Genomic DNA, 128,584 nt, shown 5'->3' on the forward strand with positions numbered 1-128,584 from the left:
CACTAATGAAAGAAATGGGGTATGAGGGGAAAGGTTACTGGCCAACAGGCATCACAATGGGGTGTGGAATTTCAGAATAGCTATAGTTTTTTGTTTGTTTGTGGTCTTGTGTGTCTTTTTTTAGTTTTATATATTTGAGTGCCTTTTTTTATATGTGTGTGACATGTACGTTATGGTTCTAATAGTTGTAATAATGTTTACTTTATTGGGCAATAAAGACAGCTTTTTTTTAACAAAGAAAGTGTTTCTGAATATCAATGACATTCAAAACAGTGATAACTGAAACAGATATACAACACACCATGCAGTGTGTATACAAATATTTATTGCAAACAGACCTAAGTATGTATGATGATGTAACCAAGTGGCTTCCCATTTCACAGGGGTATGTTTTCACCCCTACCCCTTACCCCCTCGTTTTTTCGAGGGCCAAGGGGTAGGGGTAACCCCCCCCCCCCAACCACACACACACACACACACACGCGCTTTACGCCCCTGGCCCGATATGGCATTGCGGCTGGTGTGATTCCATGTCTAGTTATTTTATTGACTCTGTTACAATTTTGTGATTACAGTCAAAAAGCCACCAATGTGTGAACCTGCTTCATGCAACTTTAAAAACTCTTGACAGAAACATCAGCTGTTGAGATTGGCCTTACAACCTCAAACCTCCAGGCATCTCAGCCAGCCGTTGGTGAAACAATGTCATAAATAATGAATTTCACTGAAAGGACAAGCTATCAAGCTGTCATGGCAATAACTGAACCCACACTGACACCACAGTGCCCAAAAACAACAAATCTGACAATCCAGCTCAGTATGTCACCTACTTAGTGATCATGTGATGTGTGCCTTTAGTATAGAAATTGTCCTCAGCCAGCTTATGTGGGAAGGAACTTGAATCTCTGCTAGTCACTGAGTAGCAGTTAGCAGCAGCATTGGCAGTTCTGACAATGGCATTTGTGCTAACAATTTCATGTTCCTGTCACAATAAAGCAATATGAGCTCCATTTTGCACATTGCCATTATTCTAGTATCTCTCTCAATTGGTGAAATTATTCCAAAAGAATTTCATGAAAAATAACATGTAACACAGATTTTTTGTATTATTAACCACACCACTGTCACTTTTACTTGTAATTGTTCTCTCCAAATGCTTGTGTGTGTGTGTGTGTGTGTGTGTGTGTGTGTGTGTGTGTGTGTGTGTGTGTGTGTGTGTGTGTGTGTGTGTGTGTGTGTGTGTGTCAAAAGGTCAGTGTGATCATCTATTAACATGCATCAGTCGTAAACATCTGCTCAGCAGAGATTTATCATTCATGAAAAGCAGAAATGCCATGTGATACCTGCGTGCTATTAAATCATTCACTCTCAGTTCATGGAACATGCCAGGTAATAAAAGTACTTCCCATTGTCAAGCTGATAACTGAATAGGCAATCAGGCTCTATGAGGCTGTGTGACAACTGGAATAGATTTAAAGAAGTCTGTTTCATACACAGTTCAGTAAACTGGGAGCTCTCTCATAAAATCATGTGTGTTCGTGTTTTAATTAATCAGAGACTGGAGGCTTAATTAACAGTTTGGAAATAAAATAATTTCCCTACTTTGTACACAATTGCAGTATTTTGTTCTAAAAACATGCTTTATATCAATAATGAGTTGTCTTCAGAGGCTCTGAATACAGAGTTAATGAGTAACAAGGGCGCTTTAATAACCTGAACCATAAAAAAAATAATAAGATCAGATTTGATTGATTAGTTTTATGTTAACAAGTTCAACCTGACAGTTGGGTGGGGGAAATGACAGCTTCTGGGCAATAATATTTCTAAATTCAAATCTAACTTTGGGCAAGTACCTGATATAGACACATCTACCTTCTGCCTAGAAGCGTTTAACTTATTATTTACTGCTGGTGTAGAGTGCTGGTATAGTTATTCAAGCAATTCCATTGTCATTCCAGGCAAGTAAAATTAAAAATCCCTCCAAAAAGCTGAAAAGTACAATCAGCTGCTGACCGCTAAACAGTTACACTAAAGCATCAGAGTGCACTCTGGCTTTGGAGGTTGAGTAGCCCAACAACACCTTGGCATAGTTTACTGATAGCGATACAGTGGGAACATTATTTTGTCAGATTACCTGCCTAGATGCAGGTCTCCAGTGACTTTTAACTTTAGTGGCTGTTACACACAGGTTTTGACCACTGGACCACAATGGAGCAATGTTTTTGTAAGAGTGGGTCTCTGTTTTGTTGTTCTTGTACACATGTTTTGCTTTATTTGCTATATAAGCTTTGCGGTGACGACCACATCGAAAATGATAAGAGTATACTAAAGGAAAAGCTTCTGTAACTATGGGGAATGAAACCTCAAAGCCGTAGTGACGCATCTGGACCCATAGTGGGTGAGATGGTTAGAAAATATGGACCGGACTGCTTGAGATATCTGTCATATTGGTCAAAAAGCTTTGGCTTTCCAAAAACTAGATCACTGAGTCCAGGAAAGTTATTTTATCTGCTTTTATATATTTAACTGTTTTAACTGCTCTTCAATGTTTAATTTGTTATATTGCACTGTAACTTTTGTAAAAAAAATTCTCGTATTTTATCTGTTTTTTTATTTTTTTAATCTGTTTTCATGTAAATCTGTTTTTTAATTTTTTAATCTGTTTTCATGTAAAGCACTTTGAATTGCCCTGTTGCTGAAATGTGCTATACAAATAAAGCTGCCTTGCCTTGCCTTTATTCAGTTTATTTATTTATTTATTTATTTATACAGTTTATAAGGAATTGTCGTAGAGCCTATTGTGAAATTATCTCTAAAACACTATTAAATGCCAGATAGATAGATAGATAGATAGATAGATAGATAGATAGATAGATAGATAGATAGATAGATAGATAGATAGATAGATAGATAGATAGATAGATAGATAGGTAATAATAAGGTGCATGTAAGTATTGCACTTTGTCAGAGTTACAGAAAATGTAATTGTGAGTCCAGTCATAGAGTGCAGAAGGATCTCAGCAGCCTCTCAGTCCACTGATGTCTACTCTGCAACAGAATGGGCATGAGTTTAAGTTTGATGGCCAGCGGTATCGCTCGGTGAAACACTTTGGGGGTATGAGTCTTTGGCTGAAGATGCTTCTTTTCTCAACCAGCATGTCGTGGAGGGGGTGGGAGATGTGTTCAGGGTGCTAACCAACTTAAAAAGCATCTTCTTCTCTGTAACTGCCTCCACACACTCCAGCTCAACTCCTCCAAACATTAGCTTGTTGAGCTTGTTAGCATCTCTTTCCCCCAGCACACAGTAGCAGATTGCGCTGTCCACTACAGACTGGTAGAATATCTGCAGCATCCTTTTGCAGATGTTGAAGCCTGTGAGCCTCCGCAGGAAGTAGAGCCAGCTCTGGCCCTTCTTGTAGAGGGCCTCTGTGTTTCCAGCCCACTCTAGCCGTTGTCCAGGTGCACTCCAAAGTATTTATAGAAGTGAACCACCTCAACATCATCCCCTTGGATGGATACAGGGGTCAAAGGAGGCTTAGTCCTGCAAAAGTCAACCATCAGCTTCTTCATCTTGCTAATGTTAATCTACAGGACTTGTTTACTATCTTCTGTGGATATAGGTAAGGGGTTGTGCATACTGGCATGTTCATTAAGCAACTGAAAAATGCAGTTAACAGACCCACTGGTGGAAAGATAAACAGACATGGGCACTAATTACCTACTGATAGCAGCTGCAACTGCCAAACTACCAAACACTGCTGCCTACATCCCAGGAGAACTACTGTAAATGAAGGAGTAAGAGTCAATTAGTCTCTAAACTGTTTCAGATAGCCAGCAGAATCAAACAAAGTTCTTAAATGTGTGTGAGATAAATTAGTCTATTTGTCAATGCTGCAAAAGTTAGCGCCTTGGGCATACCCCCAACGACCTATCGCCAGAAAAAAGCAAATGCCTTTGGCCACCTATGCATGCTGTTCCCAGCTATCAGTCACTATAGTGCCATTGTCCCAATCCATGAGGTACTGAGATATGGCCAGGTCCACATAAATCCATTCACATCCGCTAACTGCTGGCCTGCTAGCCTTCAGTCTTCATTCTGGCATGCTAGCAACCACTATGCCTGCTAGTTTCTGCCTACCTGTACTGATGCGGCTTGCGGCTACCATCCCTGATCCGGCTGGTTTGCCGTCTGCTTGTCCTGATCCCTGGATTTCTATTAGTTGTCTATGGAAAAGTTGAGAGGCTGCCCTAACGCCCAGTGTTCATCCTTGCTATTTTCAGTGGGTATTGTAGAGTCGCCAGAGAAAGGCGTGGTCCCCATGGCTCCTGACATTAATGGCTCTCCCAGCAGTTTAGCACAGCAAAATTTCAGCTGCCCAGTGCCACAGGTAGCTGTCCACACCAAAGTGCTGCCTGAACCCCACTCGGCCGTCTCTGCAGAAAACACAGCCAGACCTTCCACTCTGCTGTCCTGTCGCTGGTCTTTGCTCAGCTCTCTACTGGTCTGATCTACAGCTAAGTCATCAGTTGCCAGCTCCCTTTCCTGACCTCAAGAACCCAGGCCGCGCTCCAGAGGGGTCCCGTGTAAGTCTTTCAGAGGGGTCCCTCCTACGTCCGTGACCTTCAGGTTGTTTGCTAGAGCTGCCCTGCCCGTCTGGCCGTCCTCCTGCCCGTCCTCTTCAGCTGCTCTGGACCTCCTGGTCGCCTTCCTGCCCTCAGGCTGTCTGACTGAGGTTTTGTGCTCCACCTCTGTCCAGCCACCAGAAAGGACGGAGATGAAGGAGAATGACAGAGGGAGAGAGAGAGAGAGAGAGAGAGAGAGAGATAGAGAGAGAGAGAGAGAGAGAGAGAGAGAGAGAGAGAGAGAGAGAGAGAGCACTGTATGTGTATGAGGGGCCGTCAGGGACATTATTCAGAATTACCTCTCACAAACACATGTGAAATGCTCTTACATACACTACTGAAACACTCTCACATAAACAACTGGAAGATTATTCGCTCGCACACACTACTGAAAAGCTCTCACACATACAAGTGAAACGCTCTTATATACACTACTGAAAAGCTTTCACACATACAAGTGAAACGCTTATATATACACAGGTGCTGGTCATATAATTAGAATATCATGAAAAAGTTGATTTATGTCAGTAATTCCATTCAAAAAGTGACATTTGTATATTATATTCATTCATTACACACAGAATGATATATTTCAAATGTTCATTTCTTTTAATTGTGATGATTATAACTGACATCTAATGAAAATCCCAAATTCAGTATCTCAGAAAATTTGAATATTACTTAAGACCAATACAAAAAGGATTTTTAGAAATGTTGGCCAACTGAAAAGTATGAACATGAAAAGTATGAGCATGTACAGCACTCAATACTTAGTTGGGGCTCCCTTTGCCTGAATTACTGCAGCAATGCGGCGTGGCATGGAGTCGATCAGTCTGTGGCACTGCTCAGGTGTTATGAGAGCCCAGGTTGCTCTGATAGTGGCCTTCAGCTTTTCTGCATTGTTTGGGTCTGGCGCATCGCATCATCCTCTTCACAATACCCCCATAGATTTTCTATAGGGTTTAGGTCAGGCGAGTTTGCTGGCCAATTAAGAACAGGGATACCATGGTCCTAAACCTGAAATACTGAATTTGGGGTTTTCATTAGTTGTCAGTTATAATCATCAAAATAAAAGAAATAAACACTTGAAATATATCAGTCTGTGTGGAATGAATGTATACATTATACAAGTTTCACTTTTTTGAATGGAATTACTGAAATAAATCAACTTTTTCATGATATTCTAATCATATGACCAGCACCTGTATACATTAAGATGTTCAGTAGTGCGCATGCGCGAAAGCTGCATGCTGCCTGTTATGTTACTCCAGCCTTTGAGTTTGCTTTTTTTAACTTCTTAACTTTTATTCTCTTGTTGTTCGCTCTTATTTTTTTCACTGTAACTCTCTGAAGTCCTGCCTTCTCTAACGATGTTGTTTGAGAGAGTTTTTTGTGTTTTATTTCATGTTTTAATTCCGCTTCCACCAGGACACTAGGGTGACCATTTCCTTCACATCAAAAAGGAGGACACTTTGCATACACAGGGACACGCAAACAGATATTTGTTTGGTATGATCCCGTTTTAAATTTTAATATGTTAAAAATTCTCTGCATCAATAATAATAATTAATTAATATATATTATATATAATAATATTTATATATAATAACAATGTGCAATAATTACTGTGCAATACCATTCCATATTCACTGTGCAATCTATTGCCCATGTGCAACTGCTGCTGCTGCTACTATTTGTGTTATCTGTTGTTTGTGGATTCTTACTTTTTTTCTCTTGTACATAGTGTTTTTATTTTGTATTCATTATTTTCCTACTCTTACTGTTTTTTATACTGTTTCCTCTATCCACTTTGCTGCTGTAACATTGGAATTTTCCCATTGTGGGACAAATAAAGGAATATCTTATCTTATCTTTTTCCACCAGATTATAAATCATAAAGGTGCATACACATACCACATAGCTAATAATAAATATACAAGATACAGCTCATGACAATGTGCTCTTCCAATTCAGATTGCATAGGTCTAATAAACATCATACAGAAGCTGTTCTTAATGTTTTTAATCTGGATAGATAAAGGGTAAAAAAATACAGCACCTTCTGTTTCAGATGTATAGGCTTTGCCTATACATATAAGTATGAGCATTTATGACCTCTCTTATACAGATATAAATAGAAAGGCTGCTGTGTGGAGAAAAGTTGCCCAGGACATTGACATGTCACATTGGTTAAATTTGAATGCAGTCTGCGAATCTCCATAGGAAATGAATGACTTCCAGTCGTTTTCGAAAGCCGTACCGGAGCTGATTTCAACTGCCAGCGTGAAGGCGGCGTAAAGCCGGAGGAATGGCCATCCCTATCGGACATATATATATATATATATATATATATATATATATATATATATATATACATATATATATATACATATATATATATATATATATATACATATATATATATATATATGTATATATATATATATATAATATATAATATTTCACTATAATGTGTAAAAGGATTTCACTATAGTGTGTGAGAGTTGTTTCACTTGGTTACATGAGAGCTTTTCACTATAATGTGTGAAAGGATTTCACTATAATGTGTGAGAGGTGTTTCAATAAAACCGGAAGGCATTTCAGTCAAAACGGAAGGTGTTTCAGTAAAACCGGAAGGGCTTCCGTTCAACAAAAATGCGCAATTCACAGCGATTCACATGTTGATCGTCAGCCACGCTTTTTTGCAACACTAATGTCTGCCCAACACACTGTACTGGCGTCAGCGGAGACCACCAGAACCTTGTCAAATACGACAACAGTCGGGCAGCAACCGACCATTGCAACTTCAAGCCGCAACACACTGGACAGTCACATAGCGTCGCTTTTTCCCCTCCAGACAGCACAGCAGCATGACACTGCCAACTGCAGCTCCAGTCCGGAGAGTGTGCACCGCGTTATCAAGCGCAACGCTTCAGCTCTTCAGCATCGCTTCAGCTCTTCAGCATCGCATCAGCCACGAGGAGAATAGACCTGTTTGAGTCGTGATTCACTTGGATCTTTAACCCAAGTCTTTAAATTGACTCACGAGTCGCGAGTCTCTAGTATCATTAACCCGGTTCAGTTGAGTCCTACTAAAATTCAATCTAAAATGATAACAGCGCACACACATTAGCTTTACTATGCTAGCCATCTTAGCTGCAAAAGCTTTATAACTTACAATTTCGTAGGCAACAGCAACTCCACAATTCAACTCAAGTGCCTGAGTGAGCAGAGAGACAGTCCCGACCCGCAGACTCAGAGCCAGAAGCTCGCAGACCATGGGATTCACTCGAGAACTCACGAGTCAACGAGGGCTCGTGAGTTGTCGGGTGATTCATGAGTTGTCGGTGATTCATGAGTTCTGCGCGAATCAGCCCGGCTATATGAGTGGATCTGATTCAGACGAGCGAGTGAAGTCTCTCCTTGAGCTCAGAGTAAAGCAAATCCACAACAAAAGCCATTCTTTCACTTCTGAAATAACATACAATGTTCTGCACGTAGCCTAGCTAGGCCTACTGTAGGTTTTGGTGTATAAATGTAGTATGTTAAATGCAATTAGGTCGAGCAGACAGTCCGAAACATTACAAGCTCGCCTCGGCTCGGCTGGCTCGGCTCGCGAGACAACTCATGAGTTGCCGTAAAAAGTTGAGGTTGAGGTAAAAAAAAATATTTGCACATGTTAAACAAATTATGATAATACACTAGAATATATAATGTATACAAAAGTCTGTATAAAAAACTATATATTTTTGTTCTCGCTTAAAATTGTAGGCATGCTACTTAGTAGGCCAAACCTCCGGGACCTCTAAACCTGTGGCCCTTGCTGTCATCAGGTCAGTTGCTAGCTGCTATCATCCTCATTTTTCCTGCCGCCACGGCATCACTATTTTATGTTTATGTTATTTATTAAGTGCTGATAACTCCTCTGTATCAAAAAAAGAAAGTAAGGCTCTAGCTCGAGTTACCTCAACTTCGGTTTCGGGAGGGGGATCAGCTTTTCTTAGACATAAGTAGAGGGGTGCGCCAAGGAAAAAAGGTTGGGAACTACTGTCTTAAACTAATGTTACTGACTGTTGTTACTGTTACACGCTGTAAATCCTCCTCAGTTATTTTCTGCCCCACACTGACACAATAATACATTTACCAGTGATGATCTTCACTGCATATTACTGTAAATACAATACTTTTTATGATGTATTTCTCAGCTATGTTTCAGCATAAAGGAATGACTGTTTATTACATATCCCCTTTTTACATTACATTTATGTCACTCAGAAACACCAGTCCTTTTTCAAGGTGGCTGCTGAACTCTAACCTTGTGATTGACACCTCAGTTGACAAATTATGACCTTCCATGCCCTGTCCACAGCCTACAATAGCGAATGAGTCTGTGTTAAAGGGAAGGGCAGATGTGTGGTTTTTCATGATAGATTCATGGCTCAGAGAGAAATCACGTAAATAAGAGTGTTCAGGGCTTGAAGTGATAAAATTGGTTAAAATGAATATATTTGACCTAAATGTGAATATTAATGGGTTAAATATAACTGATATTGATAACCACTACCCATTATTTATATAATATTGATAGGGGGTGGTGGTTAGTATTTTGTATTGTATTTCCTATAGCAGTATGACTTATATTGTACTGGCTGTTTTCATGTGGTCTGATTGTTATATTCTTATTTCAGAGTCAGGGCACAGCAGCATGACCATTTCAACAAGGACGTAATACTACTCCATAATCAATCATGGGGAATAGTGTGCAAACAATGTCCAAAATCATGGTTACACAAACATAGACACATCCTCAGTGCCTTTGAATTACAGAAGGACTGGGACCACCAGACTGTTTTAGAACGCATCAGGGATGGCTTTGGTGAGCACATTCCAGACAATGTCAGGTAAATGCCTCTTTTTTTTCCTCTTACTTTGATGATTATTACAAACATTTGCTCAGCATTTGTTTTAAAATCTACTTGATTCAGTCACACAGTTAATTGGAGCAAGAAGCCAAAGTTTTTAGAGGCAGGGCTTTAAGCATAATTGGTCATATTTTAGTATGAAGCGTTGTTTTAATCTGCCCCTGTTTGCCCTGTTACAGTTACTGCATTTGCATGTGATAAATTCAAACTCAGCACTTTCTGTATCTGTTTTCAATTAAAATCCCTTTACAGTTTCATGAAACATTTGCAGTGATGTGTTGTGGAAAACTTTGACTTCCAACGTTCCCATATGGCCCTTGAAATTCGGCTACTGTTATCTTGTGGAGCATGTATGGTACTATACAATCCAGTTTTGCTAAGAAATGCATCCACAGTGACTGAATTTGGATAGTCACACTGAAAAGGAAAAGTCAGTATTTTTCACCCTGGACCAAGCTAAATTATATTGCTGAATTTATTAGATTAAGTTATTGGAAATGTACATCATCCTTGGCATGCATATTATATTGCAGCTCACTTCTCCACTCAGGTCTTAGACCTAGCTTTTATTTGTTTGTGTCAACCATGGCCCCAGTCATCATTCAAGACAGCCTGTTTTTGTTTGCCGAAATGTGGTATTTATCAATATTGTTTTCGTTCTATACCATTGTTTTGCAGCTCTAAGAGAGGACTGGTACTACATTGCTGGCAAAGCCATTGCAGTGAGCTTGGTACATGGCGGTCCACCACCAAACTTCCTCTCGCCAACAGTTTTTTTATATATTTTTTTTATAATTTTGTCTTCTGGTCAATGGTTCAGCAAATCCAAAACTAGAAGACATAGCTGACACAGAACTCTTGCCAGCAAAAGTCAAAAAGGTCAGTTGATAGCTTTTGAATGTTATACTGCATTAGAATTACAGGGTACCTGTGGGGTCTTAAAAGCATTGAAAAAGTCTTAATTTTGATAATCTCAAATGAAGGCCTTAAAAGCCTTGAATTTGTTATACAAAGTCTTGGATTTCGTTACAAAGGTCTTATATTTTTTTGCCTTTCCTAGGATTAAGTTCATACCGAAACAAAATTAACTATTACTAATGTAGGCTAATTAAAAACTGACCGGAGCCCATCGCTGGATGCACCGGAGGACCGAGACACAAAGTAAACCTCTCTGACCGGTACGGGGGGGATAGCGGTTAAACTGAGCAGAGGATGTGCGGAATGTGTCGGTGTTTTCGGAGCCTGGCTGGCCGCTCGGTGCCTTCAGACGAAGCTCAAGCTAACAGGCTAACGGCTTATTAGCTAGCCAAACACCGAGCGGTAACAACTGCAAAGATTGGATCTGTGAGCGCAATCTGCTCGGTGTGCGTCTTATAACAAACAGAGCGAGCAGCCGTCGGACTCTAACATCTGTTGATCCGTGCAGGACTTCAGTGTGAGCAGACTGTTTAGAGACGACGTGACCGGCAGGTAACGTTAACAGTTATCTGCTACTGTAGCAGAGCTGCAAGTAAACGCTGAACTGAGCTGTGTGTTTTCAGTGTTAAACATTGCTGCAGGTTTTCATGCACGACTGTTGTTGGTGATTTACAGAGGTGGAAGACTTACTCAGATCATGTATTGCAGTAAAAGTAGAAAAAAACAAGTCCTGCATTCAACATCTCCCTTAAGTTAAAGTACAAAAGTATTATCAAAATATACCAAAAGTAAAAGTGCTCATTATGCAGTGTAATATATCTTATTTTATTTGATTATATTATATTATAATCCAATAAATTTTATTAAATATGACTGATAATTTAAATAAAATGTTTTATTTAATTCAAGTAGCTTACTTATTTTCTAGGGTTGAAAAATGTATACAGATTTTACATTTTCCCCTCATACTTCTGTCGGAATGGGTACGAAGTTGGCATTGAATTTAATTTGAAATGGTATTAAAAAGGTCTTAAAAAGCCTTGAATTTAGGTTGGAGGATCCTGGGGGTACCCTGAATTAGCAAGTGATCTTGTTTTCCATTTTAAAAAGGAGTATCAGCCCACTTTTTCCATATGTTGTAGTTTGAATGCCACCACTATTCAACGGACAAGTGTCGACAGCAAAGCATATTTTCCTTCTTATTTATCACATTGTAGCAATGTGTGCGAAAAAACCTGCACTGCCATGAACTGTTAGGGGACCTTTAGGCATTCTGTAGTATGCAGACCACTAGTGTCTGGGTTCGTACTAATAAGTTAAATGACTAATAAGAAACTTCCATAACAAGCCATCTTGCTGCTTCTTGTGATGCTAGGTATCTGAAAGTACAACCCTTAAGGACCAACTCAAATGCACCTTTGTTTGACTACTTGGCCAATGCAGGATGTCTGAGACCTATGCGGTCGATAAGAGACAGGGATCTGTTGGTACCATGTTTCAGGTCATCCACAGGGTTCAAGGTCCATTTCAAAGGTATTCAGTGTTAGTTGTTGTACAGTCAGATCAATCTCAAAAGGAATAATCATTTTAACCATTGACCAACAAGGTGTAAGACTAGCTTCACAAAATCTATTATAAAAAACCAAGGGACAATTTGACAGTGTACAATTGAATTATGGATTGTACAATTATTCCATGTTGTTTGTACAGATTCTGTGAAGGACTGAAAACTCTTGCGGTTCTGGACCAAATATGACGACAGCTTTCGACCCCTGTTCTGATATGAGCCGAACACACGCATTTGTCTCTCTCCAGAAGGGGGCAATAAGAGAGCTGCTGAGGAGATGGTCGTTACTTTCTGGAGGGACTATCTCCAAGATGCAGAAGGTAATTAATGGTTTAATGGTCAAATAAACTGATCTGTTTTTTTAGTATCATTCTTTTTATTTTATTCTCTTGGTAGTCGTAACATTATCACAAAGCAACCTGCGAATGTTGAAAGACCTGTTATAAATTCATTGCTATAAGAGGCATTCAGATTTTAAAAGCTTTGGTTTTGAGAAGTGAAATATGCTTACTGGACAATTTATTCAGTATCAGCTGATGTTAATTGCTTTAGAGATGATTCACATACACATTAATTGGACCAACTACCACTGATAATATTTTTGTTTTTACAGAAGAAGAAGGGCCTTCACAACTGGAGCATCTGTGGTACCACCATCAGCTTTTCCCCAACTCCTTCTGTCCAGTTCATTCACAAAGGAGATGATGGCTTTTCTACATCAATGTTCCCTCTTGCCAACACATATGTTAACTACATCAAGTTGCCACTACATGTGTCTTACCAACTGTTCAAGGAGAAGTTTGACTTTGCATTAGGAAACACATATGGGTTTGGCAGGGCATGAACATGTCATGCTCTGAAAACTTTTTCTGTTTTCTGTTTTTAACGGCATGTTTCATATTCTTACCAAACTTTCTTTTAACATATACTTGTTTCAACAGTTAAAATTTAAACAATTAAGCTGAACATATGCTCTGTATCCCTTTCTGTGACTCACTTTCTGTCTCTTATTTATCTATCAATCTGTTTACCTCTATGATGTGTCTGTTTCTCCCTCTGCCTGTTTAAGTCTCTGTCTCTTTTGTCCTGTCTTTGAATGTCCGTTCCTTTGAACAAATGTTTATCATGTTCATTTATCATGTTTTAACAAAACTTTAATTCACAGAATACACTGCACAAGTGAAGAAAACATTTTAACAAACCTTAACATAACTCCCATGTTATTCACTGAAGAAAGTGCAAAAAAGTGAAAAAAAAAAACATCTATTCCATGGTTCCCATCATTTTCAAGTGGGTTCACTTGTTGAATAATGTTCATTGTGGTCTCATTAATAATTACATCTATGTCTGGAATTACAACATTATTATTGGTTTGAAGTTCAGGTAATGGCCCTTCTTCATCAATGCCATAGTAGTTATCGGCATCAAAAATGCTGTTTATAACTGGATGGATTTCTGCATTATTAATGACACCTGAATGCCACAGCTGGAGAGCGTCTGCCCCCCTTGTGTGGAGAGGCCATGGTTGTTCCATTGATGAATTCTGTAATTGCTCTTTCAATCATTGGTAAATAAACACAATGCAGACAAAATAAATGTAGTTCATTCAATGAATCCAGTACACCCTGTTCCTCCATGAAGTTGTATAAGAGCGTTTCACTTGTATGTGTGAGAGCTTTTCAGTAGTGTATATAAGAGCGTTTCACTTGTATGTGTGAGAGCTTTTCAGTAGTGTATATAAGAGCGTTTCACTTGTATGTGTGAGAGCTTTTCAGTAGTGTGTGCGAGCAAATAATCTTCCAGTTGTTTATGTGAGAGTGTTTCAATAGTGTATGTAAGAGCATTTCACGTGTTTCTGAGAGGTAATTCTGAATAATGTCCCTGACGGCCCCTCATATATGTGTGATCGTGAGTGAGGCTTGAGGAGACAGCGACAGACCAGGAGGAGAGTGGAATGAGAGAGCAGCACATTGTTCACACTCCACTTAAGACACTGATCTGCATTTAAACCAGGGAATAACATCGAGGGAACACATTTGAGGTAAGCAGATTTACGCTCTTTGGAAAGGTATTTATCACAGTGACTTATCATGAGATAAGTTACTGTATTGTATATCCATTATCGATTATAAAAATCACTTTATGATTCAGTGCCTCAAAAATATAGAGAACATATATCTTAGTGGGTAACATATTGTACTGTAATCAACCAATTTATTCTGTAATTCACCTTTTTTCATTTTAATTTCAATGCTAGGGTTGGTTTTTACAATGTCAATAACATTTTAAAATTAAATATCATCACATTAAACAAGACTTTATATTCTTTTATTATTATAAGCCAATAATAGAATGAGCATTCAGTGGCTCACTAAACAGTGAAAAGTAGTATATTAGCATTGTATTATAACATTCCATTATAACTAAATAACTTGATTAATTTATGTTTTATCTCAGGGACAGAGTACATTATTGGAAATGTCTGTTACTCTAATATTGCGTGAAACCAACAAAATATTTGCTTAGGCTACACTGAGGCCACAATTTAATTTGTCTACTCTTTTTTTTGTCTTTCATCTTGATTTACCAAAGTGGTATCTTTAGCTACTGCCAAGTTGAGCATAACAGGATTGTGGGGGAAAATTAATTTCATTAAAGTAAAACCCCTGAAATGTCATTATTAGAGTACAGAATCCAGGCAAGAATAAGAACAAATGCTGTTCTGTTGAAAACCAAAATTATTTTTAATTATGACTTTCTAAATACAAACTTACTCAGTGTCCTGGTGGCTCATTCAGCCAAAATGAAAACAATGTAAATAAGATAGTATGTAGTATGTACAGTATATATCTCTCCTTGACCCTCTTTCCTCCTTCAGCTTTTAACTTTGAAGCAATACCAAATCTGAATAATTAAGTATAACTGCACAAATAAAAAGAAAATGACAGTGACCAGAGAAGCACATCATCTTGGAGTCATAATTTGAAGAGGAGCATAAATATCAAATGAAGTCATGAAAGGTACAGCATGCTAATAGAGAGACAGAGATGGTCTGTCTCATCAGTGCATCAGGTGATGGATCAAAATGTCTGCGGTTATTAAAGTGATTTCTTTAAATTACTTGTGAGAGTTGCTTCTGAGAAACTCCACATTCAGATTTTGCACAATTCCCACAGACTACACTTGACTACGTAGAAACGTAAGCGAGTAAAAGTAAGCAGAAGCAAGCATTCATGCACTTAAACACATTTACACAATAATTTCTTTGGATAATAGTTTGGCTTTTTTGTCTTTATTTAGTACAGCTGAAGATTTGGCAGTAGAGCAGAGGGGGATGACATGCAGCAACGGGTCGTGGGTGGGAGTCAAACCCAGGCCACTGTGTTAAGAACTGAGCCTTCGTATATTGGGCACATGCTCAAACAGGTGAGCTACCAGGCGCTCCCCAGGAATACATTTTTGACTATAGAAGCAGTGTCACGTTGACTTCAGTGTAAAAGATGGTTGTTATTTACTGTTACTTTCACTTTTCGCGAAGGCACAGGTTACCAGTTGTAGACATGAATTATGTGTCAGAGTGAAAGCTGCTATCACGCATGCCTCTAAGTTTTGTAGTTACCCCAGTGCCAAAGCTGCTTCTAGTCACTGGATTGGCGTACTGCACTGTTTGTAATGAATTATCTACTCTAGGCAGGACTTGTAAAGACAGAGCCACTCTAAACATACATTGAATGTAGTTATTTGATACACAGAGGCTTTACTGTACAAGTGAGCTTTGTAGCTACCCACTGGCTTTAAATCATGACATTCAAAAGCAGATACATTTCCCACTGGAGATCAATAAAGTATAAACTACCACATAAACTGGGGAATTTTCATTTCTTTTATTTGATCACCTGTTAGCCAGGTGATCAAATAAAACAGTTTGAAATCCTTAACAGACAAACAGTTAGTTTTGGAGCAACGTGTGCTGTGACTTCGTTTCACTCATTTTGTGCCAAAACAAGTCATGACTCTCAAGCATGGCAATTAACTTAACTTTACAAGCATCAAAAGACATGAAAAATGTGTTTAGCATGAGAATATTGCAATAAGTCAAAAGCAATGTTGCTGAGAGTTTTGAACTGGAATATTAGAGATGCACGACTTGAAGAATGCTCATGAGGAAGATATGATGTGTCATCCATAAATATATCAAATCCATTGTAGAGCCTGTATCCTGAAGGACTGAAATAATTATTATAGTAGTAGATGTATTTTTTATTTAGCATACTATGTTTTTCTTATGTATGCAATATGCATACATAAGAAATGTATACATAATAAGCACACACATACATAAGCAATATGCACTGGACATAATGTTAATATGCTCTTGCATCCTACACCCCAAGCTTGACCCTGAGCTTTTATTTGTAGAATATGCTAATATACCGTAATAAAAAAAGAAACCATATTGATAAAAGAAGGAATTTATGGCACAGTAGTGGCTGCACTTTAAAGCCACAGGGAAATGGTTTATGGCAGCCATCGTCAACTGGCAGAATAATCACGAATTCAGAAAATGTGAAGAGTAAAAAGTGTGTTCTGTTATTTAGCATTTCAAGCATTTACAGCAGGTAACATTACACAGGTAGAGCACAAACCCAGCCCCTGTATTTGCATCTCTATTCACATGCCGGGATTCTGTACAGCGATGCCTGCGCTCCACACACAGCTGAGCCGAGATGTGTGTGCGTTAAAACACGCAGTATCTGACTGGGAATGATACAAAGAGGATAACCAATGGCCACTGGGGCAGATGAACTCACGCTAGTCTCGTAAGTAGGCTACAATAAAACCTTTGTGAGTAAAAAGTCAATACTTATCAATGCACTCACCTGTGTAGACAGGCATAAACATGTAGAAAGCGATATTTCAATCTGCACTGTCTGCTCAGTCCACTCTTGTCCACCGCGCTGTTTTACGCAAACACAGCTCTACTCTGCAAATAGAGAATTTTTACAAACAAGCTAAAACAAAAGCTGTCTGTTTGTAGTCTAACTGTTTCTTAGTTTGCCTGGAATCTTGAAATTTGGACAAATTCTTATGAACTTAATTGCTGGCTGAGCGAACCATCCTCTCCGCTGGAGCGGTAAAGCTATGGAGGTATTATAAGACCAAAACATATACATGTGGCTACTTAATATGCACGTGAATGACGCGACCATTATGTTTGCGTTCTTCATTCTTGATGATGATGGTTGTATTATTTTGCAACAACATCGTTTCATTGCAAATGAGGCATACATGACGAATGCATAGCCTGCTTATCAGTCCATTCATCATTAAAGCTGGGCTTTTCCACGTCAACTTTTCGCTTCAGCCTCTTTGACAGTGACATTCTTACCTGACAACAGCCATTTCTTTCTGCAAGCATTTTCCACCAATCAGGACGCTGCATACTACAACCATGTTTCCTAATCACAGACTTTAACCATCACTCCTCAGTGAACTGCCTCCTAGTCTGAGATCTTTTTCTACTTAAAGAGCCAGTTATCATTATGGAGTTTCCATGTTTTTTAGGAGTTTGCTCACACTAATACATGTAAAAAAAAAAAAAAAAAAATAAAAAAAAAAAAATATATATATATATAGCATTAATTCAGCAAGAAAGTGAACATTTCGAACAAGAATAGGCGTATTAGGTATAAATTAATTTTATTTTCTTTATTTGAAAGTCTGGCCCCCGGAGTGTCTGCTTAGAAAAATTCTGGCCCTTGGAAAAATGTAGTTGATGACCCCTGGTTTATGGTATGCAATTCGTTGTAATGCAGTAGATGTGTTGCCACTGTACACTGACAACATGCTTTACTGCAGATAGTGTATCAAACTCACTTTCTGTCCAGCCTCCTGAGACCTGGAAGTAAACATTTTAATTGGAATGTAAGAAACAGATCACAATGATTTGAATGGAACATTTGGTTATGTGTGTGTGTGTGTGTGTGTGTGTGTGTGTGTGTGTGTGTGTGTGTGTGTGTGTTAGGGTTAGACAAATAATCTATATCTGACTCTTCCTAAATAATTTCCCTCTGTCCCACAAAAAGGACATGTGTATGTTATGTGTATGTAAATGTGTATTTTGAAAGGCTTAAAATAACATACACATCTAAAATTTTAATATAACATAGTTAAGACCCTCATAAATAAATAAAAACTCAAGAACACAAACATTACATCTTTATGAATTTGATCACGTACCTCCCTTACTGCCATAAAACATGTTTACTGCAATTCCCCCGCATTTTGAAAAGACAGAAAATGTATTCTGTTGGTCACATCCCCATGTATTTTACATCACTAGAAAGCCCAGGATGTGCTTTCCACAGTACATTAGGACTCAACTATACTGCATAAATGGTGTTTGAAATAAAGGCCTTAGTGTTATATTCTCCACAGAGGATCTCAGGAGGAGACACTAGACACAAAATGGATCCTATACATAAAACAGTAACTCTTTGTTGGAGAAAGAAAAGACCTCTGACTGATATATATGTAAATGTATGGAGAAATACATTTAGTGTTTTCCTGCTTAACATCAACAGGAAAGTTACTTTTCGGTCTTTATCATTATCCAGCTCTCACTTGAAAAATGTAAAAATGGTTCCATTTTACCTCCCAAGTCATAAATTTACATTCAGCTATAATTCCACATTACATTCCAATTCCTTTTCCTCCTACGTCAGCTCAAGTCTAACAGAAGCCAAAGAAGTTTCTCTGTAAGCATAATCAAATTTATTTCATGTTCTATGAAATAATAATTTATACAATAATATATCAAAAATGCTTTGATATCAGTCATTTATTGGGATCATCAACATAACAGATGTGTTTAACTTTCATCTTGTCCAAGTTCCTATAAAGCCCTTTACCCTGGGATATAATTATTACCAAATGACTTCTTTCAACCGGAACTTCAAAAGCCTCCAAAGATTTAATAGGATGAGTCACTGCTCTCTGATATGTGTTCCTTTGAACAGCAGGTACAGTACATATCAAGGACATACTGCTATCTATGAGAAGCTGCTCTTTTTTCCCTGCCACTGAAATGCACAAGCAGTCTCCTTAAGGTTAAAGAAAGCTAGCTTGGTTCTGTCTCGAGGTAACAAAATCCACCTACTAACACCTCTAAAGCTCACCAAATAACACCTTAACTCAGTGGTTAACCTTTTTTCCTTGGCGCCCCCCCTACTTATGTCTAAGAAAAGCTGAGCCCCCCCTCCGAAACCGAAATTCAGGGTAACTCTCAAGATAGAGCCTTACTTTCTTTTTTGATACAGAGGAGTTATCAGCACTTTTACGTTTCTCCGCTATGTTTCATTCATAAAATAGTGATGCCGTGGTGGCAGGAAAAACGAGGATGATAGCAGCTAGTAGCTGATGACAGCAAGGGCCACAGGTTAAGAGGTCCCGGAGGTTTGGCCTACTAAGTAGCCTGCCTACAATTTTAAGCGAGAACAAAAATATATAGTTTTTATACAGACTTTTGTATACATTATATATTCTAGCGTATTATCATAATTTGTTTAACGTGCAAATATTTTTTTTTTACCTCAACCTCAAACCAGATAAAGACTTGCGCACTCCCTGTGATCTTTGCCGCCCCCCTGAGGGGTCCCCGCACCCCAGGTTGGGAACCACTACCTTAACTAGTGTTTAACCCTTGTGTTGTCTTCCCGTCAACCTTGAAAAACAACACTTTTTTTTCAACATTTTTGATGCCTTTTTTCACAGTTTGTTTTTGCTTTTTCCAACATTTGAAATTTTGAAATTTTTCTTCTACACATTTTCAGCGCTTATTTCTACGTCCCATATTTTCTGATATAAAACAAAAATTTAAAATGGGTCAATGTGACCCGAAGTCAACACAATTAATCAGTATATCTTGGCTGGGAATGGTAATTTCCTGGAATCCCATGTTACCTGGCAACCAGTCCTGGTAAATAAATAGTCTAGCACATAAACCCCCAATTGGAAAACAAACTCAGAATAGTGATATTCCATATTTTTTCATTGTCACTAAATCCCATGCAAAGACCAAAACTAACAATAAATTGATCAAGTGTACATGAAGCCTGATATACAATAGCCCAGTCCTCTGACATGTTCCATCATTACCATAAAAACATGCACTGTAAATATTACAACAACATAGAAAACTAAACAACAGAAAACGAAAAAAATAAAAATAAAATAGAACTATGTATTTGTGATCTATGATGATATGTGATAACTAGGGCTGTCAGCATTAATGCTTTTTTTAATCACATTAATCGCATGCCGGCATTTATTAATTTATTTTACACTTCACTTGGCTTCGCGTCGTGCCTAACAGGCTACTATTTTGACCCTTTGCCGCACCGTTACTTATCATCAAGCTGCGATACTTCCTCCTGCTGCAGGCTGCAGGCATGATGGAGAAAGACAGCAGCAATAACTCGCGCTTTTTATTTTCCAAAACTCCCGGACGGCTCAGTAGACAAGTCGAAAGCCATATGCACATTGTGTAAAGCTGAATTAAAATATCACCCTTAGCACGTCAAGCTTGAGCTACCACCTACGAGCTAATTAACGTGACTCAGGTTGATGCTACTCACTAGCATGCTACCCACTCAGGCAAAGCAGTATTTTGGAGAGTGCTACTTGCCGACCTGTGGATGAAACCAAATCCAAAAAAATTACTACAGCTCTTGCGAAACGGGTGGCAACTAACTGCAGACCTGTCAGCATCGTAGAGGACTCAGGTCTTAAAGACGTACTACAGTTGGCATGTTCTGACCCGTCTCATTGCCGTCGAGGGGGACAGCAGCCCCACACACCGCCTGTATGACACGGAGAAAGCAGCCCAACTGGAACTGCTGCAAGGTGCTGCAAACGCTTCCTCATTAACCGGTGATCACTGGACGTCAGTGAGTTATCAACATTATTTAGGAGTTACTAAACACTATATTGACTCTGGTAAGGATAGGGAGTTTTAGTTCTTTAGTTAGGTACTTGGAGGAATTGTGCAATAATGACAGATTCACACATTTTTCTTTTGTTTACAGTAAATAAAAAATAACAAATACAAATCTTAAAGTAAAGTTCATAAAGTAACTTTCTTTGCATTCATTTGATTCCCAATTAAGATACACTGGTATGAATTGCTTTCCATTGTTAATATGTACTTAAAAACTGTTCTGAAATGCAAAATAATAGAATTTTAATCATGTGATAAAATAAGCGATTAATCGCGATTAACTATAGAAATTCAGCGATTAATCGCGATTAAAAAAAAATGAATCGTTTGACAGCCCTAGTGATAACTGATCTTTTTTAAATGTAAGTCTAATATTTATTCTCCTTTAAGCTATGCTTTGGTCTCCACCAACTCTCAGCTAAAAATATTTGGCTTTTTAGCAGCTAAATGTTCCACAAACTCACCCGCTAGAAGGTGATGTGAAAACCTGCAGACTACTGATTTGTCGGAGAGAATCGTCACTAATCACTACGTCATCACTGCTAGCGACAGACGGGGGTGTCCTGAACAAACCCGCCATTTTTAAATAGTTTAACCAGTGGTGTTTTTTTTGCTGCCTCCAGCTTCTCTTGAAACAAAATTTGTCTTCTGGCTGTGGCAACAGCAGTGTTGGGGAAGTTACTTTTAAAAGGTTTGCTCGTTACTTGTTACTTCTTAAAAAAGTAATCCGTTACTTTACTTCGTTACCCCCTATGGAAAGTAACTTTTTACTTTTCTCGTTACTTTTACATTACTTTTAAAAGCAGGCGTCTCTGGCAGAGACTGAAGTTAATTATACAAAAACTATCTTTGACCATAAAGCCAATCTCCGTTTTATCAGTGAAGTGTCTGAACTACACTTCAGACTGGATTCTCTGTGACGGCTGATTCATTATGAACGAATCCAGCGCAGGTTGAATGCACATCAGCAGGTCATCAGCGTTACACGGTGTTAGTGTATACTATGTAATGTCTGTATCGACTTGTACCAGTCTCGCAGCCACGATGGTCCGTGCATTGTCGTAGACACATGTAGCCTCTTTTCTGGAAATCCTTGTGTGTCCGTGCAACCGACACAAGTCCACAGCGGTCCGCTGTGTGTATGTATGAGGTCATCACCACCGCATCCATCTGTGAGGTTGTCAGCTTTGTGTCTGCCTGGCTCAGAGCGCTGTCCAGAAGGCAGTGTCGCTGTCAAATCTGTCCCTGGGAAAAGTAACGTTGCGCCGAATTGAAAAAGGAACTACGTTTCGTTACCAAATTTTCAGTAGTAGCACGTTACACTACTTTTAACCAGAAAAAGTATTTACGTTACTGTAACGCGTTACGCGTTACAGTAACGTAACTACTTTTTCTACTTTACATCCAACACTGGGCAACAGCCACATGCCGAGAATCAAAAACAACACACCTTCAACGTTCTGTGTGTGTGTCGCGTTAGGTCACGGCAGCCACGCTCGCCTCACGCATGAGGCAGTACTAAATCTGCAATGGAAAAAGGAGGACAGGGCACCACAGCCGAGTCGAGCCGAGCTGAGTAGAGCTGGTACTAGCAGTGGGTAAGCGCCATAAATGTAGTGATTTCATACATTGATAATACAAAAATACTTATTGTATTTTACAGAGAACTGGCTGGCATCAACAAAATTATCCCTCTGATGGTTACTTTGCTATTAGTTTCAAGAATAGTCTGCATATTTATGTTCACGGAAGAACCGAGGCAAAGCTTGTGAAGACTTTGAGTTATTCTTCAAGAGCAGGAAGCAGATGGCAAGCTTATTCAATCACTCAGTCTTCTGTTCACTGTCAGACGTCAATTCAAAATGTATTAGCAGAAACAGCAGTCATAGCTAATCTAATTCATCCATCCATCTATTGTCTGTAACCGCTTATCCTATTCAGGGTTGAGAGGGACTTGAGCCGATTCCAGCTGACATTAGGGGAGGGGCAGCATACACCCTCGACAGGTCGCCATACTATTACAGGGCTAATCTAATTCAGAGTTTGGGAAAATGGTCAGGAAACGAAGTGAAGAGAGATAAATGTCAAGATGTGAAGCAACTCCTTCCTCATTTGTGCTGACACTTGCATTTGCAGTAATCAACACAACTTTGATTCCTGTTCAACTACTACTAGAAATCTATTTTGTATAAATGGCATTACTTTTAACTTTATTCTCGTGTGTTCAAAACTTTTGTTTAACAATGGCATACTGATGTCTGTTTCGTCTTTTTTTTCCCTCAGGTAACGAGTTTGATTACTTTGCCAGGATGTCAGCTTACAACTGCTCTTTTGATCTAATGGCTGAAAAAGATGGCTGGCTTTGTCCTCCTGGGGAAAAGTGTGTCAATTCGACCTCTGGCATGAACAGAAGCCACATTGATCTGGATGATGCATGTCTGACAGAGGAAGAGTACCTGGAGAAATATCTGGGGCCTCGTCGATCATCTGTGTTCCTTCCCATCTGCCACATCTACCTGGTCATCTTCCTGGTAGGTGTGGTGGGGAATGTGCTGACATGCACTGTCATTGCACGCAACAAAGTGATGTGGACGCCAACAAACTACTACTTGTTCAGCCTGGCGGTGTCAGACCTGCTGGTGCTGCTGCTCGGCATGCCATTAGAGCTGTATGAGCTGTGGCAGAACTACCCCTTCCTCCTGGGGAAGGGCGGCTGCTACTTCAAAACGTTTATATTCGAGACTGTTTGCTTGGCCTCTATCCTCAACGTGACAGCGCTGAGCGTGGAGCGCTACATTGCTGTGGTTCACCCGCTACGCGCAAAGTACGTTGTAACACGCACCCATGCCAAGCGGGTCATACTTACAGTGTGGGGTGTGTCGGTGTTGTGTGCTTTGCCGAACACAAGTCTGCATGGGATTGCCGTCCTTCACAGTCGCGCTACTAGCCCTGCTGGTAACATAACCGTGGAGATCCCTGACTCAGTGATCTGTACGCTGGTAAAACCACGCTGGATGTACAACCTGACCATCCAGATGACCACCTTGCTATTTTTCATGCTGCCCATGCTTACCATCAGCACTCTCTACATGCTTATCGGGTTGCAGCTGAAGCGAGAGAAGATGCGTCAGACACTGGAGGCAAAGACGGGCTTTGGACAGGACAGCTTCTGTAGCGTCCGATCACAGCAGCAGAAGGCACGTCGCTGGCAGGTCACTAAAATGTTGTGTGAGTATCAAACAAGTCTTCTACTTTAATCTTACCCAGAGCTCACCTGTAAGCAAACCTATTCATGGGACAAAGAGCCCAATCGATAGTTGAATTTTTAGGCCAAAACCAATATTTAAGAGTTTTTATAGATTAGATGAGCAAATTTCTTTGTGATATAAGGGGCACTATCTTGAAACATGGGTCATGACCGAAAGAACAAGATCCAGGGTACAAGCGGCCGAAATGGGTTTCCTCAGGAGGGTAGCTGGCATCTCCCTTAGAGATAGGGTGAGAAGCTCAGTTATCTGTGAGGAGCTCGGAGTAGAGCCACTGCTCCTTTGCGTCGAAAGGAGCCAGTTGAGGTGGTTCGGGCATCTGGTAAGGATGCCCCCTGGGCGCCTCCCTAGGGAGGTGTTCCAGGCACGTCCAGCTGGGAGGAGGCCTCGGGGGAGACCCAGGACTAGGTGGAGGAATTATATCTCTAACCTGGCCTGGGAACGCCTCGGGATCCCCCAGTCGGAGCTGGTTAATGCGGCCCGGGAAAGGGAAGTTTGGGGTCCCCTGCTGGAGCTGCTACCCCCGCGACCCGACCCCGGATAAGCGGATGAAGATGGATGGATGGATGGATATCTTGAAACAAATCCCTGCCAGATGGAATCTCATAGTGCTCCTTGTGAAAGATGTGCCACTTCTTATTATGGATGCATGTTTAAAACTACTTCTGGCTAAGCCAGCTGACTTTCTGTTGGCTCCCTACATAGAAATCTCTGTTTAATTTTATATTAGGCCATATTAAGTAGGAAATGTAAACGTTCAGTTCCTCCCGCTGTCTAACGGCAAGTTTAATGAGTGAAAATATTCTAAATATAGCATACACTTAAACAATTAATGTTTTTTTTTTAAATGGGCCTTTTTTTAAGTGGCTTAAATATGCTTTTTCTGCAGCCCCCGTCCACATAGTACACTGCTTAGCTTCTGTGCCAGTCCTCCTGTCTGCTTCTCCAAACTGGGGGCATGCCGACTGCCATCTACTGTAGATAATACACTGACTTTGGATAAGTAGCCTACCCCATACAACCCCACTTCAAAAAATCCAAGCTGTCCCTTAAAATAATGACAGAAATATTGTGAACCGAGTTGGACAGCTGCAATTTTCTAAAACTGTAGCGTTGACGGGAGACACTCCAGCTCTCTTTGGCTCCAGCTGACCAATGGCTGGAGCCAAACATGACTGACGTCATGACGCAGAAATTACGTAGTGATACTGTAGTAAAACATTTGTTATTATAATTAACTGAAGGGTTAAAAAAAAAAAACATGCGCCGATTTAAAATATTGATGTCAACGTCATTGATTAAGCAGACTAATCGCGGCAGCCCAATGTAATTACAGTGTTACTCCTGAAATAACACTTTAATAAGATGCAGCTGCTGAATCCATTTGTATCATTGGGAATAAACAAATGAAGATTTTAGACTTGAACATTTTGTAGATATTTTCTGTGAACACTGCATACTACTGTATAACAGGGTTTGACACAGACTCTCATATAAGCCTAATGACGTAGCCCACATGTGCTTTTGTATCACTTAGAGGTGAAGGTGAAAGCAGTGAAATGTAGAGGTGAACATCTTTCATGGTGCATAACATTGAGGTATTTATCAACTTCTGATCTACTGTATATAATGCTATGAAATGTAAATGCCTGGATGCACAGGTGCAGATGTTGAGATAAAAATTTCAGTCTACTTAAGGTTGTGTCTCGAATTCTTCTCAGAGACATCAATACACCTCTGGGGTTATCACATCCTTATTTCGGGCAATGTTTAGTCAAGAAAGTACAACATTTAGAATCCTGTTTTCTATCGTTAAGAAGGTCAGAGTAATCCATGAAGATTGTCATCAATATGGCCAAAAAGGTTGGAAGCTGAAAGGTCAGAAAAGCACAGAGAAGGAATGCAGTTCAAATACCAACAGTCTGTAACTTCTTTTGATGATGACACCATAAACAGCTGCTGATGAGCTGTAGGGAATTTCTGTCGGCTCCTGGGATGAAACGTGTATAACTGCATGAATTTGGCTGTTCAACTAAACAATCTTTCTGGACAAATAAAGGTAAATACAGGAAATTAAGTCTGTGAAAATGTACTGCAAAATACTTTAAAGTATCATATAAATAATTTGTAAACACTACAATACCACATAATCTTTTTAAAACCTCCCACAACTCCCTATATTAATAGTCAAAGTCATGCCATATACTGTACTACTGTTATGGTTTAGGTATTTTGCTTTGCATTTTGTTCTATTTCTGTTGCCTGTGTGTTTATTTCTGTTTCTGTCTCCTGTGTTGTGTATTTGTTCTGTATGTATTCTGTGGACTGTTTATTTTGTTGTGTATATTTCTGTTCCCTGTTTTGTATTATGTTCTGTTTCCTGTTTTATTTTGATAGTCTAGTTTTCTGTCTTGTCGTGTCTTGTTTTACTTCCTGTTTTCCCGCCTTTTTTGATTATTCTGTCTCTCCTAATGTGTTTCACCTGCTGTGTTACCTGCCCCTTGTTACCCCAGTGTATTTAGTCCTTGTGTTTCCTTTGTCTGTTGTCAGATCATCTTGTGTTTTGCCCGTCCGTCAGTTTGTGTCTGTTCGTGCCCTGATAGTTTGTATGTGTCTGCGTCAGCTCCCGTCAGTTTCCATGCTTCCCGTTTCTTCCTGTTTTTTTAACCTTCTTGGTTTTTTTTGGATTCCTTTGGATTTTTCTAGTATTGTTTTTTTTTTTGCCTGTTGCAGCTCACAGGACTCCCTTTGTTTGTTTTGTGTTTTTTCAATAAATCCACAACTCCAACCTTCTCCTGCCTGCTTGCCTCTCCCTGCATTTGGGTCTTCTTTTCATAAAAGTGCTTTACATGAAAACAGATTAAAAAATTAAAAACAGATTTACATGAAAACAGATTAAAAAATAAAAAACAGATAAAATACGAGAAAAAAAAAAGTTACAGTGCAGTATAAGAAATTAAACATTGAAGAGCAGTTAAAACAGTTAAATATATAAAAGCAGATCAAATAACTTTCCAGGACTCAGTGATCCAGTTTTTGGAAAGCCAAAGCTTTTTGACCAATATGACAGATATCTCAAGCAGTCCGGTCCATACTTTCTAACCATCTCACCCACTATGGGTCCAGATGTGTTGCACGGCTTTGAGGTTTCATTCCCCATAGTTACAGAAGCTTTTCCTTTAGTATACTCTTATCATTTTCGATGTGGTCGTCACCGCAAAGCTTAGTTCTTTTCTTCGGCAAACCTTGCAAAACCCAGTACAGCCCTGCAGACAAAAATCTCTTAATAGTCCAGAACGTGTTCTTAAACTATTTTATTTCTTCTGCAGTCTGTCTCTAAATAGTCAAGAACTCGCTCAGAGTGTTTATAGACTATTTTTTTCTTTTTAGGCCTTCTGCCTAAATTAGTTAGTTACTTCGACTAACTTTTGACCAGCCCAACATCTGTCTCTTCTGTCAACTATTGTCATGCCTGCATCAGAGAAATAATCAGAGATATGTCCGTTACTGCAAAAGAGTGTCACCGGAATAATCATAAATTCAATTATATTATTTGTTTTAGGAATTTCTCTTTATATGTTTATATAGATTGTTATACAGTGTCAACAATGCTTATTTAAAGAAAGGCAACATCAAAAAGATAGGTCTTCAGCCTTGATTTAAAAGAACTGAGAGTTGCAGCAGACCTGCAGTTTTCTGGGAGTTTGTTCCAGATATGTGGAGCATAAAAACTAAACGCTGCTTCCCCCTGTTTAGTTCTGACTCTGGGGACAACAAGCAGGCCTGTCCCAGACCACCTGAGAGGTCTGGGTGGTTCATAGTGTAGTAGAAGATCAGAAATGTATTTTGGCCCTAAACCGTTTAGTGATTTATAAACCAGCAAAAGTATTTTAGTTAGTAAGGATATTTCCTTTTTGTTTACTGCCATTTTACAAATAAATTATTCATGGATGTAACAAGCCTTGTTTAAATCAGTCCCTCCAGGATTTCGTGGCCTTTTTTTGAGATTGTTGCGGCCCAAAACGCCAGATTTCGCGGGAGCTTTTGTAAATAATTGCGATAAAAGTTGCGATGTCTTTTGTATGTTTTTTTGCAATGAAGTTGCGGGAGACAGTGAAAGTTGCAAAAAAGTTTTTTTTTTTTTGTATAGTTCTTTAAAAGGAAACTTGTTTTGGGGAGAATAAAACTACTCTGGGCTGAGTTTTCCTAGTAACCTTACAAAAAAGGCTCAGGATGCTGCAAATGTTGGTATAATATGAAAATGGCTGGTGGATTTAAGACAAAAAAATAATAATTTATTGAATGAATCAAATTTGAACATATCTGTCAGTGGCTTGTTGATCTTTACATTGTTAGTTTATTTCCTATTCTGGCCTGGGACACACATTCATACGGTTTGATAAAGTAACGTTAGTTTTTGGACTTTAACTTATCATTACACTTACAATAACGAGCGTAGCTGTCCTCAATTTAGGTCATTGTGTCGTCTCATCTCCTTTTTTTCCTGCATCCACCGTGTGTGTTGTTTGTGTGTGTGTCTGTGTGTGTGCAAGCGTCAGTCGCGGGGGGAACAGAGCTGCAGCCCCGCCGCTGCAGAGAGCCGACAGCCAGGATTGAAACGGCAGCAACTTTTAAATCGTTACAGCATACATTGATGTTTAATACAGGTTGGCAGGACGGTCTGAAATGTTTTGCACGGTCTTTCGCTGTACGTTTTGTTGGTAAATGAGTCACACACACGTGTCGTCTTCATATCAAAAACAAGGAAATTATCAACCCGTTCTCGCTCCCGCTTGGTCATTGGCTCTCAGAGTGTATGTGGGACTACTGTGATTGGTTGAAGTCGCGGGAAACTTCAGGTTATTGGTCAAATGTGCGGAAAAGTTGCGGTGATTGGTCAAAATTGCGAGTTGCACCAAATTCGCGGTGAATGGTTGAATTTGCGTGAATTGGCGCGATCGCGACATCGCGAAATCCTGGAGGGACTGTTAAATGAAAATCAAACTTTGACAAACTAACTTCCTTGGAAATGGAACTGCATCAATATTTGCTTGTTAGAGACAATTGCTGAAGTGGGCATTCAGCCCTAACAAGCTGATGTTCGGTGTTTAATCCAGCAGTTAAGCTCTTTTATGAGGGCCACCACAAAACCAGTAGGAGGGATCAGTATTGGGAACAGTTATGTAAATTAAAGGCTGTGCGCCCAGGACAGATATTTTCTGCATCATTGCAAGACAGCCTAAAGAGGAACAATTTCATTGAGAGCAGAGAGAGCACATTGGCAACATCAATCACTTTACTGCTTTTAAAATCTCCTCTACCCATGTCCCCCATTGTCTCTTCCTCTCTCTTGCTGTTTTTCCAGTCGTTTTAGTGGTGGTGTTTGGGATCTGCTGGGCCCCGTTTCACACTGACCGTCTCATGTGGAGTTTTATTATTGACTGGACTGACTACCACCTAGAAATCTTCCAGTACGTGCACATCATCTCCGGAGTGTTTTTCTACCTTAGCTCAGCAGTCAACCCAATCCTGTACAACCTCATGTCAACACGCTTTAGAGAAATGTTCAAGGAGGTCATGTGCCATCGGCCACATCACATCACTCCCAGAAAACACTCGCTCAGTGTCACCCGGGTGACGCTCCGCAGCACCCTGAGTGATGTGCCGCTTAGCAACGGAGCCGCTGTTGTTGAAGTTGAGGCAGAAGAAGGAGATGTGAGGATGAAAAATGAAACCTGTTTTTCGTGTTAAAAACTCTTAAAGGGTATGTCAAGGGGGACATACTGTATTGTTGGTAGTATGGCATGGTGTTTCGAAACACCATGCCCATGCATCCATCAACTGTCATCAACATCCACATTAAACAGGTTCATCAGCTAATGATGAATATGAAATATAATGAACATGATAATGAAATAGGGTGGACCAATGAATATAAAAGTTGGTCCAAGCCACAAAGCGGTTGAACACTTTTATATACGTGTATTATAAAAACAGTAAGCATATGAAAAAGCCAATCCTGTACAACCTCATGTCAACACGCTTTAGAGAAATGTTCAAGGAGGTCATGTGCCATCGGCCACATCACATCACTCCCAGAAAACACTCGCTCAGTCTGACAGCTTCAGCTCCGCAGCACCCTGAGTGATGTGCCGCTTAGCAACGAAGCCGCTGTTGTTGAAGCCAAGGCAGAAGAAGAAGATGTGAGGATGAAACCTGTTTTTCGTGTTAAAAACTTAAAGGGTATGTCAAGTTTGTTGGTAGTATGGCATGGTGTTTCGAAACAATTTAATTTAAAACTAATTTAATTCAAATACGACATATGTCAAATACTGAACGTTTTCAAACACACCTGGACAGGCTTGGGAATGTACACTAGAATGTCATCTTAAATTTGCAACATCCAATGTCCAATAAATGACAGCAATTTAATTTAAAACTAATTTGTTTTAAGCACTTCAGTCAGTTTTGAAAAATATGTTTAGATGATACAGTTTACAAAAATCCTGGGATTTATAAATTGAGATGAAATAGGGTGGATCAAAGAATATAAAAGGTTTTATATACGTGTATTATAAAAACAGTAAGCATATGTAAAAGACAATGGTGTAAAGTATCAATAAACTGAAGTTTCTGGATACACAAAAAAAAACAAAAAAGACAGGATTATAAAAAATCTTAAAAAGGAAAAAGGTTAATGATCGATATAAGATTGTGCAAAAGTGAATGTCTTATTTGTGATACTGCTACTGTAATCGTCCACAATGTAAGCTACACTGTACTGTATGTACCGTAATTATTTGATTAAATTTGTACTGTATTAGATTTGTACTATAAATGTCAAAGATAGTTATCACTTGTTCTGTAAGGATATATTATGTATACTGTATTGCCATGTTCTCAGCCCTGTGTAGCCTACTGTTTAAAGTAGTGTTTGTTGGTTGTTAGTAATTTCTGCTAAATGTCTTAATGCTTTATATTATTCAGTGTGTACTTTGTGCTGAAATGTTGTCCATCGATATAGAAAAATAATATGACTTGAAATTAATTTATAATATGAAGCAGTCTTTGTATTTTTTGTTACAAACAAAAAGCAGAAAATCATTTGTAGCATTTGTCTAGATTGCATTGAGTTTTGTATAATGTGGGAAATGCTGCCAAAAATGGCTTTCAAATGCTTTTAAACAATATGATGGACTACACGTTCAGGCTATATATATTGTATAGTATGTATAGGCTACTGTATTGGCTAACCTGACAGTTATGTATGCAAAAACAAACCTGCTATATATTGATTTACAGTTTAGATCTACTGTAGCATTACCCATGTTCTAACAAAACTAGTGTAAAGCCCACTGCATCCCCTAGAGCAGGGGTCTTCAAAGTTGTTTAGGCCAAGGGCCCCTCAATTGAAAAAGAGATTAAGCTGGGACCCCTTACTACATATAGTGTATAAAATATGAGTATAAAATATATATTGCATATTAAACTGGGCCTACAATAACTTTTAGGGCGGCACATACCTTTTTATGGTGCATACAATACTAAGCTATTAAAATAATAATTGTTGACATATTCATATGCAGTACATCATGTTTTAATGCTAGAATGTGGCACAGTGAATCCTTAAGCTTAATTGTATCTGTGGCTATACCTATAGGCACGTAAGCCTATCATCAATGTTGTGTATAGGTAAAAATGAAAAAAATCTTTACAAATATGATTTTTTTTTTTTTTTTTACCATCAACAATAATTTGGTGGCCCCCCTGCAGCAACTCTGAGGACCCCCTAGGGGTCTCAGACCCACTATTGAATATCTCTGCCCTAAAGGCTGCATTGTCCATCAGGATACCTCAACCCGTGCCCGTGCTTTATTTGGTCATCTGTTTCAGGCACGTTACTGCAGAGTTTACATTACATACAGTACATTGCTATATGTAGCTACATGCTAACGTCAGGAAAACCTATAATCTTGGTTGCAGATGTTAATTTATTTCTCTGTGAAACTGTAATTCGCTGCTATTGACAATGTGGGAGAAAATAAAGAGTTTGTCGTCTTGGTTCAGACTATAGAGCCTCCGTGTTATTTTATTACCTTCATAAGTATAGGCGGAACTCAAGCGATATCCTCTTACTTTTGTGCCGTAAATCGAGGCCTTCCTTTTCCTGGGATATCGTACCCGATGGAAATGTATGAGGGCATTACATTTCAGTGTACGAAGTAATTGCAGAAAGAGCAATGATGATCATAAAGTTGTAGTAACAAAATAAAAAATGAAAGCTTTTCATGATTCATCTGATAATTTAACAAGTACACTGCTGATTTATCCACCTTTACCATAAGCTAACACACAAAGCACACTTACTGTGGTGCACATCTACTTATAAATATTTCATTCAGGGTACTATTGCACATGTCCTTCACCCACCCCCAGCACAAATGATGGCACATGTAGGACATTTGCATGACATAATCCATCTTGAAGGCGCCATGCATTTTGTTCTTCCCCCGGTCAGATTAATAATGACAGCACTTCATTGGAGGCTGTAGCTTGCTGTGATTGGCTCCAAGCTTCTCAAGGCTTCAAATTGCACATTTTGGCTACGTGAGAGGTTCAGCTCCCTCTCAATTAAAATTCTGTACCTTGAATGTGAAATCACAAAGAGGTTAGAGGTCCACTTACAATATGCATCTTGAAGATAAAAGGAAACACTTAATCTTCCACATTCTTTTATTCACCTTGCACAATGAACATGGCATGAGTATTATCTGACTGCCTCAGCGCTGATCTCTAAATTTGCATTTAGCAAAATAACTTATAGCTATGGTGCATAGTTTCTGTCGCCTCAGTCAGAAAAGAAGATCAATATCACGCTCATTTGTAAATATAAAGCTACAGCCAGCAGCCAGATTTTTTTAACACAAAAGGCTGGAAACAGGAAAACAGCAAGTGTGGTTCTGTCCAATGGCAAAATCCACCACCAACACCTCTAATTAATCAATACAAAAAACAAACTTCACAAAATGATCAATACAGTGTATAGTATATACACACAGTATATCAGAAAACAACATTTCTCAAATGCCTATAAACTGTTTAAAAGGAAACCACAAGTCATACATGACTTGAATCATGTCAGATGCTTGAAACCCTTGGACTAGTTGCCAAGATAGATTAGGCATCGCTAAAACTCTGGGAGCAATATTACCACTGAAATACTCCTCCAGTAAATAACAGCCAGTATTCATCTCATAGTCAACTCTCCCCTGAGGGGGAGGTGAAGATCGAAAAATAAGGCCTCATCAATGTACAGGCACAGCTTTCAACAGAGTCCATCAGTAGATTGTGAATGCAGATCTGGAAGTGTGCAAACAAGAGCTTAACTCTGAGGTGAAATTATGTTGTCACATAAGAACATCACCTCAGATAGCTGAAACAAGCCTGTTGAATGTGTCTGAGCTCTCAAATGAAAACAAGGTGAAAAATATCACCATTGTTCAAGTTATATATTTTTGGGCAACGTCGTCACTGTGTCTTGATGTCAGAGAATTTTCAACAAAGATGGCACTCGATGGGTGAGTAATTTGGGGGAAAAAGACAGAGGCAAAAAGAAGGGCAGACTGAAGCTAAGGTACCATAATGTCTCGCGCATGGGGTCACAAAACAGAAGAGATCTCTTTGAATCATGAAATGAGTTAATTTGTTCTGTCCTACTTACAACATTTCAGTGTGAAGCTGACAAGTTCTGTCCCTCCACACGATCTTTGTGTCTTGTCGAATTGTTCAAAAGCAAGCATCTGAAACTGCCCCTGCTCAGACAGTCTTAAACAAAATGTCATTAACAATCTATCAGCTGAATTAATGGGAATCATAATCCCTGCGTGTACAATAAAGGAAAAGTAGAGAAGTGTGCTGTAGCTTAATAACATCAGTAAAAAGGACAAAACCAGACACTGAGTCTGTTTAATTCATGTTAAATACATTTGACTAACACTGCCTGACAGTTATGTTTTGTTGCTTTTGCTTTTTCTCTCGGATATCTTAACACCATGGGCCTACTTTTGCCAGGCTACTTAATCCAGGAATGCAAGGTAATCACCAGCAGCTTTTATTGCATTTACAAGTTTTTAAAGTCTTTTCATTCATCATCACATTATTAACTGCCATGCAAATCAAGAGCACTTCCAAATACTGGAGAGCCCATCAGTACTGTATGCGACTCTTGTCTCCGGTTACTGACATTCATCAAGTTATGTTGTTTTAGAAACTAAATAACATCTCAAATGAACTCAAAGGTGAAGACAAACATGCGTTGTCCCCTGTGTCCTCCACAGGTCCATCTACAACAACACAGTGCCTCCTCACATTGTGCTGAGAGAATGTTAAGCGAATTGGCATCCACTCCGGCAAAGCAAAGGAGAAAAACACTCATGCAGAAGCTTTCCACCTTTGTCTGCTTGTTTCGATGCAAAGGCCATTGCAGGCATCCCTCACACACAAACATGGTGGTTAACAAATTAGTAATGGTTCACAATCCTCAACAACTAATAGGTTGAGTTTTCTGCACTTCATTTTAGCCTGACAAACGCAAATCAAGGTTGTCTACTGAGTTGCTTTATGTTGAGAATAATTTGCAAAACGACTGCCAATGTCCATTATGAAACATATTTTAATAAATAAAAAGCAAACTCAGTTTTATTCAATTTAAGATGGCATTGTGCCGATCAAAATGCGACAGATCAAAATGCAGTGATGCTTCATATTGTGACTCATTAATTAAGTGACAAGCATTTATTTAGGCCACCTGACAAAAATGATCTATTACCAGTTATTTAAAAAAATATGTATTCTTAGAAAATTTTAAGACTGACAGTATAAATATGCAAAACATTCCTTTAAAATATTATTTTTGGTAAGAAACTGTTGCTCTTTATTTGAACTAATGTACTGCACTCCATTCTTTTTACGTTCACCCTTTCTCTGCTGACACAATCCCCTCTTAACGTGCACATTTCTGACACTAAATCAGACAGACAGACAGCACAATCCCACATTATTTGCACAATTCTCTCTTAAATACACATTAAAGGGAAGAGGTGTTTGATCTTCCCAAAGTGCACTTCAGATGACAGAAAAAAGTGATTGTGTTTTCTCCTACTCATTTCAGAAGAATTGCTCAGTAATGTTCTTTTCCGTAACACATAAAACAAAGCCATTTCCACTTCAAACATTCTCACCATGATTTCCATTATAGACAAAGTATACCGATGTAAACCCATTTACTTTGGCTATGAATGACTGCACAACACAATTTACTTTCAGCAACAAGACAAACCTTCCCATTGTAGCTCTATAAGTGAATAAGAATTACTTCATAGTATGTCATTAAAGCCTGGAATTGAAATAGTGTTGCAGTGGTACTATCCATGGGTGAAATCTGACATTGAACAATGAATACATTCCTACGAAGGGTATGTACACAATAATCAGTGAATGAGAAAATAAAAGGAGGATTTTTTCTGTCTTAAAAAAAAAACCATACTGAAACATTACTGAAAATGTTGGAAATAAAAAGTGCTTTATACATACTAAAATGAGAACACCCAAACTGCAACCAATTATTATTTTTCACTCAGGCTGTAGACAATTACTGCAGTGCCACATATTCTGAGTAAGACCTTTTACATGTCTTTGATAACACACTGATGTTCAATCTCAGTGGGAGTCAATTAGAAAAGGTAGCTGTGAAGGCATCCAAGTGGGTCCTGTGAGAGTAATGCAACACTCAGATGTGTTTGGTTTTAAGTAATTAAAAGTGATACATCAATTTAGACCATGATGCCTCTTCATATTTAAGCAGCTCATCCAGTCAATTAATTTAGTCACGGTGAGCTCAAGTAAATATCCTCTTTTATTACTGGAAAAGAAGAGTGTTTTATACACACTGAAAGGAGAACACCCAAACTGCAACCAATTATTATTTTTCACCTATTATACATCCCTAATTATACTAACCATCAGTTCTTAATAGCCAGCCTGGAAATGTGCTAATCACTGCCTTGACGCAAATCCTGCAAACCGGGAATTAGAGCTGATTTATAAATAAAAAAATCCACTGAGAGGGAGGTTGATTACCATTGCACTTGAGTGAGCAATGAAAAATAAAGACATCCATACAGTCAAGCTAATTACACGTTGCCCTAAACTGTAGGCTTTTTTTGACAAGACAGAGTATGAAAAGAAGCAACAAGTCCCAGTTGCGCTGATTAGTATTTTAAGATTTCCACTAAGGTTAGGTGGACTCACTTTTCATATCTGTTATTTACTCATCTAAACTGTCATCTTACTTTGCAGCAGGAATTATTTGTCTTTTTAAAACTACTCTTGCTGCAACTTTTTGAAGGTTAACCAAAACCTACAATTTATATTATGATAAATAATTAAGTTTTTTTTTTTTTTTAACATGTTAATGTATATCTTTATGAAAAATCTGATTACACTAGCCTTATTACTCCGGAAAAAAACAGGAAACTGTGGCTGGTAAACATGTTCATCCAGGTTTCTCTGCCATGTTTTCAGGTATGTCCTCAACTTAAAGGTGCTCTAAGCGATGTGATGCGTTTTTAAGGCTAAAACATTTTTTGTCACATACAGCAAACATCTCCTCACTATCCGCGAGCTGTCTGTCCACTGAACACACTGTAAAAAAAACGCGGTCTCTGTACACAGCCCAGGCTCCAAAAATGCAACAAAACAAACTGGCCAACCTGCACCAAGAAACATAACAAAGAGTGCTCCAGTCAATAACCGACAAGACGGATTTGGGGGTGGGGGTTGCGCGGAAGGGAGGGGGAGGGGATGAGATGAGCATTGACATATATACAATGGACCAACAGATCCCGTTGCTCTGGACGGAGACCAGTGAAGGCCATTAGAAGCACTTTTCCGGTGATGGCTGAGCGTTACTGCGCAGCCTCCAACTTACGACGACGTAAATGTGCCGTGAGCAAGGTGTCTGAAAGTTGTAAGTCTTCTGGTAGCTGTGCCAAGAGAAATCTCAATCATTCCGTATCTTGCAGAGACGGAGAGCGTAGGTATATGTAAGGAGATAACATAGGCACAGGCTAATTATTGCTAACTAAAATGCTAGTTAACATTAGTAATTAAATTTAAACAGATAATGTAAGTCGAAACTGCCTGTGAGCTTCTCCTGTACTATCCGGTAATTCCTCTACTGTGCAACAGTAAGTCGCGTGGTTATGACACAATCGTTAGCCTATTTTTACAAAAACGTCTGCTACGGAGCCATAACGTGAGATACAAGGTAATGGAGCCTTTTATACATTGTCGTGTTTCTTTAGAAATAAACAATGGACAAATAAAGTCTTTAAACGCTTCAGATGTAAAGTTATTCGTTATCAAAGTGGCGCCAAAATGAATGGCAGTCAATGGAATGTTAACGGGAGGTGATGGCTTGGTAGCATCAAAATGGCGCCATAGGAGCTACGCGGTCCGAGGAGAAGCTTACCCCCCTGGGGATGAGGAGGAGGGAGGGGCGAGCTTTTTGACAATACTTCGTCAACGTCAACAAGAAGTAACATCACCAAACATTGCTTAGAGCGCCTTTAAGTTACATTGTAGTTAGTCAGTAATTCAAAATGATAAATGTGATGGTAAATGATGTTGTGATGATCATCATGCTGAAAGGGAAAGTCTGATCAGACACAATTCAATTCAATTTAATTTATGGTATCAAATCATAACAAGAGTTATCTTGAGACACTTTACAGATAGAGTAGGTCTAGACCACACTATCATTTACAAAGTCCCAACAATTCCAGTAATTCCCACAAGATCAAGCATTTAGTGCAACAGTGGCAAGGAAAAACTCCCTTTTAGGCAGAAACCTCGAGTGGTGAGGAAAACTTCCTTTTAGGGAGAAACCTCGGACAGACCCAGGCTCTTGGTGGGCGGGTGTCTGACGGTGCCGGTTGGGGGTATGATGAACAGAGGCAATTATAGTCACAATGAAGATAATGGAACTATGACTAGAAATAGTAGTCGTAGTAGTTCATGGCATAGGGGCGTAGCTGGACGCAGCAGAGCGTAGCAGGGCACTGCGTGGCATAGCAGGGCGTAGCAGGGCATAGCAGGGTGTAGCAGCTGCAACCATGATTTAGGTGCCAACCTAATCCAGGGAAAACTGCGGGGCGAGAAAACATAAAGGCTCCGGGGAACAAGCTCCCCAAAGCTAGATTAGTAATAAGCATTTGCCCACAGATGAAAAGAGACACAGAAGCTACTCCAGCAGTTCAGACAGCCAGAAACCAAACTGTTGTAGTGTAAATGGGTGGTTAATTAATTAACTTAATTTAATTTATCACAGAATGATAATAATAATTTGTTTAATATTCGAAAGAGAATAAGTTGGGAGAGAAGATGATAAACCATGCCTTAATTCAGTCTCATAAGCTGAAGGTCTGCTGCTTGGCCTAAATTCATAACTTTGGTAACAGTGGCATAATATACTTCAAATCACACAAAATAACGTAATCAGATTCTTGATAAATTAAGAATCAATTTAACTTCTAAAGATACACCCTACCAAATAAAAATAAGTATAAATAAATGAACAAATGGATTGGATGAAAACTAATAGATGATTAACACGTTAAAAGCAAACACATGCGGTATTTGACAACACGGCACAGCAGAGATCTAAGGGAGATTATACCACAAAGGCCCTGATATCCCTAAATCCTCCCTACCAAACCCAGAGAGTACCAACCCGGTTTACAGGCAAACAAAGTTTTGACCTACTCGGATGGATGGCTTGACGGATGACTGGACAGGGACACTGCCTGCAGGGAAATGACGACGGAAGGTTATGGCAGTGGTTCTCCTGGGCCGGAGGAACTCGGTTTCCTCAGCTAGTTATTTTCCACGGAGTGGCGGTCAGGCCGAGCTTTGGGGTCACCACCAGACCGTTAGCAAGCGTGTTACAACTGGTTCTTCAGCTCTGACGTTTGGCTAGTCAGAACACGAGGTTAGAGCAGAATGGTATTACCAGACAGGGTAGAGAAGTTTGAAAGTCCGATGACTAATTTGGGGAACTCAGGATGTGGTTTTGCAGCAGTTGATAATATTTTGTACACTATCACTTATTACTACAAACTGCTGCAAAAAATGTAATATTTGAGTTGAAAATACCATTGTCAAAGCAGATTTGTGATGTATTTGAGCTTCTAGAAGTTACACTCACAACCCAGCTGTGCTTTGCAACCAGAAATAGAGCGGCAAAACCTACTTTGGCATGTGTTCTGAGTATGAGTCATTTGACTAATTGATTCAGCTAAGCTTGATCACTTCTGCTCACTTCTGTCTCTTTAGTCTTTATATCTAGTTGGAAAAGCATATAGTTTTACAGCTGGGGGCTGGTTTATTGAAATCCATTGAAGAGACCCAAGGGTAATTACAAAAACATGAATCTGAAAATGACCTCCTGCCTAATTGAAGACTCAACTCAACAAATTACAAGGAAGAAGAGTTCCATGTTTTACTGTTTTACTCAATTATCTTTGTTAGGCAGATAATAGTTGCAAATACTGTAGTTAAAGGGAAAGTGTGTTTGAAAATAATATTGAGGCTTATAGTCTTCCTTTGAGAAGCCATAAATCTGTGAAATGAGCAAAAGCATGCAAACCTACAACAGAATGCAATGGACTGAGACATTTTTGAGGCAAACATGCCACAAAACAATTCTTTAAGCCCTAATATATTCTTAATAAAACAAAGATTCTCAACATCAAACTCTGTCTTTTCATCTTTTGGTGCCTTGTGATGATGATCAGTTTAATGGGCTGTTACTGGCCGTCTGGTGTGCTCCAAAGATCCACTGATGTGAAACGCCTCTTCACTAGATCTATAATCTGTATAAATACTGTAGACCTACTTACAGTGGATTCTGATGAAATAAATTGATGGTGATCATTTCAAACAAGTATATATTATAAAGAATATAATATGGTAAGTATTTTCTGGTGAAAGCCTCAGTTGGCGAAAAGGTCAACAAATTAATTTTAACCCTGAAGAGAAAGTAGCTAAAATAGATTTACTCTAAGGAGATGCCTGACATGCACCTCTCGAAAAATTTAACTAGCGACGCATGTCGCTCGGCCGTTGCTTGGTAGCGTTGCATTTCCCCTGACTCATTTCCTGGTTCTCCTTCTCCATAAACAACATGAAATCAAGGAGAGGGTTAACTTTTCTTGCTACAGATTTCCCACCTTGGTCAGAAAACACAGGGGAGACACTTTGTTTCTCTCACTATGACTCTAGAGTCGGTACTTGCTACAAAGCTAATCACAGTCACTCTCTCACTTCTCCCTCGCTCTATCACCCACTCCCCACACACCAGCACACAAGTATCAGGCCACTTACGTAGGCTACGGGGAAAGCTCTGCGTGGAGCCTCCGCATAACTGTAATCAAGCTTTACTCTTTCATCCAGACACTTAGGCATGTAGCTTTTTGCTGCCTGAGTGTGTAATGCCAAAATGTTCCTGCCAATGCACCTTGCACATTGCACATTGAGTCCAAAGTGTTTCATTATTCTCTTTGTTGCAGAAAACTTAGCAATACGGGACAGGCGTCAAGCAGTGAGGATGACTTTGTGGTCCTATCACTTAGATAGCGCAATTCCCAAATGGGGCTAATGAATAAATGGCAATAGCAAGAAGCTTTCAATTAGCTGCCTCGAGCACAATCACTACTGTATGATCTTTCCTACATCCTTTTGTTTTGTAATCATTACCATCCCTGATTCCAAGCTGTACTGCAATCATAAATAAGTACATAAAAATACATGTTGAAAGCAAAACCACCACCATGTATAAAAGCAACGCTATTTTATTACAATTGTAAAAAATAATACAAATGTCCGTCGTGCTACATCAAACTACTGCTTCAGAAGGAATAACATATTTAACCAAAATTTGATATTTGTGAGGGAAAAACCATTAAAAAAGCTGCTCCTTGTATGTGTGACAGATATTGTCCTCATTTTCATGCCAGGCCCAAGTCCTCCATGCATGAAATATGTATTATGGCCATGTGAAAAAAAAAACAAAGACAACAAAAACAAAATGCAGATTGATTTGTTTTAATTAAATTTCGGGGGAATTAATTCCCTGCACCACAAAGGAGATAAAGCAAGTGGTGTGTGTGTGTTGCTTTATACTTATCTCAACAGTAATAACCTGTCATGAAGTTGAAAATCAAAGACAAATACTGACCTCTACTGTAGCTGCTGTGCTAAGTCAACCACCCAAAGTGTAGTACAAATACGCAATGTACTGCAGAACATTCAGTTGTGATTACAAGCATTCTACTAATCTAGCAGGTCTGCTGAATAGACATTAAATGTTTCTGGAAATATTGGTGGGGACATGTTTAATCTGTTAACCCTTCAAAGTGAACTACAGGTAACTTTTCTAAGAGGCCTCAGTCTTCAATAATCATCTTGCCAAGTCAGTAAACCCTGTTGAAGTCCTTCATTGTAACATCATTATTGTATCAGCACAGATATCCATCACTTCTACACTGAATGTCATCCGTCTTGTTGCACCAAATACATTTACAGTTACTTCAGATCAACACACCGTGGACCCGAAGTGCTGACGGCGAGCAGTCTCATTTCGATGTTCACCTCACATCTTTCATGTTAAAGAATTGTCATCCATCCTCTTGTCCTCAGTAGTAATAGCTTCCGAAAACTGCCACCATACAGAACAAGCTGTCCTGTACCCAGAGGTAAAACACAGTTTATTGGAGAAAACTTTGAGAAGTCTCTCCCCCACCTGATATTTAATTGAACAGAACAAAGACACCTACATTCATGAAAACATCTTCTGCATAGTTGTCTGTGTCAGCATCCCACAAACACCTTGAAGACATCCTGGTAAAACACATGAGAAAGTCATGGATTCATTTTTAAAGGTCTAAACTACTACTTAAAAAACCTTTTACAATGTAATGCAAAATGCCCTTTAAATCAACACTATTTTCTATGATATTTACTATATAACATTTTTGTTGACACTGAGTCAGAGAGAGGTTCCAACTCTGGTATTTTTGAGAGCTTCATTTACATACAAGAGGTAGGCAATATATTAATAACACCTATTAATATAAATCAATCTAATAAAACACTACTAAACTACAGACACAAACATTAGTTGAGTCAATACATATCTGACAGCGCTGATCAAAATCAAACATTGTGGTACTGATTTATCTAAGTTTACCTCAAACTACCTTTATAACCACTACATTTTATGAGACCACTTTTTTAATTTAGCAGGGTATTTATTTACTAACATTAACATTGATGATAAAAATGTGAAGAGTCAATATTAGCTACTAGCTACTTCCACTGAAATGTTGCTAGAATAATGCCATTTTAAAACCATAATCACACAGCAAAAAAAGAAGGCTACACATCAGGAAATACGAGTTAAATAATGCCGTCGGCTCACTGAGTCATTGAATGGAAAAATGTTCTTGGAATTCTAAAATATCTTGTTCTTACTTTTAAATACACTAAAGTTAAAGTTATTGTGTTGGTATTGCCACTCAGTTGTAAAGATTTTTGCGATTAAAAAAATACTCAAATTTAAGCAAAATGTAACTTCAGGACAGTAGAGAGGTAAGGAAAGTGTGCTTATACTACTAGAGATTCTGTGAAAATAATGGACATATAGTGTGCTGTTACTGCATCTTTGGTCTTGTGGCTTACATTGCGGCTTGAGCATCCCTGAAGTGCACAATACATACTCACATCCTCTAATTTGCATACATTTTCTGTTTATCACTGATGAGTTAAAAATTAAAGGTTGATGGTAAGAAGAGCCAAAGTTAGAGATAGTATCCCCACTAAAATAGTGTAGTTTTATAAAAATGTAACAGCTGTTTCTTTGTTTACTACTAGCAAATAATCACTCACTTGACTCCTTGTCCTCGTTGTTCTCCAATGACCACCTGCACGACAAGCTTATATCTGTCAAACCCTGCATCTGTTAAAGAAGAGAAATGAGCTGTAATAGTGTATATCAGTAATTGTGCAACATTTTACAAGGACAATACAGGGATGGGTACTAATATGCTACACTTACTGTGTAGCATTTACTTAGATAAAACATTTAACTAGTAGGACTTGTGTTAATAAAGACTATATTTGTAATGACAAAGATTTAGTTTTAAGCCATTTTATTCAGCTTTAATCTTTTGGCTAGATTTTGTATTTAGTTCACATTGCACTTGGTTTCCTTCTCCAAGAGAGTCAGCATGGTTCTGGCAGTTTCATAATTGGCAGAACATCTTCAGTATGTAGTGTAGCCTTGACAATCAGGAGGATAGTGAATGTATAAAACTTCTTATGATACATTTCCAAAGCAATCTAGGTTACCCCAAAAGGTTCAATCATTACTTTTTCACAATCTAATTTTGTTTAGTTCTATTTTGTTGGAGGATCATTTTGCTTGCTGTGTATTCTGCCTACATCAGTTTGTGAATTAACACATCTGAGAAACACTACTTCTGTTTTCTTACCGTTATTCAAATAGGTATGATAGTTTTCGCTTATATTTACTGTATTTACAACAGTACTTGAATGTTCTGTCCTTTTGAGTTATAACACAAGAAATGGAGGAAGCATCAGTCACTCACTCTTCACTTTGTCCTTAATATCATCTGCCAGTGAACGGGACAGCTCTGAGACTTCCTCTGAATCATACAGCATCCCAGGCAGTCGCTCCCTCACAATTTCACGAATGCACTCCTTCACAATGGCTGGCTTAAACCTGGATGATTAAACAGTGAGCAACAAGGTAGGAGATTAACTTCAATCAGCTCCCACAGGCCGTAGTGGCCAAGACTGATCCTCTCTCAGTACAGTATGGGTCACAGAGCTGTAGAAATCTGATGGTTATATTTTTTTATTAATGGCCCACACTATATTTGAGTAACGTGTTTTACATTCTGTAGCCTATATTTTATATTCTTAATCTTATACTTAAGTACGTACTTTATATTATAATTGTAGATGTTTGTGTTTTAAATTGAGTGCCTTCTAACCCTAGGTAAGTGAAGGAGACAAGTGCATTAACGTTACGACTTATCATTTAACGTCACCAACTTTTACATTAGGCTGGTGACTGGAGACATTTCCCCTCACATTGGACCATATTGTCACATTGTCCTACAGCCATTAGCTAACTACAGTATTGACACCAAAAAAAAAACATAGCCACGTTATCTACAGTTAATGTTAAAATGGCACAACACGTTTAGTTAGCTAGTTACACTAAAAAAAACTACCTGACCTGGCTACCTGAGCGAACAAAACATATCTAGCTAAGTTAGCAATAAACTCGCTGGCTAAAAGCTAACTTCACCTGTAATAAGTCATATTTAACCACTTTGACCAACTCACTTGTACTGATGATTAGGTCGTATGAGGTATGTATCGGACCCCTCCATCGCATGTCAATAACGTAACGCTAGCTAGCTAGGTAAAACAGTATGATATACAACAAGCAAGAGGAAATAAAGACGTTACACTTGCTAACAAACTAGCTAACCGTTGCAGAGTTTCATCCGTTACCATAGCGACGTAATTTCCTATTTTCCGGTTTCAAAATAAGAGTACGGTAAATACGTTTGTACTGGCATCGTTTACCTAACTTCATGGCGTAGGCTACTTAAACCACGTATTGAGTATATTTTGTTTTACGTTTAGCTATATCAGATTCTAGTATAGCCTTTTTCATTTCACCTCCTTGCCTTTACTTCCACATGCACTGGTGTCCAGGGTTGGTATCCAAAAATGTAACACATGGAGCTAATTCACTACCATCTTCATCATGATTGCTGAACTCCTGCTTTCAAGACAAGGACTCATCAACTGCAGCCAAATCAGAACATCTCATTTGGCTGCACTTACCTAAGAAAAGAAGCACAAAGTGCCCTGATTTCAGAAGCAAATTGACTACTTTCTGGTTTTAAAGATCAGTCTCCAGCTTTGATAGCATAGGGATAGTACTATCCTGGCACATTCTCACCATGCTCACCATTCTCTTATTCTTGCTTGTTTTGGCTATGATAGGAAGGTTAGATTTAAATCACACAAAATTAAAAGGAAAATGTAAGGTATTTCCACATTACACTGTACCTATTGAAATCCACCAGTATTTTTATCAGGTATCTCATATATGCCAACTTAAACTATCTGCATCAAGATTTTTACCAATCCAACATGAGTAGTTAAATGCAGAGCCGAACTGCACCAGCGAGTCAAACAACACAAATCAAATAATTCTGTTTAAAACATGAAGATATATAAGAACAATTAAAGGAACTCATTTTGAATTCCAGATCAATTGTCTGATGTTATTGCAGCTAATTGTTGAACATGGTGTGATTCATTACATTTAGTATCGATCATTATCTACAGGCCCTTGATGATATACAAATTACAATACCAGTAATTGAATTACTCTCTGATCTAACATTAAAACTGCAAATGAGGGGAAATGAGCTGTTAGATCTTAATGTTTGTATTGGTTTGTTTAATGAGCCACTGACAAGTGTCTATGTGCTTCTCCTGGACGAGATTAAAGGTTTATGAGTTAATTGTTTAGTGTTAAGCTCCATTGACTCTTGTAGTTCCTTCACTAATAGCTGAATGTTACGCAGGATGTGTAAACAGCGAGGGTAGCCATGATATTGGCATCAAATAAAAAATAAAAAAATGATTTATTGCACAATCAAGCCTGATAAACACTTTTAATCTCTTGTTTCTAATGATACATTTTCAGAAAGAACAGAAGTTAAAATTTGACTTATAGTTGAAATGGAACCATGCACAGTTGAAGGAGGTAGACATTTTAGGAGTGATAGTTCACATGGTGAATGATGACAGTGGATCAATTTCAGTAACGTAAAATTACTTAATGATTAATTATGCCATGTATTTAAAAAATATATAGTAAATATTATTCTTAATCCCCTGCAAGATAAAAGACAAAGAAGACAGGGCAGTGTTGCATGAATACCACTGGAAATTGTTTCAGTTTCATTTCTTTTTTAGTCCTTCACTAGTGAGTGATTTAAAGAGATCAAAACTACACCTGAAACTTAAGGAAACCACGTGTACACTTTTAAGTTTCATTTCCCCTTAACTCTGTATTGATAGACTTATGGTTTCTCAACCTAGGCATGATGACTCATTCTCACAAGTTGTTTGTATACAGTGCAGAACAGCTGTCAGTGTTTTGTATCTTCCTGATCCACCAGCACCACTGGAACTGACGGGATGGCAGAGCCAGAGTGGACAAGTATCTTCCAGATTACAGCAAAGAATCTTAAAGACTCCTGGCGTCTGGAATTTGATGAAAGCATTGTGCCTAACCACCAACAACCGGGCTGGAAGAAGTCTATTGTTTACACAAGTGCACGGTCGGTATGATGGACTAATGTTAAAAACAGTAATTGGTTTGTATACACAGTATGGTATATGCCAGATTAATATACTGTAAATTTTAGGTTAGTCAGTGGATGATTTAGGTTTATTAAGGTTTGAGTGTATGTCTATGTACATGCATTGTATAAGTTGTGTGGACAAAAATCACACGGTCACACTATGGTGACTTACTTGTGTGTATTTTGGGGGGAAAAACTGGTCCCCACAATGTAAACCACTATATTTTAGGGTACAGACTTGTTTTGGGTTAAGGTTAGGTTTGGGTAATGGTTAGGTTAGGGTTCAGGGTATCAATGTAAGTTAATGCCATGTCTAGTGTGACAGAAGCTGGGTTATAGAGTTATAGTTATATTGACGGTGAAATAATGTCATTGGTAGAGTTTGACCTCAGTTGATGAGGCCAAAGAACCATAGGTCTTGCAAAAATGTCAGAACAAAGATTATTCTGCTTCCAAATGTTTCTATAGCTAATACTTGAGTTTTACTTGTCATTTTGTTAAAGGTTCAACTGCAGTGAGTGTGGAAGACGCTGGTCTTCCAACAAGGTGATGGTGGTCTGCAACATGCGCCTGGCATACGGGCAGGGCGTTGTCAAGGTGAGGCCCTCCCGTCAGAACTGTAAGATTTGCAGCGATGCTCCGATGGAGAAACCAAGCATCATCTCAGAGAACATCAAACCCCTCCTGCAGAATCTGGTGGAGAAGATAAGAATCAAATGCTACAATGAAGACCTGGGCAGAAAGAAAAGGTCCTTTAGAAGCTTTGATGCCAAAAGTCCCCATGAGCCTGCACATTGTGAGGCCTGTATGCAAGGCATCTGTCCAAAGACAAAGTCATATTAGCAAAGCGTCAGTTGTATTAGACTTTCCCTCCTGTCATTCTGTTACATTGTATTGCTTGCATCTTTTTTATATGATAAAGTGTATGTAAGCTTTCATAAATGATTTATTCTTGTTGATTTTTTCCTGTTATCAATTTTCTTTAAAATGTTATTTTGTCTTTTCAAAAGCATTAAACAAGCCTTCTCTTAAGCAGAAATTTGTTAATCAAAGCTTATGCAAGCAATAAACTAAATGTATTTGTGGTTTTCAATTAAATTGGTCTAATTTATTTATTATTTGTATGAATTATTCACTAAAACATAACATTTACAAAAAATATTTGAATGTGCAGATAAATATTTTAGAAAACTGGGATATTGTACATACATATACATAAAACCAGCAATGTTAAACACCATTTATTTGCACTCGTAGTTCCTTCACTAATAGCTGAATGTGACTCAAGATGTGTAAACAGTGAGGGCAGTCATGATATTGACTATGTATAAGAATGATTCATTGCACAATCAATCTGATAAACACTTTTAATCTCTTGTTTCTAATGATGAACAGAACAGAAGTTAAAATGGGAGTTTAAGTTTAAATTGAATCATGCACAGGAGAAGGTAGAAATGTTTGAGGAGTGACTATATCCATTTCTCTATGTGGAAATTATGAGAGTGGATCAATTACAGTAAAGTAAAATTACTTCTGCAAAATTAGGCCATTTGTTTGAATAAAATTATAGTATAATATATTAGTTTTCATCTCCTTCAAGACAGAAGACATAGAAGACAAGGCAGCATAATACCAGCAAGTGGCAGTGTTGCATCACTACAACTGGAAAACGTTTCAGTTTCATTTATCTTGCAGTCCTTCACTTGGGAGTTAATCCACACATATCTCATGTGTGTGATATATTAGTAAATTAAAAGACTTTCACCCAAACCCACACAATTCTTTTTTTAAAGAATATTTTTTGTGCTTTTTTGCCTTTATTGTATAGGACGGCTTAAGACAGGAAAGTGGGAGAGAGAGAGGGATGACGTGCAGCAAAGGGCAGTGCAGGGTTCGATTTCGTGGGAGCCAGTGGGAGCTGAGCTCCCATAGAGAGAGGATGAGCTCCCATGAAATCAGTAAAATCATACACCTGTGGGGGTCCATTATTTAAATCACAAATAAAGCACTTTTCCCAAACACATGGAGCTCTGAAGCAGACCTGTGCGTCGCTTAGTGTCCACTCTCGCTGTAAAAATAGAGATGAGCAGCGCCTCCGTCGTCTGTGCAGCTTTAGGTTTATAATGGACGCGCTCTCCCCACTAACACAGAACGTTTAGGTAACGTTGGGGGAACGTTAGTTTCTGGTGCCCTAAAGGTTAGTTCGAACCAGACCAAAAACTAACGCTTAGGGAACGTTCCCTCATGGTTATAACGTTCCCTAAACGTTAAGGGAACCAACCAGCTGAAACGTTCTCCTGTGGTTGCACTGTACCTCCACACAACGTTCCCGTTTGGTTGTTATTGGATGTTCTGAGTGCGGTTTTGAAAATGTTTATTTATACCAGCTCCATTTAAGTTTTTGAAGTAGCATATAAAAGGTTTGCAGTCACTTGATTTAGATTCACTCAAAAAATGATTGGTCTTATAAAATCTAAGTAAGATAAACAACATAGCAAGAGAATACATTTACTTTTAGGCTGATAACAATTTTGTTAAAAACAATACTTTTGTGCTTGATTTCGTTTTTTTAACTGTATATTGTGAAAATACTTAAAACAAGAATCTATCAATAGAACGATTTTCACAACTAAGAAAAATTTACTTCTTTCATTTCACATTTCACTTTTAACAAGTGGCTCAGTTCAGTGTACAAATCCAACCGTTACACCCCCCACGCCAGTAGGGCGAAGACAGTAGGCGTTTCTCAATGTCAAGGATCCTCTGCTTTCAGGTGACCGATTCAAGTCCTGTCCTGACTTCCGTATACAACGCCAAGGTACTTATCCCCGCCAGGATTTGTATCCCCCTATAAGACATTATAGCAGGTGAAAAAACAGCCTGATATAATGTGTATCCCCCTCTGTAACTTTTGCTAGAAAACAGCAGACATCTCCATATTATCTCAGGTTGTTTATTGTGACCTGGTAAACACTGAAAATGACACACATGATGACAGGACAGACCCTTTGCATGTTAGGGGAGGGGATACACAAAATATCAGGTGAAAAAAACACCTGATGTTTTGGGTATCCCCTCTGTAACTATTGCTAGAAAACAGCAGACATCTCCATAATATCTCAAAAAATAACACACATGATGACAGGACAGACCCTTTGCATGTTAGGGGAGGGGGATACACATTATAGCAGCTGAAAAACAGCCTGATATTTTGTGTATCCCCTATGTAACTTTTCCCAGAAAAACAGCAGGTATCTCCATATTATCTCAGGCTGTTTATTGTGACCTGGTAAAGTCAGACAATAACACACATGATGACAGGACAGAACCTTGGCATGTTAGGGGAGGGGATACACAAAATATCAGGTGAAAAACAGCCTGATATAATGTGTATCCCTCTGTAACGTTTGCTAGAAAACAGCAGACATCTCCATATTAGCTCAGAAAATAACACACATGATGACAGGACAGGCCCTTTGTATGTGAGGGGAGGGGATACACATATTTTATGTATCCCCTATGTAACTATTGCTAGAAAACAGCAGACATCTCCATATTATTTCATGTTGTTTATTGTGACCTGGTAAAGTCAGACAATAACACACATGATGACATTTTGTTTATCCCCTATGTAACTTTTCCTAGAAAACAGCAGATATCTCCATATTATTTCATGTTGTTTATTGTGACCTGGTAAAGTCAGAAAATAACACACATGATGACAGGACAGACCCTTTGCATGTTAGGGAGGGGATACACATTATAGCAGGTGAAAAACAGCCTGATATAATGTGTATTTCCTATGTAACTTTGCTAGAAAACAGCAGACATCTCCATAGTATCTCAGGTTGTTCACTGTGACCTGGTAAACACTGAAAATAACACACATGAGGACAGGACAGACCCTTTGCATGTTAGTGGAGGGGATACACAAAATATCAGGTGAAAAACGGCCTGATATAATGTGTATTGCCTATGTCACTTTTGCTAGAAAACAGCAGACATCTCCATACTAAATTAAATCAAAACAGAAATCACGTCAGAGAGCAGGGATATTGTTCATAAATCTGCATGACTCACGTAGATAGGCCTATCATTTGGCCTATGTGGCTACGGTGCATGTCAATATGGAACTTTGGAAAACACTGTCGATTAATCCACAATAATAAACAACGCATTAAACAATTCACACGTCGCCTTAATGTAACAGACAAATAAACGTATTTATGTAGATACATGAGATCCTTGTTTGTTACTATGGAAAACCCTGTCGAGTCTTCCACGTCGCTATTTGTTCCATTTAAGAGGTGAATTCGAAGTGCAGCAGTTAAACTCCGCTCTGAGTGCACGCGCTCCCGCGCCAGGTGATACAAATCCTGGCGGGGATAAGTACCCTGGCACGACACCGGTATACACACCTGGCAAGCAGGGCAGACAAAAGATTTGTTTGTTTGGTCCCAAATTCGAACTGAAATACTGCCATTGACTTAAACATATGCTGACTACACTTCACCGACGGTGTTATAACGCATAGGTAGGGACGAAGATACCAAGAAAGACATTGTCGGGCGGTCAACAGTAAAGACTTTTCTCCGCTCAAGACTGCTAGCCCGTATGCTAACGCTGGGAAACAAGTTAGCTTTCCACAGCTAGCTATGCTGCGGCTGCTAGCCCCATGGATACATCAGAGTTGGCCACAGAGACTGAGCCTTCCCTCGGTGATGTTTTAACCACCATAAGGAACCTGGACAACAAGGTGAGAGATTTTGGTAAACAACTTAAAGAAAGCTCCGACATGGTTGCCAGCATTATACAGCGAGTCGAGCTGAACTCAGTCGGACTTAGGGTTTAACACTTATCTTACGATACATCCGAGGGCTGTATGCTGTAAAGTAGGGTCGCTTATTTAGATAATCATGGTAAGACCTTAAGTACAGACTATGTATTATTATTTACTCTTCAAATATTCTTTTTGCAATCAGTACAAATTGTATGGTCTTTTATTTCGGATGAATCCATTCCACAAACAAGAAAGCATTTTAGGACGGAGCGTGTGTCTGGAAGCCCTGTCCGTAAGTTAACATTTATGCATGCATTTAAGAAACCAGAGTCATATTTCCTACCATGAAACTACTGAAATTCAACCTGGTGCATATCACGTGACTGTTCTGATGCGTTTGTCCCTTCCTGCCCTTTTTCAGGTCAGCAGATGTTACTGCCTCCACCACCTGCATCTGGCAGGCGCTACAGATCCATGAACAGAAAAACAACCAGACACAAGAACAGCTTCTTTCCCACTGCCATCACTCTCCTGAACTGCTGATAAGTGGGGTCATCCCCACTTTGGCCATTCACATTTTGCATTTTGCACACTACATTTGCACTATTACTTTGCACTCTACATTTATACAATATATTGTGTTAATGTGCCTATATGTGTGTTGTCTCTCTTGTACAGTATGTGTCTATATGGCCAATAAAACTGATTCTGATTCTTATATAAATATATATATTTTTAAATTTTTTTGGTACCATGGTTGTTTTTTTAAAGGTTAGGGAATGTAAAAAATAATGTTAGGGGAATGTTCCATAAACTTACTTAAGGGTTAGGGGAACGTTCTCTAAAGGTTACGACGGTAGGGGAACGTTCCCTAAAGGTTACAACGGTAGGGAAGCGTTAGGGGAACATTTTCTAAAGATTGCAACGGTAGGGGAACGTTAGGGAACGTTCCCAAAGGTTGCAACGTTAGAGAACGTTTTCTAAAGGTTACAACGGTAGGGGAACGTTCTCTAAAGGTTGCAACGTTAGACGGACATTCTGGGAACGTTCTGAGAACAGTCGATGTAACCAAAAACTAACGTTCCCTAAACGCCAGGAAAACTTTCCATGGGAACCAAAAAGCGAACGTTCTGGGAACCAAAAAATTGTTACCTGGGCTGCTGTCGACATGCTGCGGCAGATTTCGTAGTTTCGGTTTCCCACCTCCGATGTAGAGTAGCGTACAGCCACTTCCCTAAACTTTCGCTCATTCAGAAACCAGAGTCTCAAACGGGGGTCTGAGTCTGTCAGGAGGTCTGAGATCTACCGTATCAGCAGAGCAATCACGTAATGCACAGCAGACTATGGTGCAGGTAGATTATTTTCTGAACTATAGTGACTTTATTCTTGTAATAGTTATTATCACTTTATTTTTCTCAAAATATCTCGACTCCTCCAAATCACAGAGAGCACAGATGGGATATATTTTGAATGTGCACAAAGTTTTTAACATGAACAAAATCTTACTCAAACACATCTGAAATATTACAGTCCAGGGTTTATTAATACATTAAAATGAATTCATGTATCATTGAGGTGAATAATTGTCATATGCACATTTAAGGACGTTACTTTCTCAACAAAAGACGCAAAAGGCGGAGGAGTAAATGATGCCTAGGCTACATGTGTGCTGACTCAGACATAATTAGAAAAGTCGATCTACAGGAGAATAAATAGCAATACACGATGCCTGACAGCCTTTTGTAATATATTACATTATGTTTTTATATTTGGATTGTAATCAACCCTTTACATAAAGATATTATATTTGCAGCATACATTGATTCAGAAAAAGGTAAATAGGTGCATAAAAATTCACCAGAATGCAGGAAATGAAATGTTTAATGCTCAAAATGTGCTGCTTTTTTAAAGAGACCCCCACAAAGATGAAATTATAATTCGAACCCTAGGGCAGTGGGTCAGAATCTAACCCGGCCCGCTGCAGCAAGGACTGAGCCTATGTACATGGGCGCATGCTCAACCCAGTTGGGCTACCAGGGCACCCCCAAACACAAACAAGCAAGTTACATTTTCATTGCATGGGCTTTCCCTCTCTTTATTTCTGTGTATAAACAGGCTATCCAGCAATTCTAGTGACACGTTTTATATGCTTAACAACTGCCCCTTAAAAACAAACTTGCCATTTCTCATTCTATTTATATTATAAAACTAGAACTGAAACTTAAGGAAACCAGGTTTACACTTTTAAGTTTCATTTTCCCCAGACTCTACAGTCATGATGAGTCATTCTCACAAGCTGTTTGTATACTGTGCAGATCAGCTGTCCGTGTCTATTTCTTCCTCAACCACCAGCAACACTGGCACTGACAGGATGGCACAGCCAGAGTGGACACGTATCTTCCAGATGAAAACAAAAGATCTTAAACAAGGAGACGCCTGGCGTCTGGAGTTTGATGAAATTATTGTACCTGACTGCCCAAACCCAGGCTGGGAGCAGTACATCAGGAACACATGTGCAAGGTCAGTGTGCTGGACGTAACTGTTAATCACTGTAGCTGTATATTATCTATTGTATTTGTTACTTAGGTTAATATAACTTATAGTTTAGTTGATGGATTTGGTTGGATTGGATGGATTAAGATGTGTGTGTGTATTTATACGCACTTGTACCACTGTAATGTTTTATATATGAAATTTTGAACAAACTGATTGCTGTCTAAAGTGTTGGTGGAGTGATAGTCACACTCTCTCTGTTGGTTGTAAATCAAACTTCCCTGTCTTTTGGTGCTCTAGTGCAACGTCTAGTAGTTCTACATGACATATATAGAACCTTTAAGTTGTGTGGACAAAGTATCTTTGTGATTTGGAGACAAAAACTTGTTCCCACAATGCAAAGCTTTACATTTTAGGGTAAGGATGAGGGTTAGGTTAAGGTTAAGGAAATTATAATAAATTAATGCAATGTCCAGTGTGACAAAAGCTGGGTTATTGTAACATTAGAGTTATATTGAGAAACAAAATAATGTTATTGGTAGGACCATAGATTTTAGACTGGCAACATTTGAATGACAGATAAAGAGTGTCATTTTGTTAAAGGGCCAGTTCATACTTTCTTTCTTAGACTTAATTGTATCCTATGTCATTTTCAAGGTTCAAATGCACCAAGTGTGGAAGAGGCTGGCCTTCCAACCGGGTGATGGTGGTCTTTCACATGCGCCTGACATCCGGGCATGGCGTTGTCAAGGTGAGGTCCTTCCGTCAGAATTGCAAGCATTGCAGCGGAGCTCCAATGGAGAAGCCCAGCATCACCTCAGAGAACATCGACATCCTCCTGGAGAATCTGGTCGAGAAGATAAGAATCAAATGCTACCATGAAGACCTGGGCAAAGAACACAGGCCTTTTATTAGCATGGATGTCAAAAGTCCCCATGAGCCTGATCATTGTGAGGCCTGCATGACAGGCATCTGTACAAGGAATTGAGCTTGTGTGGCTTTTAAGCCAGCCTTGTTAATAACTTAAAATAATTATTATTATTTGTTAGCTCATATTAGCAAAACATTATAAGACTTTTCCTCCTGTTATTCTGTTTCATTGTATTGTGCCTTTTATCATATATTTATATATATGATGTATGTGATTATATATATACTGTATATATATACTGTATATATATATATAAAATAATAATAATAATAATAATAATAATGTAAGCTTTCATATTTATTCTTGTTGGCAGTTCATTGTCTTTAAAATAGGAATTGGTCTGCACAAAGCATTAAACAAGCCTGTTTACAATCAGAAACATGATAGATGAATAAAGCATATACAAACAAAAATCTAAATGTATTTGTGATTCGTAGTGTGGGTATTATCTGTTTTCAAAAAAATGTGTTATGTAATGTGTAAATATGACACTAAATGAGAGGAGAAGAATTCAATTTACAGTCAGTCAGTTCGTAAACATAAATTATACAAATACAAATACAATCAGCATAATATACTGTAAAGGTAAAATAAACAGGAAAATAATAATTTAAACAAAAAATAAATAAATGAAAGGTGACAGACTTCACTAAAAGTGGCGACAGCAAGTGTTCTTAATTAAATAGTTCTGGGTAGATATTAGTTGCCTTTCTTATTTGTTACCAATTTAAGAGACTCAAAGTACATATCAATTTCAATTCAGAATAGTTTAAAGAATGGAAACTTTGTAATATTGTAGTTACATTTCAATAAAAAAGTTATGTTATTTGGGAGAAAGTACCATAATGAGTTTGGTGCTCTTCAATCTTTTGACCATTTCACCTTAAAGGTGTAATTCAAGTCCCAGAAGTCCAGATATTCATATCCACCTTTATCCTTAGAACCAGAGAGCACCACTTTTTTTAGATGATGGTGTCTATTTTTTCATACAAAGTTCGTGAATATGCCATTTATGTCTTTACATGTTGAATTATGGACATTAAGGGAGAGGGCAGGATACATTTTGACACTTAAAAGTATGTATAAAGGAGTCACTGATATAAACTGATCCGTAACAGTAACAGCCTACAACACTTACATATAAAATATAATATTTGGACAGGTAAAGGTGAGGATTTTAGAAAATGTGATATTTTGCATAGGCTATATGTTTATTCTTTTTTCATGCATGGTAACAGCTGGGTGGTAAAGTGTCTATGACACACAGAAAAGGTTCAAAGTTCAAAGAAAAGGCCATGACTGTCTATGTGACTGAACATCACCACAATAGCCTCAAAGTTTCAATAAAAGTGTCCTTCATAATAGTTACAATTTCAATGTACGAGGCTTACATTGACTATTTCTGTACATGTGTAGTCAACAAAGAGATTGTTAGAGTATCACTTTGTGACAACTTGTTGAACAGTCATAATATACAGAAAGGTTGGTTTGCAGAAGCATTTTGTGTTAACCTTGTTATTTTTGATGGACAACATTAATATAAAATGAAAAAAGGTTGGCTGGCAGGAGGTCTGGGGTGACACCAGAGTTTCTCACAGGTCATCCACTGTTTATTTGTGTATGACCAGCAGGTGTGACGCTGATGCTGCTGTGGTCAGTCCTTACCATCTGCAAGTCACACACTGCGGTACAATACATTAACTGTGGTTCATCTTTGTTTTGTACAAAACCACCTATAGGGAAAGTAGCTGCCTTGCAGTTTTTTTTCCATTTCCCACATCATTTGCCAGGGGTTTGTCCACATCACGCTTGGTGTACAGTGGCACTTTGTATATCTTAGTCACAAAAGGCTGAATTTAGTCTTGCAAGAGTGAATTTGCCAGGTAAGTGGTGACTATGCCTTAGCTGTCTGGCAATGGTTATTTATGGATAGATGCCTATTTTGTTCATGCAAGTGACAACTAAAAGAAAATGTTCCCATAAAGCAGGTGATGATTATTCTGTGTGCTCATCAGACAACTGATAGTGAGGAAACTGTTCTGACAACTGTAGAAATCATGGCACTCAAGGATACTACACTGAAGGTAAAGAATATTCTCCTGGTTCATATACTGTATGTTGTGAAGTGTTATTTCTGAGCCTAAACACAGCATTAGTTATAATAAATACTCTCTGTAACTGATAACCCTTTCTTAAATAATAAATAATCAATGGTTTTTAATGTTTTAGTTGTTTTAATTGAAACAATTATTGTCATATTTGTTTCATTCTAGTCTCTCCCTCCATCAGCCAGGCCCACTGTGGTCATGTTTCTCATTCTTATACCAGGTAAGCCTTTTGGAAAGCATTGCATGTTTATACTGTATGGTGTCAAAAAATATACGGTTGCGTAGAATGAAAAAGTGCAGGAGAATGTGTACTACATGTACAGTTACACAATGTATAATGTATGTGCAATATTGTAAGCCAAATACTGGATAATTTAAATCATTTGTAATGTGCATTGAACTGGAAATAAGTTCATCAAAATCCCAGTGATTGGACTTTTCATTTTTGAATCTTCTTGTTAGCTGCGTGCAGAGCCATCAAGCTAAACTGTTCTCAGCCCAACCAACCAGCCCTGCTGGAGGCTCTGACTCCAGTCTTCAACCTGAGCTCCATACGACCCGTCATGAACATGACCGCTTGCACCAACATCACCATATACTTTACCATGTATGCGATACTAGGAGTGGTATGTTTCAGTTCTTTGTAGATACGTTTGTGCCATTGCTTATTTTGCATGACTATGTGTCACTTATCTTAGAATAAAAACTCTTTAGATGTACAGTACATTAGGCAAATCACTCACAAGTCATTTTATATATCTGGAGGCGTTATTGCGTTTTTTTGTGCCTAAAAGCAGCTATTCTCGTCTCTTCCAGGATGAAAAGGCTCAACTCTTGCTCACTTACCTTTGGCTAACTTGTGTAAGTACTGCAATCATCCATTTTACGTAATGTCTCAGTCAGTAATATAGGGATATGCGGGATTATGTTTTGTGAATGATGTGATTATTACTTCATTCCTGCTCGGTGCACTGACAACAGTTTTGTTGTTTTTTTAGTGGTGGATGAACGAGTTTGTCAGCTGGGACCCAATCAAGTGCGGCACCAACATGATATCTCTTCCCAGAGAGAAGTTTTGGGTGCCAGATATTGTAATCAATGAATTGTGAGTGAATTAGTGTGTGTGTGTGTGTGTGTGTGTGTGTGTGTGTGTGTGTGTGTGTGTGTGTGTGTGTGTGTGTGTGTGTGTGTGTGTGTGTGTGTGTGTGTGTGTGTGTATGTGTGTGTGTGTGTGTAGTGAATAAACCATGTTAGCGATATAAGGAGTAAATAGTGCATTTTCTATGACTATTAGGAACAATACACGTTTGGTGCTCTAGAGAGTATTTCCAGCAGCAGGACAGTGTTATGTGGGATTGATTCAAAATAAACAGCAGTGCCCATGTTCATTGTAATAAAGGACAACATCAGGTTTTGACTAAACAGGCAATACTTGTTCGAAGGATTCATTTGTTGTTGGTTTTTTTTGACAAATTTGGGTTAAATTTAAATTAAATTAAAGGGCTCATATTGTAGACATTTAATTCATAACTTCTCTGCTTGTTCCTTTCTTGCAGTATGGATGAAAACACAGCCCCCTTTGTCCCGTTTGTGTATCTGTATAGCGACGGTCTGGTGCATGATGCTCAACCAGTCAGAGTTGTCAGCTCCTGTAACCTCGATATCTACACCTTCCCCTTCGATGTACAGAACTGCACTATGACTTTCAGCTCCTACATCCACTTAGGTAAGGCACTTTACCAATTGTCTCGTTTCCTTTGAAGACTTCTGTATGTCAGTTTTAAGATAAGTGTCCATGGAATGTAAATGTTAGAGGCAGTAAGTTCTCTTTGTCCTGATATCAACTTCTATTTAGGGACACTTGCATTTTTTGTGATACCATGGCCACTTACCAAAGGAAAACAATTTTAATAATCATGTATTTAGTGAAGTTTGTTTTTGCCTTGACTTTACAGGATAATATATTTCTCTAATCTTCTCTCCCCAGCAATGGACATAAAGATTTTCCTGGGGAAAAATCCAGAGGACATCACAGAGTACTCCAAGAAGGTGATGACCACCATGGGGGAGTGGGAGCTGCTGGATATCACCACCCACAAAGACAGCCATGGCCTTAACGATAGTGATTACACTGATGAGCTTTCATTTCATGTAGGTTGATTGTAATGTCTGTAAATTGCAATAAATAGACCTTAAATTGCATTCCAGTCTCAAATTGTAAGAGTAATGTAATGTAATCAGGTTGGAAGTAAGCAAACCTGTTGTGAAATAACTTGCATTTTTCCAACACTCTTAGAAATATCAGTCCTATTCAAATCCTAATTGAGCAGCTACAATAACAATACTGTATGTGGACAGAGTTATGAAAACATTATTTCAAAGCAAAAAATGTAAAAGCTCAGACAGTTTTCAAATGTTCACAGAAAAGGTACCTGGCCAAGTGTTGTGTTTCTTCCCTCTGCAGATCAGAATTAGACGCCGGGCCACCCTCTATGTGGTGAACCTGCTGATCCCCAGCTGCTTCCTCATCACAGTGGACCTCTTCAGCTTCCTGCTGCCTCCCCAGACTGTGGACCGGTCCACCTTCAAGATGACCCTCATCCTGGGCTACACCGTCTTCCTGCTCATCATGAATGACCTGCTGCCTGTTACCGGAAACACCATACCTCTCATAAGTCAGTGTTTTTTTGTTTGTTTTTTAAAGATTATTTTTTGGGCATTTTTTAGGCCTTTATTGACAGGATAGCTGAAGAAATGAAAGGGGAGAGTGAGGGGGGAATGACATGCAGCAAAGGGCCGCAGGTCAGAGTCGAACCCAGGCCCACTGCGTCGAGGAGTAAACCTCTATATATGGGCGCCCACTCTACCAACTGAGCTCTCCGGGTGCCCATCATAAGTTAGTGTTATTCAGATTCAGCAAACGTTCTCTGTATATGCCCCATTCCATAAACAGATAATGTGGGAAAATGATGTTCAGATTTACAAGTAATTTACATTTCCAGAAAGGGTACAGAGTGGTTTCTATGTTTGACAAGCATAATGAATATACAGTAAACACATTCTGACAGTGCAAACCTCTACCCTGTCTCTCTCTGCCAGATGTGTTCTTCTCTGTCTGCCTGGCTCTGATGGTGACCAGTCTACTGGAGACTATCCTCATCACCAACCTGTTGTGTGGCTCTGCTGACTTCTCGCCCGTTCCTCGCTGGATCCAAGTGCTTTTTTTGCAAATTTTGGGCCGCCTCATTTGCCTGCCTCAGAAGACTAAAGAACTAAGAGATTTAGGTGGTTTAATACATGCGTACGAAATTTAGCAATGAAAGTTTACAGAAAATTACTGAATATACAGAGTCAATCAGATGGATTACCATGATTGTTTATATAAATACACCACATTGAAGGAGTGAATGTAATGATCATTTTTAAATTCCAATCTTTTCTTCCTTGAAAACTAGACATGAAACCTAACGCTGTGGTGGCACAGCAAAAAGCTGATGAGGGACTTCAAGAGGAGAGGGGGCCAGCGGTAGAGAACAAGGCCCTGAAGGAGCTGAGGAGCCTGGGCAGAGACCTCCAGGCCGTCCGCCTTCAGGTGGAGCAGCAGCTGGGACGAAGCCAGAGCTCGGAGGAGTGGATCCAGGTGGGTTTCATCATAGACCGCCTGCTGTTCGGCCTCTACATCCTCTTCATATCAGTCAGCTTCTTTACCATCATCATTATTTGGGTAAACTCGTACAGTAAGTAGACATCTGCTGTCTGTTTTAATGGGCTCCATTCATGTAGCTAGTGACTCAAACGTTTGTTGATTTGTTATCAATACATGGTAGATTTGTTGTTTTGTTTGGAGCCAAGACATTACATACTCTAAAGTTATTGTATTATGGTTATATTATCTTATATAATTATATTGGACATTAAAATAACCCTACTACATTAATTAGATGTAGTTCTAAGACTTTTGTGTTATATTGTGCCACTCTAAAATGGAGGAAAACCATTGTATACAAAATAAAATTACTTAAGAAAATCTCATTCAGTTTTCGATTGACATTTATTTCAAACATGACAATCATGTTCCAATTGTTTTCCTATTTATTCATTCATTGTAATGCCAGTTTTGAATCCTATATTCTATTGTTCATATTACGCATGAAATAAGTAACTAAACACATTTTAAAAATCAAAGCAGCAACCACTTGTTTAGTCACACACAGAGTGAACAAAACATTGGGTACACTGCATGGCCAAAAGTATGTGGACATACAATCAAAAGGTTTTTACTGCAGTGATTGGTGAGGTCAGGCACTGATCTGAGCTTAGCGTTCTGTGCCACAAAGTCTAAAATATCACTCAATGCTGCTGCATCAAGATGTCCGTTAAAACCCATGGGCCCAACCCAACATAAATCTCGATACTTTCGGCCATATCTTGTATCCAAACTCTATAAAATGCATGCACCCACTTGCCATAACATAATAAATCAGTTCTACACTGAACTTCTAAAACAAACTCTTTCCAATATGTTTTTTTTTTTTAATCACATTTACGTGTTTTGTAAAATTAAAATCTGCAAATCCGCACTAATTGATTTCCCATTGATGTTGACAACCTTGACATTTCACACTTTCCCTTTTGGGTGGTAAATAAAAGATATTTAACTAATATTTTCTGATGGTTTCCTTCTGTTGGGACTTTGTGGGATTCAGGGCTTTTCAGGCATGCCACATTTTAAATGAACCCACCTCTAGATGTAGAACTTTAAGAGCACTTACATTAACAAACAAATTTATATTTTTTACATTTCTACTTATCTAGATCATGTCTGTATTTCACCCGCAAAATGTGTGTAGACAACTTTACACAACAGCCCAAACCACCTGCACACTCAAACTAACAACCAATTCTGACCAAATGTTAATGTTTTTAGTGCTGCCCGCTGAAAGTCAAGCCTTCTAAGGTTCTATTCATCTTCATCTCTGTGCTCATGCATGGTAAGTACAGCTCATGTAGTTTTATACAGCGTGTATATACTGTATATATATATATATATATATCATGATTCCTATTGATTTCCAAGAGTTATGATTTAAGTCAGTCCCTTCAGTTTAGTTTCATATAAAGGAAGTCAAAAGGTTTTGAGTTCATTGAGGCATTGTATTGATTTAGCAAACTGAGGCAACTGTGTACAATCAAGTAAAGGAAAAATTTATATTTATTGAACGTCGTTACTCATTTTATCAGAAGATTTGATCTAATGTCTAAAGAAGCCCTGAGAGGCAAGCGAGAAGAAAAAAATTCTGGTGATCTATTTTCTATGTCTGATCTAAATTGTTTACTCTCCTGTATTTATGACTTAAGAATAGGTGAAAAAAGAAAGAGGTTTTGTCAGGATCATTTTTCTGTTTGTTTTGTAACACTCATTTCAGCCAGAAATTCAGAGTCTGAAGTGCACCATTACCTCATGTTCTAAATAGGACTAAAGCATTCATGTTTCCTTCCAGTTTAGTTTTAATGGATCCATGTACTCTAAACACTAGACACATATATTGTGTGTTAGCAAGTTATGTAACATTACTGTCATGGCTTTCTGTTATGGTCAGCTCTCTCTCCGCCCTGCTTTGGATGTCTTTTTCCTGTGTGTCTGTGTTTGTCTGTGTTTTTCCGTTTGGCGTGCTGGAGGCGTGGTCTGGAGGAAAGTAGGTCAAGGGGCGTGGCCGCTTCTCCCATGCACTGCCGATCTTCACAGCTGCAGCTAATCATCCAGATTCAACCCAGCAGTATTTAAACCAAGGCTGATCATCCCCCTCAGCGCCAGTTCGTTAACTACAACCCATGTGGTAACTTGGTTCCAAGTCCCAGAAGAATTCTAGTTTTGCCTTTGTTCTCTGTGCTTAAACTTACCCTGTGTCTCTATCTAGTTCCCGCTCAGACCTGCTGCTTTCTCCGCTGTGCCTGCATGCTCCCAGCCTCACCGTCCAGCCTCAGTCTCCACCTTGGGAAAACCACCAGTGTACTCATCTCTCCCTGTCTCCTTCGTGTCCCGAAACCACCTGGACTCTTCCCTGTCGGCTCGCCTCTATCTCGGACCAGCCAGGAGTTTTCCCGCCCTGACACAATCAACTGTGTAACTCTGAGTACACGTTGTTTAATTAAACCTTTTTAAAACTGCTCTACATTGTCTGTGTGATATCTCTGCCTTCTGGGTCAGAACTAGCTCCTAACACTTTCTTTTGGCTATAAATGTTGTTAATAAGCGCTAGAACATGGGGTAGTGGTGCACTTCAGCCTCTTGTGACCAAATGAGTATTGCATGGAAAAAATATTTTAACAGTTTAACAGATTTATAAGTTACGGTACTTGGAAAGTCTTATCCTGGCAAAAAAAAAAACGTCATAAACGGAAGAGAACAAATTAGATCAGTCTTAAAAACTGGAGCAGAGTGTGGTGTGTTTTTTTTTTTTTTATTTCTCACTTGCTTTCGTTTTTTGTTTTCCTTGTTAGCGCCATGCAGTTCCATCATGCTGAACTGCTCTCGACCTGACCCACCTTCCCTGCTGGAGGCACTCGAACCAGTCTTCAACATGAGATCCATTCGACCTGTCGTGAATGTGTCAACTCCCACCAACGTCAGCATTGACTTCACCCTGTTTGGCATTTTGGGGGTGGTAAAGCTACACTAACCTCAAACTAATTTACTATTAGGTCATATTCAGTTGCTTTTAAGTGTAAAGTGTAATCAACTTATTCATTAAATTTTAATAGTACAACATATTTCTGTCATTTTGCACACAACTCTACTTTGGTTATGTCAGCCAACAGGATAATTCCACTTTATTTCAATTTTTGTTTCTATATGGTCTTTTCATAAAATGTCTGTAAAGAAGGAATGCATACGACTGAATGTTGGTTCTGTTGTAGGATGAAAAGGCCCAGGTCCTGAAAACGTATATCTGGCAAAAATTTGTAAGTATTTCCTTCACAATGAACGTTAGTAGAAATAATATAGTTGTTCATCTCTCTCCAGGCTTGAGAATTAGAAAAACTTTTAAATCATGTTTTTTTCAACGGCTGTTGCTGTAGTCAAATCTAAAGAACTATAATATTTCCACCAGATACTGTATCGGCTGAAAACTGTAGTTTTATACTGTTATGTAGCCAGGTACTTATGTATTGTATCTGTCTGATTCGCGTTGCAGAAATGGAGAAATGAGTTTGTCAGGTGGGACCCAGAAGAGTGCGGTTCTTCATGGATTACAATTCCAAGGAATCTGCTCTGGGTACCAGATATGGTCATCAATGAATTGTAAGTAGCATCTCCTCTGTAGAGCAGTGCAGCCATAGCTGTGGATCTACTTTATACATTTCACTGGCCTGACCTAGATTGCCCGCCACATAAGAGTTGTACTGGTGATTTTATGTTGTTAGAAAGTCATTGTTAAATTTTAAATTCAGTGTTTTAGCACAGAGCCAAAATAAATTGGGTCATCTTTTAAGACAAAACAAAAACTTCATACACATTTGTTTAACTTGAAACTTTTTCTTCCTTAGTTTTCTTAATTAATTCAGTAAAATCTGTATATATATTTACTTTGTTTTTGTTTGTTTTTACTGAGAAGGCCTTTAATGAACTGAATATATTTTACAAATATAGCCATTGGTATTCTTACCCAGAAAGTAGATATTACCAATCCTATTTACCGGCTTCTATGCATTTTCTTTTTCTTTCTATTCTATCCTGTAGTATGGAGAAGAACTCAGCTCAATTTGTCCCATACAGCTATCTGTTTTCTAATGGCTTCGTGTTTGATGAACAGCCTGTCAAAGTGATCAGCTCCTGCAGGCTCGACATCTACACGTTTCCATTTGACACCCAGACCTGCTGTTTAAGCTTTAACTCCTACTTACTCTCTAGTAAGCAGAAACTGATTCAAATCTTGTTTTTTCATGAATTTACACAATACCTGAGACAATACAGATTGATATGTTTGTTTCATCTTTTTTAATAGAAATTCTGTACATTACGTGGTGCACATAGGATTTCTTGTAATCAATGTAATTGTGAATGAAATAAATTGCACAAAAACATTGACTGAATCATATTTTCCTTTCAGTGGCTGATATGCCAATTGACCTCTCATCAACTGCAGAGGATATATTTAGATTATCTAAAGAAGTGATGACAACTAAGGGTGAGTGGGAACTAGTTGGACTCACAACGAAGACATTCATACTACCAGCTGTGGGCGGACCGTACCAAGAGATTCGCTTCTATGTAAGGAAATACTGTAGACTGTAACCTTGTCGTAATGTTTTGTTTTACATGCACAACAAGAGAGATGAGGAGGAAGATACAGGAGGAGGAACAGGATTGGAAAATGTTTTGGAAAGTCTTTCACCAAATATATAAAGAGAAGATGACATTTTATTAAGGTTAAATAAAACATTTAAAATTGTAATCCATCACAGATTATAATATGAGCTATTAACAGTTTGCATTAATAGTATTAACAGATGCATGTCAATCATTACACAGTCATATGAACAGAAATACTGTTTGTAAAACCATTATAATTACAGGCATTAAACACTCCAAATGTTAGTTTTTTTACCTCAACAATTGATAGTATTGTATGCTGTGGTCAAATGTAAAGTCTGTGTTTTTAGGATGTTTAAAGTAGTAACTTTACTTTCTAGATGTTTTTAATTGTGATGATTGTCTACAGGTATTTGCAGTTTTTTGTAATTCTTTAATCAAATCTTGACTAAACAGATATTTCAACTTAACGAAACTTCTTAGAGCCATATTTATACTTGAAAAACCTCCACATATTAAGTCTATTCACTCAGGCTGTGTAAAATGGAGAAAAACAGAGCTAAACAGTGATGTTATGTCATCTAATCTACAAATCTAACTGAGGTTTACCAGCTGCTGTATATCTGTTGCACTACTACAGGTGTCAGTGAGGCGCCGGGCTACCCTTTATGTGGTGAACCTGCTGATCCCCAGCTGCTTCCTCATCACAGTGGACCTCTTCAGCTTCCTGCTGCCTCCCCAGACAATGGACCGGTCCGCCTTCAAGATGACCCTCATCCTGGGCTACACCGTCTTCCTGCTCATCATGAATGACCTGCTACCTATTACCGGAAACACCATACCTCTCATAAGTCAGTTAACAATACCTCCTAATAGTGCAAGAGTCACTTGTAGCACAACATTCTGAAAATGAAATGCTGTATCATGTATTATTATAGTTCCTGAATAAATGTAGTGTTGGCTTCCAGTTTCAGGTTTGGGTTTAAATTGGATGGACCCTCCTGAAGGAATTATAAATCATAATTATAATCATTAACTCTGTAGTTTCCTGATTGTTCTAGCATCTTACAAGTCTTTGTTTTGGTTCCACGGTCTGCAAATTTACCGTTTTTGGTTCATTCTCACTGCTGTCGTGTCGTTTTCAGCCATAGCAGCCAGCTGTTTTCAGTGAAAAACTCTAAAAACCCAGTGTACACTACCTGGCCAGTACCAAACACCAGACAGACAAAGTTAGCAACTAGCTAGTGAACATAGAGGAGAATTTAGCAGCTAAAATGGACAAATATTTCCCTTGGACGTTAGTAGAGATTAAAACGGAGCTAAAAGTCGAGTGAATATTGGACTTACATTTATCAGGACAGGAACACGACTAGAAATGAATGATAGCTGCCTGACGAGTAAAACGCAATTGTTTGCTGGCACATTTTGCCATATTAATTGTATTATCAATGTGATAATAGTATATTTCAACGGCCTTTAATTCTTGGATGTTTCTGCCTGGATTATACTTGTATTTGTCCGTGAAACAGCATTGTAAAAAAGGATTTTTAAAAAGCACTTACTATTGTTATCCCAGATGTGTTCCTGTGTATGTGCCTGGCTCTGATGGTGGCAAGTCTACTGGAGACTATACTCATCACAAACCTGCTGTGTGGCTCCGCTCACTACTCCCCAGTGCCTCACTGGGTCCGAGTGTTTGTTCTTCACATCCTCGGCCACCTTGTACGGTTTCCTCCAAAGCCCAGAGATCTAGACGGCGCAGTCATCCAAAATCCTTCTGCACAAGGTAGTATGTGAGACTTGGGATGTGGTTTTATGCAGGTGAAACTATTCAAGCAGTCATTGTGCAGAAAATCTTGGTACAGGTTAATATAGTATAATGTAACAGTCACAGTTGTCATCACCTCCACCCTTCATCTCCTGTGCGACAGAAATGAAAGTCTCCTCTCTGGTGGCGGAGGACAGCGAGGCTCCAGAACAGAAGGGGCCGCTGGATGAGGACAAGGCACTGCATGAGCTGAGGAGCCTGGGCAGGGAACTCCAGGTCATCCGCCTACAGGTGGAGCAGCAGCTGAGCAAAAGCCAGAGCTCAGAGGAGTGGATCCAGGTGGGTTTCATCATAGACCGCCTGCTGTTCAGCTTCTACATCCTCTTCATATCAGTCAGCTTCTTTACCATCATCATTATCTGGGTGCAGTCATACAACAAATATTATTAAATTAAATATAATTTTGCTTTTGAGTTTGTTTCTGAATTACTATTTGTTAACATGCTTTCTCATATTCCTTGTCAATTGCTAAGCATAGGGAAATGGGAAGGTTGGTTGAATTTTGCATTTGAAAGCAATGTGTATCACACCTCTCCTCTGAACTGTTCCCCTTTCACAATTCATGTTAGTTTTGTGTATTTCTTTTCTTTTGTTTAACATGATCTTGTTAACAGTTATGTTTTAGGGCACTGAGGTTCTTAAATGATTAGCTAAGGAATTGTAAAAACTCCTGTTTATTCTTCTCTTGCATTGACAGTCAAGCAACAAATATTTGCATACTCCAAAAAAAACATTTGTACCTACAGCAATCCCTCTAGGTTTCTAGTGAACAGGACACAATAATGTGTCTTACAAGTTCTTCTATTTGCACTTTGTCCTTAGTCTAGCTCCAGGGCATCATTTCCACAAAAAAACACTTAAGGCTAAGATGATCGTGAAATTCGTTTTTACCTCTTGAGGTTACAAAGTGTTTCCCAAAAGCATCTTAAATGAATACACTTGTGGTTACATTGATGGTCTTAGATTTAAGGTTTATTATGCAGGATTTTGTTGAGAAACAATATATAGACTCATACAACAGTAATCCCTCTCAATCCTGCCCTCTGCCTGTATCTTCCCTTTTCTTCTTATTTACGGTACGGTTTATGGGCGTCAGCAAAGAACCTTTGGGCCCAACGTTGGTGTGTAACCCCCTGCTAATAACAACGTGCAGGGTGTGCAGCCGGTTCTCATTCCCAGGTCGTCAAATACTGCCACTTTCTCACGCCTCTCACACAAGGCACCCTTTATCATCCCAGGAAAACAACCACAAAATAATCAGAAAATGTGTCATTACTCTCTCTAGCTCACTTGACCACCACTGCCTTCGCTCTCTCTCTCTCTCTCTCTCTCTCTCTCGCGCGCGCGCGCTCTGGCTCATTGAGCAGGGGAGAAGGGGCCATCTTTGAATGCTGTGTCCAACCAACAAAAGTGAAATATTATACCTGTAGGGAGTGTCTAGTAGCCTACCCATTTTCAAAAATTAAACCGACACGAAAGTGCCAAATACAGTTCATCGAATGGCCACTTGGCCACTGGCTCCAAAAGGGAGTCAGTCCCCATAGACCCCCATGTTAAAATGCCCAACTTAAAAGCAGAAATAAACAGCCTGGTACAAAAACGACTGGTCTCTATAGCTCATTTCCCTGTTCATGACAACTGTGCGATTTATTTTCTAATTACCAGTTTAAATTATGTTAAAGCCCGTGTCGCTTTGAGCTGGTTGCCGTCACAGGCACTGACTGTTGGCTTATTTGGCTTGCCTCAACTCCACCCACACTCCACCTCTTTGCCTAGAATGAAACACATTTTAATTCCCATTGGTGGAGGTGTTGAAAAATAAAATGGGTGAGTGGTTACTGGAGGTGTGGAATGATTCTTGTATTTCCTGTGTGTGTTTATGATACTGTTTTGTAGATTGCAGACTACTTTATTCATAAAATAAAGAATATTGCATGTAAAATCTGAATTGGTAATTGATCATGAAAACATTCCTTGCAACTTTTATCTTATCTTTATAAGCCATGTTAGCTTAATGGAAAGCACCCCCCTATCTCTCTGGTGAACCTGCTGTGGCTCCGTCTGTATAGGCTTTAATAATTGTTGTTGCTGGTGGTACCACTGGAGGAATAACTGGCAATAAAACTCAATTGCAAGTCAGATGATAAGGTAATTACCCGGCAAGGAGAAGACAAATGTTAGGTGAACGAAAGCAGAGATAAAAAAATAAATAAGAAAACAGAATGAATGGAAATGTGCAGGTTATATACTGCAAGGTTGATGAGGAAAAGTGAAATCAGATGAGCAGGTGAATGAGAGAGTGGGTGGGACTGGGACAGGTGGGAACGTCTGAGGACATCTGTTGGATTGATGGGGAATGGCAATGACGAGTTGGAGAAGTGTGAATGTGGCTGAAGGGAGGAAAAGACAGGACTGAGACACACTTTGTGACAGTATGTTCTATAACAGCATAAATGTAACACATTGTAACTCGCATAGGTGGAGGGGTTGAAAAATAAAATGGTTGAGTGCTTCCCAGAAGAGTGGAACAATTGTGTGTGTTCATCCATCTGCATGTACCACAGTTTTGTCTTTTGTATTTCTAGTCACTTATTTCTATTCATGATTGTTGAATGTCCTCAAAAGGATATAAGTACCTTGTCTGTTTGCTTGTTTGCAACATAAAAGTTTGAAAATCTACTTGAGTGCGTTTCAGTACGTATTACTCATGTTGTGGGGACAAAACTGGTCACACAGTCAATTAATGGGGACTCATTTAACATTTGGGTAGGCAAAAGGTAAACCACTACATTTTTGTGATATACCTTGGTTTTTAGTTTTTGTTAGGGTTATGTTATGGGCTGAGGTTAGGCATGTAGTGGTTCTGGTTAAGATCAGGGTAAGTCTCCAGAGAATAAACGTTAGTCATTTCAATTTCCTGCTAAGTGGCAAAAACAAGTGTTTGTGCATTAACACTGCGAGTAGGAGCTCTCTTTGCTTTACACCTGTTAAGATCGGTGGTTGTGGAGGATATCTGGTCCATCAGAAACATCATCATGAGTCCGTCTCAGCAGAGTATCAGCATCATCTCAGGTTTACTCTTAATCTCAGGTAATAATTGTATTCACTATTTTATTGTTTGTAGTTATGTATGTGTTATATTTTCCAGACTGACCCATGTTTAGCTCTGCAATTGAAAGGTTCCTCTTTCTCCTCGTGAATAATAAGCAGTACTGTTTTTTTGTTACAATTAATGTAGTAGTTTATCCTGTCCGTTTTAAGTTTAAATTATCCTTACAGTGCAATGTCATTGTTTCTGTTTTGCCCAGAAAAATTTAAATTCCTTGCATATGAGAAAAACATGAATCTGTCATTTATCTATCCTCTATATTTCACATTTGTGATAAATCATGTGTAGTGTTGAAATCAAAGTAAAGACATCTTTCCACAAATGTAAGTCATTATGCTACATTGTGTTTCAAGAACATCTTTGAGTAATTTCAGGATGCAACTGTGACCTCATTTGCCCTATGCAATATAATTACTCAAAGTAATGTTAAGATATTGATTTAATGATACAATTGTTATTCAAAGCGCATATGTCCAAATAATTCAGATTTTTAGTTTTGTCTGTGATATTTATGTCTGCAATAATATTCTGTTTAGTAACTTAGCAGTTAACAAAAACTGTCAGTTTTGTTGCATTTAAACCAAGTGTAAGCAGTTCTGTAATTGCACAGCATTTTGTTTCACATGGTTTAGTATAGCTTTATAATTAGAAAGCAGCTCTTCATTTCTCAAAATCATTTAAATGTGTAGTTAAGGTGTAATTTAATCAACAATCAAGTGTTTTTATAAACTTCCTCTCTCTCGTTAGTGTCTCTATGTTATAGTAAACTGTCGTGTAAAGAAGGCCACAGCGGTCCAACCTATGAGTCCATGCAGGCTGTGTTTGACCTAAAAAACTTCAGGCCAGCAGTGAACCTCAGCAATCCCACCATAGCTAACATCTCCTTCACCCTGTATGCTGTCCTGGGGGTGGTGAGTTTGTCAGTTAGCCATCTAAGAAAAATACTAAGAGCACCTCTATACACTATAGCCGACATAGGAAATGTAAGGGAACTTAAATGCAGATGTTTGCTGTAATAAAATTTCCTACATTCAGGCAAACATTCATTGCTGCAATCCATATTACAATTAATATGTGCATTTTTATAAAACATTGCATTTTTAGACTTAACTCCATGGTTTAAGATGTAGCAATCAGCTTCACATGAGGTTTACCTGTTGTCTACTGTATTTCAGAATGAGAAAACCCAAATACTCACTACTTTCTTGTGGCTGAGAGTGGTAAGTAGCATGGAAAGATATAATAACCTGTCAATAAATGTATTGCAATCGGATGTATCATGTGCCTGTAACTACAGCAGGATCACATACAGAGATTATAAAATGGCAGGCAAGCATATATTTTCACTTTAAGATCTTTTAAAGTTTAACAACACATTATTTCTGATTAATTCACTGCAGTACTGGCAACACGAGTTTCTGGTTTGGGACCCTGTTGAGTGTGACGGCGTCAGCAGGATTTCTCTCCCTGTGAGGGAGCTGTGGTGTCCAGACATCATTGTGTATGAGTTGTAAGTTCTCCAGCTCTAATGTTTTTTTTTTTTGTTTTTTTTTATGGATCTGTAAGGGTCGCACAAACTAAAAGTTCAGGGCACATCTGGTAACTGCCAAAGACCCTCAACCCCATCTAAACTATGTCCAGATACAAACTGGTCCACTGACCATCCGGCAATACTAAAATAACAACTGCTGTGTCTTGATCTTGTGAACCAGCTGCATCATCGTTCCCTGAGGTGTTAGCACATGCATCAGTCCCAAAGGCTACACCGGGTGCACAAATGTATTATCTCCCTGGGGAGGTGCATCACTCGTCCTCAGGGCTTTCCACAATCAACAAGGCCTTTTCTCCCTTGAGGCAAAGCATTCTGCTATTCAATTATTGATAGTCAAAATGATGCCGAAGAGTTGCCACAGGCTGTGGTCAAATCAGTTTTATTAATCAATCAATATCACATATGACAAATTTGCCTCAAGGGCCTTTTTCCTCCTCTGGACATTATGTCAACCCTTGTGTTGAAGAAACAAACCACGGTCTTAGGTAGAGACAGTTGTAAAAACAATAATGAATATTAAACCTGAATCTTAAACCTGTTCCTCTTTATTTCTTTTACTTCATCCTGACTCCTCCAACCCTCACAGTGTGGATGATGATGTTTCCCAAGCGTGCCCTTACGTCTACCTCAACCACACAGGCCACATCCGCTGGGACAGGATGCTTCGGCTCGTCTCAGCCTGCAACCTGGAGATCTTCAGTTTTCCTTTTGACGTGCAGAACTGCACATTTACATTTGGCTCCTACATGCACACCAGTAATAAAAGGCTTCTTAACTTCTTAATTTACATAACTCACCCAGTCCTTGGCTTACTGTACTTACAGAACCTAAAGCTTGCTCAATAGTGGGTCAGAAAATGCAACCACAGTCTGTTGCACTTTTGGGATCTTATGCAGGAAACAAAATAAATGAAAAATGAAAAATAGAACAAAAATATAAATCATTATATAATACATCAGTTATCACATTTAGCTAACTTATTTATTTAGGTTAGCTTAGATTGTCCTGTTGAACAGTCTGGCTACTTTTCCCTCTGTCATTGTGTTTTTCCCTTTCACAGTAAGGGATGTGAGGATCACTCCAGCCCTGACTTTTAAGCAGATGTCTGAAAACTCAAAGCGTTACCTGGAAGCCAGTGGAGAGTGGGAGCTGGTGGACATACTGGGAGAGACCTCCATCCTCAAGTTTGGGGTCGACGAGTGGGACATCATCACGTTCTGGGTGAGGGAAACCAGTTCACACTGAGTTTAACACTCTTACGTGTACCAATATAACAGCCATTTTTAAAATGCTGGCTGACTGGCCTGCAGCTGGTGTTCTGTTTCACTCACACTGCTCTCATAGTGTCATTTTCAGAAGAAAAAAAAAGACAGACACAGTCAGGGACTAGCTTGTGAACATAGTGGAGGATTAAGCCGCTAAAGAGACAGATATTTTAAGAGTTGGTTGATACAGAAAAAGACCTAAGAGAGTGAATATTGGATTTACACAGACAGTATGCAAATTTTGCCATATCAACTTAAAATGTATATATGATATGTCCATACTGTGTTCACAACTTTTTTGCACCCAAGTGGCCAAATTAGTTACTGCAGCTTTAACACAGAATTAACAATGCAAAAATACCAATGGTTTCCTCAAGAAGAACAACTCTTGGTGCATGTATTGGCACTGTTAAATGTTATCTTTTAAATACATATTTCCCTCCTTAGATAGTAAAGTTAGTTTGATATTTGTTGTGATAAGTAGCCTACCATGATTTTTTTTGTTCACTAGGTGGTCATAAAGCGACAACCAATGCTCTACGTGGTCAACCTGCTGATCCCCAGCTCCTTCCTCATGCTCATCGACATCCTGTCCTTTTACCTGCCCCCCCATAGCGTCGACCGTGCCTCCTTTAAGATGACCCTCATTCTGGGCTACACCGTCTTCCTGCTCATCATGAACGATCTGCTGCCAAGCACAGCAAACGGCACGCCCATCATAGGTCAGACATGTAGAGGTGACATTACTCAAGCACTATCATAGCCTGGGTTATAGGGTCCGCCATCACTAACACCATGATAATCCATGGTTTGAATTTGTTAATAACTGTTCCCCCGCCTAAAGCTGCACTTATCAATATTTTTATTTAAATGATTCGATTAAAGGACTGTGCAATTTGAAAAGGGAATCGCTCGTGTCTGTAAATGTATAAAAAGTAATCTGTTTGCCAACATTTTCCCAATTACAACTCTTGTAAAATGACATGTCAGTTTTGTGTTTTCAGCTTGTTTCGCTACCCCCAAGTGGCAAAAAATGTTTTTTCTCTTTGCTTTTGACTAGCTACACAACTGCTCAACTGTCTGAAGATGCAACAGCTAATTAAAGCTTTTCGATATTAATGAATAATCTGTTTTTTTTTAATTCTCCGTGTCCTTGGCTACTAGCAACTGCATGGAGGAGGGGTGGGGGCGGTGCACGGTCACATATGGCTTGTGTCATGTGAACGTGCCGACAGTTTTGTTGTCATTACTTAGAATTCCTCATGGGAGTGACAGAAACTACGTACTATAGCTTTAACACAGAAATAAATAACTGAAATGGAAGAATACAAAAGAATTGTCTTACATTTTTCAGATGATGTTTTTACATGTTGTGGTCAATAGCTCAATTTGTATATCTCAAAATCCTCTAGACCAAAGCACCTAAATGCTTAGTGAGAGTGAGGATTTTTGACATATTTTTGTTTTCAAGATGATGTTGGGAGCTATGAATTGATTTTATAAACCATTCAGAAATCACAGAGTCAACAACTGTCAACTCCCTGCAGATATACAGTATTTTGGTCTTCTGCTACTGAGTAAAGATGTTTTATCTCTTTATGTGTATCCTTCGATCTCTCAATCTATCCTTCAATCTAGGTATCTATTTCTCAGTGTGTCTGGCCCTCATGGTCATCAGTCTACTGGAGACAGTCATCATTACCAATGTCCTCCACCACAGCACCATGAAATATAAAGAGGTTCCAAACTGGGTGAGGGTGGTTGTCCTCAAACACATAGGAAACCTCATCTGCTACCGTTTTCCGGAGGACATCCAGCCCCCTTATTTACCACAGAAGGATAAACCTGAAAATTCAAATGGCGTTCCAGAGTCATGTATCATCCAACCAGCCAGCCAGACACCTGCCCAGCACCCAACCAGCAAAGGAGGTAATCAAACTCAGTAAATGACAAATACTACTTTGCCATTACTTTTGCCAACTGGAGCTCCGCAGTGGCCTGATCTCAAAAATACTAGCAGCCTTCTATTCAAAACAAAAAGAATGAATCTATTAATGTCAGGTAAGGAAATAAATTGATAATAACACACTTTCTACAGACTATAACCAGTCAATCACAGTCAAGTTAAGGTTAACACTTTGCTAGCTCTGTCTAACTAAAGCTAGCTGACCCATTTTCTAATAATTGTTTTTGCTCATTACTCTTAACAGCTACAGCTTGCAGTCACTGTGTGTAAACTGTGAGCCCTCCTTTTGCTGTTCCCATGCCAGGTGCAGCTGCTCTGCCTGAACTGCAACAGATTTGTCAATACCTCAGCGACCTTCGTGCCCACCTCACCTCGCTGCAGAAAGAGAGCGAGCTGCAGGGCCAGTGGTGCCATGTAGGATATGTCCTTGACTTACTGCTCTTCCGGATCTATCTGCTGCTCATTTCATGTTATGCCCTGGTCATCATCTGCATGTGGTGCATCTGGATCCGCCAGACCTAGGATAAATTCAGGGACAGTTCATAGGATGTTTAAGTAGCAAATTACTAAAATGCAATCTGTATAACTAGAAGGCGAAGCAAAGCCTTGGGCAACACATATTACGTATTGTTTCTGTAACATTTGACTCTATTAAATATTCATTTTATTGGGAAAATTATTGAGAAATATGTTTTTGTTCATCAACTTCTTAAATGTAAATAGCCTGATGGACAAAAGCCAATCTGGCTTCCACCCCCAACACAGCATCCATTTCTAGTGTGGTAGGGTTATTTGGTACTGTGCTCAGTTGGTTTTAGGTCACATCTCCAAAGCAGGTGCTATATGGTTGCCATTGGTGATCATAAATCTGAGTGGAGTCCCCCAAGGTTCGATTCTCAGGCTTCTGTTATTCAACCTGTATGCTCCATACTAAATAATGCAAGACAGAAATATGACTCCAGTATTTGCTAATGTCCGTCTGTTGGACGGTGCTCCACCACCTTGGGCCAGACTGAAATATCTCAACTATTGGACAGATTGTCATGGAACTTTGTACAGACATTCATGATCCACACCTGATGAATCGTAATGACTTTGATGATCCTCTCTTGCGCCACCAGCAGGTCAAAATGTATTAATATCTCACAATCTACTGGATTGATTGGTACAACATTTGGTTTAGACATTCATGGTTCTCAGACAATGAAGACTTTCCTAATTCTTCCTCTAGCACCACCATGAAGTTGACATTTGTGGTTGTGAGTGAAACTCAACAACTCTCTACTATTGCATGTATTGCCATGACATTTATTGCAGACATATGGCCTATGTGCCCCCTCAAAATTAATTGTAATAATCTTGTACAATCATCAGGTCAAAATTTGATTAACAATAGTGTATAATAAAAGAAACCTGCAAAACTCATGACATTCCCATCAGCCTGAGCTGTAGTGCTAATTAAGAAATGTGTGCATGCATAACTAAGCAAAGCATACTTTTTGTGCAGTTCCCCAGTAGGCAAATTGACACAAAAACTAGTCAAGTGCATACTGTTGTTTGACTTGGCCTCAGCTTTCACGAATACAAGTTGTACAGTACAGTACAGTATACAGACACATCTGATCCTCATGAAGATGATTCAAAAGCCTGTTGTACAATCCAAACATTAATTATGCAAACACAGACATCAGATGAGTAGATCTCTGCAAGCAACTGGGAATACCCCAAAGGCTTACAGTAAGTCATGCTACAGTCTACCATATTCTAGAGTCAATATTAGCCTCTGGAGGACGTCAACCATTAATTTAATTAGTGATAAATTAAAGGTGCACTATGAGTTCCTGCATGAGGTCACTTCCGTTGACGTTCAAAGTAAATAAACAAAACAGAGCAAGCTCGCCCCTCCCCCCATGTTTCCATAACTGTCATGACTAACTGTCACTAACCCCAACCCCCTCCCCCAACCATCTTGTCTGTGATCAGCTGGAATGTGGTTTGTTGTATTTTGGTGCACAGCTGAAACCATGCAGGACTGCACTATCTAGATCGAGTTCCTGCATGGTTTCAGCGTGATTTAATTTTTGTCTCAAATGGTAGGCATCTCTGCTTGATCCGCTAGCTGCCTGCCCCCTGAATACACTGTGAAAAGCCCGGTCTCGGGAGACAACAAAGGGGTCGTAAACGTCAAACAAACACTAGGGGCACAGGGGTCCATTGCAGAAAGCAGGTTTAGTGAAAACTCTGAGTTTGTTAACCCTGAGATGAGGGAAACTGGGTTTTCTGTTTCAGAAATGGAGGTTAATCAAACCTGAGAGAGAGGGGTAACTGCGGCCCGTTTCAGAAAGAGAGGTAACTTAACCTCAGACTCAGTTACTATGGTAACTGAGCCTGTGAACCTTACCTGGTCGGGAGCAGGTTTTCTTCAATAAATCTTGAGTTTCTCTCAGTCTCCTCCCTCTGACACAGCTCTCTTTCATTTCCTCATTCTGTCTGTATCAGGCCCATTTTAGCGCAGTTTGTTATCTGCATGAATAAAAAAATAGGGTTGGTTTATTAACTGTGTTAGGCAGACTATAACAGTTTTTTTTTCTCAAAACATGACATTTAGCTCCGTCAGTGACAAGCTGCTGCACCCGTGCTGCGTCACGGAGATATACCACAGGTCTTTCCTGCCTGCTGCTGTCAGACTCTACAATCAGCACTGCTCCCAGTAGACCACATGGACAAATCACACACATCAGGGCTGATAAAAGTGCAATAAAACATGTGACTGTGCAATTACTGTAAATACTTTTTTTTACTATTTTAATATTTACTCTCTTTAATTATATTTATTATTGTGTGTTAACGTGTGTCTTTTACTTTTCCTCTTATCCCTTGCTGCTGCAACAGTGTGAATTTCCCCATTGTGGGATGAATAAGGGATTCTGAATCTTGAATTTCCTTTTGTCGACTGTCCCGATGCTGTTTTACTTCGTAGGGAGTTAAACGTATGTCGGGATATGATATTGAGGCCCCGACTATAGATGCATTTTTATTTCCAGATACTAACCTACCTATTTGAGCGGTATCATTTTTCTTCTCAGTCTATCAGTTTTGTAGCCGACATAACCTTTTCCGTCCTCATATCACTAACGTCACCCATCGTGGACATGCTCTTACATCCCAGCAGATTATTTGTGTCACATTACGTTTTCTTGCAAACATTGGTGATGCAGAGCATATTTGTAAAGCCACTGTTTAGCAAAGCGCCATCAGAAGAATGTGACTCGCTCTGAAACATTCTTTTAAACGTTTTTGTAGTGTTCCCTGGACATAAACTAGTAAGAGCCATTAAAAATGAGTTCCACAGGTTTGCAGGTGAATGATGTAAACCCTTTGAAATAAAAGATAATGAATTATAATTCTGTTAATAACATGGTGCTGCAGCCTCAGAATGGGATTAGTAGGCCTAGGACATTTTTTCGTCCGCAGGATTGCACCTAAATGAAATAAATTATAGGTTCAATACCATTTCAACAGTAATATTATACTTATGATTAAATATGATAATACACTATATTGGAACTTACGCATTTACGCATGAACCTCCTTCCTGAAACGGGCCCCAGGCTGTGCAACAAAATACAACAAACCACATTCCAGCCAATCACCGACAAGATGGTTGGGGAAGGGGGTGGGGGTTAGTGACAGTCAGTTAGTCATGACAGTTACGGAAACATGGGGGGAGGGGCGAGCTTGCTCTGTTTTGTTTGGTATTTACTTTGAACATCAACAGAAGTGACATCATGCAGGAACTCACAGTGCACCTTTAATGTTGCTTCAGCAGAACAGCTCAATCTCATCGAGCAGACTGCTAACAATTTTCTTTTGTAATCTGAGGCACGTCATGAAAAAGGATTAAAAGACTGAAAATGACAGATGTAAAGCCTGCTGAGCTCATCTTCATTTGTTTCATGCTGCTTCAAGGTAAGGTGGGGAGACATTTTTACTATCCAAAAAATAGACAAATTAACTTTTTGGTATTAATGAACATCCATTGCATTCAAGCCATTGCCAAATAAATTGCTACAAAGCTAATTAAGAATATCAGCTCCACAAAACACGGTATCATTTTTCTACAGCCTACATAACCTTATCCGTCCTCATATCACTAACGTCACCCATCGTCGACATGCTCTTACATCCCAGCAGATTATTTCTGTCACATTACGTTTTTTTGCAAACAGCAGTTTTCTTTACAACATTGGTGATGCGGAGCATATTAGTAAAGCCACTGTAGCAAAATGCCGTCAGAAACTCACTCTGAAACGTTTCTTTAACCGTTTTTGTAGTGTTCCCTGGAAACAAACCAGTAAGAGCCATTAAAAAGGAGTTCCACAGTATTGCAGGTGAATGATGTAAACCCTTTTAAATAAAAGATTATGAATTATAATTCTGTTAATGATGGTGCTGCAGCCTCAGAATGGGATTAGTAGGCCTAAGTCCGCAGGATTGCACTTAAATGAATATATAATATATATTATACTTATGATTAAATATGATAATACACTATATTGGAACTTAAGCATTTACTCTTGCAGCAATTTTCTCCCACGCAAATTCGCTTTTGCAGCAGCCGCTGTGTTGCTTTTTTAACGAAATATATGTTCAAACTCGCTGCATGTGCGCATGAGTATTTCCGCCGACCAGATGTTTGTGCTTGTTGCCATGGTGAATCGTAGTATCATGGCTTCATTCATGCTGCCTTTTTATAGTGGTGGTGCACGCGCTTAACTCTGAGTGAACTTACTCCGAGTTAATTGAACCAACTGAAATCAGCTGTTCTGGAACCGAAAACTCAGAGTTTCCCATCTCAGGGTAAATCAACTCAGAGATCATGGTTAGACTCAAAGTTTGTTAAACCTCCTTCCTGAAACAGGCCCCAGGCTGTGCAACAAAATACAACAAACCACATTCCAGCCAATCACCGACAAGATGGTTGGGGAAGGGGGTGGGGGTTAGTGACAGTCAGTTAAGGCCGTTTTATGGTTGTGTGTAGAATCGACGGCGTACCCCCTGCAGACCCCCGCAGACCACTCTGCGTCTACGCCGGACCCTACGCCGTAGCCTGACGTGCACCTCTTGAAAAATGTAACTACACGTCGCGGCCACGCACGTCGCTCGGCCTTGGCTTGGTAGCGTTGCATTTCCCCCGACTCATTTCCTGGTTCTCCTTCTCCATAAACAACATGAAATCAAGGAGAAGGTTAACTTTTCCTGCTACAGATTTCCCACCTTGGTCAGAAAGCACAGGGGAGTCACTTTGTTTCGCTCACTATGCCTCTAGAGTTACAACTTGCTCCGAAGACAATTGCCGTCACTCTCTCACTTTCTCCCTCGCTCTATTACCCACTCCCCACACACACACATACATGCCGGCTCGAGGCACACACCAACGCACAAGTAAATAAAGAGTTTCGCAATTGACCCTCCGGAAACCACAACCCTTCTAGCGTTCTGGTGGTGAAAAGCACCGCGATGCAAAGAAACACGTTCAATCCCGACACAGAACTCCGTAAGGGTCACGACACCATAGGAGCGACGCCATAGGAGCGACGCCATAGCTACGGCATGGAGTTTATGCACAACCATAAAATGGCCTTTAGTCATGACAGTTACGGAAACATGGGGGGAGGGGCGAGCTTGCTCTGTTTTGTTTGGTATTTACTTTGAACGTCAACAGAAGTGACATCATGCAGGAACTCACAGTGCACCTTTAATGTTGCTTCAGCAGAACAGCTCAATCTCATTGAGCAGAATGCTAACAATTTTGTTTTGTAATCTGAGGCACATGTCATGAAAAAAGATTAAAAGACTGAAAATGACAGATGTAAAGCCTGCTGAGCTCATCTTCATTTGTTTCATGCTGCTTCAAGGTAAGGTGGGGAGACATTTTGACTATCCACAAAATAGGCAAAGACGATCTGTTAAAAGCTGGTCCTGTACAGTGGGAACCTGTTTTAAATAATCAATAATGATAGATACTTATTTAAAATGTACTAGTTTGAACAAACAGATTAATATATACCAAGAGTTTTCTTAAATTGCATTTTTAAGGACCCAAAGTTGTTCTCGAGGGACAGAGACTCTTGTAGTTCCACATTCCTCCTCATCCCAGCTCAGTCCCTCTATGTTCCACTCCTATATTAAACAAAACAACACAGAGGTAATGTATAGCAACCATTTCAGCTATGTCACACGACAAAGAAAAATATCCCAAAAAACCATCACCAACCGTCACCATCATTTTAGGAAAAAAAAATACAAGACGTTTTGCACAAAACCTTATTTCGTCACAAGTTAATTAACACTAACAAGTCAATAAACTTTAGGTTTATTCCACTTTTAGTCTATATCCTTGATGTTGTACTAATATACTGTACTTTATTTAAAAGTTTATTTTGGTTATTAAAAGATTATCAAATTACGGATGCACCAAATCCAGATTTTTTAGGTTCAGCCGAATACTGAATCCACTGGTTAAGATTCTGCCGAATCCGAAACTGAATACCGAATACTGCTCCCATCCTCAGTCCATTAACACAGTAAACACATTAATGAAGTAATCAACGTCTGGTTAACACAAGTTTTTAGCTATGACTGTCCTTCCATTGCCGTACCTGAATTTGCTGCATTTTGGTTGCTGTCTCTAGATTCCTTCATGCACAACTCATATTCTTTCGGATGTTTCATACGCAAATATTTTAACAGCGGCGATGTTGTGTATTGTTTAGGGTCCTTGCCACCACAAGACAAATCTGCATTGCAAATTGAACATGTAGCTCGACTTGAATCGCCTTCTTTTGACTGAGTACTGCCAAACAAACAACACTTTTTCTGCTCACAAGTTCCATTTTCACTTTCTAACAGCCTAGTGCATTGAACAGTGCACCTACGTAAACACCTTCCCGTAATCAACGGCGGCGTCATTACGTCGACCAACATAGCGCGTGAAGTGCAAGCGGAGGGTTCGGTGGAAAAAAATTCTAAGGTTCAGCAGAATCTGAACCCCGTCAAAAAGCCCAATATTCGGCCGAATCCGAAGCCGAATCCAGGATTCGGTGCATCCCTATATCAAAGCAATCTGATTTAAAAACAGTACCCTACTACCTATCTAATAAAGCACCATTTATAAACAATTTATAAGTTGTTAATGGCTTTACTTATTTTATTTCGGGGGATTTTTATGCCTTTATTATGCATGCAAAGGTAAGCTATAATGAATGTGTTATTTACTAATATAGAGAAGTTGATTAAGTAATTAATAGGAACAATGCTTGGGTTGCCAGGTTGTGGACAAACTATCTGGCTGGTGTTTATTAACAATTAATAAAGCAATTAGTTACAACTTAAAATCCTTATTTTATTTTCAGATGTATTCAGAGGCAATTTAGTGACTGAAGCCCTAGAATATGAATACGAATTTTTCTCCTACCAAACTATCGAAGCCAAGAAAAGCCACCGTTGTAGTAATTTTATTTTTTTCTCATTATCTCTGGGTCACGTTTATAATCTTTTCGTACTCTATTTTAAGAAGGTAAGAGGAGTCTATGTGGTAGCCATGATCCACCCAGCCACAAACAAGCAAGTGCATCCACTCAATGCAATAATTACCTTTTGTTTTTTCAATATAACTGGCCTGTTGTCATGAAAAAAACAAACCCGATAATTCATTTCACTCAAAAAGCTATTGCAACAACAGCCATTCTTGACTTCCCTGCCATCTTCAAATTGTACAGCAGACGAAGAAAGATCTGAAATGCTTCTGTGTCCATACCAATAAAAGAACTGGGACTAAATACTTCCATGTGCATTTATATGAGCTATCTCACAAATTTTGTTTTCTACTTTCTATTTAAACACAGGTTTTGTGGTATCATTGAACTGCACCAGCCCAACTCCTGAATCCTTGTTTGATGCACTTGAGAAGAATGTATTCCCTAAAAAACTAATACGACCTGTGAAAAGCTTTTCAAGTATAGTTAACGTAACTATTGATATCACTGTGGTGGGAATTATAGGAGTGGTGAGTCTACAAAAACACATATTCATGCCTGCACATGAGCATGCATAACTTTTTCAATTAAGTTCAACAGTCATTGATTCAAATTCATAATTAATCTGTATTACTGGCTTAAAACATGTCTCACCAACAGGATGTAAAATCCCAAACCCTAACAACACTCTTATGGCAAGTTCTGGTAAGTTCCTCAGAGCACTGACAAAAGCATCAGTACATTTGGAAGTGTTTGACTACTTACATCCATTATGTGCAGATTTTTCTATGTGATTATAGCACCTATCAAATTGTGATTGCATTAGTTTTTGTTTGTAGCAAAATAAGCACACCCAAGGTTAGGAGATGTATCTTTTTTTAATTTACCACTGGGGGGCACCAAAGTCAGATATTTGTTGTATGATTTCTCTAATAATTTAAAATGAAACATGCATGTCTACTTGTTTAAATTTTCTTAGTCTCGCTTTGCCGGACCATTTGCCATTGCATTTCTTTAAACCAATCACAATCACCGTAGGCGGTGCCAAGCACCGGACAGAGCCGCTGGAAAATAGTCGTGCTAGAGAAAACTCAGATTGGACAGATAGTCTAGCTAGCTGTTTCAATTTACCCTGCAGAGATCTGTGGAGCAGTTAACCATAGTCCTCATAAATCCACCGGAGTTTAAAATTCCAACAAAAAAGAAAGCGGAAGGAAACGGAAATCGGCGAAAATACATGCATCGGGCGGAATTTCCTGCGGCACCGGAGCAATCCCGGAAGTAGAACATCAAGGATATAGACTCAAAGTTTCTAAACTGGAATAAACCTAAAGTTCATTGACTTGTTATTGTTAATTAACGTCTTGTATTTTTTTTTCCTAAAATGATGGTGACGGTTGGTGATGGTTTTTGGGATAATTTTCTTTGTAGCTTATAGCTGAAATGGTTGACATACATCACATCTGGGTTGTTTTTTTTAATGTAGGAGTGGAACATAGAGGGACTGAGCTGGGATGAGGAGGAATGTGGAACTACAAGAGTCTCTGTCCCTCGAGAACAACTTTGGGTCCCAGACATCAACATCGCAGAGTAGTAAGTCAATAGTCTGTGAATTTTTTCAAATTATTGTCCAAATCAGAGAAAAGAGCCTTTTAGATAAATAAAAACCTGAAATGTCAGCACTTGGAAAGCAATCTTGCGCTGTTTACGCTGTAAACCTGAGAGCAGAGAGGTAAACCTCCATGTAGGTACAGTATCACAGTTGTTTGATACTTTGGAGTTTAAAGGAATCTACTTTAAGCTCCTTTTAGTCCATTTTATGCTAAAATTGATTATTTTTTAGTATACCCATAAAAAGACCAACTCATTTTATTCAAACACATAATACAAATTTTAATAAACAATGAACTGTCTAAGAATGATACATAACTTCTTGTCTTTGTATTCATCGCTCCTTTTAAAATATCTTGGACTAATTCATTAATTACTAGTTATAAACATTTTTTTTCTATTTATTTTTTTTCAGCATGGATGAAGACAAAGCTCCCAAAACTCCCTATGTCTACTTATACAACACAGGTCATGTATTTGATGATAAGCCACTCAGAGTGATCAGCTCCTGCCAATTAGTAATCTACACTTTTCCCTTTGATATCCAAAACTGCTCTCTGACATTTGGACCATATCTACACTTTGGTAAGCCTGCTTAAATGTAAAATACAGGTCTTAAAAAGTCTGATTTTTGAACTGCGTGACTTAAAAAAAAACACCACAGGATACAATGTAGCTTTGTAAATTCAACTGTTAAAAGCCCTTTGAAGTGTTGAAATATTGTGTGTGTGGATGGATATTAACACAAAACTTCATTTGTGGCATCTAATAACTCCAAACCAAACTGTACAATTAAATGTTATTCAAGCTACGGACATAAGGATGATTCAAGGCCTCACATCTGAAGCGATCCTAAAGGAGTCCCAAGATGTGTTGCAGACCAATGGGGAGTGGGAGCTCGCAGGTATCAGTGTAGTTCCTTCTACCTTGACGTTACATGAGGGAAGCTACTCTGAGATCGAATACTATGTAAGCACTTTTAACTATTCTAATTATACATTATGATCACTTATTTTGAATTGTTATATCCATCCATCCATCCATCTTCATCCGCTTATCCGGGGTTGTGTCGCGGGGGTAGCAGCTCCAGCAGGGGACCCCAAACTTCCCTTTCCCGGGCCACATTAACCAGCTCCGACTGGGGGATCCCGAGGCGTTCCCAGGCCAGGTTAGAGATATAATCCCTCCACCTAGTCCTGGGTCTCCCCCGAGGCCTCCTCCCAGCTGGACGTGCCTGGAACACCTCCCTAGGGCAGCGCCCAGGGGGCATCCTTACCAGATGCCCGAACCACCTCAACTGGCTCCTTTCGACGCAAAGGAGCAGCGGCTCTACTCCGAGCTCCTCACGGATAATTGAGCTTCTCACCCTATCTCTAAGGGAGACGCCAGCTACCCTCCTGAGGAAACCCATTTCGGCCGCTTGTACCCTGGATCTTGTTCTTTCGGTAATGACCCAGCCTTCATGACCATAGGTGAGGGTAGGAACTCCTTCACTTGGGGTAAGGACTCATTCCCTACCTGGAGAAGGCACTCCATCGGTTTCCTGCTGAGAACCATGGCCTCCGATTTAGAGGTGCTGATCCTCATCCCAGCCACTTCACACTCAGCTGCGAACCGATCCAGTGAGTGCTGAAGGTCACAGGCCGATGATGCCATCAGGACCACATCATCTGCAAAAAGCAGCGATGAGATCCCCAGCCCACCGAACTGCAACCCCTCTCCACCCCGACTACGCCTCGATATCCTGTCCATAAATACTACAAACAGGATTGGTGACAAAGCGCAGCCCTGGCGGAGGCCAACTCTCACCTGAAACGAGTCCGACTTACTGCCGAGAACCCGGACACAGCTCTCGCTTTGGTCGTACAGAGATTGGATGGCCCTGAGAAGGGACCCCTCACCCCGTACTCGCAGCACCTCCCACAGTATCTCCCGGGGCACCCGGTCATCACGCCTTCTCCAGATCCACAAAACACATGTAGACTGGTTGGGCATACTCCCAGGCTCCCTCCAGGATCCTTGCGAGAGTAAAGATCTGGTCCGTTGTTCCACGACCAGGGACGGAATCCGCATTGTTCCTCTTCAACCTGAGATTCGACTATCGACCGAACCCTCCTTTCCAGCACCTTGGAGTAGACTTTACCGGGGAGGCTGAGAAGTGTGATATCCCTGTAATTGGCACACACCCTCTGGTCCCCCTTTTTAAAAAGGGGAACCACCACCCCGGTCTGCCACTCCTTAGGCACCGTCCCAGACTTCCACGCAATGTTGAACAGGCGTGTCAACCAAGACAACCCCTCCACACCCAGAGCTTTAAGCATTTCTGGACGGATCTCATCAATTCCTGGGGCTTTGCCACTGTGGAGTTGTTTAACTACCTCAGCAACCTCCACCAGGGAAATTGATGCCAATCCCCCATCATCCTCCATCCTCTAACATAGAGGGCATATTAGTCGGATTTAGGAGTTCCTCAAAGTGCTCCTTCCACCGCCCTATTACCTCCTCAGTTGAGGTCAACAGCATCCCATCATTACTGTACACAGCTTGGATGGTTCCCCGCTTCCCCCTCCTGAGGTGGCGAACGGTTTTCCAGAAGCACCTTGGTGCCGACCGAAAGTCCTTCTCCATGTCTTCTCCGAACTTCTCCCACACACACTGCTTTGCCTCTTTCACAGCAGAGGCTGCAGCCCTTCGGTACCTTGCAACTGCCTACGGAGTCGTCTGGGATAACATATCCCGGAAAGACTCCTTCTTCAGTCGGACGGCTTCCCTGACCACCGGTGTCCACCACGGTGTTCGTGGGTTACCGCCCCTTGAGGCACCTAAGACCCTAAGACCACAGCTCCTCACCGCAGCTTCAGCAATGGAAACTTTGAACATTGTCCACTCGGGTTCAATGCCCCCAGCCTCCACAGGGATGCACGAAAAGCTCCGCTGGAGGTGTGAGTTGAAAGTCTGTCGGACAGGGGCCTCCTCCAGACGTTCCCAATTTACCCGCACTACCCGTTTGGGCTTACCAGGTCTGTCCAGAGTCTTCCCCCACCCCCTGACCCAACTCACCACCAGATGGTGATTGGTTGACAGCTCCGCCCCTCTCTTCACCCGAGTGTCCAAAACATACGGCCTCAGATCAGATGAAACGATTATAAAATCGATCATTGACCTTTGGCCTAGGGTGCTCTGGTACCAAGTACACTTATGAGCGTCCCTATGTTCGAACATGGTGTTCGTTATAGACAATCCATGACTAGCACAGAAGTCCAACAACAAACAACCACTCTGGTTTAGATCAGGGAGGCCGTTCCTCCCAATCACGCCTCTCCATGTGTCTCCATCATTGCCCACATGCGCGTTGAAGTCCCCCAGCAGAACTATGGAGTCCCTGACTGGAGCCCCATGCAGGACTCCACTCAAGGTCTCCAAGAAGGCCGAATACTCCGAACTCTTGTTTGGTGTATATGCACAAACAACAGTCAGAGTTTTCCCCCCCACAACCCGCAGGCGTAGGGAGGCGACCCTCTCGTCCACCGGGTTAAACTCCAACGTAGCGGCGCTCAGCCGGGGGCTTGTGAGTATCCCCACACCCGCCCGGCGCCTCACACCCTGGGCAACTCCGGAGAAGAAAAGAGTCCAACCCCTATCCAGGAGTATGGTTCCAGAACCAAGACTGTGCGTAGACATTCCACGTCCCCAGAGCCAGCCTCTGGTGCCCGGGTCTGGTCCGTCGAGGCCCCTGACCTTCACTGCCACCCATGTGGCAGCGCACCCGACCCCAGCGGTTCCTCCCACAGGTGGTGGGCCCATGGGATGGAGAGATGTCCGCCACGTAGCTTTTTCGGGCTGTGCCCGGCCGGGCTCCGTGGCAAACCCGGCCACCAGACGCTCGCTGACGAGCCCTCCATCTGGGCCTGGCTCCAGACGGGGGCCCCGGGCTTCCTCTGGGCAGGGTCACTTCATCCCTTCCTCGATTTTTCATAGGATTTTTGAACCATTCTTTGTCTGGCCCCTCACCTGAGACCACTTTGCCTTGGGAGACCCTACCAGGAGCACAAAGCTCCAGACAACACAGCCCTCAGGTTCATAGGGACACACAAACCTCTCCACCACGATAAGGTGATGGTTCCCGGAGAAGTGAATTGTTATAGCTGAACATAATTCTCCACCACGCTGCGTGCATACAGTATAGAGTAATCATAGTATACAGATGTAGCTGTGAGTGTAGTATGGTAGTATGGTTAAGTATTAACATACTTAACCAAACAGGAAATACCATAATTTGTGCGCCGTCGGATGTCAATCAAACTGCAACTGAAGAATGAAACTGCTAATTAAATTCAGCAATGAGAAAGCTAAAAAATAATCCAAAAAAAAAATGTATTGTGTTCCTTTAGCAGTTTCATCACCATTCACAATAATTTAGAATTTTTTTTCCAGCTGTGAGAAAAACTTCATTTTTTTTTGTTTGTTGAATAGTGTCTATAAAGAGCACACACAAACATCAAGTGTTTCTTAACACTTTGTTTTGAGTACTTTCTTATGTCACTTTTCTAGAGTGAACACACTACATACTCTGTTTTACAGAAACATATGTCAAAGAGAACAACTTAATTGAATGTTTGGCTGTATTCAGGGCCATAGCTACCATTTAGGGCACCGAGGCCATGTCCCCTGTATGATTTATTTTATTATTTGATATACATAATTGAACAGTTGACTTAATACAGTAGATAAAAGAGGAATTGTCTAAATAATCCAAACATGTTTTCTGAAAGGGTAGTGCACTGGGGGGCATGGACTCATGGCTTGGACAGATTTTTTTTATTATTCTGGCTTTTAAAATGCCATACACATCCCTCTAAAAAATGTTTGCAGGATAACACACTTTCAACGTGAGAAGATAATTATTTTTGCATCCGAGTTCAGAAAGAAATGAAGATAAATGCCCTGACTATAAGTCTGACTAAAATGTTGAGGCCTTGTACCTGTGTCTCTTCCCAAGATCATTCTGAGACGTAGGCCAATGCTCTATGTGGTGAACCTGCTGATCCCCAGCTGCTTCCTCATCACAGTGGACCTCTTCAGCTTCCTGCTGCCTCTTCAGACTGTGGACCGGTCCTCCTTCAAGATGACCCTCATCCTGGGCTACACCGTCTTCCTGCTCATCATGAATGACCTGCTGCCTGTCACTGGAGAGACAACACCTATCATCAGTGAATGACACCTGTGATATTGTTACTGATTTTATTTCAGAGAAGGTTGAAGGAACATGCATTTGTCTTTATGAAATGCATTGCTGCACATATGCTTCTGTAGCTCTTATGAGCTGCTCAGTTTACACACACACACACACACACACACACACACACACACACACACACACACACACACACACATACATTGCAGGCAACTGAACAAGGGAGGAAAGTGTTGTTTAAATGTCTGGATATGGACTATTGCTGCAAGTTGCATCACAATTCATAGCTCAGTCAAATCTGAACACACATATATATATATATATGTGATGACAATTTTTAGATTCAGTCTGACTTATGCTTAGCGGGGATATCATTATCCCCAATGTCCATCACGAATTAAAGTCCAAAAATGTAATTCTAAATTTAAATTCTAATTTGTGCCCAATGGTAATGGGAATATGTTTGTGCTCTGAGAAACTGGACCTTCCACAGCAGCTCTACAACCAGAATGCCAACCTGCCACTGGGTTCCACCCTGAAAACACTTTAGTGTTTACTTAGATATGGTTGTGGTTCAAGGACACCTCCATGCAGATTATGTATACAAGGAGATGAATAACAGGTTTCTCAGGCTTCAATGTAAACAGCATTTCCTAAATAAGATTATAACTAGGATATGACTGAAGATGGTTAAAACAGTTATTGGCATGTAAAAGAAACAGCATACTTAATGAAAGGTGTGCTGAATCCTCCCTGTTTTTGTTTCCTGCAGACGTTTTCTTCTCCATCAGCCTCGCTCTAATGGTGGGCAGCCTGTTGGAGACGGTGTTGATCACTAATATCCAGTGCAGCTCCAGCCAGAACAGTGCGGTGCCTCGCTGGCTCAGTGTCCTTATGCTACGATATCTAGCTGTTGTCGTTTTTCTCCCTCGGAAGAAAAAGAGCAACCAAACCACTGTCTTCCTCAACCCATCTCATAGAGGTATATTATTATTATCAATTAACATTAACTAAAAGACGTGAAAAGTTTGACAAGAGTTGAGTTGAGAGTTGACAAGTTTATTTAGTTTGACCCCCAGTTTGCAGGTAGTTGGTGGAGAGATCCTTTGTAGCACCAAGTGACATTTAATGGACTAAATAATTGATAGGACTACTTGTGAAAACTATATACACTAATAATATTTATATGAAATACCAGGCCTGTCAAAAGTGCTTTATCTTTGTCAACCAAAGTTTTATTTAAAGGTGCCCTGCCACACGTATTTCATTACTTTGTGGTAATGTCTGAAGTTCTACCATGGATCTGTAACATTTTTTGTGGAAAAACCTTGTTTCAAGCCATTCTAGCGTGTTATAGAAAGCCTGCAGGAAGACTCAGCTCGATTTGTGCCAGTTCTTATTAATATTCAACGAGCTAAGCTGCTTGACTCTGATTGGCTAACAGCTAGCCAATGAGAGCCTGGCTACCAGCATCCTTTACCCAGTGCAACTGGGCGAGCTCATGAATAATAATGAGCCCCGGCAACACCACGTCAGACTGACCAGCTTTTGTAATTGGCCTGATTTCTCCGTTTATTTCTTTTCAGTGGCTAGAGCTAACAGAGGAGGTAGCAGTTCATTTTCACGTGTGACATAACACAAACACATGTGGACCTAACATATTTCAAAAAATGCAAGTGTGGAAGGGCACCTTTAAAAGATGACCTTTCCTCTCTCTAACTCTTTGTCTACCTTTAGAGCTGGGTCTCTTTGCCTGGCAAGTTCTGTTTCCTTTGACCAACTAAAGTTCTCTCAATCACAATACTTGGTTACATCTGACTCAGGGTGTTGGTGATCTGAGGTAGGCTATGTCCTGCACAGAGTGTCAGGGTTGGTGAAGGTTTGGTGCAGGCAGGACAGTAACAGGAACTAAAGACCAAACTTTAGTTCCTATTAAACATGGAAACATGTCATTTAGCTGACGCTTTTATCCAAAGCGACTTACAATTAAGTGCGTTCAACCTTGAAGGTGCAAACTCCAGACAACAAGTAGTAAGTGCAAGTACATTAGCTTTAAATAGGTAATACTACAAAGAGCCATATGAAAGTGCAGCATCAAGAAAACATTTGTTTTTCTTCTTCTTTATCCGAGGTGTAGTTGGAAGAGATGTGTTTTTAGCCTTCGGCGGAAGATGTGTAGGCTTTCGGCCATCCTGATGTCAATAGGGAGCTCGTTCCACCATTTAGGAGCCTGGACAGCAAACACTCGGGATTTCGTTGAGTGATTAGTTCTCCCTCGCTGTGAGGGGGCAGCAAGCAGGTTGGCTGATGCAGAGCGGAGCGGGCGGGTGGGGTATAGGGTTTGACCATGTCCTGGATGTATGCTTGGGCTGATCCGTTCGTGTCCCTGTATGCAAGTACTAGTGTCTTGAAGCGGATGCGGGCAGCAACTGGTAACCAATGAAGAGAGTGGAGGAGCGGTGTAGTGTGAGAGAACTTGGGGAGGTTGAAGACAAGTCGAGCTGCTGCGTTCTGAATGAGCTGCAGGAGCCAGATGGCACATGCAGGCAGGCCAATCAGGAAGGAGTTGCAGTAGTTTAGACTTGAGATGACTAGAGCCTGAACCAGAACCTGAGCCGCCTTCTGCATTAGAAGGGGACGTATCCTTCTGATGTTATGCAGCATGTATCTACACGATCAGGTAGTTGCAGCGATGTTGGCAGTGAAGGTTAGTTGGTCGTCAAGACTGTCACACCCAGGTTTCTAGCAGTCTGGGTGGGGACTACCACAGAGTTGTCAATTGTTATATTCAGGTCCTGGGTAGGAGAGCCTTTCCCTGAAAGGAAAAGGAGCTCAGTCTTGTCAAGGTTGAGTTTCAGATGGTGTGTGGACATCCAAGAAGAAATGTCAGTCAGACAGGCCGAGATACGTGCTGCTACCTGAGTTTCAGACTCCGGAAAGGAGAGAATTAGTTGGGTGTCATCTGCATAGCTGTGATAAGAAAAGCTGTGTGACTGAATGACAGACCCGAGAGGGTTGGTGTACAGAGAGAAGAGGAGGGGACCCAGGACTGATCCCTGAGGAACCCCAGTTTTGAGTGGGCAAAGTTCTGAGGTAGATCCTCTCCAAGTTACCCGGTAGGTTCGGTCTGTCAGGTAATATGTGAGCAAAGAGAGCGCAGAGCCTGAGACACCCAGATCCTGGAGTGTCGAAATGAGGATCTCATGGTTCACTGTGTCAAAGGCAGCAGAAAGGTCAACCTATTTATTCTCCAAGGAATACAAACTGGAAAACTAAGATAGAACAAGAGAAGCAGCAAAAGATTTACGACACACAAACTGACAAAGAACAGACAGGTAAAAATACACATGGCGCTAATCAGAAGACGAGGCACAGCTGTGAGTGGACAGGAAACAGGATTAACGAGGGAAACACTGATTGGGTAACAGACAACGAGGACTGGCAACACAAGGCATGCTGACGAGGCTGGACACAAAACAGGTGTACAAGGGAAACATGCAGGGCTACAGAAACACATAAGGAACGCCATGGAAAGCACAGACAACTCAAAATAACACAATGAATAAAACAAGGAACATGAACAGAAAACCCCAAACTTTCAAGAAAGAGTCTGAAATAAAGACAAATAAAGAAACTGTCGCACTAGACCAGAGATCTTCAACAGGGGGTCCTCAGAATTATTGCAAAGGGACCACCAAATTATTGTTAATTTTTTTTAAAGTTTCCAAGAAAATTAAAATACCTTAATATGAATCCAACATATTACTTGAAATAGTATTAGCAAATATAAATCCGCCTCACAATTTGTGAATCAACCCCACTGATGACAGGCTTACTGGCCCATAGGTAAGGTAGTCACTAAGATCCACAGATAAAGTTAATTCTAAGGATTCACTGTGCCACATGTATGTTTTACATTAAAACATGATTTATAAAACCATGCCAACAATTATTATTTTAATAGCATAGTATTCTATGCACTAAATTGGTATTTATAAAGGCTTTAGGCCACCCTACATGTTATTGTAGGCCCAGCTTAATATGCAACTTAATTTGAAACAATATATATAGTAGGGGGTCCCTGCTCCGTCTTTCTTTTGCTTAAGGGGTCTTTGGCTTAAAAAACCTTGAAGACCCCTGCACTAGACCAATGGCCACAGAGCAGGACCGTGACACAGTGGGCTTGAAAGGTTACAAATAGTGACAATAAATGTACTAAAGATTGGCATCACACCAATTTTGAATCCTATTTGTGTGCCTATTTTCCGCCTCGACAAGTATACAGTTTATTATTACATGTTAACAGTTAACACCTGGTAACTGCAGAAGATCCCCTTGGTTAGGAATGTATTGAAAGTATTGCTGCCATGATTAGCCATCGTTTATGCTTACCCTATGCACTGAAACTATATATTTGAGATGCCCTTATGATAACTTTAATGAACCCCTGCCAGCCAATAAGAAATAACTATTTCTCATAGCCATTTAATAATCTAAGTGCAATTTAGATTTTTGACATTTTCAGGCAGCATAAGTTTTACATGATGAGTAAATAGAATTCAAACAAGCTTGTCCCTTTTTTTTTTTTGACAGCAAACAATTCCAGCAACACCGAAATCTCAGCGATTCATCTTCAGCGCATCTTTGGTGATACACCGCCAGAGAAACCCCCCCCAGAGTCGGCCCTGGATGAACTGAGGAAGCTGAGCAGAGATCTCCTGGCCATACGCCTCCAGGTAGACAAACACTTCCAGGGGAGCAAAACGTTGCAGGAATGGCAAATGATCGGGATAGTGATCGACCGTCTGCTGTTTGGCTTGTACATTGTCTTCATCGCTGTCAGCTTCATCACCATCATATGTCTCTGGAGCAAACATTATGCAGCATGATTTAACCACAGGGTTATACGCATGATTGACATATCAGCAGCTTATATGCTGTATTCTGAGATGTGGCACATGTTGATAACTCATGTAAGTTTCTGGATCTTGAGAGTTGTATTTGTCAGAGATTTGAAGAACATTCATTTTTATATATACAGATGGGGTTTTAGCTTTACATGCCTTAATTTCTCCTTGCATTGACTACTGTCTGCCACCAAGCAAAATGGTGGTGAAAGTTGCTAAACAAATGTTTTTAAGAGTGGACAACCACATAGCGGCTCTGTGAGGTGTACTGTACTCGGTGCTTAGAGCTAAATGCTAATGTCAGCATGCTAACATGCTCACAATGACAATGCTAACATGCTGAGGTTCAGCAGGTAATGTCCAACATGTTCACCATCTTAGTTTAGGAGGATAGCATGCTAAAATTCAATTAGCACTAAACACAACGTAAAGCTGAGGCTGATGTCATTAGTTTAGTAAATATTTGGTCATGGGAAATTTTGACTTGATGATGACATTAGATAAAAAGTTAAGGATTCACCAAAGTTCTTACAATTCATCCTGAGGGGGACATGAATGTTTGCACCAATTTGTATAGCTATCCATCCAACAGTTATTGAGAGATGTTTGAGTTTCACTCAAAACCACATGGCTGCATGGCTAATAAAAAAGAAAAAGCAGTTGGCCTGCTGGTAATGAAGTTGTAGTTTTAAATTCTGATAACATGACCATCACACTGATTTATTTTCAATGTCATTTGTATTAAATCTAATACAGCTTAGGATCTCTTTGGCTACACATAGCCCTGTTCTACACCAAGCAGTAGGCCTACATACGTTATTGCATAATTAAACTAGGGATAAACAGTCAATCTTAAAAACATGCACTAAAGAATATGCACATGGCGGCTGTAAACATTGAAATGTCTTTTAAAAAGCCAGTCAGTATTCACAGGGGAAAAGAACAACTAACTTGTAATAAACCACCTGTAGGGCTTAACTGTGTTTGTGCTTTAAATCTGATATTTCTCTACTGATTACGCAGTTTTAATAACATCATAAAATCAAAAATTGTCCATGGTTCAACAGCAGAGCACATAATGCTGGAGAACAGAACAGATTGAAGCTCCCACAGGTGGAGGTGTTAAAAAATAAGATGGGTGATTGGTTACCGGAGGTGTGGAACAACAAGTCCTGTGCTGTCCTAGGTGTGTTAGTGATCTAGATCCAAATGCAATATGTATATGTGTGCATGTTTTGTCCATTTTTATTTATTTACAGTATTTGTGAGGATCAAATGTTACGGGGCAGGTAATTGTTCATGAAGGCTTTTAAAATAATAGTAGTAAAAGTGCAGGTCTAAACACGTTTGCAATATTGCAATTTAAGATACGAGTTTGAGAACTTCCTTCATTTGTTTGAGGTTTCTATTAAAATACACCAACAAACTTGTTTTAATGAGGGAACTAAATGTGCATTATAACCATGTTTAATGGTGACAAAGCTACAACCTACAATCTTTTTTTCAAATGTTTCTGAAATCATAACTGTATACTGTAGGTTGCCTCTCATTATAACATGTATACTACAAACCCTACATCATCCAGATCATTGTCTACAATGTATATATTTCATTGTAAAAACAGCAGTAATATGATGTTTTTTTAACTGGTCTTAAAACAAGCCACTATAAAAGTTTTGCAGATAGTAGGCAAACTTTGATTTCCTATTATAATAAAATATTGTCATATATATCCACTAGATGGTGCCATTGATTGATGGTTGGAGTTTTGAGGTATTTGAGTATTTCTCTTTTCTGATACTTTGTACTTGTAATACTACAATTCAGAGGCAAAGTTTCTACTTTTTACTCCACTACATTTATTTGATAACTTCTTTAACTTTGCACAATCAGATTAATAATACAAAATATAGAGATAAGACTTCATTGATCCAATTATATAATGCACATTATTCTGCAATAGAAATTGTGGATGCTTATACTCTATTTCAGTTATGCATGACTTTTACTTTTAACAGAGTATTTCTCTGTTATTTTTACTTCAGTAAACAATCTGAGTACTTCTTCCATCACTGTGCTAAATTAATACATTTTATTTTACACACAAGGTACCACCAGGTTTCCACAAGTAATTAATACCATTTAGAATGAAATTTAATACCAACTTCATGAACATACTGGCAGAAGTATGTAGGATATAATGGAATATCAGAAAGGATTTTAGGCTATAAAACTAATTGTTTACCAAGTACTTGAACTTAATACATATAGTGTGGTACTCAAACATACATGCTTTGTGACTAAACAATGAAGGAGTCATTTAATATTATTAAAAGGACAATTGAAATGTTAGAACTTTGTGAAAGAAATTTAAGACTTTTAAGGCCTTAATTTTCAAATATTATATTTAAGACATTTTAAAGACTTTTAAGATCCTGCGGGTACCCTGTACACAACAGAAAGAGGGTGGAAATAGTTTTTTTTCCCTTGTTGTTCAGCATGTTTTGACGACAAAGTCAGTGCTGCCTTACTGCACACTCATTGCATAGTAGTGTAGTGGTTACTGAAGATAATATACTGTTTTTGTTCCTCACATCTTATTAAAACTGAAAAGTACTTGATCAGTTATATATCAGATATATCTATACACTAGATTGTGCCAAATAGCATATTATGATTAAGCGAACTGGCAGCTTAGTTAAATGAAGAAAAAAAATCAAAAATCTTTTTCAACGACCTTCAGTTTAGAGCTAAAATGATTGGTCAATTAATCTGCAACTTTTGTAATAATCAATTAGCTGTTTAACTTGTTTTTCAAACAAAAATGCCAAACATCCAGTGGTTCCAGGTTTTGGCACATTTCCACATTTTACATTAAAATAAACTCAATTCTCTTTTGGGCTGTTCAAGAAGTCCCATTCGGCTCTGAATAAAAATAATTGTTAATTGCAGCCCTACTTCAGTTTGGCGTTACTTAGCTTAATCTTTTTGACTCAACTTTTCTATCAGCACACAAAAAAATAACTCAACAGTCTGGCCAGCATTTTATTGTCAACATACTTTCAGAACAAAGACAAATTGACACAACCAATAATTATAATACCAATAATTTTTAATAATAGACACTTTAATCTGTAGTACACTTTAAACCTCCGCACACCTCCATGTTAAAGGAAGTCCAAAGACAAACCATCTGCTGAGTTGAGGAGGCTTTTCAGTGGGGTTGATCAGTCACTTCGTTTAGGAGTCGTGAGCTAAAGAGTTCAGTGTTTTCTTTAAAAACCGCCTGGTTCAAACTAAAGACACAGGGGCAGCTTATCTCTTGAATACTCGTCCATGAGGCCGTAGGGAAATGAATATCACATGATTTTCTTTAAGTAGTGTCTCAGGAGAGGGTTTACCTTGTGAGGGATCATACACATAAAGCAAAGCCTGTTGATGTTGATAAGTACTCTGGAGACTAATCCATTAATAGATTGGTACACATAAAAATGTACTTGAGACTGAAATCCAGGGTAAACGTTTTGATAAAATGAGTGGGTTGCAGATTTGTTTTCCCACAACTTTATACCCATCATTAACTATGCTATTAACTTCATAGAGTTATTCCCCCCCAACATACTCTGGTGGTTAATAGAACTCTCTACAGGGCCACTAAACAGATTAAACCCTAGAATTAAAACCAGCCTCAAGAAAAATAAAAATAAAGTCCAGTAAAGCCGTAACAAGTGAGGTCTTTAGGGGTCCCAAGACAAACCTAATGGGTCACCAAATGATTAAAAGTGCCAGAAAGAAAGATAGAAAAAAAATTGTTATGTAAAGTTTTCTCATTTTTTTTTCTGGCTTCCCCACAATTTCTGTTTTATTCCTGTGAAATACTGAATACTTTTTATTTTGGGGGCCTCTAAAAATCTACGGTGTCAATTTGTGAGCTTTAGCGGAGCTGCTATGCAGATTTTTTACAGAGCCAGGCTAGATGTTTCACTCTGTTTCCAGTCTCTATGCTATGCTAACATAAGCTAACCAGCTGCTGGGCCCAGCTACATATTTTCCAAGAACCTAATATTCTTTAAAGTGCAAATAAGGTTGGGAACCACTGTAAACTAAGATTTGTTGGAGGAGAAACCCCATTTAAGTATGAAGAATTTGAGTACAAGAAATGATTACCGCATTGAGAATTATTTTGCTGCATGTTAATAGTATTACTCATTAAATTGTGCCTCTTATTTTGGACTGAAACCCTTTAACCATGTAGTGCAACCCAGGTGACAGGAGTTTCATAAAAGAAACAACATTTCACAGTGAAGATTCATGTTCTTACAACGAACATCAGAAAAATACCCAAAGAGTGACGTCCCAACCCCACAACAACAGTGCAATTAACTCGACACTATTATTCCAAAACTTACGTTAGAAAACAAGTGCTGATTAGGCTGGCGCGCGCACACACACACTTTGAAACTCTGAAGTCCAGTTCTATAAACTGAACTTTCCAATGTAACTCCACTAGCTCTACCAGTCTAAGTTCATTGGTCCCAGAGGCACATAAGCGTGGCTAAAAGCTTAAAACAGGACAGTAAGGCGCGGGGAAATGAAAGGATAAGTTAAGTATCTTCCACAATTTCAAATTTAATGTCTTTTTACTTGCCATTTGATTATTATTTTTTAAATAGATCCTGCTATTTTAGGTCACAAAAACAAACTTCAGCTAAGCCAGTAGCCAATAAAATTAACAGAGTTGAAGCAGTTGCCAGAATCTGCAATTGTAGCAAGGAGAAATGTCAAACCTGGTTACAATAGTCATTTTAAATACTAGTTTTCCTGATCTACCTAAATCCCAAATATATTAGTTTTACCACAGAGGAACAAAGTGCCAAGACATTTAGTGAATCTCAAGCCCTTTTCGCACACTTTTGTCACACACCTGTCACAATGTCTTTTTTTTTATACTGCCACTAGTAGTCACCATAGTTTCAGTCATAAAGTTTCTTATGTGCAAGGAAATGTCATTAAACAATTATTTAGGAATTCAATTTTGAGGATGAACAAATCTCAAGTTAATAAAAAAAATTATGAGAATATTTTTAAAGCCATGTTTCCTTAAGGAAATCCTGATTAGAAACGCATACACACAACATATTCACGGAAAATCGACTCCAATCGACTCAAAGTGCGTGTGTGAAAGGGGCTTAGCTTACACTAAATGCATTTAAATCAACAGATTTTACAAAAACAACTGATGCCATGATGTAGTAAAAACTCACACACCTGGCAATCTCTAGAGATCAAAACATTTGTTCGCTGTATTGTCACCCAGGTCTGAGAGGACTGGAACGGAAAGAGGCGGTCAGTGACTACAATCAGGGTTGCATTGTGCTCTTTTGTCTTAGAGTTTCTTCTGTGAGCAGCACTAGGGCCCACCTCCCTCGTCTTCTTGTTCCTCCATGTTTTTGCGCGCCATCCTCTCTCTCCGCTCTGCCAGCCGCTGACATCGAGGACAGTCTTTACCCGTCCGGAAGCAGCTGCGATGGTAACAGGCATGACATTCTGTAAAGGGGGAACATCACAAAAACAGGAGTCAGAGATGTTAACACTTCAAAGCAATTACAGCACAAAGGAAGATCAACAGTATTCACAGAGAGCAGCTCCCTTCGGCGAAATCAAACAAGCCTGCTTAAACGTTAAACCAGTTAAACCAGTTTGCTGATAATGAGAAGTGATGTTTCAACAGAACAGCCAATCACAATCAGACCCGACGGAGGCAGGGGAGTATAAAAGACACAGAAGTTACAGGCAGCATGGCAGAAGGGAGGAGGAAGGAGGCATGTTAGATGGCTGATACACTGGGAGACACACACCACACCCTAAACCAGTTCAGACACATCCTATTCTTCCACCACAGTGCTTTAAAACTCTTCAGTGTCTTAACAGATAGTTAAGACTGCAATGATTTCACTGAAATTATTTTGGTTTCCAAAAAATTATATATTGAAAGATAAGATCAAATGAAAGGCAAATCAACTTAAAGAAATTGTGTTTATTTCATGTTTACATAAAGATGAAGCTTAAATAATAGCAACTAAAAGAATAAATTACACATTCATTTTTAAACATGTAGTCACCTCACAATAATGAGACATTCTTCCTTCAACATAAATCTAAATAAAAACAAAATGGCTTAAAACAGGCAACATTCCCTCTAAACTGGAGAAAGAGTCTACATTTAAATGTAACACCACTGATTTCACACAGGGAGATGAACGGATTAGTGAAATCAGCTGAAGTAGTGTTTGTTGGGGATAAAAACTCCATTGGCTCAGAGGGATTCGTAAACGTATTATGAGTAATACACCACTGTGGTATCGTTGGTCATCCTTGTAGCCAAGAAAAAAGCAGTAGAGAGCTCAGAGCCAAAGAGAAGGAAACTGGACCACTGATGACAGCTTCAGTTATCAGCCATCATGCTTCCCAACACCTCTGGGATCAAAACCAAAAGACATCCACCACCAAATAGCTGCCAGATAATCTACCCTCCATCAGTTGTGCAACTGCGCAAACATCAGAACCAAAGCAAAGAAATACCAACACCACTTTAGTGCAAAGGACTTGCCAAAATGTGCCAAATGAGATCAGAAGAAGTGTACAAAATGTTTCAAACCACAAGTCGGTTGAAAGGTGGTGAAAAGTCAGATTAAAGTGAGGCAGAAATATAGAGGTAGGACAGCACAATTCATCCGATTGAGCAGAGTTTACAATTCTTACAACAGTAAAATACTTGGGGAAATAGAGAGTAAGACGAAAAGAACAACACCACTCTCATATCGGTCTGCTAAATATGAAGCTACAGCCAGGAGGAAGTCACTGCACCAAGTCAAGAAATACGTTTTAATACTTTGGTTCTTGGAAGGATAAAACTAACAAGCTATAACATGTTAAATCAGTGAACAAAAAAGTCAAATCTGCCAAAAATGTTCAGGATTGTAGGTGCAGCCCTACAAGGAATTATTTGAAATCTACAGACTATAAACGCTGCCAAAAACATGCAAAACAAGAGTGAATTCTGACAAAATAAACCTACGTAAACCTACAAAAACTATATTTACTTTATATGATTAGAAGAGGTTAACTAATCCTGAAGCCCTCAATAAACGGTTATCAATCAGCCAATATCTGGACAAATACAAGCCACTGTTTTATCCAGCAGATCCATCAAATAGTGATTAAGTGTGTACAGTAACTGGGCAGCCTGGTTGACACCAGACCCTTCTCAGTTGTAACTGAGAGTGGGTCTGGGCAAGCTTCATTCGCAGCTCATTTCCAAAGGGGCATCACCAACGGACACCGCTCAAATGCCTCTGGGCGCATTGGATAGTCCTTCAACCAATCAGACCCAACGATCCGGGTGACGTAGCAGCAACAGCAACGGGTTTGGTAGCCGTCATGTTGAATGTAAACAAAAAGCTGCTCGCCATCGCTGCGCTATCGTGTAAAGCCCGCCTCAACGGTTGTGATTGGTGCCTTGATTTGGAAAAATTGGAAATGGGCTTGAATGGGCTCTTGGCCAGACTGACTTGCAGAGCAAATCTCAAATTTGCCAGAAGTTCGTCAGGGTTTTCCTAGGCTAGTAACTTGGCTGATTGTAATGTGACTTGGTCTGATCATTTAAGGATACAGCATTCCTTAGCAGCTTGAAATACTGTATCTCTTAGCCTTATATTGCCCTTAGTCTTGTCCTCCACCTCTCTCAGTACAATAATCTACATCATTTGTCTCTGCACTCGCTCCACCTTCTGTCTTGCCTTCCTTTTCTGTCCCTTCCCTAATCTTCCTGCCTCCGTTTTCTCTCCTGGCTGTGCGAGTTTTACGACCTCTCCAGGTAGTTTGGGTTATGAAGGCTGGCTCATGTTGGCCTTCTTCCTCAGTATGCATCTCTCCTTTCCCATCACTCTCCCCACTTCTATTCTCCTCTGCTTTGCTCCCCCCTCTGGAGAAAACAGCTGACAGCCAATGGGGTTTTAACACATTCATAAGTGTACGTTTCTCAACGTTTTCTGCACCAGATTTTTCTCTCTCTGCTGCCTCCGTTTGGCTTCTGTCTGAAATGTAATCATTCTCCTCGGCCTGCCTGTTGGCTTTTCCTTCCTCCTCAGATCCTGTTTCTTTCCCTTTAGACTCTTCCTCTTTCACTTCTGTCTTTCCTTCAACCTCTAGCTCTCTTTTTGAGAAACCCTTGGCAAGACTCGCTAACCCTGATACCTTCCAACGTCCTTTCCTCTCTTGTCCCACATCTAGACTTTCATTGCTGCTGTATGTTTCGCTGTCACTATCTCTTCTGTCTCCTTTTGATATGTTATTCTTTAGTCTGTCTATGTGAAGAACCTTTAATAAGTTCACCTTTTCCCTTCTTGCATGCACATTTCCCCTTTCCTTACTCTTTGCAATCTCTTTGTTGCATTCTCCCCCATGTTGACCATTTCCACCCTGTTCTCCACTTTCATCACACTTCACCTCTTCCCCTCTTCTCTGTCTCTCCCCTGTTATGTCACCCCTTTCTTCTTGCACTCCACTCTTGACCCCCTGATCCTCACCTAGCCCTAAACCTTCCTCCCCTCCCTCCCCCTCTCTCCTGTCTTTGGCGAGGGCCCTTGCCAGTCTACGAGGTTTGGAGATCTTCCAGTCTCTCCAGGTAAGTGTAGTGAAGGGGTGGAAGGCTATTAGGCCACCCAGGCCTGCCACCAGCGGAGAGGGCTCACCTTCGCAGCGCTGGCACTTGTTCAGCTGGAAGGGGAAGATGATGTCTTTGTCGTTGCCGCAAAACTCGCACACGAAGCCCTTCGCCTGGCACAGCTGGGGGAGATAGAAGAAAAAAAAGTGTCCGAAAAACCAGACATTTGATTAAGGTGGGAATCTGGGGTTATTTGCTGACATTACAACAGTTTCTCGTACTGTACGATAGCCCACTACAAATTAAAACTTGCACGTTTTATCACTGCAATAAATGAACTGGATAAACCGTCCATGTTAAAAGAGAAGGCACATGGTTTTCTTACCACACAGCCAGCTGCGTGCGTGGTACCAAGTTTAAGCAGCTCTTTCATTCGGGGAGCCAGTTCCCCGTTGCGCACAGCAGTGAGGTCACTGAGGGAGAAGAGGTGAAGGTCCTCTGTGAGGTGACCTGGCAGGCTGTCGAACTGGTCCAGCAACCTGACACACACACACACACGCACACACACACACACACACAATGACTGACTGTCTTTGCAGGGAGAATAGTTAATCATTTTGTTTTTATAATTATTGTGAAACTAAAACAGGTGTACAATTCTTACTCTTTAGCAAAGCGACAGGTCTTGAAGAGATTTTTCATATGAAACAGCTGCACCCTCAAAACCTAAACAATAACAAATTGGAGAAAACATGATCTTGTTACTTTAACAGACTGACAAAAACACACAGCCATACAGTTTAATACACGATGGCAGAAGGAACAAGAAGGCCAAGTTCCAGTTTCCAGTTACAGCATCTGTGCTGTTAAAGGTTTAATATCCAGTGTCCCTGCCAGCTGACTGATGTGAGCAAGCATCAAATTTCACCTCTTTCTATTTTTCAGTAGGTATAAGCTGCCTTGATACACCTTTAAAAACAATTCTGTGCCATTTTATCGCTCCATGAAAAGGTTTTAATGCTCTTTGAGCACGATTCTGCCTAATCACGTACATAAGGATGTGCCTTTTTCAGTATCACCTAACCGTTTGATGTCAAGAACATAAATGGCTCTCTGGTGCATTTTAAGCAGCAACATTTGTCACAGGTTTGCTATTTTACAATTAAAAGACGTAATGCTCAGCGAACATTCTGGTTCTCATTGGCTGTTTAGCTAATTTTTAACTTTTAACTTTACAAACAAGCATGGTTATTATGGTGGGGTTACCACTAGTTACTGGTAAAAACTAAAAAACTAAACAGAGAAATGCCCAATTTCCCATCCCGCTGCTGCCTCTGTGCTTACCCTGACAGCCTCCAGAGCTTTGATCTTCTTGTACAGGCCACTGTTTATGTCATTGGGGTTGAACAGTGGGTCACCAGTAATCTTGCTCAGCAGGTCCCGGGCAAAGTTGCTGACATAGTACTTGCTAAAGTCCCACTTCCTCAGCACTCGTCCGGGAACCACCGCCTGCGCGTTCTCATGGCAACACTGGCAGAAGTAACGGCCGAGGTATTCACAGTAGCGCAGTCGCTTGATATAATCTTAAGTATGGACAGACAGCAGAGACACAAGTGGGGTAGAGGTAAGCATATGCAATGATTCTGTGTCTGAGAACAAAAAGTAAAGGCATCATTTTTATATATAAAGGGGAAATGCCACAGGTAAACACAGTTTTCGGCCAGCTGATCAAGTGGAAAAACAAGTCTTATAGTTGCAACAACAACTGAAACTGTGAATGTGTGTTTTTGATACAGTTTGATTGATGGAAATCTCTCCAAATGCATGTTAAAACTTAAATCAAGTATTCCTGCGGTTTGCTGGTCATACCTGGGTCGATGCGGGTGCCACAGCCAGCGCAGCGGTAGTTCTGTTTAGCCACAACTATCTTCCTCCTGACAGGGAAAGAAAACGTGTAAGAAACATACATTTTAAACCACAAAGAGCAGGGACAGTGGTCTAACCTACACATTTAGAAATAACTAGCTGGGTGTGTCATGAAAAAGATGAAGACAACAAATGTATTCACAAATGAACGAAAAGAAAAAAAAGAACAAAAAGAAAGTGAGAAAGTCTGTGAGGGCAGAGAAAACTTGGTGTGGACTCACTTGGGAGTGGAATGAATGTTGAAGATGATCTGCGGTCGGGGCGGCGCCCACTCCAGGTTGCCTCGGACCCGAATCCTCAGCTTGTAGATGTCTGCGTGTTCGCCATCATCAGGCGAGATCGGCAGAGAATCAGGGATGGGCAGCAGCTAGGATTGAGCAAATATGTTTTTAATTGATATTAATTATTGCATGTTGAGTACCATGTGTGGAGAACTGCTATTCTGCAAAAAACTCCACGAAGATGTTGTACCTTCTGTGGAGCGTCGTGTTCTGGGACCAGCCAGTCGAGCTCCGAGGCTGCAGGAAGCTGCATGCCCTCAAATTGCCTGAGTAAACCCATGGCTACTGACTCAGCAGAGTTAGACTGGAGGAAGGATGGAGAGCTGAAAATACAAAAAGATATTTTATGCATACGTTTTTTCTGTTTGCCGCTAATCCACAGAGCCGTCATAAAATCCCCACTGTGGTTCATATTACCGTTAAAATGAATTGAGTCCCTGGTAAGGACCTTGGAGTTTTTTTAACCAACGTGTTGTTTTTTTCTGCGAGTAATTCAAGTAACATTCAACAGCATTCAATTATTAAGATTCAGAAAAATGACATTATTTTTTATTATTAAGAGGAAGAATGGAAAAAGGAAGTGGCTGTGTAACTTACATGGACTCTGAGCTGAGAAAAGACCTGCTGCTGGAGCTTACCCTGCGCTTAATGTCTGCATCTGGAAGACAATAAGGAAACGGTGAAATAAAAGAGATTTGACCACTCAGAAGCAGTGTACCAGTTATACGTGTTTTTATCCACCAGGCAGCTAAACTTTTAAGATTTGTAGAATTGAAAATAACTGTCAGATGATGGCTAAATTTGGTAAAAACAAAAAACAAAAACAGTTGGCTGGTGGATTGTGTTAACTTCTCACCATGACACTATTTACTACAGTTACTGCAGCTAAGCAGCATTCAATTTTTAGAGAAATATAGAGTGAGAGAGTTCTAAAGCATGCAGGAAAGCCAGAAAGTTTCAAAAGTAGAGCATTGCTGCCATATATTATAGTAACACTTCACAAACAACATGTAAGCTAAGATGTTGCAGTAAGCAGTATGGGTTTGGTAGAACAGGAGACCGCCTGCATGAATTCTTGGTTGACTATAAAAGCAACTTTCTGTCATAAGTGCAGCATTCTTGATTATTCAAATAAAAACACTGGTTAGACTTAGAGCCCCTCTGGGTTACAGTCAGTCAAATTTGAGCATGAGCAGGATAGAGCAAGTTAGTCATCTGCAGGATTCAACAAAAGCCCCATTGTTTAACACTGATAAAATATCCGGCTTAATTTATGCTTACAGTTTGACTACTGCAAAGTGAAACACACAGGATGATTTTTATCATCAGCGGCACAAGTAAAAAGCACAGGCATGGTGACTGACTTCTCACATCACATAAATACTATGACAGCGGATTTTCTGTTACAGTACTACCAAAATTAAATTTTCATCTCATCTCATGTAATCACACATGTGATTTCAGTTGTCGTTCAATTCTTTTGGATTCTGATTAGGTTTAAGGATTTTGGTTAAATTAGGGTAAAATACTTTGGTTAAAGGATGCAATTAAGAATAAATCATTTGGGATTATTAGGATAGACAGATGCATTTAATGTTCAGAAAAAAATACCACTTAATGCAGTCCAGGAAAACACAAAATTGTTATCAATATCACAATTTTACCATATCCCAAATCAATAGCTGGTCTTTTACTGTATCAAAGTTTGATATTATATTGATATATTGTCCAGCTATTTTTAGGAGCAGTCATGTTCATAATGGGCCTCAGACAAAAACAGCCTGTGCCCTTGATACAATTATCACTTTGCCAGTACTAAAACATGCTGTATGCAATATGCTGTATGATATAAGCTGTCACAAAAGAGACAATTAATATTGGGTTTACTTCAAACTTTAAAAAGGAACAACAAGGTGAAAAGGATGTGTATGTGACAGAAATCACACCTTATTCTGACTGGAGTCGCTTTGAAGATAATGAATAATGGGGTGGATGGATAGAGGAATAGTTAGTCGCCAAAGAATATCACTTCTTTACTCGCCCGTCTTCTCCTATGAGCCTCCCTAAACTCAACAGGTACAGGCACATTTGTCCAACAAATCCATGAAGCACTGAACAACAAGCACTAACACAAACCGCCAAGAGCACTATTCAGCTGAGGTGAGGAGGCAGCTGGCTCGACTCCAAACTGAAAAGTTGCAGTACATTTTGTAGGATACTGAGAGCCATACATGTTTTTATCTTAACATGGCCACCGAAGTACAACAAAGCATACAAACTTATGACAGCAGTTTAAACGGCCTGGTACAGAATAAAAAGTAGTTTATTTCCAACTTTTGGAAGTTTTGTTATTAATATTGTCAACCCAAAATTAAATGTAAAAAGATTCTTTAGTCATGCCTTTGCATAGTGTAGTACTTCCTTCAGGCTGGTACTGCATGACCTCAAGTGCAAGTACATACAGTCATGCAGAATCAAAAGTGAAAACTGCCAGTCTATGGATTTACTAAGAAATAAGAATCTATATCCACAAATAAGACGTCAGTAATTTGGAAAGTACATAGTTTGGGTATTTTTGAGGTTGATTCCTAAAGTGTCATTAACTTACTGTGAGTTGTGTTCACTGGAAGATTTTAACAGAATCAGTAAGTATGATTATGTAAAGACAAGAAAATAAGCTATAAACTGTAAATGGTTATGGTTGAAGCCCCATCCAGTTTAAGAGGAGGGATTAAAGGAAGAAATTCTCAGTTTGGAGTGGAGCCATCAGCTTCCTCTCAGAGGAGCGCCGCTACAGTAAACTGTCTTTTTTGTAGCTGTGGAGCCTCGCCCACCCGAGCAGCCTGCAGATACCTGAGAAGAGGGAGGCGAGTGACAGGGAGAGGCCGTTCTGAGACACCGCCAACAGGGACTGACCCTCACAGCCATCTGAGAGACAGAAACTAACACTCAGCACAACGGTCACCACAAGCACAAACATATTTAACACTCCACAGAGCTGCATGTCAGTGTCACAGGCAAACTGCACCGACACAGTACATGTGAAACTCATGCAGTTATACAGCTACAAGATACAATAAACTTTGTATGCTCAAACAGCAGTACTAAAAAGTGCAGTTATACACAAACACAGTCAAAACAATTCATAAAGTATATGAACATATGAAATCCCACAATCCATGTTAACAGCAATACATGTTGGGATATTTCTATGTGTAAGTGATTAGTCTCTTGCTGTTACCATTTGTTACACAAAACAGCATAGACATCTAAACCAATTAATTCAGAGGAAAATGTTGCTAAATGACTTCGTGAACACTGACTGGAATATACCTTAAGCTTTTCCAGACCAAACATCCATATCAAATTATCATGACGACTCACATGACTCTGAAGTCTGTATAAATAGCACAATTAATAAAAACATTTTACAGACCATCATTCTGTGACTTTTGTACTCAGACTTCCAAGTTTATGGTCCGTGGTCATGAAACGTGACATGCTTGGTGAGCAACATAAAGCAAATGTAGTGATGAGGTTGTGAATTATGACTGGAACAGAAAAACTCATTCATGCAGACCATTGATGAATTCTTCAGAGGCTTCCTACATATTTCAAATGATTAAAAAAAAAAAAAAAGCAATACTTCCATTGTACATGTGAATATTTTGGTGTAGCTTGTCTATTATCAAGTAAAAAGATGCCAGCTGAACTGACAAATACACAAAATGTGCAGTCATATGCCTGGTTTAGGGGGTTTGTTCACACTGAAAAGGAAATTGTGACACTCAAAAACAAATACTGTTAATCTTTCCTGGTGTTCCCTCATTCCCTCTCTCTACCTCGTAGTTCACACTCCTCCACCTCCTCAGCTGAGCCGGAGTCAGACAGGCCCTCGCAGGAGTCCTGAGAGCTCCTCCGGGAGCATCCGCTGTCAGTGGAGTGGAAAACTGTAGGAGAGGAAGGAGACGAGAGACAAAACAAAAGAATGAGGCAGAAATCAACAGTAGCTGTAGGAGCCATGTTTTCATCTTAACTTATTGGAAGTGGCGGACATTATTGAATATGGACACTGGTGAGAAAATAAACACACTATGATATGAAGTAAAGTTTTTCTGAGCTCTCGTCTAAACAACTCACGTCAATTAGCAGCGAGTATCGGCTAAGTATAGTTATAAGTATAGTTTATAGTCACTACAATTAAGTCAACCGTCAGCCTCTTTCTAATCAGCAACACCTGTGGTTAGGGACATGAACTTAATTAACCTGTGGCGTCTCGGCCTAAACAACACACCACCTAGTGCTCGGGAGAAAATGCACTTGAACACAAAATCAAATTGATAAGAAACATGGCTCCTACAGTAGCAAATGACACTGTGATGCAGTGAGACTAATCTACTGAGCAAGAAGAAAAACTTCAGATTCAAATTGTTAAAATACGTCAAAATGTTCTCATCCCAGCAATTATGAGCTGACAAGTTGTCATGTAAATTTGCAAGCTTTTGCAAGAACATTACAGATCCCAGGATGTCCCAGATGAAGAGAAATATATACAATTATAATACATTTCATTTTATGGATTGTCTTAACTAATGGACCTTAAAATACATTAGAGCACATCTATAATCTAGTGCTTATTGAAGAAACAAAAGTACATTTGTGAAAGTTACTGGAGATGCAAAAGAAATGAATCATTTTAAAGTAATGTTTAGTAACTAAAAGCATGTTTACTATTAGAAGACCATAAAATGGTTAATATACAACTAAAATATCTTAGTCAATTAAGAATTATATGAAGAAAAGAAACTTGCAAAAGAAAATTGCAACATCATGTGTTCGTACAAGGGACTACTTTCCCATTTTACGGCTCCCCACTACTAATGTTGCCTTACGGTGCTGGGAGGTCGCGCAGGGCGGCAGGCGGCTGCGTCGGATCAGCTGCCTCCGCAGGCGGATCTTCTGTTTGAGCTGCTGAATCTCACAGTCACTGTCTCCCTCCTCCTCGCCCCCCTCCTCCTCCTGACGCCGCAGGTTGTACTTCATCAGCTCGATGGCAGCGATAAGGGACTCTGAAATGCTGAAATGAGCATTCTCCTACAGAGCACGGAGAAAATGATCGATCAATCAATCAATCAATCAATCAATCAATCAGAGGAGGAGACTAATTCTATCTTTTCAGTCACGCAACATAATAAGTTTATAAGTTAGACTTTTTCTAAACCTTAAAATTTATTCACAGGTTTTGCTAAATTTTAGTACGGAGTTCTGGAATTTGTAAAGCACTTTGAACTGCATCAATTTGTGTGACTATATAATATATAATCACTAATTGACTAAATTAATGATGGATTAATTGATCAATCAGCACCAGTCAGACATAATTCATGTGCTCAAATGGACTCTGACCTTCTCAAGGTCAGCACAGCTGCCAAAGTCCTGCTCTGACAGGTAGCTGATGAGGCTCTGACCCTCTGACGGCTTCCTGAACATCCCATCTGTAACGCTGCTGCTGTACTGGGACCCATCTGAAGAGACCAAAACATGAACACAAAAAATACATGACACCAATACACAAAATAGAAACAGTAAAGTTGGTATTTGCAATTGTATTTTCTCCACTTAGGTGTGTTTCTGTTGGATTTTTTTTATGTCATCCATTTAAGCTTTTAAAATAAATGTCTCAAAAGCACCTGGTAAAAACTGAACAAAATAAAATGCTCTTAGCTTGCCAAAAGCCAACTGCATGCTATCAGGATATTTTATTGTCTAAACCATAATATTCCAATAACACATAATCAACCTTTCTATGAGCTTCCTGTTCAGGTCCAGAGTGTCACGTTTGTGGACCGACTCACTCGCAACATTCAAATTCACGAACTGAAAAATTATTTTTCTTCAACATTCCATGTCAGCTTTCCTGTCCAACTTCCTCCCATATTTAAATTTGCAGTGGACTTTCTTTGGCTCAAGTCTTTCGTAAACATCTATCAATCACAAGTTAAGAGCAACATTTTTTTCTACACTTATGCACTCCTTTTATGTGCAACAGTAGCTACGACATAAATGTAAAAGCAGTGGCCGGGTTAGCTCAGTTGGTAGAGCAGGCGCACATATATAGAGGTTTACTCCTCGACGCAGCGCCATGGGTTTGACTCAGACCTGCGGCCCTTTGCTGCATGTCATCCCCCCTTTCATGTCTTCATCTTTCCTGTGGAAATAAAGGCCTAAAATGCCCAAAACAATTCTTAAAAAAATAAATGTAAAAGCACATTTTAAAAGTATTGCAAACAGGAAACTCACGAGACTCCATGTAGAGGGAACTGGGAGTGCTGGCATCCTTGCGCTGAGGTGAGAAAGGGCTGTAGTTCTTTACACAGCAGTCATCAACTGCTGATTCTAAGAGACATAGACATGTATATGTTAAGTGCTTTTATCACCTAAATGCCAGAGTCACTAAAGTAAACACTGTATCCTTTGAAATGTATGGGAACTTGCATCACCATTCATACAAAAAGCAGGTTAAAAGCTATTCTGTTTTTCTTTAAAACAATCAAAATGTATGGAAATGGTTCATTGTATTGCATGCAGAAACAAAAACATGACTGCTGCCCTTTGTCAGTATAATGACTTGAATTAGGGATGTACAGATTCAGAAAAAAAAGAAGAAAAAAAAATCATCAGTGATACACTTCTATGTATAAACAAGATGTGTGCATGAGCAAAAACTAACACTGAAAGGGGTCATGGCCTCATCACATCAATATGTCCCGAGTAACACAAACCAAAACAGTTTAAAAAACATCAAAGAACAAAAAAAATATATGAGGAGCTGAAGGCAAGATTTGAAATGAGAGGGATGGAGAGAGTTCATCAGCATGCAGAGCAGGAAAGAGGGGTGGGATATAATGATGGAGCACAGTGGAACTGCACTGCCAACCTGCTACCGGATCTTCTATTATTATGGTGATTTTTCGGTGGCCCCCTCCTTTGCACAAAAGGTAAAAAGAGAGAGATAGAGCAAAGGACAGAAAGTTACCTCAAGCCAAGAAGGGGAAATAGAGAGCAAAGAGAATAAAGAGGTTAATTCGGAAGCGTTTAAAACCTTCAGACAGGAAGTGTGCACCTTCTGAAAAAGAGTGTGGCCTCGCCACAGAGCTACAAATAAACCCCATCTGAATCACACCTTCATTTTGTGAACGTTGTGCAAAAAAAAGGAATTGTTAATCAGGTATGTATGTTTTCATCATCTGCAGTAAACTGAAGCCTCACTATAGTCTAAAGCAATTGAATTCCGGAAATTATTAAAATGTAAGCCCAATTAATAAACTCCCCCCAAAAATCCCATGCCACCAAAGCAGATTTCAACTGATTACTACAAGTAGTGCGAACCATAATATGTTTTAATCTGTAAACATGCAGGCAGCACAAGGCAATGTTCAAAAAAGGTAAAGTCCGCACAACAGCTTAATGCTCCGGGAAAAAAAAAAAAAACTTTAATAGTGCAAATAAGGCACACCACGTTACGGCCCACAACCAAATTTGAACATTCACTTTTTGTCCTGCACCAGCAACTATGTGGATGTGCACAACACAACTTGAACTAGCATGAGTTACCTCCAAGTTTCTTACCGTTCCTGAGTTTCTGATTGACTCCTGTGTCAGAAAACGAGCGGGTGTGTGCTCGGGACCCCCGCCCCGGCCCCCTCTGACCCTCTGAGAAAGATGAGCGTCTGGGTGGGGGCGGGGCTATGGAACTCTGTTGCATGGACTGCTCCAGGGGGATGCCCTGCTCACTGCTGTGGGTGGAGCTTCGAGAGTCACAGCGGCTGCGTTGCCCTAGGTTACCAATAGCCAAGTACTCCGGACCATCGTCATATTCGCCTTCACCAGAGTCCCCGGCCTCAGGCTGAAAGGTGGTGGACAAGGGAGACTCTGTGAGGGAGATGCAATGGACTGAGACAGAGCCAGGACTGGGTGTCACACCCCGCTCGCTTTCCCCCGGCTGGGACACACACATCCAGGGAGCTCCAGGGCTGCTGGCTGGAGAGGTAGTGTCTGCAACAGAACAAGTAGATGGATTGAGACACAAGACCACAGATCTGCTTCTCTGTTTTTCCCCCCTTTCACTTGCTCAAGCTTTGCTCATGTGAAATGGATAAAGCCTCTTACAGATTGTTTCTAAAAAAAGTCCAAAAAAGTAACGATAATGTTGAAATACCTTTAGAAAAAAAAACACTCAGAAACAGTTTTATCCAATTTAGTGAGCACAGCCAGTTCAGGACATTGAGTTGTGGAGGCTGTATCAACACATTTTTCAATAACTGACCTTGTCCACAAACAGTCAGTCCTCTGTATGGTAAAATCTGTCTATTCACATACAAACTGTAGCGCATTTATAGTGCCATCCCCTAACACCACCCCCCATATCACTGTGTGTACCGATTACAGAATAGTGACCATCTACTCTTCATTTGCTTCACTCAATGTACAACTACAAAATCCTCCTAAATAGAGACCGACACATTAAGTCTGGTCCAAGACGAAACGGTTTGCTAAAATTCCGGTTTGCTAAAATTAGATTTGTGTTCGGCTTGATCCTGACCTGCTCTGACGTCATGCACACGTGGGCAATGATAACCTCACGAGATTAAGGCAGCCGCAGGTTCGAGACGCAGGCAGCGTAGTTGCTTTTCACCGACTGCAAGGCCCAGGGCATGATGGGAAACGCCTGGCTCTCAGCTGATCTAACAGCTGATTGATTCAGTATCAACTCAACATGATGACGTTTTATATAAACTTTTTATTGATTTTGAATTGGAGGGATTTTAACTGCTATTTGTCGGTTTTAAAGGCTTATTCTGTACAAACCACATGTGTGGCTGATAGTTACGTTTAGAAGTCAGAGAGACTAAATCCGTTCAGATTACAGATCATCTAGTGTTAAATTAAAATCAGCAACAGATCGCATATAAAGCATTTTGACAGCTACTCTGTCAATAAAAACTACTGGAGACTGTGTAGCCTACAAGCTGATATATGGGTCTTATAACATTTTATTAAAATCGGACCTAACAGGATGTGAGTATTTCTGTGACTTCTGTTCAGCCTGAAGGCTGCTGGAAACAGCTGTAAACTGTCCGACTTGACAGCGGAATTTTGTCACCGCCCCCATCTGCTCTCGTCCAATTTACAGACGAGGCGCAGTTCATCTCGAACGAGCCTAGTGTTTCAGGCAGAGGTGCTGCAGCAATGGGCAGTATGAGAAGCATAATGTTTTTTTTTAACATCAAAGCATGTAAACCTATTCTAGTAGACCCCAAGAGTACAAATATGACGCTTAAAAAGGAGTATGATAGGGGCTCTTTAATGTGAATCTTTTTGTAAAAGTAATAGAGACACAAATTACCCGAGTGAAACCCAAACAGATCACCTGCAAGCTGTCTGCCTTCCTTATTACAGCACATTTAGTTGAGCCTTATGAGAACTGCTGAATCAAAAGGAAAACCCTCAATAAAAGCATAACATAAACAAACCCCACATACACTTGTCCCTCTCCGCCCTTTCCTCACTTGTGCTTTTGCCGTTTTGCGATTCGACTCCCGTAGTGTTCCCAGAGTTGTTGCTAGTGGCGACTGCTTCTCGGAGGGAGCAGTTAGAGGTGGTGAGTCTGCGATTTAGAGATTCTCCTCTGGGAGCCGAGTCAACGTTCCTCCAAGCCCCACCAACCCCTGGCAACACACACAGGCTCTGGCTCTTCAATAGGCCCAGACACGGTGGGCCCTTCAGAGGGGACAGCTGGAGGGTGAAAAGGGAAGGATAAAATATTTAAGGCTTCGTCCCAAATGTGAATTTTTAAATCTGTTTTTGTCATACTTACAGTGATAAAACATAATGGATGAAAACAGGTAAAAACATTGTCAAAAACAGAAAGACAATATACGCAAATAAAATAGAGCTCAACATTACATAATGTCATGAACCAAAAAATAATGAATAGATGATGAACAAAAGATTAACAACAAAATGATAATGGATGTAAATGCAGTAAAGTAGACAGACTTTACTGAGGTCATTTCACGAGACCCACCCCGACAGTGTCTACTTGGGCCAGCAGTTTGGGGTTATTCTGCTCCACTGCTTCCAGACACTGGAACATGGCGGTCACATGAGGCTCGCTCAGCAGAAAGGCATCGTCTGAAAGGCAGAGACAGACAGACCGAGAGAAGGAGAGAGAAACAATGAGGGACACAAAGAGATAATGATGAGAGAGATAATTATTTAGTGGAACATAAGTGAAGACACAAAAGAGAAAAGTGAGGAGAGGAAGTCACAGAAAAGGACAGGAACAGACAAAGAGAATTGGGGAACAAAGACGTTTATTTAGCTGCTTCTTACTTTAGTTTACACTTCACATCACCGTCTTTTAAATTAAACCTAACCATTAACTGAACTCATTGTGAACATTAAAACTCACCATTATAGTATTTACGTGTATGCCCCAGATGTCGGAGCAGAGGTCGGAGCTGAGCCGAAAGCATGTGAACCTGTAAGCTGTGAAGGAGCCAACGCTCCGCCTTGTAGCTCTCACCAGCACTCTGCATCCCGCTGCTCAGCACCGGCTCCAGGTGACTGAACTGTGAACGGACAGAGAGGAGGCAAAAGAAAGTAAGAAATGTGAAACGGGGTCATATAGTGAAGGGAGAGGTATATGGGAAAGAGGTTGACAGGGGTACATAAAGCAGAGTGACATGACAAATGCTATTTATCTGAACATAAACAACATTTTTTTTAATGTTCTGTCTCAAACAGATTATTGTCTCAACACGACAACCAGTATCGTGGGATGTTGTTCCAATTTTTATCTAAATAGAGTGAGTGCAATGAAGAGTGAGAAAAAAAAACAAAAAAAACATATCAGCGCAAAACTAAGAGACGGCAGACAACATATCCATAACCAACCGTCAGATGATGATTTAATCATAATTAGACTCAAACTACTCTGTGTCTCTTTATTGTTGCACAGTCCTGTTATCACTTGACAGAGGGGACCGTTCTCCACAACACACAAAACGTTAGCACAACTGGTAATCCAGGAAGTGTAGTGACTCACAAGCTACGTGGAATGCATTGTATCAGTTAAAGGAAGGTTAGTTTCCTGCCACAGTGGCTGGTGGAGCAAACCAACAAATCTGCAGATGCCAAAATGTAAACCTCATCCGCATATGGATAACACACATTGCTATTTTTGCAGCCTACTATGCTTTCAGGAGTAAATCAGCAGTACGTTCTCTCCTAAACGCGATAACAGTGAATACATGCAGAGGCATATCATTTGTTGTTTGTGTGTGCGAATATGAACTACAGATCTGAAACACATCAGCACTCTCTTGCAGTAAATTTTTTTGAATTTCAGCACTGTCTTAAGCTTTTGAAACAAGCAACAGCATGACTCATGATTAAGGAATAAATAAAACTATTGTGCAACAAAAAAAAAAAAAAAAAAGAAACAGGGCAGAAACTTTAGTAACATCTTTGTTAAATACATTTTTGGCTCATACACAGTCAGCTTTACAGGTTTTGTGACTTATTTTCCCTTTATGGTCCTGTGCATGTACGAGTGAGCCAAAAACTGATTTTATAGTTGATAGATTTATAGATTTTATACATTTGCCCATGCTCCCACTCGAGATGAGATGTCTTATCAGTAAACTCCTAATTGCTGACACAGGTAAGCAGTGACTATTATTTCTTCAGTTTTAACCTGCTTAAGATTATGGGTAGAAGAAGACATACTTTAATAAATCGCACTAGGGGAAATTAATTTTTTTTAGTGCAGCATACCATATTTTCACATGGTCATATTACCAAGGTTTTCTGGGAACACAATGAAAACTGGATTGCAAAGTAATTTCACAATCTGAAAGCTCACGATAATCCTACCTTACACTGTTAAATGAGATGTAGCAGTTAACAATTAAAACTGTTCATGTGGCTAACAGTGATCATACCTGTTCAATGTGTGAGGCGAGGTGGGGGCTGATGTAGCGAACACACCACACAAACGGCCAATAGTCTCTCTGTTTGTAGTACACCTGCAAGACAAAACAACATGGCTCAGGGCTGCACAATATTTTGGGAATAACAGGGAAAAGAAATATCGCAATGTAAGTTTTTTCCAATATCGTGCAGGCCTATGATAAAACCTATTACACCCATTCCTGACAACCTGAGGGTAAGTGAGAAACTTACTCGCTGATGAAGAGAAGGGTTACATTCACTGGTAATGTAACTTAAGTTTAATTACTTCTGTATGTATGTTGTCAGTAGCATTTGTCTTAGCATCTGCAGCTGCAGTCAGATTCCCAACATAGCAGAAAGTGATATCACGGGTGTAACATAGGTGATCTGGAAATATTGAGCAAACGAATACTGCAGTTTGTTGTACGATTTTTGTGGGGTTATGGGAAAACACCTAGAACCAATTACTCCCCCATGTTCAAACAGACTTCCTTGCAGATTTCCAGGAAAGTTCAACAAAAGCTAACTTTGACCTGCAAATCTGTCAGAGCTGGCTGGAGGTCACACAGAAAGTGATTAGTAGTTGGTTCACAACAAACAAATAAATAAATACAGAAGGGAGAGTGTCATCAGTCAGATCTTCTGAGTGCTGACCTGCTCATTTTTCAGCCTATGGCTCAGGATGTTGTTCATGTCCTTGTGGAGCCGCTGCAGGCCGCCGTAACGTGACCACACGTTGGGGTTGTTGGTGGACACAAGACCCTCCACTGTGGTCTTCAGGCTGGACAGTATCTTCCAGTGCTCCCTCCTGTGAGGTAAACAGGGCAGCAGGAAGGAGTGAGACAGGGTGACGGAGGAAGTTTAGGAAGGACGTTAAGAAGTGCTGGTGTTAGCAGTGTTGTGGTTTAAATCATTACTCACATGACCAAAAATATTTTTCCCAAAATTAAAAATCAAGTCCTCAGCAGTTAAGATAACCTAGCTTTAATCTGAACTGTGACTAACTGGGAGTGCTGACTATCAATAAATGTGTTAGCAGTATCAACATACGTAAGCCTAAAAAGACAGATTGCCTATGGACTGTCCTAACTCCTCCCTATAAACTTGACAAGTTTGATCAAAAATACATTTTGTTATGAAAAATATTCAAATGTATGTATAAAAAAAAAAGGAAATAGTAACAGAACTAGTTGTATGTGTTTAATGTGTCTTCTCTTGTGATTAAAACAAAACTGTTTAAACTATAGAATAAGGATCAAACAATTAGGAAGCCTTCGCAACGTAGGTGGTTGCTGTGGCAACAACAGGCAGACTCTCCGGGCTGCCTTGAGCAGCTAACGTTAGCTAGCAGGCTTTTTAGACAATGTACCATGGATGTGTTAAGCAATGTACCGTTAAAAGTTACCGCGACAACAATGGCTTCTCTTTACAGTGGTATGGACAGTTTTCTTGGATGGAATACAGTGTAAATAAGGACGAGCTTTTCTGCAGCATGTGCAGACATTTGCCCAGCGGAGCTGACAGCCGGTCAGAGAGAGAGGAGTTTGTTTGAGTGCTGGCCCTTACAGAGGTAACATTAAGTAAAATGTGTTTCATGCTTCTTGCGTTATTATTTAAGTAACTTAGTAACCGTCCTATTAAGTAAGAAATCGTGAATACTGATGATGGCTTCTAGCTGAAACGCGTTTGTGTTTTGCCCACATTAAATAAGATAACTTATCTGTGAGTGACAGTTTTTTGTTTTCTTTGATGTCACTGCCGTGGACTCGATACACGGTCTAAGATTTGGAGCCTTGCTGGCCACTTTCATTATATCTTTTAAAATTCAAACAATGCTTGGCTGGAGGTTTTCATTCTTTGATTTTCTTTTACTGCTGGTAGCACATTTGCTGCTCATGATCTGACCATAGTCCTGAAGCAACAATGCTGTTATGAATGCACAAAGGATATGTTACATGTGCGATTTCTGTCTGATGTAGGCTATTCTATGCCATGCAGTATGTAAAAGCCTTCTCTGCTGTGTGGGTTCATGTTTAGTTGCCACTTTGTGCAATAAAACGGTTAATTTTATAACAGTGCTGTGCAGAGCCAATGCTGCTGGTTCTGCCGGTGCAAATATATATTTTAGCCTGAATAGGTTAAAAATCAACAGGTTTTTGTCTATATTGTTGTGTACAAACGTTTTAGACTGAGCTTTGTTGGTTGAGCATGTTGTAGACAGTACTGCTGTTGCCGTTGTAATGCAGTATGTTGGAAGGTAAAATTGTTGCCGTTTTTTTTTTCAGTTTGTCCTTTTTGCTACTTCTACGTCTTTTTGAAAATAGCCCACTCACTTTTGTACTGGCCCACCCAAAATACTATTTCTGCCTACGCCACTGGTCAGCAGTCAAACTGAATGCTATTAAAAATTAGTCACATAACTGCAGCAACTGGTCCAAAAAATCTGTTATCAGAAGACACCCACACTTGAGCGTGCATTCTTTGAGTATAGAAGAATTTAACAGGTCATCTGCTACGTATACTGTAATATATATGTCCTGCCTATACTTGTATATCGCATTGCACTTTTCTGCTTTTTCTGCACTTGAATCTAATCTAATCTTGAATCTAACATACCATACTTTAGCAAGTAGTGTGTGCTTAAAGGCAATATAAGATGTAAAAGTTAGCACCCAAACATAATTTGTTGTATCAAAATAAATCAATTAAGGTTTTAATCAAATCCAAGACACAAAAAACCTTGTTTTGTGCAAGAACAATTTAGTCATGCAGCAGAACTGACTAACCCACAATTGATCATTTTATTATTTACTCACAAACATCATTTCAGGCAGAGAAGTGGATGCAGATTGTGAAAAGTGAAGGTTATGAAACCTATGAATGGCACATTTATGAACACAACAAGCCTTTTTCTCATAGAGAGCAGCAGTGCCGAGCAGCATCACGAGTTCAGTTACCAAGCTAACTAATCAAATCATGTAACATGGAAAGAGGGAGGCTGAATGTTAGAGAACATTCTCCACATACTGCAAAGCATGATGTATTTATGCAACTTAGTGGTGTGTGTGTGTGTGTGTGTGTGTGTGTGTGTGTGTGTGTATGTACATATATGGAGTGAAATTCTACAAGGCTCAGTGAGGTTGTTGAGGATAAGGATAAACTCGGTTTAGTTGCTTGTGTGTGAAAAACAATTTCACCTACACGTTGCACTTTGTAGTTTAGCGTATTTGAAGCTAATGTACTTCTATGTGATTCTTGCTGAGTTTGTACCCTCATGGTTGAATGCACTTATTGGAAGTCGCTTTGGATAATAGCGTCAGTTGATGAAACGTGTTTGTGTTTGTGTGTTCTATTTGAGAAGAATCAAAGCATTTGTCCCTTCTCTCAAATTTATCTTGACGCTGCTTAAAATCATTACACAGTAATCGTGTTGTCAACAAATGCATGAATGTGTTATTTTGGGTGTCAGCTTGTGTAAAAAAAAAAAAAGAAGTCATGTAGCTTGCTAAATTGGGCAATATTTTAAACCAATCATGGATGGAATTTAGTGTATTATAATGGTGTATGATTATCCTGCACATTACAGCGACATCTCCCAGATGTCAACTTCATTTGACAGCTAGCGTTAGCGGTTAACACAACCTAGCTAGGAGATAGCTAGCTAGCTAACAGTTAGCATTCTTAACGCTAACTGTTAGTGAATGCCCTAGCAGATAGCTAATAAATGTGCATACGAATAGCTTAACTGCAACCAAACTTTCAGTATTAGTCAATTAGTTGACCTTTGGTATTAGACAGGTTGACAAGCTTCGCAGCTAATGGTGTGGTCAACCACTAACATGCCAGGTTAACCTAACCTAGCCGCTAGCACGCCAGCGTCAGTAATCCACCAGTGTTTTAAAGTTAGCTACCCAACAATATTACAATGGTTCAGCTCAAGTGAGTTACCGCTCCAAAAAAATCATCATTGGTCGTCTTTATTATCGTTAACTACCGAATGGGTTATCGGTGATACAGTTTCTAGTTTTGCTGTTTGTATAATCACGGTCACTGTTAGCACAGCCAGTCGGGTAACATTAAACAGTCCCGGGTGTCACTCACCTGCGCTCCTCCGCCTCTCCCTCCGCCGATATCTCCATGTCCTCCGGGCGGAGTCGAGTACCGTACAAAGCTGCCAGTTTCCCCGATAACTCCAATATCTTATTTCGTAAAACAAAATTTTAACTGCAGTAGTAGGGTAGCTTGAGGAAGTTACCCGGACTTCCAGTCTTCCGCCATCTCTGCCCCTCCTGTCGGAGCTGTGAATCAAAACAGTGGAGGCCGCATGATATCATTAGCAAGTGGGCGGTGATGTTATCCTCTGCCCTGCCCCCTTTTAACGATAATCGTGCTTTTACTCTCAAATAAGACCATAGTTAATTTACCTCCGTTGTTTTGCGAGTATGCTGGCGGGTATCACTGCGTTTACATGACTTGCAAATGTGTAAACTTAACTATTAAAAGCTCTGAAGCAGCTGGTAAAATAAAGAGCTTTCTAGAGACACACAACTGCTCAATGAAATTAACCTTAGCCATCGCTGCCACCTACTGTTAGAAAATAATATTGCACTTATGACTGCTGCCCCCTGTTTGAACTCGCATATTTTTTTACTTGCCTGATTTCTCAGTGATGATTCATTCCAAAGTAACCAAATATGTATTTCATTTTGAAGAAATGCGATGTGATCCTAAATTAAAATAAGCTTTTATTGATCCCCAGAGTTGAAAAGTCGGTTGTTGTTGTTGTTGTTGTTGTTGTTGTTGTTGTTGTTGTTGTTGCAGCAGCAGTAGCAGCACGTACAGACATAGGCAAGGACAGACATAGGCCTAACTACAGATGAACAGAGAAAGTAAAAAAAAAAACCAATAATAAGAGATGTGTAAAACTAAAGAGATAAAAATAGAAGTTAAACATAAATTATATACAAAAGCAATTAAAGACAAAATTATAGCAGCAAGTCTAGAATAGCCTATGTAAACAGTGTAGGCTACAACAGACTAATATATAATGTGATTAAGTAATGACACTGTTTGTCTTTGATAAAATAGACGTACAATATAAATATAATATAGCATATTATGTAATGTTGAGAATTGAAATATTTCACTCAGTGAAAACCTTGTATACCTTCAATAAAGACCCGGAACAAGATGATCCACAATTTATATGTTATACTGTCATACAGAGAATACAATTATTTTCCCAACTTTAAAACTCCTAGGAGAAATACAGTATACTGTAAGGGAAAAAGTGGGGTTTTAGGCATTACCATTGACCCAAATTTCAAATTAAATCAAATCAAGCCTTATATGTGACATACCCCCTCATATAAAATAGCCTACAAAAAGCTGAATATGTAGGATACTCTTTTTATGTTTGTCTTTCTTCTTTCTTGTCGTGGTAGGTAAGGTGCAAGTGTAACTACATAGTGGTGAGCAATCAATCATGCACTATACCAGTGACCCTCCACCTTAGTTTTGATATAATCATGTCCCAGTGCCATCCATCTAAAGCTATAGTCTCAGATTGATTAGTAGGGCAGGGTGTTACAATCCTTGAAGTTTTTGCACTACAATTGACTTGATTGGGGTTGTTCTTGGAAATGACCACTAGATTATGTCATTCGATCAATCAATCAATCAATCAATTTTTGTTTTTCACATGATCATCCTACGAGGTACAATTCCAGTGAAATGTTATCCCATCAGTCCCTTTAACTTGTGCATGAGTCATCATAAAGCAGAATGTGTCTGTCAGATCAGCAGACAGACAAAGAGTCACCGGTTGAATGGCACCGGCACTCCAGGGTCCAGACAAGTCCCTGCGAAAAGACACCGCAGCTCCCCACATCCTGAAGGAAACCGACGTAGGCCACCCAGCTCACCGTCGTGCGCCTGCACACTGGCCCCAGCAGGATACCCAGCAGAGAAGTCTCAGTCTGTGTTCTCGGTGCCCTCTCTGATGTAGTTTATTTTTCTGTACCAGAATCATAACATTTGATGCCATAACTTTCTCAATTTTCCTGCCCTGGGACTTCTTATGCAATTTAGCTATTGAGTTAGACAGTCAATGACCTGTTAAATAAACAAATACATACATTTTGATCAGAATATATTTTTGTTCTTTCAAAGTTAATTTCTAGTATAAATTAAGTAGCTATAAAACCTGTGGATGCTATAAAAACAAGCAGCCCTTGCTTGGCTCTTCACCTTAGTAATCACTTTTATATCATACCCACATGATGGCACCACAGTCTTGAATTGTCTGTTAATTCCGTGCACTCAAGCTGACATTAATCATTTTTTATCACTTGATGGCAGTGGCGAGTCAAGAGAGTGCAGAGTGCTACACTTCTAAATCTCATCCCCAATAATTGTTGGGTGTGGTTGCAAATGACCGAATTGTGAGTAATTGTCCACACACACACAAACACACACACACACACACACACACACACACACACACACACACACACACACAATGTGAGAAATTCCTGCAAAGCACAAATCACTTCTTCCTTCCCTTCATGTGCTGTGTGACATTCTATGACACTAATGAACATACTTATCTCTGAACATATTTACTCTCTGAAAATATGTTAAAACCCCCCATGAGTGCCGCTAGTACAAGTGCAATAGTATAAAGTTCAACTATTGTTGAATTTCTATAGGGCAATACTAAAATCCTTACAGTAAGGTTTTTATGTCTTTATTTAGATGGTTTTGCTAATTCCAACCTCATAGAACCTGTGTAAGAGGTATTCAGATCCTTTACTTAAGTAAGAATACCACAAAATACAAATAAAAGTCCTGCAAGTAAAAGTACAAAAGTATTGATTACAATATGCTTCAAGTATCAACAGTAGAAGTACAGATTACGCAGAATGGCCCCTTTCAGAGTAATTATTAGATTGATGCATGATTAAGTAAAGTTTATTTCTAGAGCACATTTAAGCTTAAGCTGACCAAAGTGCTGTTCAAAAAAAGCATTAAGGTGCTGTATAAAAGAACAGTAAAATGTAAAAAGAAAAATTAGAAAGAAAACCCCAAAAGCACATCCCAACGACAACAATAAGCAGCAATTTAAAAAATACAGAGTGATAACAGATTGTGAAATTAGTGTGTTTAAAAAGGCCAGTGAGTAAAACTGTGTATTTAGCCTCCATTTAAAGTAGTAGAAGTATGAAGTAGCAAAAAATGGAAGTACTCAAGTACAAGTTATACTCAATAACTGTGCACAATGAATTGTGGTGAGCGTCCTTATGTGATTGATTCCTGGCACATACTTGATAGTGTCAGGAGTCAGGACATGTCAGGACAAGTTGATAAGTCACAGGGAGAGGAAATGTTGATTTCACCCTTAATTCACGGTCTTACATTTACTGAACTGTATCTACTCCCAGAGACACAGAAAACATCCCATTCTTACTGTAACTCTACGTGAGCAGCTGTGACTGAGTTGTAACTCGCTGTGGCATGAACACACATGATAAGTTGAAAGTAGGTGGGTTGGAAAAGTTTTCAGGGTGATGCAGCAGAGGCCAGTTTTTTTTATACTGTGTAGCAATGTGCCAAACATTGCCTTTTTCTTTGTTGCTTTTTAATGTTATATCTTCAAGGAGTGAGTAAAATGATGATGTGGTTTGGTCCCATGCAGCAAGAAAGTCAAAACTCTATTCAGATGGTTTAGCAAACATGTAGCAAGTAGCATACCCAACACAGAGAAAGACTTAAAAAAAAAAAAGCCTTTAGTCTAAGGATGAATTCATGTCTTACAAAATATATCACATTTATTTGAAGTCTTCATATTGTACCACACAATGCTAATATATATATATATATATATATATATATATATATATATATATATATATATATATATATATAGGATAGATGTAATTTTTCTATTTTGTATTAAGTCTGTTTGCTGTTTGTTACTGTATGTTGAAACGTTGATGCTGCTGACTTGGCCAGGACTCCCTTGTAAAAAAAAGATTCTGAATCTCAGTGAGACTATTTCCTGGTTAAATAAAAAAATAATAAAGAAATGAAACATGTCTAGGCTACAGTTACATTCCTATGCACCATCTTTGGGCCAGGTAGCATCGCTCTCCTTACTCTCTCCTACAAGGCACCTCTCTGTCTTTTAAAATTCATTTATTTCCGGCAGGGCGTGTAATGTTCAATTGAGAAAAAGATTTTTGAAATGATAAAACAAAAATTAGGTAAAAGAAGAAAGAAAAAAATCTAAGGTCCCACAAAAGTCAATCCAGATACCGGGGTAAAAAATAGCCAGAAGGGCCATTTCACCTTTTTTTTGTACCTAAATGATCAGATTACATGTAACTTTGTAAAACTCTAAAAGGGAAATTAGATTCACATGGTGGCATGTGTAAACATAAAAACCAGCGTTTCATAGAAGCTGGTGTTTTCTTCTGCAAAGTGCATATAAGTGCAACACCCTGCTGACCAAACTTTCATTTCATTTGATTTCCTTTTCACAGCAATTTGTAATTTTTACGATTACAGGTAAAAATGTTCAAGGTATTCATGAGGAGTATGAAACTGATGCAGGTTATGATAATAGATAGCATATTTTAAACGGTCAGTGAGTCAGGCTTTGCTTCCAAGCAAGTGATAGGATTATTACTCAGTTCCTTGGAAAATTGCTGATATTTCTTCCTCTTGAAAACCCCTTTTGAGGCATGCTCTCTGTTTTGAAACAAAACTCCACTCTCACTCGAAAATGGGGCAGTATTTGTGTCCACAGACCAATTTATTTCAAAGGAACAAAAGGTGGAAATTAATAAGGTCATCCATATTGTTGCATTTTCTCCTGGTCACTGGCAAAGATCATTAAACATCAGAGATGCTTTTCTCTGACGCTACAACATGTTATTCCTTATGATCATTACCTGAAGCCATTATACAAACCTTTATCTTCATCCCTGCATAAAGAGATACTGATACTGTTAGAATGACTCAGAACGGGTTGCAGCACACCTGTCATGAAACTGAACACCAGGCAGACATAGATGAGTAATTATAGAGCACGTATTTTCTCTTTGTCGAAATGCAAAGGATGACGCTCACAGTTTGATTATGGACGTAACGAACGTGTCAGAGTCTGGCCAAGCACAACACTGAGTTAGTAACTGCAAAGAGAAAAAAACATTAACACGGTGAAGAAAAAGAAGAGACAGTGTCAAAGATTTGGGCACCAAACAGCAGGGACTAATTTAAGCTTGAGGAAGTATAATAATACAGTGGCAAGAAAAAGTATGTGAACCTTTTGGAATTTCATGGTTTTCTGAATAAGTATAGTGATCTGATCTTCATCTACGGCAGGACACCACGAAGGAAACCACTGCTTACTGAAAAGAACATTAACTAATTTAACTATTTGGAAATACCACACAGCACTACATCTGGCGTAGAAATGGCACGGCATATCATCATGAAAACATCAGCCCAACCGTAAAGTATGGTGGATGATTTGGGTCTGCTTTGCTGCATCAGGGCGTGGTCAGCTTGGAATCATTGAGGGGAAGATGAATTCCCAAGTATATCAGACAATTCTTCAGGGTAATGTGAGAATGTCAGCTGAAACTGTGTAGAAGGTGGGTGATGCAACAGGACAACAACCCAAAACACCGGAGCAAGTCCACAACAGAATGGATTCAGAAAAACAAAATCTGCCTTCTGGAGAGGCCAAGTCAGAGCCCAGACCTCAATCCAATAGAGATGCAATGGATTGACTTGAAGAGGGCCATACACATGAGACGTCCAAAGACTATAACAGAGCTAAAGCAGGTCTGCCAGGAAGAATGGGCTAAGATTCCTCCTCAACGATGTGCAGGTCTGATCCACAGCTACAGGAAGTGTCTGGTTATGATATTGAGGTTATTGCTGCCAGGGGGTTCAATCAGTTATTAATTCTAAGGGTTCACTTACTTTTTCCATTGCCATTTTGAATGTTGAATGAGTGTGTTCAATAAAGACATGAAAGGTCAGAATGTGTTTGTTATTATTTTAGACACATTATGTTTGTCAATACCCTTGACTTAGATGAAGATCAGATCACATTTTATGACACATTTATTCAGAAAACAATGAAATTCCAAAAGGTTCACATACTTTTTCTTGCCACTGTAATAATAATAATAATTAAAGCTGCAAGCAGTGATGGACGGGCCCTCGCTCCTCTGCGCACGTCGGGGTTACTGGCGGACGCCGCTCCTTGCGACCGTGCATTTGCACTCAGACACTGCAAATTGTCACCAATGAAAGGGGAACTCCCTGCTGAGTTCAATGATACCTCACACAAGACTCTACGTCATACAGTTCATTAGCTGTGAGAAGGGGCGTGGCCAAAACATAGGGGTCGGGGCAAACCTTTAACAATAAAAAAGGAAGTCTCTGCTGAGTTCATTGATACCTCACATAACACTCTACCTTAAATAGGTCACCAGTTATTAAAGGGGGCGTGGCTACATCATAGGGGGCGGGTCAAACCATCACCAATCAAAAAGAAACTCTCTGCTGAGTTCAATGATACCTCACACAAGGGTCTACCTTAAACGGTTCAAATGTTATGAATGGGGCGTGGCTTAAGCATAGAGGGCGGGCCAAACCATCAGCAATGAAGAAGGAACTCTCTGCTGAGTTCAATGACACCTCACACAAGACTCTACCTTAAACGGTTCAAATTGTATGAAAGGGGGCGTGGCCCGAGTAAGTGGGCGTGGTTACAGTATAGGGGGCGGCTCTCAGTGTGTAGACCACACATTATGATATATATATATATATACATTATATTTCGGATTTCCTGTTGCCAGCGGGGGGCGCTGTGACCAAAAGTCAATTTTGGCCTGTAGGTGTCCTCAAGCCTGGACCCTTGTCAAACGTGAGAAATTTCGGGCAGATATGACAATGTACACTAAAGGTGGTTGAGATGGTACAGACCAAATTTGAAGTCCATCGTATGAAATCTCTAGGAGTTAAAGTATAGCACTTTGACTGTTGCCACTAGGGGGCGTTATGACTTTGAGCCAATATCGGCCTGTAGATGTTGTCAGGGTTGGACTATTATGAATCCAGAAAAGTTTCGAGCCAATTGGATAATCTACACTCAAGTTACACCCAATTCCTGTTTCGACGGCACAAAATGGCCATGGTTATGACGAAAAGTTTTTCTTTTAATAACTATTCATCTTTAAGGTCTT

General features: G+C 39.6%; 9 protein-coding genes and 1 long non-coding RNA gene across 14 annotated transcripts; 7 read left to right on the forward strand and 3 right to left on the reverse strand.

Moving 5' to 3' along the window:
* Positions 1 to 23,336: 23,336 nt before the first annotated feature.
* On the forward strand, positions 23,337 to 30,044 carry nmur1a (neuromedin U receptor 1a). The gene is made up of 2 exons (XM_078258138.1): positions 23,337 to 24,255; positions 29,659 to 30,044. The coding sequence occupies exons 1-2, from the start codon at positions 23,337 to 23,339 to the stop codon at positions 30,042 to 30,044; spliced, it is 1,305 nt and encodes a 434-aa protein (XP_078114264.1).
* Positions 30,045 to 41,187: 11,143 nt separating this feature from the next.
* On the reverse strand, positions 41,188 to 44,962 carry dynlt2b (dynein light chain Tctex-type 2B). Its single transcript, XM_078258797.1, has 5 exons — positions 44,787 to 44,962; positions 44,021 to 44,154; positions 43,299 to 43,368; positions 42,188 to 42,251; positions 41,188 to 42,094 (listed from the first exon to the last, which is right to left on the reverse strand). The coding sequence occupies exons 1-5, from the start codon at positions 44,831 to 44,833 to the stop codon at positions 42,047 to 42,049; spliced, it is 363 nt and encodes a 120-aa protein (XP_078114923.1). The 5' UTR covers positions 44,834 to 44,962; the 3' UTR covers positions 41,188 to 42,046.
* Positions 44,963 to 46,552: 1,590 nt separating this feature from the next.
* On the forward strand, positions 46,553 to 47,945 carry LOC144523312 (receptor-transporting protein 3-like). Its single transcript, XM_078258798.1, has 2 exons — positions 46,553 to 46,810; positions 47,338 to 47,945. The coding sequence occupies exons 1-2, from the start codon at positions 46,668 to 46,670 to the stop codon at positions 47,675 to 47,677; spliced, it is 483 nt and encodes a 160-aa protein (XP_078114924.1). The 5' UTR covers positions 46,553 to 46,667; the 3' UTR covers positions 47,678 to 47,945.
* Positions 47,946 to 53,898: 5,953 nt separating this feature from the next.
* LOC144523313 (receptor-transporting protein 3-like) lies at positions 53,899 to 55,451 on the forward strand. The gene is made up of 2 exons (XM_078258799.1): positions 53,899 to 54,134; positions 54,765 to 55,451. The coding sequence occupies exons 1-2, from the start codon at positions 53,986 to 53,988 to the stop codon at positions 55,093 to 55,095; spliced, it is 480 nt and encodes a 159-aa protein (XP_078114925.1). The 5' UTR covers positions 53,899 to 53,985; the 3' UTR covers positions 55,096 to 55,451.
* A 1,644-nt stretch (positions 55,452 to 57,095) lies between these two features.
* Positions 57,096 to 60,595, forward strand: LOC144523946 (5-hydroxytryptamine receptor 3C-like). The gene is made up of 9 exons (XM_078259918.1): positions 57,096 to 57,122; positions 57,312 to 57,366; positions 57,609 to 57,772; positions 57,963 to 58,007; positions 58,145 to 58,251; positions 58,703 to 58,872; positions 59,134 to 59,297; positions 59,611 to 59,821; positions 60,246 to 60,595. The coding sequence occupies exons 1-9, from the start codon at positions 57,096 to 57,098 to the stop codon at positions 60,458 to 60,460; spliced, it is 1,158 nt and encodes a 385-aa protein (XP_078116044.1). The 3' UTR covers positions 60,461 to 60,595.
* Positions 60,596 to 62,832: 2,237 nt separating this feature from the next.
* LOC144523314 (5-hydroxytryptamine receptor 3E-like) lies at positions 62,833 to 68,795 on the forward strand. 4 transcript variants are annotated; one of them, XM_078258800.1, is made up of 10 exons: positions 62,833 to 62,983; positions 63,065 to 63,280; positions 63,648 to 63,811; positions 64,065 to 64,109; positions 64,343 to 64,449; positions 64,888 to 65,057; positions 65,258 to 65,418; positions 66,101 to 66,311; positions 67,037 to 67,246; positions 67,392 to 68,795. In XM_078258800.1, exons 2-10 carry the CDS (start codon positions 63,103 to 63,105, stop codon positions 67,676 to 67,678), a joined length of 1,533 nt encoding a protein of 510 aa, XP_078114926.1. In that variant the 5' UTR covers positions 62,833 to 62,983; positions 63,065 to 63,102; the 3' UTR covers positions 67,679 to 68,795. The 4 variants fall into 4 exon arrangements, with proteins under 4 accessions (XP_078114926.1, XP_078114927.1, XP_078114928.1 ...); XM_078258801.1 differs by having other exon boundaries at positions 63,648 to 63,772; XM_078258802.1 differs by lacking the exon at positions 62,833 to 62,983 and having other exon boundaries at positions 63,178 to 63,270.
* Positions 68,796 to 70,476: 1,681 nt separating this feature from the next.
* On the forward strand, positions 70,477 to 76,137 carry LOC144523316 (5-hydroxytryptamine receptor 3A). The gene is made up of 8 exons (XM_078258804.1): positions 70,477 to 71,308; positions 71,573 to 71,617; positions 71,798 to 71,907; positions 72,536 to 72,705; positions 73,010 to 73,170; positions 73,726 to 73,936; positions 74,853 to 75,143; positions 75,485 to 76,137. The coding sequence occupies exons 1-8, from the start codon at positions 71,207 to 71,209 to the stop codon at positions 75,700 to 75,702; spliced, it is 1,308 nt and encodes a 435-aa protein (XP_078114930.1). The 5' UTR covers positions 70,477 to 71,206; the 3' UTR covers positions 75,703 to 76,137.
* On the reverse strand, positions 73,075 to 77,667 carry LOC144523317 (uncharacterized). Its single transcript, XR_013502492.1, has 3 exons — positions 77,582 to 77,667; positions 75,617 to 75,698; positions 73,075 to 73,166 (listed from the first exon to the last, which is right to left on the reverse strand). It is a non-coding gene; the product is annotated as an uncharacterized LOC144523317 (long non-coding RNA).
* Positions 77,668 to 80,926: 3,259 nt separating this feature from the next.
* LOC144523318 (5-hydroxytryptamine receptor 3A-like) lies at positions 80,927 to 95,925 on the forward strand. Its single transcript, XM_078258805.1, has 9 exons — positions 80,927 to 81,098; positions 83,088 to 83,248; positions 83,379 to 83,423; positions 84,205 to 84,311; positions 84,745 to 84,914; positions 85,138 to 85,298; positions 89,329 to 89,539; positions 90,296 to 90,505; positions 94,117 to 95,925. Exons 1-9 carry the CDS (start codon positions 81,044 to 81,046, stop codon positions 94,410 to 94,412), a joined length of 1,416 nt encoding a protein of 471 aa, XP_078114931.1. The 5' UTR covers positions 80,927 to 81,043; the 3' UTR covers positions 94,413 to 95,925.
* A 3,624-nt stretch (positions 95,926 to 99,549) lies between these two features.
* On the reverse strand, positions 99,550 to 121,634 carry rubcn (rubicon autophagy regulator). Of its 2 annotated transcripts, XM_078258806.1 has the most exons (21): positions 121,422 to 121,634; positions 117,975 to 118,128; positions 117,311 to 117,394; positions 115,777 to 115,936; positions 115,390 to 115,496; positions 114,872 to 115,097; positions 112,932 to 113,357; positions 111,603 to 111,698; positions 110,709 to 110,827; positions 110,195 to 110,396; positions 109,145 to 109,252; positions 108,156 to 108,230; positions 105,900 to 105,960; positions 105,493 to 105,625; positions 105,243 to 105,388; positions 104,965 to 105,029; positions 104,440 to 104,678; positions 103,760 to 103,821; positions 103,481 to 103,634; positions 103,184 to 103,277; positions 99,550 to 99,977 (listed from the first exon to the last, which is right to left on the reverse strand). In XM_078258806.1, exons 1-21 carry the CDS (start codon positions 121,457 to 121,459, stop codon positions 99,841 to 99,843), a joined length of 2,886 nt encoding a protein of 961 aa, XP_078114932.1. In that variant the 5' UTR covers positions 121,460 to 121,634; the 3' UTR covers positions 99,550 to 99,840. The 2 variants fall into 2 exon arrangements, with proteins under 2 accessions (XP_078114932.1, XP_078114933.1); XM_078258807.1 differs by lacking the exon at positions 108,156 to 108,230.
* Between the last annotated feature and the right edge of the window lie 6,950 nt (positions 121,635 to 128,584).

The sequence above is a fragment of the Sander vitreus genome, chromosome 9 (assembly GCF_031162955.1).
Source record: "Sander vitreus isolate 19-12246 chromosome 9, sanVit1, whole genome shotgun sequence".
Classification (NCBI taxonomy): domain Eukaryota; kingdom Metazoa; phylum Chordata; class Actinopteri; order Perciformes; family Percidae; genus Sander; species Sander vitreus.

Excerpts from the sequence above, each read along its gene's own strand:
- LOC144523314 (XM_078258800.1), top strand. The coding sequence starts at position 63,103 with ATGCTCCCAGCCTCACCGTCCAGCCTCAGTCTCCACCTTGGGAAAACC. Across the intron at positions 64,110-64,342 it reads CGTATATCTGGCAAAAATTT|AAATGGAGAAATGAGTTTGT; the intron begins GTAAGTATTTCC and ends TTCGCGTTGCAG. Across the intron at positions 65,419-66,100 it reads ACCAAGAGATTCGCTTCTAT|GTGTCAGTGAGGCGCCGGGC; the intron begins GTAAGGAAATAC and ends GCACTACTACAG.
- nmur1a (XM_078258138.1), top strand. The coding sequence starts at position 23,337 with ATGTCAGCTTACAACTGCTCTTTTGATCTAATGGCTGAAAAAGATGGC. Across the intron at positions 24,256-29,658 it reads GCAGGTCACTAAAATGTTGT|TCGTTTTAGTGGTGGTGTTT; the intron begins GTGAGTATCAAA and ends CTGTTTTTCCAG.
- LOC144523316 (XM_078258804.1), top strand. The coding sequence starts at position 71,207 with ATGCAGGCTGTGTTTGACCTAAAAAACTTCAGGCCAGCAGTGAACCTC. Across the intron at positions 71,618-71,797 it reads CTTTCTTGTGGCTGAGAGTG|TACTGGCAACACGAGTTTCT; the intron begins GTAAGTAGCATG and ends AATTCACTGCAG. Across the intron at positions 72,706-73,009 it reads TGGCTCCTACATGCACACCA|TAAGGGATGTGAGGATCACT; the intron begins GTAATAAAAGGC and ends TCCCTTTCACAG.
- dynlt2b (XM_078258797.1), bottom strand. The coding sequence starts at position 44,833 with ATGGAGGGGTCCGATACATACCTCATACGACCTAATCATCAGTACAA. Across the intron at positions 43,369-44,020 it reads TATTAAGGACAAAGTGAAGA|ATGCAGGGTTTGACAGATAT; the intron begins GTGAGTGACTGA and ends CTTCTTTAACAG. Across the intron at positions 42,095-42,187 it reads CAGAAGATGTTTTCATGAAT|GACAGCTTGTTCTGTATGGT; the intron begins GTAGGTGTCTTT and ends CTCTGGGTACAG.
- LOC144523318 (XM_078258805.1), top strand. The coding sequence starts at position 81,044 with ATGACAGATGTAAAGCCTGCTGAGCTCATCTTCATTTGTTTCATGCTG. Across the intron at positions 84,915-85,137 it reads TGGACCATATCTACACTTTG|CTACGGACATAAGGATGATT; the intron begins GTAAGCCTGCTT and ends ATGTTATTCAAG. Across the intron at positions 90,506-94,116 it reads CCTCAACCCATCTCATAGAG|CAAACAATTCCAGCAACACC; the intron begins GTATATTATTAT and ends TTTTTTTGACAG.
- LOC144523313 (XM_078258799.1), top strand. The coding sequence starts at position 53,986 with ATGGCACAGCCAGAGTGGACACGTATCTTCCAGATGAAAACAAAAGAT. Across the intron at positions 54,135-54,764 it reads ATCAGGAACACATGTGCAAG|GTTCAAATGCACCAAGTGTG; the intron begins GTCAGTGTGCTG and ends GTCATTTTCAAG.
- LOC144523312 (XM_078258798.1), top strand. The coding sequence starts at position 46,668 with ATGGCAGAGCCAGAGTGGACAAGTATCTTCCAGATTACAGCAAAGAAT. Across the intron at positions 46,811-47,337 it reads ATTGTTTACACAAGTGCACG|GTTCAACTGCAGTGAGTGTG; the intron begins GTCGGTATGATG and ends ATTTTGTTAAAG.
- LOC144523946 (XM_078259918.1), top strand. The coding sequence starts at position 57,096 with ATGGCACTCAAGGATACTACACTGAAG. Across the intron at positions 57,123-57,311 it reads TCAAGGATACTACACTGAAG|TCTCTCCCTCCATCAGCCAG; the intron begins GTAAAGAATATT and ends GTTTCATTCTAG. Across the intron at positions 57,367-57,608 it reads GTTTCTCATTCTTATACCAG|CTGCGTGCAGAGCCATCAAG; the intron begins GTAAGCCTTTTG and ends TCTTCTTGTTAG.
- rubcn (XM_078258806.1), bottom strand. The coding sequence starts at position 121,459 with ATGGAGATATCGGCGGAGGGAGAGGCGGAGGAGCGCAG. Across the intron at positions 118,129-121,421 it reads GGAGAGGCGGAGGAGCGCAG|GAGGGAGCACTGGAAGATAC; the intron begins GTGAGTGACACC and ends TTTACCTCACAG. Across the intron at positions 117,395-117,974 it reads ATAGGCTGAAAAATGAGCAG|GTGTACTACAAACAGAGAGA; the intron begins GTCAGCACTCAG and ends TTTGTCTTGCAG.